We start from the raw sequence: 141,220 nt of genomic DNA, 5'->3' as shown, positions 1-141,220 counted from the left end.
GCCTGTCCTCTGCTCTTGGAGGGCCGCAGGGCCATTTTCTTGGTTTTCCTCTCTTTTTCCTCAATGTTCTTTCTCTGGGTGTTCAGACCCATATACTGAGAAATTTCAGGATGTCTTGTTATCTTTCATATTCCTCCTGAATTCCAGACTACAGTATCTACTCAGATGCCTTGTAGTTCATAGCTAAACTTGATTTATGCACATTGTAAATCACTTAATCCTCAAACATGTCGATCTGTGTGTGTGAGAGCTGATACATATATGTATATGTATACCTAAAGCGTATGCTGTTTTCTTTTTAATTTTTTGAACTTTATAAAAATGATATCTTCCTGGATGTTCTCTTCTAAGATATTGTAATATGTGCTTGCTACATTATTTGGGAATATTTATTTCTGCTATAGAAGATGAATAAATTCATCTTATAAGACATAGGCAAATATCATAAGATATGTTAGGTATGAACAATGATTAAGTCATCAGCAATGAGACAAAGAGACAGGATTTATAAACTATGTTAAATAAAGGTAAGTAATTTACCAAGAATAACCCACTTCAAGTCATTAAATGCAGAGTTGGGAAAAGATGTGAACAATCAGATTTTGCCAGCTCCAGAATTTCACTGATTGAGTACCTCATATGCCCCTTGAATGTTCAGTCTCATATTTATAATTATTGTCTAATATGACGTGTTTCTTGGTCTTTCTATCTTTTTCTATCTATATTCAAAGATAAACATGTTATTCTTGGTAAATTAAGTTCTTTAATTAAGTTCTAAGGACAGCTGAGAGTAATTCTAAAGAAGACTAAGTTGGATCCATACCTTACACTGAATACTAGTATAAACTCCAATATGTCAGAAATTTCAAAATAAAAAATGAAACCATTCCTATTCAATGAAAGCCATGGTTGGATGCTTTTATGACCTTTCCAACTATGACTCAAAAATCCAGAAGTCATAAAAGAAAAGAGTGATCAATTTGACTACATAAAATATGTATCTTTAAAAAATGGCAAAAATCATTATGAGGAAAGTCAACTCACAAATGACAAACTGAGGGGAAAAATGAAAGTCATGTCACAGACAAAGGGCCCATCTCCCTAATTTACAAATACTTGATCAACACTGAGCACAAGACAAAGAACCTCACAGTAAAGAAAATGCCAAAGAACTCGGTGAAGGATGTTGGATTGTGGTGCCCCCATTTCAGCCCCACGTTTTTACCTGATAAAGCAATGCTGCAGAGTCGGCTTCGTTCATGTGGTGGACTCCAACTTTCCCAGAGTGCAAACTGACCCCCCAATCCTGATCCCTGAAAGAAAAATAGAGTTTTTGATATGTGGTCCCATATAGAAAGTCATACCCAGCTCATATTTATAAACTATCTGGGTACCTGGCTCAGGCCCTGAAGTATTCGAGTTGCAATGAGGAAAGTGAGTCCAAGATCAGTTGCCAGAGGCGTGAAGAGAATCAGAAGTGAGGATCCAAGCAAGGAAACACCAACCACTCGCTTTGTTCCTACCCTTCCGGCCAGGTATCCACTGGGAGCCACGGTCAGGACCATGCCGTAACTGATGGCACTAAAGATGATGCCCTGAATGTGAGGGCTCCAATTGTACACAGGGGCCTTAAAGAAATAGAGAATGCTTTGGAAAGCCATTTACAGGAAGGCTCATTTATAACTTAAGAAGTCTCTTTAGATATTTCGCTTGCTTTCAAATCACTATTTCCTCAGTTAAAACTTTTCAACATATACACTCGAGAAAAATAAACATCTAAAAAAACAACAAATGGCAAAAACAAGAACACAACTTAAACCTTGAATTGCTTACCCATGCAGGAGGACTCTTTGGGGAATTTTGGGGATCACCAGATGAATCAAAAAGCAGCCCCTCAGTGGAGCCATTAAACTGGGACTGATGGCTTGTGCTGTTGACCATGGCTACCATGGTGATGTTCATGATAATACCTTGTGCCGCTATAACGAAATTGCAGAGGTGTACGATGAAGGCTATTCCATAGCGAGTGGAACATAAGGTTGGAACTGGAAATATTATGACATTGTATTAGTGCCTACCTTATTGAACCGTCACTTACTTTTTGCAAGTTATAATACTGAGAGGTACCACCTGATGATTTAAATGGCACTTCTGTTGGGTTTGGGAACAAAAGATCACAAAAGGTGGAAATCACTGAGTTGAATCAAAGAGTGTTTTATACCACAGCTTTATAGACCCTGACTTGCTCTGTTCTTGCAATTTTGTCTCTTCCAATCCTAGGTTATTACATTCTATTGTTGATGAAATTTCTTAGATTTACATGAAGATACAGAGATACAGAACATCTATATTAAGAGTAAATATATACATATAAGTAAAAATATGTATACATGTACATTTTTAAATTACATAGTTTATATCATATGTACTATATTATACATACATATATAATATAAATTTTAAACATTAAAGGAGTAGATTCACTACTCTTCTCGTATGTCTTTAGTCATTGAGAGTAAACTTTCACTTAAATTTTCAAATTAAACCTCTATAAAGATTCTCATTAGACAAAAACTGAGACCCACAGACTATGGAGAAATACAGTGAAAAAATAGCAGAAAAAGAAATGAGCACAAAATTAAAATAATATGTTTTTGTACTTCCAGGAGTGATAGTTATTGCCGGGAAAAAAATATTGCAATAATCCAGAAGAGAGGTGAAGAATCTTGGACTATGGTGGTAGCAGAACGTAAAAGAATGAAAATGTGATAAGATCCCAGACAGATCTCAGTATGGGAGTGACTAAATCTTGATTTCATTTTTACAGATGGTAGGGGAGTAGCATTGAAGGCTTCCTTGTTCTAAACAACTAGAAGAATGGATCTGCTGTTTGCTGAGGGAGTTCCGTGGAAAAGAGCAGGTTTGGGGGCAGTGGAGAGATAAAGAGCTTAGTACTGGACAGTTAAGACAAAAATGCCTTTTAAACAGCCAAGAGAAGATGCTGAGAATGTTGTTGGATATACAGACACCTCTAGAGTTTAGAAGAGAAGTAGAAGTTGAGGTATAACATTGGGAGTTAATAACCCACAGATGATGCTCGAAACCATGATATTTGGGAAATGAGAATAAATAGAGAATTAACAGCTGTTTACTACCCTGCTTCCCATCTCCTGTTCACTGGAGACCTGGGATGGAGGACTGCCCTTCCCCTGGCTCATTGCATGATACCCCTCTAATCCTCCCCTCTTTTCTGGGAGCCTGTAAGTAACAAATCTTGTGACTTTACTTCCTTTGTGTGAGTGTATTGGAAGTGTGCCTTCAGTCAAAATGACTGGAGTTTTCATGTCCTCAGAGTGGGAACTTGGATGCTGAGGCAGCTACATGCCGATCCCCTGTAGGTGGCTTGTGCCTCTCTTTCGGCAGGTCATAATCTGCTTATTCACAATTTAATAACTAGCCACGGGTCCCCCAACACAGTGGGTTCTTCCTCAGTCTAGACTCCAGATGAGAATGCAACCTGGCCAACTTCTCAACTTCAGCCTTGTGAAACGCAGGGAAGAAGAACCAGCTAAGCCAAGCCATTCCTGGAACTCTGACCCACAGAGACTATGACATAATAAATGTGTGTTATTTTAGGCCACTAAGTTTGTGGTAATATGTCTGCAGGAATAGAAAATGAATATAGTTAGCTAAAAATAATAAGGATCAGTTAAATGTATTAAGACTACAAGAATTTTTTTCAGAGGGAAGGGCAAGCATTGAGAGATATTTGCTTTACAAAGCATTGAAATCAGTCATGAGGGTAAAATGGTAAGACATCATTGTATTGAAAAAAGAATAAGCAAAAAAAATTCAAGGAACAATAGAAAAACACCCACAAAAATCATACAGTGAGTAAAGGATGTTGTGGCTGAAAAGGAAGTTAAAATTATATAATAAGTGGTGTTGAGGTAAGGAGTTAAAATATATGAAAAATAATGTTGGAGTTGTATGTCATGTTTTAAATCAAAATAAAGTCAACACATAATAAAATACTACAGCATTTTGTCAAATTGAGGTTGTCATTGATTTAGGATGCATCATTTTTTGCTCCACTAAAAAGCAATTGATCAACTAATCAGCAAATCAAACTTAATAGATCTAAAACTAAACTTTTAGGTTCCCTCTCCAAGTCTTGCTCCACCCACATTCCTTCCCAACTCAGCTGATATAAATTCCATCCTTCCAAATACTTTGCAATTTATCCTGATTTCTTTCTTTCACAGCCTGCATCCAATCTATGTAGAACATCCTGTTGTCTTTACATTCGAAACGTATGTAGAATTCAATCACTTCTCGCCAGGGCCACTGCTGTCTTTTGGCTTAAAGCTTTTTCCTTGCGGTTCTAGCTACGAACATCTCTTCCCTGAGTTTTTGCAATAGCTTTCAACTTGACTTTCTGTTCCCAGCTACTCTCAGCACAGCATTTGGAATGCTCTAAACATACTATAAATTTGATTACCCCTTTCTGCTCAAAATTCTCTGTGGCCTCACTTTTGTTCAGATTAAAAACTAAGGCCTCTACAGTGGCTGATGGAAATGAAATACTTATAACTATTGCTTCAAATTTTAATTTTTCTTAGGAAAAAGCCCTGAGGAAGTAATAATTCCAACTGTAGACAGGTGTTATGCTAAAGGATATCATGATATATATGTGTTATATCTATCTATCTATATCTGTCTATTAACCAATCTATCTAAATGATAGGTAGGTAAAAAAACATAACTCCACAACTGAAATAGTCAACCACAGGAGGATTTTTCAAATAAATAATACTTTACCTATTGGATATATTGATATAATAATATGTATCCTTTAAGAATCATGATTGTGAGCATTATAAAGCAAATGGAAAAGAATGTGTGGCCCAATTTTTAAAATACATCATATATACAGTACAGAACTACATAAAATATCCATATAAAGGAAAGCAATAAAAACAAATTACAGTGGATGAATTAAGCTTATTAAGATCTTTTTTCATGTCTTGATTTTTCAAAGTTTCTGTAATTAATTTTTTGTACTTGACCTAACTAAGAAACTCAATTATGTTCACAATATTACATGCAGTAGAAAGCAAAATACACAATACCATATGTAGATTATTTGGAGCAATTATCAAGACTGTAAATGCATATGGACTAAGATTAGATGGTAATCATTAAAAATAAAATACTTTTTTAGAATAGTGATATTTGTTTCCTTCATGTATTTGCAAATGTACATTAATAGTACTTGGCTTTTAAAAAGAATTAAACAATTTAAAAGATATAAATTCATTTCTTTGTATTAAGACATTGTAAAAATCCACCATAAAATCCTAAAACCAAGTAGTCGAGGTTGAGTTTACCTTTCCTGGGACTGAGTTTCTCATCCACTTGTGTATCTTGGGAGTATTTACTCTTCTCTTCTTTGGGACTCAGCTCTGTCATGGTGGCCATGGCGTTCTTCTCTCCTGATGACTATTTTTCACCTATCAGAGCGATATGTAATCCAAGGTGTCAGCCACGAGAAGAGACTCCCTTGAAACATTTAAAAGTCGGCAACAGGCAAACATGAGCTGGGTCATTCCATCTGGACGTGGTATAAGGAAGATCATTACCCACTCCTGGCTCAATACAGCAGGTGTACTGTGCCTAGGGTTTGGAAATGTTCATTATTTAGGATCTAGAGTGCTGTGTGCCAATTTAAGAGCACTGGATTTGGAGCAAGGCATTTCTAAATTCAAATCCAGGCCCGTGATTTACCTAACATGCCAAGTGCTACCAGCAGCAAATTTGTGTGCCTCCGTTTCCCATCTGTTGCTAATAATAACAGTAACAGCAACAGCAGCAGCAGCAGCAGCACCTCCATCAAGTGTTAGTAAGGATTCGATAGACTGCGCATGCCTGGTGCCCAGCAGTGGTTGCTGTCTAGTTTATTGCTGTTGTTGTCGGAGCTACTACAGCTCTGCTCCTCTGGCATCCTCTCCTGCACCTAAGAACCTGGCTTCTTGCATCCATGATGACTCCCATACTGCTTCCCACCTGACCCACTCTGAGTGCTGCTGATATATGCGTCATCAATAATTAGGGGCCAAATTTGCATAATGAGATGATGCAATTTTTATTGGATAATTTTGACATGTAACACTGTAAAAATTTAAGGTGTACATTGTGTTACTTTGATACATTTATATATTGTAAACTGGTTGCCCTTGTAATAATATTTATCACATTACACACTTATAGCACAGTATTACTGCCTATGTTCAATAAACTGTACAGTTAATCTTTATTGCTATTTTAGTGCTTGTTATAAATTTGTACTCTTAAACACTGTCAATCTTATCCCCCATCCCCTGGTAACCACTGTTTTACTGTTTTTTTTAATATGTTTGATTTATGATTCCACATATATGATTCCACATCTATTTTATAACCCATTTATGGGGGTTATAAATATCCACATATAAGTGATATTATACTGTATTTGTCTTTCTCTGGCTTATCTCACTTGGCATCATGTACTCAATGTCCATCTATGTTGTTGCAAATGGCAGGATATCCTTTTTAGTCACAGCTGAATAATATGCCATGGTGTATATATATATCACAAGATGATACAATTCTAATCCCATATCATTTTTGGCCACAAGTTGATGATATGTCTACAGAGGTCTAGAAACAACTAACATGGAGATCTAGACCTTTTTGCTTATAAGAGAACTAAAAAAAAAAATCTTTCCTACGTACAATATTATGGTCTTTAATACCCAAGGGCCTTTTTGTGTGGTGCTGTGTATAGAATTACAATTTTTGTATTATGTTTAGTGATCAGTTTATTAAATTTATAAATCTCTTAAAGGAAAAACTGAAATGATATATATAATCCAGCAGGGAAAATGGAGGTAAAACTGGATGATCAAATGTCATCCCTTAGCAGTTGGGTCAAAGTTCAGAAATAATGCCTACATGTTGAAATATACCCCATTTTAGCAGCCAAGGATGGAGGCTTAATATTTTGCGTGCCCTGAACTATTAATGTTGGAACAAGTTCTCAGTTTTCCATTCCATGTACTCTTTGATGAGGGCTACATGACATCTGAGAGTTGTCTCATCCAAGAAATTTAGTAATTTCTGGATGAGAGGGTGGTTACCTTTTTGTAGAAGAAGGCTGTATGGAGGGCCTAAAAAGAGAAATAAGGCAACCAGGCAGAATTCCTCAGGGATATTGCATTATATCAGAGGTGAAAATTATATAAACAGATGAAGGCACAGCAGAACCTGAATTGAGACAGGAAAACAAGAGAGAACCCCAACAGACCCCTTCATAGAGGAGAGTATAGGATAAAGCAGTGGGGTTGTGGAGTCAACTCACATAGGCCCACAAAAGCAGATTCAAAACTTCTAGGAATTTTGCAAGTTGGTTGTTAAAAATAGTCACTATTATCAAATTATGCAAATTTAGAATTAAATAAATTATACTTTTAAAAGGTAAGAATTATTGAAAGCTTACTTCATTATTATTTCAATGTCTTTTACTGTCAGTTATGTTCTTGAAATCACTTATGTCTCTTGCATGTATATGGTGGAAATACCAAATAAAGGCGTATATCTCTTCTTAACTCTGAATTCAGTGATTTCATGTTGGTAGCTTGAAATTGGTCATGATAGGGGTTTTTATACCCCATAAAATGATAAATGCCACAAATTTTGTATTGATTTATTGAATTCCTGGACTTAAGAAATTTATCAAACAATATTGTTGGATTTATACTTGTTATTCATGATGTTGAGTGACTTCATTGCTTAATTGGAAATTAATCAAACATTTATTTATAGTCTGAGTTTTTGGCACTATTGTTGGGATAGAATTATAACAGCTTAGTGGATTCTGCAAGAAATAAAAAATTACACTTGAAGTTATAGATGTGACTGGAAAACAGAGTAAATATTTTAGCTTAAAATATGTTATTAAAAATAATATAAAAATATTAGTATCCCTGAAGTGGTATTGTGAATTTTACTAACATGATGTTAATTTGGACAACTTATGCATTTTGTAGATAGTAATGTAGAATCAATGTTCCAATCTCCGCAATTATATAAAAAACTAAAAAAGAAAAAAGAACTATTATAATTCATAGTGCTGAAGTTGAAAGTGATTTCAGTTAATGAATATAATTTGTATGAGAGTGAGAGATAGTTCAACCACAGATCATCTATGAGATTTAATGATAATAAATATATTGGGAAGAGTTGGCTGATTGGGATGCAATTCCATTCGTCAAACTATGGTTGAATTTCAACCAAGTTGCCTAAAGACACAAGAGTTTAACAAAAATAAATGAAAATTGTAAACCTTCAATATGTAGAATTTCTGTTTTTTTAATTATACCGCAAACCCCCACAAACCTGATAAAAAAGGACAGTATTCCATGGGAATTAACTGGCTATATGGAATTTATAATAAACATATTGTATATTTTATTATTTGTAAATTGTGTGCCCCAGATCTTTCATATTGGTAGAATTTATAATAAACCTAAATGTATGCGTGCATGCATTCTTTTTCCCTGGAAAGCCAGTTGTGAAATATTCACCAGCAAAACTCAGGGTAAGGAGACCCATCAAACATCTTCCCCCTGGGCTTCTGCATTTGGTGCAATCATCTACTGATGAGTCCATGTTTTTCATTTTGCCACCAGCATGAAAAATTTTTCCTACTGGATTTTCTATCATTTGAAACCCCAGTTTCAGGAATTCCAGAGAGATAGCCAATTTACAAGGAAGTGTTCCCCCCACTCCACCTCAGGAAGCAAAGAGACAGTTTCTATGCTGAAAAAAAATCAAGTATGAAATCTGTCTGGCTCCTGGGGTCAATATTCATTCCAATTTTGTATTCTACCATAAGATGCTCTGTAAAAATATCAGGAGATTTATTAGGCCCTCCAACTTCCTGTAGAGGTGGTGGTTCTCACTGAAAAGAACAATAAGGAGAGGTTCCATTCTGTCACAAGTACCACAATTAAATTATAAGTGTCATTCAATTCCACTGACCCTGGCTCCTGGACCAGGTGCAGGAGACAAGGATCCTTATATGTACTTGTAGCTTACTAGAATCACAAGGACTGGTGCTATCTGATCTGCATAATACTACACTCCTCTGGCTTATGAAGGACCATCTTGATTTTTATTACTGTGTTATTACCGTTGATCAGGTTCCTGCGTACTGGAAGGATTCTTCAAACTACTCTGATTTCATATTCTATAACTTCCTTTCTAGTGGCTTCTTTCAAGTGTACTCTGCATAAGATGTTTTCTGGGACACCATAAGAACCGTGTGCTTGAATCTCATGAATTGAAGTTTGACAGTGATATTCTATCCAGAGAAACTTTGCACATGATGCCATGATTATTTTACAGAAAAGCAAAAGCATATAGCAATCCTAGGGTGATCTAGAAATTAAGATTATTTTATTCTCTACTTGTATGCTTTCACTACTTAACAGCTGGCCCCTGAAGAGAGAGAAAACTCTTGTCACCTGAGTTTGAGGCTGAATTCCATTGGATGAAAACATTCCATATTTCCGGTTTACCACAACTTCCCCTGTTCTTAAATGTTTGCCTCTGGCTGATCCTTGTGACCTTTAGACCAACACAGGACTCAGTTCTTGAGCCCTCCATCTCTGAGTCTGCTTTTAGGATGGTAGTTCCAGTAAGGTTCCTTTATTATATGGAGGATATTTGTCCATTTTCAAATTGCTTTCAAGTCTTATTAAACATGAGGTAGAATCTCAGTATTTACTAACAGTGTGCTCAGAATATCAGCTTTGACAGAAGCAGAAACTTAAATAATAACTTGAGTAAAATAATTAGAAGTACTTCCAGTTTTTGATTATCTCTATTCCAGACAAACAGTTGCACCTTGTCTTGGAAACCTGAGTGCTCAGTCCCAGCAGATGTGACCATATACATGGAGACCATAATCCCAGGAGATTTTAAAAGCATTCACTCACACAGCTAAACAGATGGTTGGGCAAAGGGAATAGGAATCCACATAAGGGAAAATTCTGAGAACATATGGCTGTCAAGGGAGCATCTGAATTCCAGGAAAGCTTGGAGGCCTCAAGAAAGATTTATGGCTGGATGCCCCGATAGTGAGGTTGCCAGGGTGATACAATTCCACTCTGGCTAGCCTCCAAGCTCTAGGGCTATACAAAAATAAAACCCCATATATATGTAATTATATGTTAAGTATGTTTTATATTATGTATCGTATGTGTATGTACGTGTATACACACTCCTACATTGTTGGTTGAAATGCAGTTTGGTGCAGCAATTATGGAAAACAGTACAGACATTCCTTCAAAAACTGAAAATAGACTTACCCTATGACCCAGCAATCCCACTCCCAGGCATGTATTCGAAGGGAACTCTAATTTGAAAAGATACATGCACTCCAATGTTCACAGCAGCACTATTTACAATAGCCAAGACATGGAAGCAACCTAAATGTCCATCAATAGATGACTGGATAGAGGGGCGGAGGGTGGGAAGGGATAGACTGGGATTTCAAAATTGTAGAATAGATAAACAAAATTATACTGTATAGCACAGGGAAATATACACAAAATCTGATGGTAGCTCACAGAGAAAAAAATGTGACAATACATGTGTATATGTCCATGTATGACTGAAAAATTGTGCTGAACACTGGAATTTGACACAACATTGTAAAGTGATTATAAATCAATAAAAATGTTTAAAAAAACTGCGGATTTTAATTTATAAAAAAAATAGATGCCTGGATAAAGAAGCTGTGGTATATATATACAATGGAATACTACTCAGCCATAAAAAGAATAAAATAATACCATTTGCAGCAAGATGGATGGACCTAGAGAGCATCATACTAAGTGAAGTAAGTCAGAAAGAGAAAGAAAAATATCATATAATGAAAGAAAAATATCATATAATGTCACTTATATGAGGAATCTAAAAACAAAGACACAAATGAACTTGATTATAAAACACAGACAGACTCACAGACATGGAAAACAAACTTATGGTTATGGGGCTGGTGAGGGATAAATTGGGAGTTCAGGATTTGTAGATACTAACTATTATATATAAAATAGATAAACAACAAGGTTCTACTGTATAGCACAGGAAACTCTGTTCAATACCCTGTAATGGCCTATAATGAAAAAGAATACGGAAAGAATATACATGAGTCACTATGCTGTACACTGGATATTAACACAACATTCTAAATTGACTATACTTCAATAGAAAGTTTTTTTCTTTACTCCCCAAAACTCAGCCTTTAAACGTCTCGCTAGAGTGACTATTTCTAAGAAATGTCACCCACAGTTGGCATTTTCTCAGTTTATGGGTGATCGGGCACACAAAACCACCTTCCCACTCCCTCCTCCCTTCTCTTTGCCTTGCTAAGGAGATAAGGGTTTTTACATTTTCACTCAAAATTTTTTAAATCAATGTGAGAAAACCTGTGACTTGGAGGGTATACAAAAATTGTCAGTTGTTACACAGAAAGGATCCTTGAGAGACCTTTCGCAGCAACACCAAGAGAAACGACTTACCGACTTAGTGTCTGAGGACGGACTTCAACTTAGAACCCGCTCTTCCTTCCTACTCTTTCCCTCCGCAGTCTTGCCAGCAGGCAGCTGAGGATTCTTTGGCATCCTGAGGCTGGAATTGCTAACCATTAATGAGATTCACCAAACTAGAAGTTGAATGAGAAGGATTCTTGCCAAGTGAAATTTGGGGAAGTTTTTGGAAAAATGTGCCTTGAGTACTCAGAATCTGAACCCCTTCTCCAGTTCTACCTGCCTCTCTGCCAACATGAGAGTCTCGACTTTTCCCCTCAGGTGTATCTCCTAGAAACTCAGCTATGTTCTCTAATTCAGACATCTGTGTGTGGTTCATGCTTTGCTTTATTGTATCTTCAACGACTTTAGTTCTGTTTGGAAAAGTTACAAAAAAAGAGAGAATATTATAATTAAGTACGGTTTAGTACTTTTTCCTTTGTTATTTTTGTGTTTTTTCCCTTTGAAATTTTGTTAAAAAGTTTTTTTGAAACACTGAACTATAATATTACAGATAAACTTAAACTTTACACTGTTGCTTTCTTTGGTCTTTTCTCCTTTCCTCCCTCTCTCACACACATGAAGAACAATAACAAAAACATCTCACATAAATTTAGTACGATTTCTCCACGTTTTTTTTTCTATTTTTACTATCTATAGGTGTATTCACGAACTACATAGATAATGCTTTGTATTATTTCTAAATTTGTATACACATTACGATGCGGTATGGACCGTTCTATAATTCACTTGCTGAATAAGCAACATGGATTTGGAACACCGACATAGGCACAGTGGAGCCTAACCTTTCTCAGTTTCTTTTGGTTGGCTTGTTCTTACCTACACTCCTACATAGTTGAAAATATCCTCACTGCTTCCCGAGTTTGCAGGTGGTTATGCCTTCATCTCAGAGATGAAGCAATGCCTTCACATTCCCAGCTCTATGTGGATGCTTCATTTCCAGCTCCCTGCATCTCTGTGCTTGCAACCCAGACACCTTTCCTTATGTGAGCATTAGAGTCCATCTCCAGCCATGGAGAAGTAAGCCTCATGCAGCACTCCTATGAGCTCTCCTGGCTTAAGCTCCTGCTCATTCTACATTCCTTCTTAGTTTATTCCCCGAGGAGATCTCTTTTTGATTTTGAGTTTGAGTATTTATACCCATCTGTTCTGCATTATGGGAGAGTAAACCACCTCCTAGTCTTACCGAGTCCGAGTTCATACTACTCACTGCATGACAGGCCAATAAATTGAGGAATGAGTTGTTGGGGCAAGAAATAGTGACTTTATTCAGAAAGCCAACAGACCAAGAAGATAGTGTCCCAAAGAACCATCTCGCCTGAGTTAGAATTCACGCTTCTTTCTACTAAGAGGGGAGGGAGTAAAGTCAAACATTTCCTGCTTCCAGTCAGCCTCTGGAGGGGATGTGTTAATTTCTTCCTTCCTGCAGTCATTCACAGGTAGGCCTGATCAGGATATTTCCTGTGAGCTAAACAAAGGTGCTTAACCTAAATGCTCATTACCTGGGAGGCAGGGTTCCCAGGGTTCCACATAATGGGCCATTATGTATAATTTAAGCTTACAGGCAACAAACATCCCTTTAGTGATTAACCTGTAGCAAAATCAACAGAATACAAAGGTTAAAATAAAAGAAACAGGTTCAATATGGAGTCAGATTTGTTCTTCCCTTTTACACCAGCATTCTGGTGGAGTGGGAACCATCACTGAGATCAAGGATTCTGAAGGAGGTGCCTGGGTCTTGGGGAGTCTTTGCTACTATTTTCCAAGCATTTATTATTCATTTATTACTATTTATTACTAATTTCCTCCTCACAATTCTTTCAGGTAAGTTTTATTATATTCATTATGAGGTCAGAAGAGAAAAGAAAGCCAGATTTGTTCCAGCTACACTTTGGGAATTGAAGCATGGATAATCTAAGTCCACTGTGGAGAAGGAAGGGATGCAAATTTCACCTTCTTGTGTAAAACATTTTTCCCTGAGTCATTTTTGAAGGACTCTGGACCCTGTGATAAATAATCAACTTTAGAATTCAAATACTTCTAATCCTGAATTATTATCCAAGTCAGAAAATGTGACTTGGTTTTGCAATTTAATTTTTAACTTCATCTTAAAATGTTCGTGAGTTGTTTGTTCTTGCATTCTACTTGATTTTATTTGGTAGAAATAGAAATTAGTTGTCTCTGTGTGGAAAAAATTCCAACTTTGCTTCATTTCTATAATTAATTTTTAAACACTTGAATACAGATTGAAATATTTCCTTGACTTAGATTGTGATATACACTTTTAAAAGTTATGTTTTCCTTTTGAAAAGGGTTGATTTTTAGATTGCTTTGCTTTAGTCATAGAATTATTAGAGAAGATAGGGTGTATATTTCTCCTTTGATAACTGTTAAAGTTATCCTTAGAGCTGTTTTCATAAAACCGTGAACAACTGTTATTAATAATTAGTCACATAACAACTCAGCAGGATACTGGCTCTGATTCTGGGTAATGTTTCAGAGGGCACCAGGGTACAGTCCTCCTATGATCATAGAAAGCCTGTCGTTTCTAGTCTAGAAGGCCAGGATGCGTCCTGGCAGACGAAGCACCTCTCACACGCATGCTCTGCTCCAAACCTCGTAATATCCAGCAGTGATTCAGCTGATTCAGGGGCAGCGGTCAAGCCATTACATTAGAAGAGTCAAAATCCTGAAACAAAAACTTGGCTAAATGACAATGGTCCTTCTCTGGAGCTTGGCTGCTTTTTCACACACACTCTAAACCATGAACCCAAATAATGTGTTATGTGCGCTCAGAACCTTAAGTCCACATCATGGTATTGGCAAGTCCTTTTTTTTCCCCTCTAAGTCAGACTCCTGTTTCGCCACACCATCTTTATAACAAATAGGGTCATCTGATCATCAAGCTCATATTGGAAGATCATCTCTGTTGCCTTCTATCAGCTGAGCAGAATGGTACAGCTTTTGTTACCTACACACCACATTCAAGTATGTGTTAGATTGTCGTACTGCAAATAGTCCTTGCTTTTCTCCTTAGATATGGCTTTCTTCTAGTCTACTTGCTAGTTTCAATGCCCCTTTCTTCAGCAACTACAGTTCCAGGAATGCCTAGCTAAAGCTGCAAAATCTTATGCTATTAAAGATAGCCTCCATGGGAAAGAAAAAAGAACAATTGTGACAAATATAATATTTAGGAGAATATGTGGAAGAAAATTGGAGTGCTAGTGCACTGAGGTGTTGTGTTTCCAGATAGGATAATGAACACAATTAAATTGCTATTTGTATTGTAAAGAGAATCTCATAACTATCAAGAAATACAGTATTGCATCTTCTAACCAGCACAGGTTCTATATATTATACAATGCTGCGTTTATATCCAGACACCTTTACTTACTACCTGGCACTAGGAACAAGTATATTTTACTTTGATTCCCACTTATTTGGAGATCATTGAAAGAAACAGGAATAAATTATGCAACAAACAAAACCACTCACCAGACTTTGCATATAATAGAAAAATCATTAAATGAAAGTCATCATTTGCCATCATTATTGTTATTATCATTATTATCAACATGTTTGAAGTGTAATGATAGTCATAACTGAAAATGATTAAAAATCTACCTTATTCAAAACAATCAAATATAATTAAATTAAAAGTTGGAGTTAGCAATCTATGTCAAGAAAATATCTCAAATAGATTACTATATGCAATTCAACAAAATGAAAAAGGAAAACATTCCCTGCAAACTGGGAGTAGAACAAAATTCCAGTAAAATTTAAATTAAGCTGTAATTAAAGAGCATTTGTAAAACCTAGAAAAGCATTCCACTCAAAGGTAATCTTTCCTGTTAAAGTCAGGTATATGAGAGGTGCTTGCTCCACATCTTTTCATCACTATAGTAGAAAACCTAGCCAACATAACAACACAAGAAAGAACTGTGAAATGATTGGAAAAGAAGTAAAACTATAATTATCAATTATCAATCTATGCATCATATGATTGTCTACATAGAAAAACAAAAATCCTATACATAAATTATTATAATTTATAAGAGAGTTTAGCACATTTGACAGATATAAAAGTGATACTCAAAATTAGATTGCATTTTTAGTTACCAGCCCCAAACAAATGATATTATAAAAAGAGATGTAATTCACAAGAGCAATAAAAGAACATAATAGCAACAAAAGGGAATAAGAGCTATGAATAAATCTAACAAAAAATATGGAACACCGTTATGTAGAAAATTGCAAAATTTATAGTAAGGTATTAAAGTAGAACTAAATATAGAAACATTACATTTTCACAAACAGGAATGTTAAAAAATGGAAAACTTTTAAGTCTCTCCAGAATAATCCATAGATGTAATGCAATACCAACCAATATTCCCACACGGTTTTCCATAGAACTTGACTATCTGAAGCTATTTTCAAATAAAGATAGCAGCTATCTCTTCCTTGCTTCCTTATTCTGTTCTACCCTTCATTGTCTTTTCAGCGACTTCTTTTGATGGGGCCTCTTTAACACTATAGACGTGCTGGGCACTGTTCTAAACATTTTACATAGAGAAACACTTTTATTTCTCACAACAAACCTCTACAGTAGATACTATTATTATGCCCATTTTACAGAGAGGTTAAATAACTTACCAGTAAGATACAGAGTTGGTTATCTAGCCACCCAGGGAGTCTGGGAATATTTGTCATTTCTTAGAAAACTTTCTTTTTCATGCATCCAACTCTTGTTTTTAGAATGAGATATCCCCGAGTATTTCTGTTGTTATTCATTTATCTAATTTAAATATTTATACTAACACTCTTCTATTCTGGCGAGGAGGAGTGCTAGTTTTTCTGTTAACTTTGGTGCTCTGTATTTCAGGATGTTGAATTGTACTTGTTTATTGATTTTTGTTGATGATGTTGCATTACCAAATAGAAGAGTATATTTCCACAACTTAAGTGTGAATTACTACTTAGGCGTGGGTTAATGAACTTCCTGATTTTTAAAGCTTGTCTTGGGAGAGGAGGGTGAGTTGTGGATGTGCCACTGAGCCAGATGTAAACAGCATAAAACAAAGTTTCTTTCCAGAGAGATCAATATTTTCAGTTAATAATTATCATTTAATGTATTTTTATTTCTAATACAAATATCTCTTTGTGTTATCTCTTCATGAACAGTCTAGAGTCCTGTAAAGTTGACATTCTTAGAAACACTTTTATCCTTTCTATTTTGGAATGTCTATTATATGATATAAAATAAACTTATCTGAGTATATATATAATAAGGAATTTTTCCATTATATTTATTCATTGCTTTTCTATGTTGAAATGCTACTGGTAATTTGTGCTTTAATATTCTATTTGTCTGCCTTGCTGAATTCCAACATTTCAGTTTTCCAGGTTCTCCTCTAGGATTTTCCAGGTAGACAGCGAGATGTCAAGCAGGTAAATGATCACTTAGCAGCCACACAGTGGAAGCTATTAATCTAGCTTAGTACATTTTCATATATTTGGCCAGGAAGGAGACAATGGGCCCAGATGGACTCAGACAGTTTATTACTAATACAAACACCAAAAGCAAGTTCAACATGGTGTCACATTCCTGTTTCCTTAGTTCCACAGGTTGACATGGAACTGGAAGGGCTAGGTGACAAATGACACCAGTGGGGTGTTGATCTATCATTTAGGAGCCAACTAAGCTTCAGCCAAGCAAATTTATCGTTTGCATCTGTACCCCAAGAGTAGATACAGAAATTCTTCTACACCTCCCATGAACCAGAGAAGTGGTAGATAAGAAACTGCCTCATATAAGCCTCCCTCCGTACAGGGAACTTTCACCTAGATAGGGAGGATGATGAGAAATTCCTCACAAGACTGCTTCTTCCCATGTTTCAGGGAAGATCACGGGGCATTCTGCCAAGGAGGGTCAGAGTACAGCTGAGCCTTGCCTGTGCGGCCCATGTGAAGGTGTGCAAAGTTGCCAGGGTGCCCTGGCCGAGCTACTCCTGTACACTAACTATACAATTATTTTCTTCAGTAGTTAAATTTCTTCTCTAAATGCATTGCCTGATAGTCTGATACAATAATAAAAAAAATACTGATAATAGTGATTTTGAATTTCTGAAGTATAATACACAGTTTCACCTGACATATATTACTCTCATATTACTAACAGAATTTAATTAAAAATAAATACAAAATATTAGTAACTACCCAGTAAGCAACTACTAAGTAACACACGATTCTCTTCTCCTTTAATTAGTATCATGAATTACATTTTATGATTTTTGTAATAGGAAACATAACAACGGAATAATATCCTGAAATTGCTTTTCAAAGAGACAGAAACACTTTGTTTTGAAAAGAAGCAAACTATTTCTCAATCTAGAATTCTACATACAGTTAAGCTATAATTAAAGAGTGCAGGTGAAGTAAAGATATTTTTAGACAAAGACAAAATTTTTACAACTCATAGAAGGATGTTTGACTTAACATGCAGTAAGAGAAAATAGAAAGACCATTTTTACCATTTAGATTTCAGAAATCTAAAAGTTTGATATACCCTGTTGGTAAGAGTGTAGGGAAGTAATTAATAAAATAAATTATTAATGGATGTGTAAATTGTTACAGACTTCTATGGAGAAAAATTTGGAAGTGTCTATAAACATTTAAAACACAGATATCTTTGACCCTGTAACTGCCTAGATTTTCACTTGAAGTTACACTTGCACAGGCATGCCCTGAAGTACATGCAAGGATATTCATTTCTGCAACATTAATAGCTAAGAAATCAGTAACAGCAAAACCATAGCATTTACTATGATTGAGGTCCTGTCCAAACTGCTTTACATATATTAACTCATTGATTACCTCTCTCAACAAACTTCTGAGGCCAGAGAAATTTTCCTACAAGGCAGATGAAGAAACTGGAGTGGAGCCTAAGTGCCTGACACTAAGCTTTTTTTCCTTCCAGTTTTATTGTGCTATGATTGACATAGAACATAATACCCTCTAGGTCTATCCATGTTGTTGCAAATGGCAGAATTTCATTCTTTTTTATGGCTGAGTAATATTCCAGTGTATGTATATGTATATCGCTTCTTCTTCTTCTTCTTTTTTTAAACAATATAACTTTTTTTTATTGATTTATAATCATTTTACAATGCTGTGTCAAATTCCAGTGTACAGCACAATTTTTCAGTTATACATGAACATATATATATTCATTGTCACATTTTTTCTCTGTGCACTACCATAAGATCTTGTATGTATTTCCCTGTGCTATACAGTATAATCTTATTTATCGATTCTACAATTTTGAAATCCCGTCTATCCCTTCCCACCCTCCACCCCCTTGGCAACCACAAGTTTGTATTCTATGTCTATGAGTCTTATTCTGTTTTGTATTTATGTCTTGTTTTTTGTTTGTTTGTTTGTTTGTTTGTTTGTTTGTTTGTTTTTAGATTCCACATATGAGTGATCTCATATGGTATTTTTCTTTCTCTTTCTGGCTTACTTCACTTAGAATGACATTCTCCAAGAGCATCCATGTTGCTGCAAATGGCATTATGTTGTCGGTTTTTATAGCTGAGTAGTATTCCATTGTATAAATATACCACAGCTTCTTTATCTAGTCGTCTGTTGATGGACATTTAGGCTGTCTCCATGTCTTGGCTATTGTAAATAGTGCTGCTATGAACATTGGGGTGTGTGTATCTTTTCAAATTAGACTTTTCATCTTTTCCAGATATATGCCCAGGAGTGGGATTGCTGGGTCATATGGTAACTCTATTTTCAGTTTTTCAAAGAACCACCATACTATTCTTCATAGTGGCTGCACCAATTTACATTCCCACCAACAATGTACTAGGGTTCCCTTTTCTCCACATCTTTGCCAACATTTGTTATTTGTAGACTTTTTAATGGTAGCCATTCTAACAGTGTGCAGTGATAACTCATTGTGATTTTGATTTGCATTTATCTGATGATTAGTTATGTTGAGCATCTTTTCATGTGCCTTTTGGCCATCTGTATATCTTCCCTGGAAAAATGTTTATTCAGGTCTTCTGCTCACTTTTCATTGGGTTGTTTGGGTTTTTTGAATATTTAGCTTGTTGATGTGTATAACTTTCTGGATATAAATGATGCTTCAATAACAATCATTTAAAATGAAATAATTATTATTACCTGTCCTCAAAATACTTTTAACTCCAAAATCCAGACTTCTTTATTACTAAATATTACATATTTTGAAACAAAAGTTCTATTTTAAACATAACATTATTTTGAACTTGTAACACATTCATGTCATTTGAAATTCAAATCTACAAAAGAAGATAATAAAAAGCAAGCAAAAAAAAATTAAAAACTCTGTTTAGCCATGTTCTCCAGCTCTTCATTTTTCTCCTGAAAGAAACCAGAGTAATATTTCCTTGTATCCTCCCAGAAACAATTTAAAAAATGTTTTTCTTTTTAACAGAAAGAATGGTGGGTTACTTCTTTTTAAATAAATTAGTATACATGTATTATTTTTCTTTTTAAAACTATTTCAAATAAATTTGGGAAACAGGAAAAATTGCCCAAGACCCATCATCCCCCTAAAATTTCACCCCCTGAAATTTCAATCATATGTATTTCCTTTGCTGGGTTTTTTACCCCCACCAGTTTTTTTATTTGGGTGGAAATCACAGTGAGGATAAAATTTTAGGCAAGCATTTTAAGATGTTTCCTTTTCTCTTATATTACAAAACTTTGAAAGCACTAAGGAATCTTGAAATATCCATTCAGTTACTCACCATTCCATGTATTATTATCACACATCCATTTTGTGGCGGGCTATTTGTTAAAAGATGAGGAGGAAAATACCACCCTGTAGGAGATTACATTCCAATCGAACAAACAAAGGTGCAGAACTTTAAGATGTGACAAAGACTAAATAGGGTGACTGACTCTGCCTAGGAACATTTTAAAAGGCTTCCTAGAGGAGGGAGTGTTTGCATAAGAGTTTCAAGAGTGTACAATGGAGAATATACATATACAAAAGGCTGCGCTGGCTTGGGAATTGGGGAGTATACATTATGACTAGCGGAGAATCCTAGGGTTTCATGCCTACAAAGAATTAAAGTTTACAGGTGCTTCTGGACAGGTGGGATGATCACAAGCAAGGAAGACACAAAACTAGGGAAAGGATGAGTTAGTGGAAAGCCAACAAGACATGGGGAAGAGGAAGAGGGAGCTTCAATATTGCCTGCGAGAAATGGCAATGCTGATATCAAAGTATTAAGGAGGAGGCTGGCAGATGCTATGAAATCATTTCTATGGGGCAAAGGGGCAATGATCTTGGAATTGCTGAGCCAGCAGCAGTGACGTATTCTGTGCCAAATCATGTGACGGAAAACAAATCATATAGAAGTGGAGAGAAGCCCAGATCTAAAGAAACGAGTTTTCAGCAGTAAAGCAGAAAGGAGAACCTACTCAGCTTACAAGGATGCCAGGGTATCTCCTTGGTACCAAGAATACTGGAGAACCAGGAGACCTGGGCATGATGGATCCAGGTAGAGAAACTGCTCACCACATAGTACAGTCAAACGATTGCTCACTGAAAGCAACTCCTTCCAAATGTTGCTGCTGTGTTTAGTCAGGGCTCTTGATAAGCTGATCAGCTGAGAACATTGATTTTAGGAGAGAAATGGGGCAACCTGCAAGATAAGTGAGAGTTAACCTCAGGCTGCCTCCCATGCACACCATTCATGCACACTTGGAAAGTACAGCCGTTCTGGTTACTTTGTGCTCCGCTGCGTTCTGCAAGCTTTTAATGAATTAGTCTTATGAGCTTTCATTTGAAGTCAAGTGCCAAATAATAACCTTTTATCTTACATGTGGAGCCATTTAAATGAAAGTAAGGCTTAAGTTTGGATTAAATTTTCTCCCAACTCTTTGCTATTTCTCTAAAAGTTCTCTTAAAACACTGGTTACACGCTAGGAAAGCTCTCAGCACCCTGCATAGTATCATAAATCAAAAGCCAGCAACTTCCATAATGTGTCAACTTACATCCTTTCTCGAAATCATTGCCATCTTCAGTTTCTGAAAAGGACTATTTCACATCTTCCCAATTTTCCTGATCATTGAGTTTCAACCAGACTGCCAGGATTCTAAATTCTATTATGTAATATCTTTTTTGCCTCTGTTGCCTCATTGTAAAATGAAAAACACTACCTAACCACTTGATTGTTGTGAGAATTAACTGGCAAATAATCAGCACTCCACAAATGTTGGCTATTATATTATAATTTTTATGATTCATTCTTCTTATTCATGCTGGTTCTTTTGCATGCAAGATACTTTCTATTTTCCTTTATCTAGTAATTCTCACTAACTTTCAGAGCTCAGCTCAACTCAGCTGTCACTTTTTCAGTGAGATCTTCCAGGCCACCCTGTCCTCCCTCTAATCTTTCAAATTCTTCTACGCTGCATTTCCTGAGTACTCATCCTAATTGTAATAAGTGATTCATTTAGAATTCACTGTCCAACATTCTGTCTGGAGCTCTCTTCCCCCAAAGCCAGTTCCCCTCTTTCCTTTCCCCCTTTTAGGACTTTATTCAAATGTTAGCTTTTCAATGAGTCCTCCCTCCCTGTTTAATTTTTCTTCTTAGCGTTTATCACTTTCACACAATGTGCAGTTTACTTATTTATTGTCTTAGTCCATTTCACACGGACAGGGGCTGTGCCTGTTCGCTACTTTAGCCCAAGTAGGCTGAGCAACGGCTGGCTGGCCTGTGGCATATATTTTTGGAATGTGGGAAAAACTCCCATTTAGGATTTCAACTTCTGTGGTGAGGATGATGGCATCACTTAGCATTGTACTCCCAGCACCTCATCTCAATCCACAGAGAAGGACTCAAAGCATAGATAAATGGAGAACAAAATGGGATAATCCTGTTGGGAGTCCGGAATACAACATGAGCAACAAATCTTTTTATGGAAGGAAAGAGTTCCTCAATTTTATTGTAACTCACATATAAATAATTTTCTAGGCCACTAATCTCAACCTGCTTGACACATTTTAGTTTTCCCTATATCTGTATGTGAGGTTAAACCTTGACATCCAACTTCTGGGTGGCAGCATCCACATACACCAGACCCTGAAATGTCTAAACAATTCATCTTCAAGTGGTTCCAAGAACCTCAACAAAATCGATAGCTCCAGATACCAAACTAACTGGAATTTTCAAGCTCCTGGGTGATAACAGAGTTGTAAGTAAGGCTACTGTCCACTAATCTCAGTGATGTTCAGGCTCTCTGCTTCACTGAGACTCCTTTTATGTCTATGGCACCTATTTTCTCTGCTGGCTCCCCCAGGGGGCCAGGGTTAGAGGTAGAGATGGGTCCATAGAGCTGGACCATTGGGGATAATTTACCCTGAAAACTAGAAAGCACTTTCTGGAACTGACGAGTCACATATAAACAGGGAAAGGGCACTCCCCTGGTTTCAGAAAAGTGGTTTCAACACAAACTGAAAAAAGCCATTACATTCACTTGCTGGGGATGTCCATAGCCTTTGCTCCCTCTGCCCATTGGACTCATTTAAATGAATCAATCATCACCTAAACTGACATCACTTGACGAACAGCTCAGGTCCTAAGAACTGTCCTGGCACTCAGAGCAGCAAGAGGGCAGTTCCCAAGGAGAAACCATCCTTGCTTTATTTTAGCAAACAGCTGGCTTAGGTAGAACTAGTTCTACTCCACAATAGTTAGAAAGAAAAATTATATAAACCTATTTCCAATATTTCCTTTGCTCCTTCTTACTAGCATCACAACTTTATTTGGGGGAACTGCCTCTTGCCCTTTGTGTGTAATCGTGTTGTGATAGTGAATCACGGTGTTCTGACCTCCCTCTGGAAGCTGAAAGGGTCAGTTGAGAGTTTGCTCATCACATTTCCACACTCTGTTAAAGCCAAGGAGTGAGCACTTTACCTAAATTCCACCAATTAAATTCTCTCTTGAGACTTTAAATATTGAGGAGCGGGACAGGAGAATGGAGAATGTAGGGTACACCATTTATTTCAGCAATGGAGTGAGCTGCTGTGGCTAAGACCTTCTGGGGCTGCCTGGTGCTTCATCTGTCCGTTCAATCCTAGGAGCAGCCCCCACTTCAATTTCATGAAGTGAAATAATCTACTGTGGCTTAAACAACCCAGAGTTGGTTTCTGTAACTACAACCCTACAAGCCTTACTGATACAAACATTAAAAAATTCTCAATATGAAAAAAGGCAAATCAATCCTCATAGGCTACAAATGATGGGCACGTTTTCCTTGACATTTTCTCGAGGAAGTAAGAGTGAGTTTCTAAAATTTTCCCAAAGAAGTAAGAGTAAATTCCTAAAACGTTTTTTAAGGAACTCAAAATAATTATCTACTCTATGAGGCAAGTTATAAAATTAAAATATGACACTTGTTGAGAGGAAAATGAACTGATAGTATTAAAGAAAGATTTGAGTTAACAAATAATGCTGTGGCAAATTTTTAAACCAGAAACAGTTAATGCCAGAATGGATACAACTTAAAACAGACAATTTGTATAGGGGAGTGGTTTTCAAACTCTTTTGATTATGTACCACATAAAGGAATTTTGAAAATTTCAGGTATTCCTTTGGATATTTTTAACTTCACATTTAAACTTTTCATCAAAAATAGAAATAGTTTGTTTTGTAAATAAAACATTAAACATGTTATAAGATAAAATGAGGAATGACCTCAACTAGAATAAATATTTCACAAAATGATTTAATTTTAATAAAGAAGTTTTAATCACCTCATTATATATCTATATCAATATATCTATCTATCTATATAATTTATACCAAATCTAGAAGTAATCACATAACTTTTTTGTCTGAAGCTTTTATCGGATATATCTTGAAACTTGGTGCTCTGGGAAAATATTCCAGCTTCATTTGAAAGAACCAGTTCCCTAATCTGCCTTCTGAATTCAGAACATTCCAACACTGGCCAATTTTTTTCCTACAATAAAAACACACACAGTAGATAAGGAAGGGCAGGAAAACCAAAAGCCAGCTGACTATTAATCATTAACAGGTAATCCCCAAGCCAATATTTGGAATTATCACTTTGTTTACACTCTAGGTATTGCTCCACAATACAGTGTGGGTGCGTTTTTCTTTTTTAATGTAAAGAGGGAGAGTGTGGACATAGGCATCTTTTCAGGCAATTTTAGGAAATAAGTTGGAACTTATGGAAGTTGGGGAAGACTTGGGAAATGTGTTCATGTGCTTTCACCACTGAGAACTCCATGGAGAAAGCAAAGTCAAAGATCCAAGGATGAAAGTCAGTAGAAACTAGAAGAAAGATAGTGAGTTCTAGCATACAGATAAATGGGTGAGGGATTCTCAACAAATAGAGGAGAATCACTAGTTAAAATAAAATTGAAGGAAACTAAGGCCACTAGCTGAAAACCAAATTACTCATAATGTTTAAGGCAACATCAGTTGAAATTGATTAACGACACCTTGGAAAATCCCGGTGAAACTACGGAATTCCAGGTTAGAGAGAATCCTGTACCGCTGAGTCTAAGTATACCTCTCCTCCTCGCTGGTCAATCTGGCTGATCAGACTTCCTTATTATATTAGACACTAGAAAAGACTTGCAGGGAGTCAATACCACCTTGAAATTTTTGTGAAACAGAAATTTTTTTCCTGGCTAAGTTAATATTTTAATGTATTAAGGCTTCATAATGATAGTATCGTATATTAAAAAAGAAATTCTCTGCTATTCTGGGAGTCATTCAGGGATTATCCAAGTACTATTCCAAAATAATCTCCACTGAAATATTTTGAGATGTGGGAGGAGGGTAGTCATAAAAATAAATGTTAGTGGCCAGGCTAGGCTAAGGTAAGAGAGAATTGCCAAGGGTGCAAACTTAAGGAGGTACTCACTCTTGTGTGCTAATTCTGTGCTTGTATGAGCCTGAGAAAGAGTGCCTCCTTAAATATCGCTCCCTGGGCAGCTGGCTTGCCTTAACCTAGTGACCTCTGAATTACATCCAGATGATAGTGACAATTATGATACTTGATAGAATGCAATTTTTTATATGGAAAGAACTTAACGCAACACTAATACATTAACTGCAGTAAGTTAGAGCAAAATTTCAGAGAACATTAATGAAGCCAAGAGGCTGTACCTGGGTGAGATGTTAGAATGTACGATGTCTCAGTGTACCAGTTTCCTCATTGTATACAAGGTAGGAGTCAAAATCACTCTTTTATTCCACAGGTTATTAATTAAAAAAATAAAGCATTAAGAAAGTAATCAATTTGGGGGCAGAACACAGCAAAATTTCATCTTCCCACACAAGTGGACTTAGAGGAGAAGCTTTCTTCTAAGCCTTAAATTCTTTCACTACTAAATAAAAATAAATGAACTAAGTATTCAAAACAAAACTTATAGGAAGTACAACAAAGGGAAGCAGGAGGTAAGACTGATAAAAGATAAAATCAATAGATTATAAAATAAAAGGCAAGCTCTCTTTAAAATAAATAAATCACTAAGTGGTCTATTGAAGATGCAGAAAGAAAGCACACTTGCATCAGTCAGAGATGTCAAAAGAAGGTCAAGCCTCAGCTACAGAAAAAGTGACTATATTGTAAAAAGATAATTGATAAAACATTGGAATGTTTTGCAAATATATTTTAAATTATGTATAAAGTGGATGATCTTCCAAGATATCTTAAGTTGTCCAAATTGATAGAAGAAACTATTGAACCTTGGGTCCATAGCCATGAAGGAATTTGAGAACCTTATCAAAGAACTCTCCTCGTAGTTTTAAGTCTGTATAATTTTACAGACCAATGCTGTCATGTCCCCAGATAATAATAACAATGATAAAATTTCCATCTTAGTTAGTTTTTTCAGAATAAGATTTCCCTTTCTTTTCTTGAAATCAGCATAAGCCCATTTCTAGACATGACGTATACGCATAAAGAGCCAATGTCACATAGCAATATAGCAGCCAAAGCCTGAAATAAACTATGAGTGAATCATATCCTGTAGCGTATCAAAAGAGTACTCAAGGAACAGTTCACCCAACATTAAGAACTGTACTAGTATAACTCATAATATTTAACAGTCAAAAGAGAAAAAGCAGACCATCTCATTGTTAGATAGATGTCAATAAACTATTTGGGAAAAGCAAATTAATTCACATGAATATTAATGTTAGAAATGAATGTTAGAAAAGAATTGTTAACTTTGGAGACAACTCCTTAGGATGAGGGAGATGGGTTAGAGATGTTTCCTATTAGCATACAATTGTATCTATTCTGAAGCCATTAGGAAATGTGAATGGTAACTCTTCTTCAAACCATCAAATGGAGAAAGATAAATTAAGTGTCTCTGACTCAGATGTTATCTGTCAGAAATCAATCATAGCAGGTGCTCAGAAAGCCTAGAAATGCTGGGACATTGCTGTTCTTACCTCCAACAACAACTGATGCTTCCAGGGATGTGGTTTCTTGGGAAGCACAAGCTCATTCATTTTGCTGTTAAGGAGATTAGACTTTGATCCAAAAGCTGACAACATAGATTGTCCTACTGTCTTCCCTCCTGCTGTGATGCTGGAGGGTCTGTCAAAGGAGGAGGAGGGGGAGGATCAGGGAGAACGTGAAGGTAAAGACCAAGGCTCCTCTCCAACTGCTCCATTTGTCAGACCTAAGCTGAAGAGAGAAGAGAAGCTTTAAAGTGGATGAAACATTGAGTCCATTTTAAATAAATGTTATACTTTTTACATACAAAAAATGTACAAATTATAAATGTACACTTTTCACAAAGTAAAAACATGCATGTGACTAGCACCCAAGTAGCTGGATATTACCAGCAGCTCAGGAGCCTCCTTTAAGTACTCCCTTCCATCCCTGCTCAAAGGGAATCCTTCACTTGATTCTTAATAGGATAGATTAGTTTTGTCTGTTTTTAAAAACTCTATTTAAACTTTTAAAAGAAAGTATTATTTGTCTTCTTTCACTTAATATTGTGTTTATGAGATCTGTCCATGGTGGTGTGGTATTTATTCTCGTTGTTGTATGAATAGACCATAATTTTTTTTACTCATTATTCTCTTGACAGTTTAGTTATTTCCTTTTGGGCTACTATAAATAATGCTCCAATGAACATTGTTATACATCTTTTTCTGAATGTCTGTGTACATTTCTAGATGAAATATCTAAGTCATTGGAATGTCTAAATTTAGCTTGGGGAGATACTGCCAAGAAACTTTCCCAAAGTTCTGATTTATACTCACATTCATAGGGCATGAAAGCTCCAGTTGCTCCACACTTCGCCAGCGTGTGCTGTTTTCCATCTTCTTTTACTTTGCCCTTTCTGTTAAGTATGTAGTGGTATCTCACTGTGGTTTTGATTTTCATCTCTCTAACGTCTAATGATGTTGAGCCTATTTATATATTTATAGGCTACTTAGAATTTCTCTTTGATAATGTCTTTGTTCAAAACATTTGCCTGTTGGATTGTTTGTTTTCTCACCCTCTCTCTCTTTTTTTCCTTGTATTTGATTTGCCCATCCATTATGCTACTCCTTTCTTTCTTTCCCTTCTTTTTGTTTACTACAAACTCTCCTTCCTCTCTATACTGTAAATACCCAGGAAACAGCCAGAGTTGTCTTATCTCAGTATCAGCCTCAGAGCCTGACAATCTAAATTCTTAAAAATACCTGCTCAAAAACACTTGTTGATTTGCATTATAAGAGTCTCTTTATCTGCTAAATTAGCCCAAGGCTCTATTCCCTGGATTCTACTTGGATTCTAAATGTGGTAAGAATTTCTCCTCTAGAATAGTTGCAGCAAAACCGAAATCAGCTCTCTGTGTAGAGACAATCTAGGGGGTGTGTTTAAGTGTTAGGAGCCACTCGATAGTTGATAACTATTTGAGAATCTTGGGAAAATATGAAGAAGGTCAAATGATCTTTTGCAATCCTGGAAAGAAATTTTTCTGGTATGTGATATTGTGCTATAATTTCTTCCATCTTGTTATACCTCCAGTATTCTTCTCCTGCACATAAATCTTCAGTTCATCTGCAAGTGCCTCTGTTGTCTTTCTCCAATTTTCACGATATGGCTCAAACTACCTTGCTGTCTCTTCTAGAAGTGCCCACGTCACCTCCCTTCATGTCCATTCTTTTCGCATTGCAAAATTTCCAATTCTATTTTCTCTTTCCCATGATTTTTAGTTAACCTGATTTAATCTTCTCCTGGTCATTTCCTGGTCATTAATCTCCTGGAAATTAGCTAGGAGAAGTAAATATCTGTTTTGCCTAATGGAAATAATCCTGATGTAAATAATTTGAAGATGGCCCATTTAATTTTAGCATGTAAATTTTAATAGAATGTAATCACATAAACATCCATGTTTCACAATGTATGAAAACAATAAAAATGTTAATTCTGTGGATTACAGCCTTAAAATTCTGTTCTGTACTGAGCTCTATAACATACAGTTCTAGTAGATCTCTGTGTCTATAATCACCTCATGAAGGTACTTATCAGTGATTATATTTTTACAGAGATTTTTATTTATCTAGTTCCTTCCAAAAAGGAAAATTCAAAGTCAACAGGAATTGGTGTTTCATGTTTGCCCCGCAGTTGTCAACCTTGGCTGCATGTTCGAAATCCTGGGGAGTGTCTAAAAATTAGTGATATCTGGGCTCTACCCCAGACCAATTCATTTTCAGAATTTCTAGAGTAGAGCCCATTCACCAATACGTTTTAGAGACTCCCCAGAGAAATCTAACACACAACCTAAGTTGAGAACTGCTGAGTCTACGACTAAGAATATGAAGAAAGAAATACGATAAATTAAAAAATACAATGTTGAAAAGTTAATAGTCAGTACTACATTTAAGTTTGCAAGTCTGTAACCTCAGAGGCGGGTGAGAGTCCTCTCTTTGGCCCAGTACTGGATTTCTGCTTGTCCAAATGTAAGGTAAAAAACCAGGCCAAACATGTTGACAGCAGCAGCCAAGAAAAAGACATTCCTCCATCCAGACACAGAATCCTGGAGGCAAAAAACACAGAATCACTAGTCTCACAGTTCCTTCTCCCCCAGTTCTAGAAACCCTCCATTTTGTATACTCTAGCACTGATCCCAAAGAATCTAGGACACAATATACAATAGCCACTTAACATCTTGAGTTATCAAAGAAGGTTTGAAACTGTTGGGAAAAAAAAAGGACTCAAAAATGAACATTGGGTTCTGGGTTGGGATGGATTTTTCCTTAAGCCCAAATAAATTAACCTGCACAAATGTTTTTTTCTAGAAATTTGGATCTCAACACTCATAAAAAAAAGTCATATTACTCATTTAAAATTATGCCTAAAATGACAGCATTGTGTTCTGTTTTGTTTTGGTTTTAGCAGTTGACAGAAATCACAACATCTCCTTAGATGGACAGCTCAATGCAATGTGAGTTATATTTGGTCTGCCTATATGATTCTTCTCATTCAGACCTTGTAAGTCATAGTTCATTTCTGCCATCATAGTCACAGTGGATTCCTAGCAATCTGGTCAAAAATTAACCTGAAAACTAGATCACATACAGATGTATTAAAAACAAAATGAATTTTTTTTTTTAAGTTGACTCTCAGTATCCTGCCATCCCAGCCTGGTTCTGCCTTTCCATCTTCCCTACCAGCCCACACTTGGCACTGAGCAAGCCTCACGGGCCATGCCCCCTGCTGTGTCTCACAGCCATTCTCCTTTTACCCATGACTTCACCTCTTTAAGCTGGCCTCAGGACCCTTTGTGTTTCCACTTTATGATTTAAAAAAAAAATTGGAGTTAATCTGAACAGATTCTTCATAACCTTTCCATTCTGCTCCCGTGTCTTCATCTCTTACTGTTCCTTCACTCTGTTCATAACCAAGAGCTGTTTCATGCTTTTGTTCCTCTAGGAAGTCATCTATGCTATTTTCTTTGCCTGAATTGCTGATTTTCATCAATCTAACACCTATTCATTTCTATAAATTCAGCTGATATTTCTCTTTCCCTGGGAAATCTGACCTACCAGACTCTGATTTAGAGTCCTCTATGAATAGAGTCATTGTGTTGACATCCATGTTTATTTTCACCATCAGACCATACAGTCCTTGAGAACAGAGGCCCTGCTGTGAACCCCCAGTGCCTAAAACAATACCTGCCATTTGCAGATGTTCAATAAACTGGCCCAACCTGACTGATAAGGAATCCGGTGGCAGTGGAAGAGATGATTCCCGCGATGAGCCCAAATCCCCTGGAGATTCCCATGAGGAAACTTGCATATCTGTGGGGAGATGGTTTTCTAGATGACTTTATGTAGAAAGTTGCCTATGGCTTTTCAGCAACTCAACTTTAATGCACTTCAGCTCTCATAGCAAAGTCATTTAGCCCTAATGCAGCTTTTTGTTCACCTCAAGACAGTTAGGGTAACGTCTGTTTGCCAATCCTGAAATCGCCTAGCCACTGACTCAACAACTAGGGAACAACTCCATCTCCCAGGAACCCAGTTTCCCACACGAGCTGCTCAGCATGGCAGGCAGTTTGTACACTGGACAGAACAACAGACTCTGGACAAACAGCCTGGGTCCAAATCCTGGCTCTGTCTTTGGGTGATCTTAGGTGTATCACTTAACCTCCTTGGGCCTGTCTTCTCCCCTATAAAATGAGGATAACAATAGAGCCAACCTCATGTCGTTGTAAGGATTAGATGTGTTGATATATGACAAACCCTTCAAATTGGATTTAGCTCATGGCAAGTATATGCATACGTGGTAGCTAATATCATCAATACTCAAGAAGATTTTCCAAGACATATATGTGTGGTTCTTTTCCTAGAACATACAGTCCAATCTGTAGTGGGGAAGCTAGGGGACTTTTTCATCTAAATGTTACTGCCCAAGATAGGGCACTGTTGTTCTAAAAATGCCTTAGGTCGTGGCCACATACTGACATTTCTAGTTATTTGTTATTACTCTGCCATCATTTTGTGTATGTCAACAAGAAGGAGTTGGAAGAAGACTGTGGCCTAAACTTCTGGAGGGCCTGGGGAAGGGGACAAACAGGTAAAGCTCTTACCTGGGGGCGATGTCTAAGGTGTTGATGATGAACCCTGAATCACACAGGTTGCTGGTCCCAGGAATAAGTATCAGCAAAATGATGGTTGTTATGTAACTGGAAGCCACAAAGGGCAAGGCCACAGCACATAGCGATGGAAGAAGGAGCCCTGGGCAATGAGGACACACCGTTAGGAACCTTCTTGGGCCATGTGTAGGAAAAAGGATTGGTTAACTGAGTTCCGCCTATCCTTACCTAGTGATGAGAAGAGTTTTCGTACAGTGATTAATCTGAGAAGATTCCTGGACAGGAGAAAATCTGCCAACTGACCTCCTAGAATTGTACAACTTGAGGCAGCAATAAAAGGCAGGGAGGACAGAACCCCACTCTGAAGGAAGGAAATTTATATAGTGAGTGATTACAGAGATGCATATGACACCAAAGTTTGTCAGTTACACAGACCAAGCAGTAGCCCACCCTCCTGACGTTCTAAGCTATTTTAAGGAAATTAGCATCCTTTTCCACCATCCTTCCATCCAAGAGGAACACTGTCTCAGGTAAGAGAGCCAGCACTTGCAGTACACTGGTCTCCAGAGAAGAGCACTATTCATCTCTCAGGGAAATGGAAGAATCAGCCAATCTGTAGTTGCATAGTGGTCAACAACACAGTTGCTGCAGCAGCTCGACCACTCAGTAGTTGTGTAATTCAAGGCTGGTCATCTCACTTCTACGTGTCCTCATTTCTATACCTGTGCAATGGGAATTATTCCAGTGCCTCTCTCAAGATCATTGTGAGGGTTAAATGAGTGGTTATTTGAAAAGCCAGAATGTAGCAGGTAGCATAGAACTATTTCTCCTGTTGCCACTAGCATTTTCATAGAAGTAGAGGGAGCATACTCACGTCACTGATGTTGACATGGAGCACAGAACTGATGTACGTTGGTAGGTATGTTATGATTATGGTGCATAACCAGAAATGGCTGAAAAACCCTGTGAAAATGGCCCAAAGTGGTAGGCATCTGATCATAGCCTTTATGGGAACAGATCTTCTAGGAGAACTGGACTGAAAGGAAATATCTAATCAACATGGGTATTATAACAGGCCAAAGGATGCCTCTCATGAGAGCCCCACCACCTACCCTGCAGATCTCTGCATGGTCCACAGGTAGAAAAAGTGCACTGTACCTGGTGAGGCAGAGAGGACACGATGTGTTCCTTTTCCCTGACACTTATGCATGGGTGGTACGAGGGATCATCATAAATCACCGTGAACCACAGAAGACAGCAGACACAGCCAATGCTACCTGGGAAGCCAGGACCCAATTGTTTTCAAGTAGATGTATGTACTGGGGGAAGGGAGTTTCCTCTTAAGTAACATACCTCCCCCCATCTCCCACCCCCCACCAAACACACATATCAATTCATGATTATTTCACCATAAGGACCTAAATTTTCTCATTTCTTCATTTCAATTCATTTACAAATCTCCTATTCAGCAAATATATCCAGATATCACCTCTCAAATGTAGAGGGCCATTTGTCAACATCAGAGCCCTCTGGAGAGAGAGGAACATGAATGTACCATTTCATAGCTGATTAATTACTGTTCAGACTCCAGTGGCTGTAGCGTCATGTGTCATTAGCAGCAATTTCTTAATATACACATTACTGTCTTATTTTTGAATATCTGAATAGTCAGGATTGAAGAAGAAACTATTCATCTGTATACAAAGCAACCTACCATAAAGTCAGGGTGGCAAGGAAAAATTTCCAACTCATTTGCAAAAGACAGTGTTATTTGTATTCAAACAATACATCCACAATGAATTTCCAGAAAAATATTTCTTGACAGTACCTTATTAACATGTGTGGACCAAAATGGCCTGGGATTAGCATCATTAATGAGAAAGCCATCCTAGCCAGAACCATATGGAATGATACCATTTAGTCGTAACAACAGAACAGAAACTTGTCTTATTGCTGAGATTTGTCATTCAAAGAGGTTCTATGTTGAAAGACTCTGTGGACTAATATTCTTTAAATTCCCTCTAAAATCACTGGATTTATCCATTCTTTTATTTGTAAAGCTGTAAGTCTGGCACTATAATAGTGCCAAAGTGACTAAAAAATTATAGGATGGGTTTCTTGCTTCAATTATTTTACAGTCTAGTGGAGAGGGAAAGGGGGAAATAAATAATTACACACCAACAACATAGCCTAGAGAAGAAATGATCAGTAAGCCTCCTAGAGGACAGCAAGCCTTGCTCTGATGGGATAAGCCTTGGTGGTCCCCGTAGGGAAGGGTATATTTAATGTGAGCTTTGTAAGATTCACCTGGTAGAGAACAGATTAAAGGCATCTTGGCAGAAATAATAATCAATAAAATATGAAGACACATTGAAAATGTGCATCACCAGCTATGACATCTTAACCACAGAGAACAACTTGACCTGGGATTTCAGATGTGGTGGCAGAGATTCTATAGCAGATGCCTGGGCTGAGAGGGTAAGGCTGTCCTCCTGATTTCTCAGAAGTCAGCACCATGCACATCATCATCTCCTAGACTAGAATAAGAAATCTACTAATCCTCAACATTCTTCTTCATTTTCCATTTAACAAAGAGCATTTTCTCTCAAATGGGAAGAATGTGGGCAGTGGGTAATGGAAGCATCAAAACAAATGCCTGGGAAGTGAAGGTGTTAAGATTTAAGAGAAAGTAACTCACCAAAGATGTAGAAGATGAAAGGCCAGCCTAAGGCCTGTGAGATTAGTCCCCCAACACAGAGGATGATGAAGGACCCAAATGCTACCCCTGAAAAGAAGAGGGAGAAAGAACACTTAGGAAAATAGCAAAGGCTGAGACTGAGTGGCTTCCCTGGACATTGTCCCAACAGAGAGGTGGCAGACTTAGAATTACTGGGTAATAAGCATTTTTCTTTCAGCTCACAGATCTCCCACAGTAAAGTCCTATAAAGTAATTAGAATTAATAAGTGATATTGATGTCTCCTGACACTTCAATGGTTCTTTAACACCTATTTGACCAAATCCAAATAGTCTGTCATAGAAACTCTGCAGACATAGCCTACCAGTATTTCCTTGTAGTTAGAGTTACATTCTGGCAGGAGCAATGTGAGATTGGCAACAGAAAAGGAAACTCTTACAAAAATTAATAAGATAAAGTCCTTGACCTCAAGGAGCTTTCAGTCCAGTTGGAGAGAAAAGTGCGAACAAAATTCTCTATTATAAGTGTAATACAATGTAGACTTTGGAGTCTGAACATATTTTACAAAGACCAACAATAAGAAATGCATCTTACATGGCAATACAATATATCCACAAATACACACACACACATACCTCTCAAGCAAAAGTTTCATGAATCAATATCCAGCCTTACTATGTGTAATTCACTCCAGTAGTTTCTTTTCTAGTGCCTTATTTTTAAATACTGGTTTTGACCCTGCTAAATTGATTTTATGACCCCTCCAATGGGCCCCAATATGAATTTTGAAAAAAAGGGGATGTGAAATACAAATATGATAGTAAAACTACAAGTTTCTATAAAAGTATACATAAGGATAAAATTAAAACAGATGATAAAATAAACAAATTGCTTACATGAGCTAAGCAGTAGGACAGATGAAATTTGGGTAAAAGAAGCTGGGATCAGAAGACCCTCCAGGCAAATGAGTCAGTAGAAATAGAGTCAGAGAGCAGTTAAGTGCAGATTGTAGGCAGCGCAACCTGAGCCTTGCTTACAGAGGGCTGCTGAGGGGAAAGGCAGGTTGAGATCAAATGGTAAAGCATCTTTATATCCATGCAGGAAGCAGGTCAGTCTTTTTCTGTAATCATGGAGGAACACAATGAAGATTCCCAAGCAGACTGGCAAAAATACCCCATCTGGGCTTTAAGAAGATAACTTGGCTTTGATGGGAAGAGAAGTATGAAGGAAACAAAGCTAGAGGAGAGAGAAGACCAGCTGAGAGCATCTGTAGATAGAAGAGATGGTGACAACCACAATGGAAGGAACCAGAATGCAGGAGGGCTGCTTTAGAGACGACATCTACAGGATGGAGCCGAGCATTAGACCTGGGAGTCAGAGGCTTGATGAACCTCATTCTGTTCTTCAAGTAGACACTCTCAGTGCTATCAGTTGGGACAAGTAGCAATGACAAAGTTGCGGAGTCCTTAGTATGATCACACACGATAGAGGGACAGTCTAGCATGGGGACTGAGAGTGTGCACTCTGGGACCAGACTGCCTGGGCTCAAATCTCACTTCTACCCCCTGCTAGCTATTTGTGTCTGGGCAATTTACTTTATCTCTGTCTACTTTAATTCCCTTCTTTATAAAATGAGAGTTAAAAATAGTACTTATATTAAAGAGTGTTGTGAAAATTAGCTAAAATAGTAAAGAGCTCGTTATAATTTGGGCTCTTTCAAGTCTACTTTCCGGCCTGATTTAGCTCCATATCACTGATAGCCTTAATTCTCACTTGTATATCTTTGCTAAAATGGTGTTTATACAGTTTATTTGATCTTTTTCCATTTATGCAAATTGTTAAAGTTCTAAACTTTTTCCTACAATGCTTTTCTGGCTAGCTCACGATGGTCTTTTCTGCTTCTGAATCTTGGTGGCTTTACAGCACAAATGTATCTTTCTTATTGGTTATGTGACTTACATTTTTGAATTTTTCTGTAGCACTTTTTCCTCTGTCCTCCAAACCATCTCATGTATAGAAGGAAAAATGTGGTAGGGTGAAGCAGATTGCCAAGTTGTGACTCATGTATACATACATCCTTACCTGATCCCGCAATGCTGGTGAGTTTGCTTCGTTCAAGTGGTGGAGCCCATTTTGCCCAAATTGTAAACTGACCTGTCCATGCCATTCCCTGAAATGAAAATCATTAAGACCTTTGATCTCTAATAGAATTCAGGAACTTGTACCCTGTACCTTGTACAGAATGAGAAAGTGGCTGGATACCTGGGCCATGCCCTGAATGGTCCGAATCACAATAACCAAAATCACTCCGAAGTCGGCAGCCAATGGTGTAGAGAGGGTGAGAAGGGAGGAGATCAGCAAGCCAGCACCAAGCATCTGTTTTGCACCAAATATCCCCGCTAAATAGCCACTTGGGATCAGAGTCAGTATTATCCCATAGTTGATGGAGCTAAAGATGATACCCTGAGTCTCTGGACTCCATTCATACACAGAGGCCTGGAAAAAAGAAAAAGGGAAATTCTTTGCTAAGTTCTTTCATGAAAAACTAACATATAGCCAGAGCTGCTTGGGGTTGGTGGGACCCTCCAATAAAATATCATTATGGTTTTTCTCTATTTTTTTTTACCAAATTTAAGTATTCCACTTTTTCCAAACAACAAATTATATCCCTAATTTGCTCCTCTCAAAGAAAGAAAAAAAAGAGAGGAAATGAAGAATAAAAGAGAGAAAGAAATGATTACATAAATAGATGACAGGAAGATGTAAATGAAAGGAGCCACTGGGAGAGAGTTCATATCTCAATGAAATTATTGTGAAAGAGTGTCCTTTAACTGTTTTGATTCTGGTAAAATTTGGGTGACATACTGACTCTCATTTCAAAATAATAATAATAGTAATAATAATAATAATAATAATAATAATAATAATAATAATAATAATAATAATAATAATGAAAACACATCTTTACTAAACTCTTATCAAAATCAGTCCCTAAAATCAAGTTTAGGAGTCATGGGCTGCCCTAACAGGATTGAATTCCTAAAACACATATTAAACATTAATAAGATCACATTTTTCTTCTGATGTACCCCAATACTAATTTTTGGTAGCCCACTAGATACATGGCATCATGGTATAAATTGAAGTAAAGAGCCAAAAAAAAAAAAAGTAAAATAGGAAATATTTTATCCACCTAAAATTACTATAAATACTGTAAAATATATGATTCATGTCAGAATTCAGGTTTGAGGATGAATAGCAGTAAAACAGGGACTTTGAAAAGAGGGAAGAACAATTTGGGAAAGTCACAGAGAGGAATGAGCACTTGAACCATTCTTTGGAGAATGACTATGATTTGTATAAAGAGAAATAGGATGAATTCATTCCTACTGAAGAAAACAGCAAATGTGGAGGTGCAACATTTGGAATGAGACCCAGTGATCAGAAGCGAACTGGGACTCTGACTTGCTCAGAGCAAAGACTGTCTCTGGGCCATTGATAGCAGATATGAGTGTGCTGAGAAGCGGGCCCAGATTCCAGAGGAGTTTAGCATGTCAACAGAGGAGTTGGCAAATTGAAAGTATCCTGAATTCTTGAGCACAGGAGTGTGAATATATAGAATGAATGATAGAAGAAAGACTGGAGGCAGAGAGGTCATTATAAACAAACTGGCTCCAAGGTAACAACATCATAAAACATAAGGATGACTTTAGAAATGTACAGTAAGTGATAGTTTAAAGGAAAAAATTTAAATGGGGTATAACCATGATTCTCATACAAATACAAAATGATCATGTGATAAAGATTTTATTTAACTCATTGATTAACGGGAGAATTGGTAAAATGTTACAACTGGCCCAAAGGAGAATTCAAAGAACCACACATTTATAAGCAGGAAGTAATGCTGAAATAGATTTTAAATATATGGCAAAACTTGCTTATTCAACTGAAGGGCAAGTGGAGAAGAGTATCAGTTGCTTTTCCACAGGACAAGATTCATTTGAAGAGCTATGAGCAAGAATCATTTGCACTAATATTTATTATATAGAACTTCCAAAGTTGTAAAATGGCTCAAAGACCATGAAAAAGTACAGAGACCTGCATAGAATCAGGCAGGAGGGTGTGCTTAGTGAGTGCCTAGCTTTTCATTGAAGATACCCAGTAATCTGTTACTTTATAGATGTGTTCACAATGTTTTCCTATAGTACCCCCCCAACCTTGTAATCATAATAATCTCAGGGAAGGACTATTTCACAGAGGTAAGGAATATCTCAAAGAAAAATAATTCCAGTCCTTTTCAGTTTGTCATTGAAAATTCATGCTCTTATATGACACAGAAGCATGATCCAAGTCTTCCTTTCAATTAAAGTTTTCCCTCTCAACAAAGATCCCTGTTCCCCATTGTACTTACCCTTGTATTAAATTCCTTGATGGATCTGTTGGAGTGATTGAAGGTGAATTCAAGAGGTCTTTCTGTGGAGGCATTGAATAAACCAGGCTGCTGAGTGCTGTTCACCATAGCAATGATTGCAATGCTCAGACTCACACGCTGAGTTATCATGGTGAAGTTTGAGAAATGCATGATGAGAGCCAGTCCATAGCGTAATGAACAGAACTCTGGACCTGGAGAGCAACACAGATGTCTGCAATGAGAATCCTGACTGAGATCACCTCTTTCCATTTCTCTCACTGCTAAATCTGAAAAAAACTTCAGATGATCTCATGCAATCCCATTGTCCTTTTTCACCAAAATGGCCATGACTACAACCCTCCTTTGTCATATTCTTCAGTTGGCTTCAAGACAATAAATTTGGGCTCTTACAATCAGATAAAACAAATATGGCCTTTTTTCAGGGATATGGGAAGCAGATGAAAATATAAGGAACAGTAAATGAAGGCATTTATGTCACATTGTTCCAAAACAAAGTTAATGGCAAATTTGGGAAAGAGCCAGTCACAGAATCCCAGTCTCCCAGCTGCAAGCCTGTGGTCCCATCTATTTTGCATATTCATTTACCATAAAGCTTGGAAGTTTATACTTAGAGGCTGTCTTTGAATTAAGCTAATCAAACATCTACAGATTTTCTTTTAAAGTACCTGAAAGTTAGTGCCTAAGTGCTCACTTCTAAATTTTTTTGTTCTATGTCACTAGGCTCTGCTATTATGTATATTCAGATTTTGAAAAATTTAATATGGGGAACCATTTTTACTATTTGTAGGTATGGTGCTGGAGGAGTAGTCACTCTATTACAAGAGCAGCACATTTTTTTTTTTAAGTCCCCACGAAGTGGGACAATGGGTCAATATCGAAAGGAGTCCTATGTGACTGATATATTAAATTTTTTTATATACTTGGAAGAACTGGGACTAAAGAGAAACAGAGAGAAGCTGTGAAAAACTAGGTAAAAAATATAATGGAAGAAATAATTTTTAATGACCAAATAGGCTCAGGGATAGGACTGATTGCTTGCAAAAGAATAATTTCCCTATTACCGGAGGTTTCCAAAGCTCAGAGGAAATAACCAGCTACATAGCAAAGATATTATAGCAAGAACTCATACATAGGCTAGGGGTTTCTTTAAAATGACTTTTGCAGGACTCATTCCAGTCCTTATGTCTCAGGATTTATTGATCATTTGACTTAATTTCTCGTAGATAACTCAGTGGGGCTCCCTAAGGAAAAAACAACAGGTAACAGGATACGGGGCTGGAGCTGGTCCCATGTTACACTGAGAGAATCTCTACAGCAGGGAGACTTGATAGAAAAAGGAGAAGGAGAGGAAAGCAAAATGTGTGAAGAAGATTGGAAATAAGCTTCCACTCTTCCATAAGGGAGCCTGCAAATAAGAGACATAGCCTTACCTTTCCTGATAGAAGGTTGCTCATCCATTTGGCTCTTCTGGGAAATGGTACCACACTTTGCAGTGCAGATTCCCTCCGCCATGAATCTCTGTTACCACGACAGGCTTTTATCTACGGAGGAGAACAACAATCCAAAACATGACACTCAAATAATTTCCTCTTGTTAATGTTGAACTCTCTCAGCATCAATGAGAGTTTTGATCCAACACAGCTGTATGACTTACATTTGGCAGTACCCTTCTTTATTGCTATGCTTATGGAGGGCTAGATTTTTATAAGAAAATCTGGCACTAAGTCAGTCCCAGCTAAGTGACTTAGAGCTAGTCATTTTGATTCTCTAATTATCCATTTTGTTGTCTGTTCATTAAAAATGTCTCCTTTCTGAGTAGTAGAATTGAACGAGAAAATGCAAACCACAGAAAACCACGCAAAGGTAAGGAATATTACAGCTTGATACAGGTCAGAAGATAGGAAAGTTAAATTAAGCTCGAGAGCTGAGGAGGGAAGTTCCAAAACAGCCCTGTCTTTCATTCTGACCATGTTTCTGTTCCTTCTGTAGAACCAGAACAATGTTGCATGGTGACTTCTTTTAACATGAAGAACAGCACTGCATAACACGTGTGTGTGTGTGAGTGTGTGTGCGCGTGTGTGTGTATTAGTGTAATATTTAATGATTAAAAATGTTTATTCTTGCCTTTGCTAACACAATTTGGACATTTTATTGGACTAAAAAGTTCTTCAAATCACCAGTAAAATCATACTGAATGGGTGCTTTCTACTACAATTATGAATAAATCCAGCTACTTGTCAAGTGAAGAGAATTCATGACCTCAAAAGGACATGTTTAATTTGATATCTGTACATCAATCAAATGCCCTTTGGGGGATACATACATTTATTTATTTTAGGAACAATCCTTATCCCAAGAATATTGTCAGTTTCACAGCCATCCTAAACTAAAGCATCCGTGACTTCACAAACCCACGTATCGTGCTTACATTGCATCATTCAAAGCTTTGCATTCTTTCTGCACATAAATTTAACAAGATTTATCTTCACCCTTAACGATCATCATCTGTGATCTTAGGGTGGAGAATCATGATGAAAGAGACAGTTGAAGGATTTTGTCCAAAAAAAATTCTTTGCAGTATTAGTTATTACAGCATATTAGAGACAAATTAACTTAACTGTAAGGGTTCGGTGAGTCAGATTTAATAGATTCTTATGATGGGCTTTATTAAAATAATGTTTTCAAAGATGTTGAATAATACTGAGGAAATGCCAGTACTGTAATGTACAAAGCAGGCACCACGCCTGTGCTGATACACGCACACCCAAGAAGGGAGAACCAGATTCACACAAGTTCCACAATGGCTGTTTCTGAGTTACAGAACACTCGGTGGCCACGTTACTTCTTAGGATTTTCCGTATTAACCACATGATTCTTTTAACAATTTGTAGTTACTCACTTTACACACAGAAGAAGCTAAGTGTCATTGAAAGAACAACAATTAGGCTTCATTTGCATAGTCAGCATGGTTTTCTCCCTGCCAAATGTCTCTGGAATTCTGAGAACAAGTTCACTCCAGCTAAGTTTTGAAACTTACTTTTTAAAAAAACTACAGTGGACCCGAATTGATGCCCACTGCTTACAAGAGAAAGTCAGCACCAGGTTGGATTTTGCTCTGTTTTGGAAGGCTTTCCACTCTTGCTAACAGCTGGGTGCTGTCAGGAATTCAGTTCAGGGCTCTACAGTCAGGTTCCGGCTAAAGAGACTGGAGTGGACACCTAGTTGACCCAGAGTTTGGACCATTTTCTATTTGATCTCCCTTGTTATGTAAGATCCCAAGACTTGGCTGAAGACAATTTTTTCACTGTGCATTCATCTACAAGTACCTATATTCCACTAAAAGCCTTCCTACCCATCTATCTGTCCAACAAAACTTACAAACACTAATTCTAGAGCTGAAAGAGACTCAGAGACCCTCTGGCCTAACTGTTCGTTTTATTGATGAGAAAACTGGTGTGCAGAAAGTTTGAAAAGTTGCTCCAAGCCGCAGAGTTTACTGAGCCAGCACCAGGTCTCTGATACCAGACTGCTGCTTTTTTCTGTCTGTTAGTACTGCTTCCCCTTTATGTTCATATTTTAAGCACAAACTTAAAGCACCGTAGGGTAACTTCATTTTGAGGTATTCTATATAGGAATTTATATAATTTTAAATTAATTTTTAAATTGAAGTACAGTTGACTTACATATATTAGTTTCAGGTGTACAACATAGTGATTCAATATTTTTGCAGATTATACTTCAATATAGGTTATTACAAAATAATGGCTCTAATTCCCTGCACTGTACAGTAATATCCTTGCTGCTTATCTATGATCTTAAATTAAATTTTAATCATTTATACTAGATGGAAATTTGATGATAAAAATACTCTCCAGTTGAGATTTGAATATTAACAAAATTAAAAAAGACTACTCTCTCTTGCTTTTTTTGTTAGTGGAATGATATCATAAACCCCTCACTTCATTTGTCTTTCCCATTCCATCTGATGCCATCCCTACCTTAGTTTTTATGGTTTCAAATGCTACTTTGAATTTTGCCTCACTAGCTAATTTCAGTTGTTAATTTCCCTGTTTCCTATGCATGAGACAAATACGGAAATCAGGCAGACATCCCAAACCATTCTAATGTGGGTCCTTCTATGACATAGTAATGGAAACTATTTTTCTAAGATAATCACAGAAGCATATGAAAGTATGGAGTCTAAGGACTGCAATAATTGATAAGCACTTGGAGACAGTGGAATGAGTCTTAGACCAATTGTAAACATTGCCAAGGACCTTCCTACTCCAGAGTGACGGTTCTAAAAAGTAGTGAACCCTAGTGTCAAACCTGTAAGTAGACAAAGAAAAATTAAATTAAGTTAAAGGAAAATTCTAAGTTAAAAAAATAATTTTATGATGCAAAATAGAGTTGAATTTGTTATAAAATGAATAATGTAGACAGTATGATTTATGCATAAGCAAAAGAATATTTTTCCTATTATTTTTAGTCTAGAACTATTTTGTTATAATGGGCTTTCTATTGCTCTTAGATGTCCCCTAATATTAATCCTGTCTTGCAACACCTCTGTTAGCCGAGTGTCCCAGTTTACTCAGAGTAAATGTTACATGTGGTTGAAAGAGCATGAACCTGTGGTTCAAAGGGTATCCAAGGACCAAGTTCTCCGTCATTCACAATCTGAGTAAAGCAGAACAGATTTCATAAGATCCCAGAATTTTAATTGTTTCATAGGAAAAACGGGAATAATATTACTTCACAGGATTGTTGTGAGCAAAAACAAAGGTGTGAGACATGCCTTCTCAATGTAAAATATTATACACTGTAAAATGTTATTAACCACAGCAATAATAATAGTCACAAGATTGGCACTTGAGCCTCTCAAATTAATAAACACAGGTTTACAGCAAATGAAATAACTTTCTAAAAATATTCTTTTGATTGTTTGTTAAATTGGTTTTAAACATTACCTTTTAAAAGTGACTAGAATCCAGAAGATGAATGAGAAAGGGATGCCTCTTCGATTCTATAAACACTGAAGAACATGGGAAGAAGTAATTTCTTTCATGTTTGTAAAACTGAGGCCTCTTTTAGCACCTGTTTACTTTTTTGAAAGATTGGGAGTTCTGGAGTAAAGTTGGTTATTCTAGTAGATCATTTACATCATGCTGTCAATTTACATGAATTTAATCATGAAGAAAAAAAAAGAAAACGGGTACTGAGCACCAATAGTGGGGAATCCTAGAAGGCAGGGTTGTGCCAAAATTCAAGTGCAACTTGGGCACTGCTCACAGGGAACTCACAGCTCCACTCATCAGGAGATCCACAGGAGTCCCTGTACATCTTTCCTCCAAGCAACAACCTCAGGCTTTATCTTTCAGGCCAGTAGGAGTCCATCTGTGCTGTGGAATTGAGATTTTTTTTTTCCCCTGGGCAGGTTGGAAGAAGGCACTTTCACTAGGTCTTTTCCCGTAGGGCTTCCCAGCATAGCACTAATAGGTAGTAACCACTGTCTCTCTGGCACCTTTTCTCAGCTGTTCAAGGAGGGCAATAAACCAGGTGATCTCTACAAGTGTACAAATTTCCTTGCCTTCCATTTTTTAAAAAAATTTTGTTATTGAAGGATAGTCAGTTTACAAAGTTGTGTCAATTTCTTATGTACAGCTTAATGTTTCAGTCATACATGTACATTCATATATTCCTTTTCATATTCTTTTTCATTATAGGTTACTACAAGATGTTGAATATAGTTCTCTGTGCTACATAGTAGAAACTTGTCTATTTATATATAATAGTTAGTATCTGCAAATCTTGAACTCCCAATTTATCCCTCCCCACCCTCTTTACCCCCTGGGAACAATAATCTTGTTTTCTATGTCTGTGAGTATGTTTTTGTTTTGTAAATAAGTTCATTTCAGTCTTGCCTTCAGTCTTACTCACAATTTTGTTCCTATTCTCCTCTTCCTGAGAGACAATTTCAACCATATACAGAAATCTGAAAAGACTCATTAGTCACAGTCCCCAATCTCAAATCTTGTTAGTTCTGATCCAGTCTTTTATTCTACAGTCAACTCCACAGCCTGCCCAACTCATCAAGGTGTCACAGTTAAGACTCACAGAATCCTTGAAGAGGTGACCAATGTCCACAGAGTCCATTGGCACTGGTGTCCTCTCAAGCCTTGCTTTCAAATCTTGACTGAATCGATTACCATTTTTAGAAAGTGTCTTCTTTGTTTTGGAACCAGAAACCATTCTCAGATGGAGAGCCTTAGGCTTCTAATAATGTTTTTCCTCTGACTTCCCTTCAAACTGTTCCCTCCCTTTAATGGATCATTGGTTGATTAGTAATTATCCTCCGACCCAAAAAGAAGAAATGCACTTACCTTCACCATTAAACCAGAGTTGTAAGCCTTAGACTATTAGGCTACCTTGAAGAAAGAAGGAGTTTTCATCTCTTCTTCCCGTTCACATAATTCCACAATTCCACAAAGATAAATAATGAGTCACATGGCAGGCAGACTGCATCAGGTTTAGTCCTACATTCTCAGAGCAGAGAGCCCAGGTTTGGCTTCACTGCTTAATTTTTAACTTCATTTTCAAGTTCTCACAGGTAGAATGAGTATCTCAAAAGATGACACCGTGTTTTTTCTGCTTTGACCTCCACATACAGATGAAAAAGTCAACAAGCCTTTTTCCTGAAAGGAAGGCGGCATGGTGTGAAAGAAAGAGGCAGGCTCCTGGGACTGCAGAGATGAAGTCACCCCACCTTCACCTCCCAGTGTTTTCTGTGGCCTTGAACAAGTCACTTAACTTCTTTGAATTGGTTTCTACTTTAATAAAGCAAGGGTTACAATGCTTAACTCATGGGGTTATTGGGCAAGTTAAATGAAATACACATGCTCACCGGTAGTATGAGTATATTGAGATCCTCAGCAAATGACATGTTCCCATTAAAGGGTTCTGTTAAATCAGACTTTCCTTAAGCATTTGGTGCCACTGCTTCATAAATGTGAACTTTGGTTACTCTGACATCTTCGCATGAGGCTACCTTGTAACCTTTCTTCCTGCTTCTTATCTGTGCTCTTTCTAATCCAGTCTCTGCTTGACTCCTGATATTTGGACTTGTGTTTTTTTGTGATTCTTGAATTTCAGACTGTGGTTGCTACTGAGCCATCCCAGTTTGAATCTCAGCCCTTATAAAAGGAGCTGAAGGCCTTCCCTCCCTGCTTTTATTAGCTTCAAACTACCTTAGTTGAGTTTCCCTGCCCCAATTAGCCTTGCCACACTCCTCCAAGGAGCCTACTGGAGTCAACATCTCTGTATTAGTGTTCTATTCTTGCTGTTATAAATTAACAAAAAGTTATGACTTAAAACAACACGTTTATTCTTATAGTTCTGAAGGTTAGAAGTCCAAAATGGATTTCATTGGGCCAGAAACCAAAATGTCAGCAGGGCCACACTCTCCCTGGTGGCTCTATGGGAGAATCTAATTTCTTACCTTTTCTAGTTTCTAGAGGTCACCTGCCTTCCTTGGCTCATAACCACTTCCTCCATCTTTAAAGGCAGCAGCATAGCATCTTTAGATCTTTCTAACTCTGACCCTTCTATCTCCCTCTTTATAAAGACACTTGCAATTATATTGGGCTCATGTCTGAAATCCAGGCTAGTCTTCACGCCTCAAAATTCTTTTTTTTTTTACATTTTTTATTGATTCATAATCATTTTACAGTGTTGTGTCAAGTTCCAGTGTTCAGCACAATTTTTCAGTCATTCATGGACATATACACACTCATTGTCACATTTTTTTCTCTGTGATTTATCATAACATTTTGCGTATATTTCCCTGTGCTATACAGTGTAATCTTGTTTATCTATTCTACAATTTTGAAATCCCAGTCTATCCCTTCCCACCCTCTACCCACCCCCCCGGTAACCACAAGTCTGTATTCTCTGTCCATGAGTCTATTTCTGTCCTGTATTTATGCTGTTTTTGTTTGTTTTTGTTTTTTAGATTCCACATATGAGCGATCTCATATGGTATTTTTCTTTCTCTTTCTGGCTTACTTCACTTAGAATGACATTCTCTAGGAGCATCCATGTTGCTGCAAATGGCATTATGTTGTCGGTTTTTATGGCTGAGTAGTATTCCATTGTATAAATAAACCACATCTTCTTTATCCAGTCACCTGTTGATGGACATTTAGGTTGTTTCCATGTTTTGGCTATTGTAAATAGTGCTGCTATGAACATTGGGGTGCAGGTGTCATCCTGAAGTAGATTTCCTTCTGGGTACAAGCCCAGGAGTGGGATTCCTGGGTCATATGGTAAGTCTATTCCTAGTCTTTTGAGGAATCTCCACACTGTTTTCCATAGTGGCTGCACCAAACTGCATTCCCACCAGCAGTGTAGGAGGGTTCCCCTTTCTCCACAGCCTGTCCAGCATTTGTCATTTTTGGATTTTTGAATGACGGCCATTCTGACTGGCGTGAGGTGATACCTCATTGTAGTTTTGATTTGCATTTCTCTGATAATTAGTGATATTGAACATTTTTTCATGTGCTTTTTGATCATTTGTATGTCTTCCTTGGAGAGTTGCTTGTTTAGGTCTTCTGCCCATTTTTGGATTGGGTTGTTTATTTTTTCCTTATTGAGTCGTATGAGCTGCTTATATATTTTGGAGATCAAGCCTTTGTCGGTTTCACTTGCAAAAATTTTCTCCCATTCCGTAGGTTTTCTTCTTGTTTTATTTCTGGTTTCCTTTGCTCTGCAGAAGCTTGTAAGTTTCATTAGGTCTCATTTGTTTATTCTTGCTTTTATTTCTTCTAGGAGAAAATTTTTGAAATGTATGTCAGATAATGTTTTGCCTATGTTTTCCTCTAGGAGGTTTATTGTATCTTGTCTTATGTTTAAGTCTGTAATCCATTTTGAGTTGTATATGGTGTAAGGGTGTGTTCTAGCTTCATTGTTTTACATGCTGCTGTCCAGTTTTCCCAACACCATTTGCTGAAGAGACTGTCTTTATTCCATTGTATATTCTTGCCTCCTTTGTCGAAGATGAGTTGACCAAAAGTTTGTGGGTTCATTTCTGGGCTCTCTATTCTGTTCCATTGGTCTATATGTCTGTTTTGGTACCAATACCATGCTGTCTTGATGACTGTAGCTCTATAGTATTGTCTGAAGTCTGGCAGAGTTATTCCTCCAGCGTCTTTCTTTCTCTTCAGTAATGCTTTAGCAATTCTAGGTCTTTGATGGTTCCATATAAATTTGATTATGATTTGTTCTAGTTCTGTGAAATATGTCCTGGGTAATTGGATAGGGATTGCATTAAATCTGTAGATTGCCTTGGGCAGTGTGACCATTTTAACAACATTGATTCTTCCAATCCAAGAGCATGGAATATCTTTCCATTTTTTAAAGTCTTCTTTAATTTCCTTCATCAATGGTTTATAGTTTTCTGTGTATAATTCTTTCGCCTCCTTGGTTAGATTTATTCCCAGATATTTTATTACTTTGGGTGCTATTTTAAAGGGGATTGTTTCTTTACTTTCTTTTTCTGTTGATTTATCGTTAGTGTAAAGAAAGGCAACTGATTTTTGAACATTAATTTTGTAACCTGCTACCTTGCTGAATTCTTCGATCAGCTCTAGTAGCTTTTTTGTGGACCTTTTAGGGTTTTCTATATATAGTAACATGTCGTCAGCATATAATGACACTTTTCCTCTTCTTTTCCAATTTGGATCCCTTTTATTTCTTTCTCTTGCCTGATTGCTGTGGCTAGGACTTCCAGGACTATATTGAATAGGAGTGGTGATAGTGGGCATCCTTGTCTTGTCCCAGATTTTAGTGGGAAGCTTTTGAGTTTTTCACCATTGAGAACTATGCTGGCTATAGGTTTGTCATATATAGCTTTTATTATGTTGAGATAGGTTCCCTCTATACCCACTTTGGCGAGAGTTTTTATCATAAATGGGTGTTGAATTTTATCAAATGCTTTTTCTGCATCGATTGAGATGATCATGTGGTTTTTGTCCTTTCTCTTGTTGATGTGATGTATTACATTGATTGATTTGCATATGTTGAACCAGCCTTGTGTCCCTGGGATGAACCCCACTTGGTCATGATGTATAATCTTTTTTATGTGTTGTTGGATTCTATTTGCTAAAATTTTGGTGAGGATTTTGGCGTCTATGTTCATCAGTGATATTGGCCTATAATTCTCTTTTTTTGTAGTGTCTTTGCCTGGTTTTGGTATCAGGGTGATGGTGGCTTCATAGAATGAGTTTGGGAGTATTCCCTCCTTTTCAATCGTCTGGAAGAGTTTGAGAAGGACTGGTATGAGTTCTTCTTTGTATGTTTGGTAGAATTCCCTGGTGAAGCCATCCGGTCCTGGACTTTTATTTGTAGGGAGGTTTTTAATTGCTATTTCTATTTCCTTTCTAGTGATCAGATTGTTCAAGTGTTCAGTTTCTTCTTGATTCAGTTTTGGTGGACAGTATGTTTCCAGAAACTTGTCCATCTCCTCTAGGTTATCCAGTTTGGTTCCATATAGTTTTTCATAATATTCTCGTATGATATTCTGTATTTCTATTTTGTTTGTTGTAATTTCTCCATTTTCCTTTCTTATTTTGCTAATTTGTGCTCTCTCTTTTTTCTTCTTTGTGAGTTTGGCCAGAGGTTTGTCGATTTTATTTACTTTTTCAAAAAACCAGCTTTTGGTTTGGTTGATTTTTTCTATAGTCTTGTTAATCTCTATTGTATTTAATTCCTCTCTGATCTTTATTATTTCCTTCCTTCTGCTGCTTTTTGGGGCTTTTTGTTCTTCTTTTTCTAATTGATTCAGGTGGTGGGTTAACTTGTTTATTTGAGATTGTTCTTCTTTTTTGAGGAAGGCCTGTATCGCTATAAACTTCCCTCTTAGCACTGCCTTTGCTGTGTCCCATAGGTTTTGAGTGGTTGTGCTTTCATTATCATTTGTCTCAAGGTATTTTTTAATTTCAGCTTTGATTTCCTCATTGATCCATTGTTTTTTCAATAACATATTGTTTAATCTCCATGCTTTTCTTTTTTTCTCCTTTGTTTCTCTGTTGTTGATTTCCAGTTTCATGGCATTGTGGTCAGTAAAGATGCTTGAGATAATTTCTGTCTTCTTAAATTTGTTGAGGTTTCTTTTGTGTCCAAGTACATGATCGATCCTGGAAAATGTTCCATGTGCACTTGAAAAGAATGTATATTCTATTTTTGGGGGGTGTAAAGCTCTGAAAATATCCACCAAATCTAATTTTTCTATTGTAGTATTTAATTTCTCTGTTGCCTTGTTTATTTTCTGTCTGGAAGATCTGTCTAGTGATGTTAATGCAGTGTTAAAATCTCCAACTATGATTGTATTCCCATCAATATCCCCCTTTATCTCTGTTAGTAATTCTTGTATGTACTTAGGTGCTCCTATATTGGGTGCATATATATTAACGAGTGTAATATCTTCATCTTGTATCACTCCTTTAATCATTATAAAATGTCCTGCTTTATCTTTCTTTATGGCCTTTGTTTTAAAGTCTATTTTGTCTGAAATCAGTACTGCAACACCTGCTTTTTTGGCTTTTCCATTTGCATGGAATATCCTTTTCCATCCTTTCACTCTCAATCTATATGTGTCCTTCTCCCTAAAGTGGGTCTCTTGTATGCAGCATATTGAAGGTTCTTGCTTTATTATCCACTCTGCTACTCTATGTCTTTTGACTGGAGCATTTAGTCCATTAACATTTACAGTAATTAATGATAGATGTGTGTTTAATGCCATTTTGGACTTATCTTTGCAGTTGAATTGGTATATCCTCTTTGTTCCTTTCTTCTTCCTTTTGTGGTTTGGTAATTTTCCTTTGTATTATCATGGATTTTATTTAATTTTTGTGACTCTCTTGTAAATTTTTGACTTGTGGTTACCCTTTTTTGTAAATCTATTAACCTATACCCGTTTTTAATAAACTGATAATAACATGATCTCAAACCCATCCTACTGTTAAAAAAATTTAAAAGAAAAGAAAGAAAAAAAATTCTATATTTCCCTGCCTCCCTCTCCCACTCTCAGTGATTTGTATGTCTTCTTTTATAATTTCGTGTTTTCTTTATTTGTAATTCATGAGTTATCACCTTTCCAGTTGTACGTTTCTCATTTCTGTAGCATCCTGCTGCTTTTCTATTTAGAATAGCCCTTTCAATATTTCTTTTAGCATGGGTTTAGTGTTGCTAAACTCCTGCAGCTTTTTTTTGTCTGTGAAACTCTTTATTTCTCCTTCTATCCTAAAGGATAGCCTTGCTGGATAAAGTATCCTAGGCTGCATCTTTTTTTCATTCAGGGCTTTGAATATATATTGCCACTCCCTTCTGGCCTGTAGTGTTTGTGTAGAGAAATCAGCTGAGAGCCTTATGGGGGTTCCCTTGTAGCTCACTCTTTGCTTTTCTCTTGCTGCCTTTAGAATCATTTCTTTATCCTTGACTCTGGCCATCTTGATTATGATATGTCTTGGTGTGGGTCTATTTGGGTTCTTCCTGTTTGGGACCCTCTGAGCTTCCTGTACTTGTATATCTGATTCCTTCTTTAAGTTTGGGAAGTTTTCAGTCATGATTTCTTCAAAAACCTTTTCAATCCCCTTTGATCCTTCTTCCCCTTCTGCGACCCCTATTATGTGAAGATTGGGACGCTTTATATTATCCCATAGGTCCCTTACGCTATTATCATTATTTTTTATTTGCTTATCTTGTAGTTCTTCTGAATGGGTGCTTTCTGCTGCCCTGTCTTCTAGATCACTAATTCGTTCCTCTGCATTAACTAGTCGGCTTTGCACAGCTGTTAGATCATTCCTCATCTCTGTCAATGAGTTTTCCCATTTTGCTTGGCTCTTCTTTATAGCTTCAATTTCATTTTTGACATATTTTATTTCTCTAAGCATTATCTCTTTTAATTCCTTCAGCAATTTGATCACTCCTTTTTTGAAATCTTGATCTAGTAGGCTATCGATGTCTATTTCATTGAGCTTTCTTTCAGGGGATTCCTCTTGTTCTTTTAATTGGGAAAGGTTTCTCTGCTTCTTCATCTTGCTCATACCTCTCTGGCACTGTGGTTTATGGAGTATCAGTTGTCTATTTTGGATCTTAAGGATTTTATCTATCTAATGCCTATTTAGGAATAGAACTTAGGAAAAAAGAAAAAAGAAAAAAGAAAAAAAAGAAAAAAAAGAGAAAAAAATAAGAGAGAGAGAGAAAGATTTTTAAAAGAAGGGAGAAAGAGGGTTTGAAAACAATGTATAATGAATAATAGAAGAGCGGGTTGAAGCAGAGTATTAATCGGGTGGAGACGTCCTTTTAAAACCTTTAAAAAAAAAAAAGGGGTGGGGAGATGAATATATGTGTTTGAAGCCTGTGTCTAATCAATAACAGGACATCAAAACCCAAGAGAAATAGAAATGAATTAAGAAGTAAAAATTGAGAGTAATTGAAAATAGAACAGGTAAAAACAGATTTAAAAAACAACAACAACAACAAAAAAACAAAAACAAAAAACAAAACAAAACAAAAAAAGGGGTTGTCGGTGTTCTCCTGGAGTGTGCGTGCTTTTAACGTGATGTCCTTCTGTCTTCGTCCTGTTTTGGAAGCTCAGCTTGTTTTCATAGGCCCTCCGTTGGCGCCCTCTTCTGTGCTGCTCCCAGCACCTGTCGGCAAGCCGATCGCGCCTCCTCCTAACACGGGGTCAGATGCAGCTCTCCTCTGCTGCGGGCGGGCGGGTCACTGCCCCTCCGGATGCCGCAGTCAGATGTTGCAGACTGGCCAGGCAGGAGGGCGGGTCGTGCCCCTTCCCAGCACCTCGGTCAGGGGTTGTGTTCCTGCCCGACAGGCGGGGGGCTGCTCTCCCCCTGCCTGCGCCGCCGGTAGCTCCGCTGCTCTGTGCGGCTGCGCGCTCTGCGCCGGCGCTCCGCCCTGGTCGCGCTCCGGGGGTGGGCTCGGGGAAGACCGAGGTGCAGCCTCGTCCGTGCTCCGAGCCAAGACCCAGCTGCTTGTTTGTCTTTGTGGAGCAAGTTCTCTGGGGTACCAGAATGGAAGGGTCCTATCTGCCCAGGGCTGTAGGCCCGTCTCAGTCTGGCCCTTGAGGCTGCTAAGCCCTTCGGTGCGGACGCAGGTTTCGCCTCTGCCCCCGCCTGGGTGCTAAGCGCTGGAGAATATGGCGGCTCTGCCTGGGCCCCGCCCCTCTTCCCCTGAAAAGTTTCCGCGTGTTTTCAGAGATGGGGGTATGCACCCTTCCCCCGAGAGCACCTCAACCTTGCTGTTTTATGGAGGGCCCAGGTTGTTCTGTCCTGTACACCCACAGCCCCGGCGCCCAGCCCCTTGCAGTCCCCTGGAGCTGCCTCCGTGCAGCCGCCCCCGTCCTCCGCCCGGCTTGTGCAGCCTGGCCCTGCCCGCCGCTGCCGGCCCGCGTCTCAGGCTGGGTGTCGGGGGGACGCTCTGTGCCCGTTTAACTTAGTTCTGTCAGACAAGGGCTGCTCTGTACAGATCCGAGCCTTGGAGGCTCCCCTTCCGTCCCGCTGGCCTCTCAATTGGAGAGGGGAGACCCAGCGAGCAAGCGCCAGTCCTCCTTTGCCACTCCCTCCCCGCGGGACCCGTCCCACGCTGCTTTGCCTTTTGTTCTTTCTTTTTTCCTTTTCTCCTACCAGATTTTTGGTGTCTTTATCTTTTGAAGAGGGCGGTGTTCTGTCGGAGTTCCGCAGGTGCTCTGGTTGGCTGAGTGGGTCTGTAGATGTGGATCTTGGTGTATTTGTGGGAGAGGGTGACTTACAAGCGTCCTTCTACTCCGCCATCTTGCCCGGAAGTCTCAAAATTCTTAACTTGATCACATATGCAAAGTCCTTTTTTCCCACACAAGGTAACACGTTTTCAGTTTCCAGGGATTAGGAATGGAAATGGAAATCTTCAGGCAGCATTATTCAGCCTACCACAGTCCACTTTTGAAGAGTGAAGAAGTAGCATGGAGAATGGAAACAACTGTTCCTTCCTTCTTGTAACTGAAAATTCTGCTTATTGACTTATTGTAGAGTCATTCTGTACCTGGTCAGCCAATGAAAGTAGCTAAAAAGAGAACAAGAGAACTTTGTTTTGCCTAGTCTGCCCAGACGAAGAGGTGACATTTTCTGATTTGTGCAAAGATAGGGAGCGATCTGGCAACAGCCTTGATAGAAAAAGTGGCTGAGACTGGATCCCCCAAATAGGACTACATATGACAAGGAAAGAATGGTCAACAGCGCCCAATGCCAGAAGTAAGATTCAAACTATATTCTTCAGGCTGATTATGTTGTTTAAATAGTGTAATCCTATAGTTGGATTTTGCAAGCTCCCAAAGGAATCTTGTGTATTTCAAGAACTGCTTTATCCACAGCTCTTTCAATAGTATCTGGCCTAGAGTATATGTTCAATAAACATTAGTTTACTGAATGGATGAATTCTTGAGTCATACTTGCCATTACGAATCAAGATTTCTGTAGCTGGTCCAAACCCCTCACCCCATCCCACACCATGATTTTCACATAGCAAAGTATTAAATCAACCCAGTGAACTATATACTTAAATAGTAAATATCCATAATCTGTTTATAAATATCAAAAGTAATGTAACAGAAAAGATCAGAGAGTCCTAAAAAATTAGGTCTCTTTGGCCTGGCGTTAACAGCTGTTTCCAATCAGAGCAGTTCAATTCCACCCTCTTTTTTGAGAATTTCCTATGTTCCAGACATGGTGCTAACTTCTGAGAATATCAATTTGTTTAAGACCTGACTTAAGCCCATGACTCCACAGAGTTTACAGTCCACTGAGCGAGGATATACGCAAAGACAGACAACTAGGACGGAAAGAACAAAGACAAAAAATACAAGCATGCACAGGGTAGGAGGAGAGAACAAATCAGGACCCCTTTCAACACAGGGGTGTCAGAGGAAGGCTTCCTGGAGAAGGCAGGGTTGTGGTCAGTCTTCATGAATGGTGTGAAAGAGTCTGTAATATAGGGGAAGGAACTTCCAGAAAGAGTGAGGCCATAGTGGCATGGCGTGGGGAATTAGAATTGTTCAACACAACTGGAGATTAAAGTACAAAGGCATGAAGGAAATTTGGTCAACAGGCTGGAAACATGGCAAACATTAAAAAAAATCAATTGCTTTTCTCAATAGTAGAAATAACCAGCCAAGAATGGCAATTGAAAGAAGTTTTTAATGTTCTCTAGTAAGAAAAACTACAGAACTTTTAGGCATTACTTGAATAAGAGAAGTATGACTTAAAAGAAAACAATAAAATTTTGTTAAAGGACATAAAACAAGATCTGGCTAAATGGAACTATATGCTATATTATTGGGTGGAGAACTTAATATCATACTGCGGGGGGCCACTCGTAACTGAGGACTGCCAAGCACAGAAACTGGGCGTAAAAACCCAAAGTGCTAGCGTCAGGCTTTGAGGTTGATCTAACAAAGACAATCTCTGTCCCGCCACCCCTTTGAAGAATGTCACCGGGTGTGTTAGGGTTCCAAGAACATCCTGAGTTACAAAGTCACAAAGGACAATAGAAGGATAGATACAATCAGCACACGAATTAGTGATCCCAGCCTGAGGAACAATCACCTGAGTGAATAGAACACTAGTCACGATGTTAGCCTAAAGGAATTATAACCTTAGTTTATTATGTTAGCTTTTGGGGATACTTTATGGGAATAGTAAACATTGGTAATGCATGTGACTATACACAAGTTAATGATTTTAGTACACATTGTTAATGTACCTTAAAATAATACCTCTGCCTACGTGCAGGAATGTATGAGCTAAAGGGTTAAAATCATATAAATTAACTGCTGAAAATAAACTCATGGTCCACTCTTGACTTAGCGTCTTGCGGGCTAGAGTGAGACCCTCTCAACCCCACCTTCTAGTCTTGTCTTTCTTTTCTCAGTCCTGCAGCACAGGTTTCTGGACCTGATCGATTGTCGGCTGGCTCCGACATCATACAAATATTGATCCTTCCTGAATTAATAGACACATTCAGTAAAAATCCAACTAGAAGGAAAATGCAAGGACACACTGGAAAGAGCCTAAATGCTCATCATTGGGACTGAGTACATTGCGATGCAGCCTTATCATAGAAAATTAACTAGCAGTTTAAAAGAATGAATTGCATCTATATTGTTTGATTCAGGTGCTTTTGTATGTCATATAATTTTAAATGAGTAAAACAGATGCAGAGTACACAGAAAGAGATCCATTTTTCTAAATATTTTATATATTTACCCAATTTATAATTTATTTACCCAAGAAATATTTATATATATATATATGATATTCTATGAGCCAAACCTGGCTGTAAACTGGTTATCTGGTTTGGGTAACTAGTGAGATGCTGGAAAAAACAAAAAAAGAACCTCTAAAGCTAAACAAAAAGATGACTACCAAATAGTAACAGTTACAGGCTATGCATATAGATATATGTGTGTATATTCATATGCACATATTTGTGAATATACATATGTACATATTTGTCTATATGTGTATGTACATGCACATACATTTATGTATGTACGTTTTTCTTTGTCTTTCTGGTCTGTGTTCCAAGCAAATCACTCAAATTTTTCTTCCACTACCCTAAAATAGCACTTCTTAAATTTAATGTGCATGTGAATTACCTGAGGAAAGTATTAAAGTGCTACATAGCTCAGTAGGTCTGGGGTGGGCCTGAGGTTTCATTCATATCAAGCTTCCAGATGGTGCTGATCCCCATGCTGTCCACCTGTTGCTACTTTGTGTGGAAAGAAATGCTCTTATACTTTCTTCCATTGTATTTAGTCTATAATTCATTCCAGGAGTAATATTTTGTCAAAAATTTATTTAGCAATAAAGTTTCTTTCAATGTCCATATTTTCCCTAGGATTTCTGAATATTAAAAATAATCAACTTTTGGGGGGAAGGTATAGCTCAGTGGTAGAGTGTATTCTTAGCATGCACAAGGTCCTGGGTTCAATCCCCAGTATCTCCATATAAATAAATAAATAAATACATAAATAAATAAACAAATACACCTCCCGCCAAAAGCATTGGAATGCTGCTGCTTTGGGTTTGTTTGTTTTTTTAAGTCAACTTTTCTTGTTTAATTTATGCTTATTTCAGTTTCATAAATTCTTGGTGATTTTAGGTGGAAGTTAAACCTTCATTTATTTTCTTGAACAGTCTAAACATAGTTATCTTTGTCCAACTTTAAAATTATTTTCTTTTAGACCAAATTCATATCCCATTTGTTAAGTTTAATTGCTGTCTTTTAGGTTTATATTCATAAAATTTGAAACTGTGGTGTGCATACCAAATTTCAATGTTTTCACTTATCTTTCTTTCTCAGTCTCTCTCTTCTCTTCCCTCACTCTCCCCCTCAGCACTTACCTTGTACTCTCTAAAATGGTTTGTGTTACTTTTATCTGAGTTTTAAAATTCATGTTCTAAAACCATTCCAGGTCTTACCCAGAAGTGAGCATAGGGGCACACAGAGAAATCCAGAAGAAACCCTCGAGTTCTGGCTCAAGGAATGGGAAAGGGGTCTTCTAGCACTCAAAAAGAGAGAGGGTGATCCATATAATTTTTTCTTTTCTCTGTTCTCTCCCACCCTAGCCCTCAAGCAATCCCATAGCCAAAACTCTAAGTGAGGTGAAACTTCATCTCATGTCAGGGTAGCTGTGGTCTCAGAATGATGTAGTGAGTGTCCATTTCTTTTTCCTTTCTGTGTTCCCAGAAAAAGGTGTAGTCACAGGAGGAAAGCAGCAGAGCACAGTAAATAAAGTCCCAGCTTTCCAGCCAAAGAGAGTCTCAAAGGGGAGCCTCAAGAAATGGAAAGTGCCAGGGAGATGAAGCAGGAGGGGCCTGGGAAAGCAATCTTATGAGATTGTTCGTGAACTCCGGGCAGTGTGTGCATGGATCTGACCTTAAACACCATACTACAGAATTGAAAAATGAACTATGGTTATATTACCAACAAGGACCCTGACCAACCACTGGGTGGCACACGTGTGAGGCAAATCTGAACAGCACTGCAAAAGCCTTGAAAACTGAACTGGCCCACAGAAAGCTAATGGGAACATACAGCGTGAATCTAAGTTGATTGTTTTACTAAGGCAAAAATATTGACATTTCCAATAGGATTTAAATAATAACCAGGGCTTCATAAGATAATATTCAAAATGGCCAGGATACAAACCAAACGTACCAAGCATATGAAGAATCAGAAAAATGGCAATGTTTCACAGGGGAAAGGGCAATCAACAGATGCCAATGCTTAAATGACACAGATGTTAGAATTTTCTGGCAAGACTTAAAGCAGCTATTTTAAAAATGTTCCAGCAAACAATTGCAAATCATCTTGAAATAACTGGAAAAAATTTCTTCTAGCAAAGAAACAGAAGATGTAAAGAAGGACCAAATGGAAACTTTGGAACTGAAAAATACAATATTGCCTCTCCCCTCAAAAACTCACTGATTGGCTCAATGGTAGAATGCAGATGATGGAGGAAAGAGTCAGTGAATAGTTTGTGCTGATCTACCCTCAAGTTCAATCTGAACTAGAGAGAAAGGTTTTTTTTTTTTTAAAATGGGCAGAGACTTGGGGCGGTTTGGGACACTCTTGAAAAGTTCTGACATTAGCGTCATTAGAGTCTCAGAAGACGAAAAGTTGAACAGTGCAGAAATAAAATAATTGAAGAAATATTGGTTGAAAACATCTCAAATACACTGAAAGGCATTAATGTATAGGCTCAAGAAGATCAGAAAACTCCAAATAGGATAAAACCAAAGAAATCCATGCCCATAATCAAACTACTGTAAGCTAAAAACCAAGAAATAATCTTGAAATCTGCCAGAGGAAAACTTAGAAGGCAATAATGATTTGAAAGACTACATATTTTTATCAGAAAGCATAGAAGCCAGAAAGGAGTCACTCAATATTTTTCAAGTGCTGAAAGAAAAGAATTGTCGATGCAGAATTCTATATCCAGTAAATATATCCTTTAGGAATGAAGGTGAAATAAAGACTATCCGGTGAAGAAAAACTACGACTTCACAGTCAGCAAACTTGCTCTAAAAGAATTGCTAAAGTTCCTCAGACAGAGGGAACTGATACCAGAAGGAAACTTGGACACCAGGAATGAAGAAAGAGTAACAAAAATAGTAAATTCCTAGGTAAAATAGTAGACAATTCTCCTCTTTAGTTCTTTAAAATTTGTTTGACATTGGTAACAAAGTTTGTAACATTGTTTGATGAGATTATCCATACATGTAGATGTAATGCAAAAGACAAAGACAACATAAATGAGGAAGGATAAAGGAATCTATATGGCAATAAGGTTTCTACACCCAAAATAATAAAATAAGGATTCTAAAAGTAATAAATGCAATACAGGAACTATGTATGTTCTTGGTCCTGAAACTTCACTGTGTTTATCTACTATGGACTATTTTTTAATGACTCTTGATCTTTTTACAAGAGTCTGTCATTCCTGGACTCCCTTCTTCCCCTAGTGAAATTCTACCTCTTCTTCAGAACATGGCTCAGAGGTTATCGCCTCTGTAAGAAGTATCCGGCTTCCGCTGGGAGTTGCATGTTTCTTCTATTTCCTTTGTCAGCCTCAACATTTTTTCTTACTTTGTTACAACACTTAGAATATAATTAATTTTTTTAAAATAGTTTAACTTTCTGGGAAACTTTAAAGGGAATAAATTATTTTTTTAGTTGTTGTATCCCTAGGGTCTAGCCTAGTATTTTGCTGTAAAGAAGATGTTCAATAAGTACTCGCTTGTTGTGTGAGTAAATGAATACTTAAAAAAAAATGACTGTTGGGATATAATTACCATTGTTAGCATGAATCATTTAAAGTCATTCATAAGAACCAGATTACATTTACATTTCTTTAATATTGGTCAAAGAAGTAGTTATGCTTTCATAAAGGCAAAGCCATAGGGACATAAGCCACCAAAAATGCAAGAGTGCCATCTATTGGTGAACATGTAAACAGATAAGCCACCAAGAAGCCATGTAAAATATATTTACTTTCAATAATGTGTCCCTTCTGTAGCTTGTATAAAACGTGAAAGAAAGATGGAAGCAGAATTGACAGATGTTGTATGATATTTTCCTGGAAAAGAGCTTATCCTAATAATTCATGCAAAATACAGTAATTTTTAAAGGCAAAAAAACACAAAACCCATAAAACACTGCAATAAGAGACCCTATACAAGATTGAAAATGATTTCCACCTCTGCCCTTCTCTTCCCTTTGATCATCTGAAAAGTTTGTCCTCAAGATCACATTTGTAGTGTGCTCTTATCAAACCTCTGCTAAGCCCTCCTTCCTAGAAGCCTAGTTCTTCTCTTTCATTTTCATTTTCTCCCCGTCCAAATCATTAATATATCCTACGGGTGTGAGAGAAACAGCTCTCTGGGAAAGCAGTAGCCACCATGGATTCTGGTATTTTCCAGTACTGTTTGCCATGCTAACTTGCCTACCACCACCAACAGACACACACACCACAGACACACCCTATCACACATCTTACACAAACACAAACCATATATCACACTCTACATCCTGCACACCCCACCACACTCCTCACAACACACACTCGCTATAGTTCCTTGCTGGTAGCAGCAGCTTGTTTTCTTTTGGGCATTCATTAGCCTCCTTTTCCCGATCCTTTGACAGGACAAATTTGAGATGAGCTGTGCCTGTGTCCAGGGTCACATCCACAACAGTGAAATTCATGGGAATCTGTACGGCATCACCCTCAGATCAGGGACTGGGGGCTCGTTCTTTCTCTTCTGTCTGTGTCCTGGTTGCCTCTGGAGTAGATCTGTCCTGCATTGTGTGCGGGACCTGCCACCACAGGATGTGCCTGGGTGACATGAGTCACCTGGAGGCAAAATGGCAGAGGGTTCCTTGAGCCCCCAGGAGGATGCAGTGCTGAAGATAGACTCCTATTTGGGTGGGAGAGAGGAACTTGTTTCACAATTTTGCCTCCAGCCTGAGCTGCTGGACCAGCAGAACTGTGGCTGCACCTAATTCCTCCCAGGCTCCCTCTGCGGGTCAGTACCTGATCCACTGAGTTAGAGGCTCCCAGTTGGCCCCAGGCAGCTCTCAGAATCCAAATTTAACTTCTCCTGCCTGTGTCCTCAGCCTTCGTCCTGGCTCCCTTGGTGTCGGAGCCTGCCGACAATCGATCAGGTCCAGAAACCTGTGCTGCAGGACTGAGAAAAGGAAAGACGTAACAAAAAGACAGCAAGACAAGAAAAGTTGGGGTTGAGAGGGTCTCACTCTAGCCCGCAAGACGCTAGGTCAAGAGTGGACCCCGAGTTTATTTCAGGTGATTCTTTTATGTGATTTTAACCCATACATTCCTGCACGTAGGCAACGGTATTGCTTTAGGGTACATTAACAGCGTGTACTAAAATCATTAACTTAAAAGACATCATTATTGTTTACTGTTTCCAATAAACCAAGATTAACTGTGCCCGAAACCAAGATCATAAACTAAGGTATTGTTCCTCTAAGCTAACATCGTGACTTGTGTACTATTAACTCAGGTGATTGTTCAGACTAAAATCACTAACTTGTGTGCCGATTGTATCTCTCCCTCTGAAGGTCCTTTGTGACTTAATGGCCTCAGGCATTAGCGCACCTGGTGTATTCTTTAGTAAAAGGGGGGCGGGACAGAGATTGTTCTAACTCAATTGACCTTTGAGCCGGGCGCCCCGCACTGTGGGAGTTTAGGCCCAACCTTTGTGCTCGGCAGCCTCAATCTCAGAGCCTGGCGCCCTGCACTTTGGGGTTTTACGCCCAAGTTCTGTGCGCGGCAGCCCTCCGTCACGAGTGGCTCCCCGCACCTTGGTTCACTGCAAATGTTTATTTCCTAAGCAAGCATTTATTGTGCCCTTATCATAAATACCTCTTACATGTAAGGCTATACATGTGGCAGGGTCTTATTTTAAGCTGTTATTTCCCATTAAATAGTAACTCTAACTTGGGTGGAGACAGTATTTTTGCTCTTATTTTGAACTAGAGAGACTGGAGTTGAGGCACGAAGAACTCAAGTCCAGACCCCACAGTCTTTCCCCAACAGGGTGCAGAGCAGAGTGATGGCCCCCAGGTTGAACATGGCTCCCAGCTGAGGCCACACTGCTGGGCAGAGGCTCTCGTTTGCTGTCCTTGGTGGCTGACTCTGACCACTGGTAAGTTTTTGAATCCTCCAGAGACACTGAGGAGGAAAATGAGACACAGCATCACGACAGAGAAGGGGAGACATGCTTGAGCAAGCTTTCTGATACCAGTGAGCCCCACTACTGTCACTAGCCCTTTTCGCACTGTACCATTAAGAGCAGTTACAAAACAAGAAGTGACTAATAATAGCTAAACATAACATTGGCCAGGAAGGCTTATGAATCTCAACAGAGTGGGCGGTAAATGTAGAAAGATCTCAAGTCAGAGTCTGTGAACTCTGCAGACTTCCTGGTTTTAGATCTTCTGTGCTGGGGTCACAAAAGAGTTAATTGGGCTATGAATTTGCCTTTACTTTCATTGCTGTAAAAGAAAATTATTTTTCCTATGGTCTCTCCTCCCTTTCAGGACAAGCTGAGTGCAAAAGATACGGGCAACTTCACTGGTTTCCTCCCTACATCTTACAGGGCCCCGCCTCCCAGAGCAGTTTCACTTCTGAGTTTATCCCGTCTGAGTTAACTTCCTCACCCAGATCGCAGGAACTGGCAGCCACGGAGGGACTAGCAGCGAATGTGACCGCTGTAGGTGAAGGAACAGCCCAGGCCCCGCTCTTCTGGGTGGAGGGCTAGGACGCGTGAGCATATGTGAGCGTGCGGGGGTGGGCCCGGGGCGGGGGGATGTCGGGGGGGGGGGGCCGGGGCTGGGGGGGGCGGGGGGGGCCTGGGGCGGGGTGGGGGGGGTTGTTTCCTGTTAACAGCCGCCGGGACTCTGAAAATGGTCAGGACTTGACTTCGTAGCTCTCACACCCTGTCTGCTTTCTCTTTCACCAGACTCCATGTCTAATCTCAGAGGATCCAGGATGTAAGGTGAGTGAAAGTCCCACACAGGCACCCCGGGCCTCAGAGGAGGGGAGGTCCCCCCCCTCCGGGCACAGCATTCCTGGAGGGGAGGAGCCCAGTGTATCCCTTGGACAAAGGCTCTAAGAGAAGGCTCCTGTGTTAGAGGAACTAGCCTCCCCAGTAACTTTAGTTGAATCACTGCTTTTGCTTCTGCCATTGTCTGTTCAAAGGAAAGGTCACTCTGTAAACTTCCTCCAGCCTCCACTGCCCTCCCTGACGAGCACCTGGCAGTGGGAGAGCAGGGAACAGGCCTAGGGGGCCGACTCCTTGCTCCTGGTCACCCCTGTGTGGTGTCTGGTTGTCGGGTCCTCACTGGTGGACACTACAGGGTCCAGCACAGAGGCCCGGCCTTCCCCATCTGCTTCCCACCTCCCCACATCGTGGGTTCTGCAAACTCCCTGTGATCCAGTCACCTCAAACTTCTCCTGAGAGACAAGTCCTGGTCTGGAGAAGAGACCGTCACCTCGCTAAGCTTTCCAGGACCTCTGCTCTCCACAACCAAGCCCTTCTCGTGCTTTCCAGCCCTCTTTCCAATTCTCTTTCCCTCAGGTCAGGGAGGGCAAAAAGGACCGCCTTGTTCTTCTGGTTGTCTTGTTTACTTTCATTATCATCCTGGTTGGGTCTCCACTGGGGACTCTTGTTCTTTGTGGGGTGGGGGTGGGGGTGGGGGTTAATTAGAATCAAATTTGATTGTTTCAATGGAGTCCTTCACAGACCACCCAATTACCTAGGTGTTACTACCAGTGACAAATAATTCTGGTACTAATTATCCGTGATGTTCATTAGACTAAGAAAGAGTTTGACAGCCCTTCACTGAGTTCTCTCTCTCTTGCTGCAGCTTTGGTGAGGGAGCCTGCCTGGATTCTCTCTCTCTCAGTGCTTGGTCTAAGAAAACTTTCTGCAACGCTGAGGTGTTCTATATGTGGGCTGTCATGCAGCCACCAGTTACCTGCAACTGAAATGTGGCTAGTGGGTGTGAGAAACTAAACTTTAAATTCTATTTAATTGTAATTAAACTTGAGTGGCCACATATTCTACAACACAGCTACATTTTATGCATCTTCTAAATTCCAATTTATTTCTTCTTTCTATAGAGAAGACCTCATGACCTGTGGAGGCCAGGGGCAGCCAGTACATTGCACAAAGGCTCAGGTGAAGTGAATTTCCATCGCTGTTAGGAAAATTCTGGTGGCTTCATCTCTGCCTCTAGATCCGACATTGGAGCTTTTCAGGACAAGCCATGGCCTCATCCCCAGCCACCAAGATGAGGGAGGAAGCCACCTGCCCCATCTGCCTGCATCTGATGACTGAGCCGGTGAGCATCAACTGTGGACACAGCTACTGCCACTCGTGCATAGTGAGGTTTCTTCAGAATCTCTGCCAGACGCAACCACGGCTGGAGACGTTCTCCTGTCCCCAGTGTCGGATGCCATTTGGAATGTCGAGCCTCCGACCCAATAAGCAGCTGGGAAGCCTCATTGAAGCTATCAAGGAGATGGACTGTGAAATGTCATGTAAGGATCATGGAGAGAAGCTCCATCTGTTCTGCGAAGACGAGGGCCAGCTCATCTGCTGGCGCTGTGAGCGGGGACCGCAGCACAAAGGGCACGTCACAGCTCTTGTTGAAGATGCATGCCAAGGCTACAAGGTGAGTAGTGGGCCAGGGGGCTTTGGCAGGTACTGGGTCCCATGTTGCCTCCCCCCGGAGACCTGAGACTCTTTAGCCTGAAACCCAAGATTAGGATCCTGAAATATAGCTTTCATTATGTCCTTCTTCTGGAAAGTGGTGTATGATGGGTCCTCACTGAACCAAGTCCTGACAGTCTCTCTTGACTTTCAGCGAGATGGTCAGACTCTTGTTCCTATCCACTCTTGCTCTGATGAACCTCTCCTCACTCTAGAATGCCACATACTCCAGTGCACATCTGCGTGCTTTTTTCACTCATGCTGTGTGTGTAATTTGAGGAACCACCATGTGAAAGACCATGGGAGAAAGTCTGAAAACACAGGGGACAAAGACACGCTGCCTTCTAGGTATCCTATAGTCTAGTAGGGAAGACAAGCCAGCAAAAGAATTGCCCGGAGTGCCCTGGTTTGGATGGTGGAGAGGGACACCAAGGGCTGGGGAGTAATAACTGAGGAATCTTCCCAAAGGTGACTCTTGAGGAACACATTACAATGAACCATATGTACATGGGAAGGTATAGCTCAGGGGTAGAGTGCATGCCAAGATCCTGGGTTCAATCCCCAATACCTCCGTTAATAAATAAATAAAAAAACAAACCTTATTACCACACTCCCCCCAAATGAGCCATATATAGCAGTATGGAGAAGAGAGAGGGCACTCTAGACAGAGGGGCCCAGGTGTGCAGAGGCACAGCCACGGGAGCTTACCTGGCCCACTGTGACCAGGCCAGGGGGTATGTCCAGGGAAGGTGGGTGATGTCATGGGAAATGGATTCTGAACCCAGAAGCTTGATGTCAGCTCAGAGTCTAAATCCTAGCCCAGAGAAGTACTGGCCACTGGGGAATTTTCATTTGCAGAGTGAAGGATCTGGTTGACACTGGAAAGAGCATTCTGGTACTGCTATAATGAAAGGAATATCAAGGAGTAAAATTCAGATTATTCCTCTAAGAAGGGGGAGAGGGAGCAGTTATAAGCCAGATTCAGGAAGGGGAGTGAGTGAAAGGATTTGGAAATGGTTGGTTATGGAGGATGAAGAGGAGGGAGAGGTTTGGGATAACTCCTAGGGCTCACTCAAGTGTGAAAGAAGGTGATGTTGGCTGTGGTGGAACGAAGGGGTGAGCATAGCCCTACTGCCTTATTCTTTCTCTGCCTTGCCCAGATTTGAGAAAATCGTTGTCCCCAGTGTGGGCTCCTCATTGCCTCCCCCACGAGGAGGAGGAGGGTCTTCTATTAAGGTTCTGGGTTCTCCATCAGGACATGTCAACACTGATCACCACTCAGAATGCAGCAGCTCTTCCTTAAACTCCATGGAGCAGCTAATAACTATAAGGGGGATAGTCCCATTGGAATTATTTTCCCACCAAGTAGTAAGCAAAGGAGCAGCATTGGGTGGTGGTTCTAAGCCTCAGGAGTCAGTCTGCTTAGTTTGAAATCTTAGTCCTGCTACTTACTAGATGGGTAACCCTAAGCAAGTTTCAATAAATATGTCTTCAGGCCTTGGATTCCCCAACCGTCAATGGGGATAATAGTCGTTTCCTGCCTCCCCAGCACACAGGCCCGGAAGGTTGTTATCAGCTTTAAGGACATTAATACATGTGAAGCTTAGAATAGCACTTGGCACATAGCAAGGGCAGCACAGTCCTTTGCTAACAGTTCCACAGAGCGCTTTATTGAGGGCACTCGAGAATTAATGACAGTATACTTACTGGGTTTAGGACAGGAGCCAATTCTTTTAATATTGACCACAGCTAGCAATTTGGTTCAGCTTAAACTTGCTTTCCATGAAAATGTGAGAAACTATTTTGAAAAATAACCTAAAAGCTCGATATGGATACTAAGTCATTTTTAAATGGCTTCAAAAGATATCAGAGATCCCTTCCTCCATTAATTGTTTCTAGTAACTTCAGCTGGCATCTAGGTCTTTCCTTCCTGACTCACTATAATACATACTTAGGTCCCTGTGTGCCAAACACTCTGGCATTGGTTATGTTTGGTTCAGCACATTATTTTAGAAAGTCTTTTTGGATGATTATTGTTTAGCATGCAATATTTCCCTGACTGTTAGTGGTAGAGAGAGCACAGCCTCTGGGTCAGCAGATGAGCTGGGGTCACAGCTCAGCCACCTACCAGGTATAGCATCTTGGGCAAGTTATTTACCCCCTTCCTAAGCCTCAGCTTCTGTAGCATAGAAATGATGTTAAAAATCCTAACTGTTCAGGGTTCCCAAGGGGATCAGGTATGCTGCTGCACATGAAGCCTGAAACATACTTCCTGGCAGGGTCAGGACTCAATACATATTCAGTGTTATTCTAATAGTCTTGGAGGGCTGGCTTGCCCCTTAGGTGCCCAGTGAAGAGTTGTTGAGTTGAAAAGGCTTTATTCACCCTATTTTTCCTTTAGGAACAGCTCCAGAAAGCTGTGACAAAATTGAAGCAACTAGAAGAAGAATGTATGAACCTGAAGGTGTTCACGGCAAACCGAATAACAGAATGGAATGTAAGAGTTTGGGTTTATTGATCTCAAGCTGTTGTCCTTCCTAGAGTTTAGGCATAGGGGATTATTGGGCAACGCATAATGAACGGCTTATTCTCATCCAACCAGGCCAAATAGATAAAACCCAAAGAAGAAGCCATTAGTTGTTTTTATGTCCCTCGTTGTCTACATCTATGAGAATTTATCTCCAACCCTTTCAACTTTTCAATAGTAATTGACTAGGATTCTAATACCTCAGTCAGTGGAAGCAAAATTGGTGTGCCTCTACATAGAGTCATTCTTGACTGGGTTTCAATTTTTAAATATCTCAAAATACCTTCCTGGTTTGAAGGCCTGTTGAGCCTTGTTGCTTTGGTACATGTAGCACAGGGCAGGGTGTAGCTCCCAGCCTTACAGGCTCAGAAACCAACCTTTGTGAGCACTAAGTAAACAGAATAGCTCCAGGTTGAGATAAATATTACTCAAGCTCATGAGGCTGATAAAGGAAATTGATTTGATTTATAAGAAGGATCAAAGTGCTCCAAGAACCTACACATTTACCACTGCAGATTCTAGGGTGTCTAAGACTATTTCCTTGGCTGACCAGCCTCCCATGATCAGAGATGCATTCCTTTACTGAAATATTTATGTAATCCATTATTTCACAGTCAAATCCTACAGGCTGGTAGATATTTACCTCTTTTAGAGGTCTCTTCCAACCTTCCAACCTCTCTGCCCCAATCCTTTGTGTACGGTTGTTAAACTTGAAATCTTAGAGGACAGTCTTACTTCCCTCATTTCTGGGATCTTGGGCAGTGGGGAAGATCTTGATTATAACTAAGATATAGGGAAACCCCATCAATGACCCTTCTGCTACATCACGGTCATTGAAACACTTCATGAATCGAGAAAGCACTAACGGAAACTGCAATTCTGATCTCCTAAAATGAAAGCTGAGTCCCACAAGATATATCATTTGGTTTCTGTCAGTCTTACACATAAGAATGAGTAAGTGCACCCTGGGTTGGTAGGTAAATATTTCACAGTTAACTATGACATAAAACCTGCTCCCCAGACCTCCCCCATGGACTCTCCTACTAGTCTGGTTACCTTAAATTCCAGTCTTGGTGATGTTCGTTACAAACTTTTGCTTCAAGAATTTTCCTCAGACCCAGAGATACCTTTTACACCCCACATAAAAACCCATTTTTATCTTTGTAACTGATAAAGTGTTTGACCTCAGCCCTGATTCCAGGGTTAAATTATCTACCACTCCCACCCCTCTCTCTTGCACCTTAGCTGAAGAAGGAAATTAGTCAGGTGACTATAGAGAATTGTGACAACCTCTGCCACATCTGAGTACCTGCCTCCCAGGCCTGGCTCTGCAGCAGGGAATTTGGAACATTCTTCCAGCTCAAATGACTCATGGGAAAGTAATGTTATGGTAGCTGCATGAACTTTATTTTGTGTATATACGTGCTAAAATATACGTAACAAAATCAACTGTTTAACTGTTTGTGAACAGTTCAGTGACATTAAGTACCTTCCCAGTGTCATGCAACCATCACCACTATCCACCTCCAGAAGTTTTTCATTATCCTGAACTGAAACTCTCTACTCATTTAATAATAACTCTCCATTCCCTCCTCCTCCCAACTCCAAGTAGCCACTATTCTACTTCCTGTCTCTATGAACTTGATTCTTCTGGGTAGCTCATAAAAGTGGCATCATAAGATATTTGTGTTTTTTTCTGGCTTATTTCACTTAGCATAATGTCTTCAAGATTCATCCATGTTGTAGTAGGTATCAGAATTTCATTCCTTTTTAAGACTGAATAGCATTCCATTGTATCTCTATACTACATTTTGTTTACCAATTCATCCATCAATGGACATTTGGTTTGTTTCTACCTTTTGAGAACTCTTTCTTGACTCTAGGAGAAAATAGAGATTCAGAGACAAAAAATCCAGTCTGACTTTAAGAATCTCCAGAGTTTTCTGCATGAGGAAGAGAAGTGTTATCTATGGAAACTGGAGAAAGAAAAAGAGCAGACTCTGAGGAGACTGAGAGACAATGAGGCCAACCTTGAACAAAAGAGCCATGAACTCAAGAACCACATCCTGGAACTAGAGAACAAAAGTCAGGGCTCAGCCCAGAAATTGCTGCAGGTAAGGCTATGCACTTGGAGAACAGAAAGAAGGTATTTGTTCCTGAACTTTTAGGAGGATGATGGTGAGGAAACGTGGGAAGACTGGCAAGGCCTGCCTGTTTCACTCAAGAGTGGCACATTAGTGTAGGGAATTTAAAGTAATGTTTCTTTTAGAGACACACCAATGTCTGCAAGGTGGCCTCTTCTAATCTGAAGGGTGTCTTTTGGTGAATCAGAAAAATATTCCCCCACTGGGAGGATACAGTAGGTTCCTTGGCCAAAGGGGACCATGGGATAACTTTCACTACCATTTGCCTGTGTCCCATGTTCATGGAACCCTGTCAAACTGTCTTCTGAAATACTTCTCCAGATGACTGATGGGTGATAAAATAAGGCAGCCAAAATAGGTGATAACCTTCTCCCAATTTGACTAAGCCCTCCAAAGCTCTAAGATGGCCTTCTTTCAGCCGTGTGAAGGATACAGCCCAATAAGACAATCTATGCCTGGAGCTGTTGATTCTAGTTCCCACTAACAGAACTGGAGGTTACACTGTAAGGTTGTAACATGACTGCTCCAACACAGTATGGTACGGCTGCCACCAGCTTCATGGCCCAGTGTCAGGGGCTATGCATGGATTCACCACTAAGGACCTTTGTGCTAAGTGATCTTTAACGTGGGCTCACACTGAAGGAAATCAAGTCACTGAAAACAAGTCCTCCCAGAGGGAGCATGGCCAAAGCTCCTGGCCCTCTTCCCCAAGTAGACCACAGGCAGGTGTGATTGCAGACGCTGTAGCTCCCTACAGATCTCAGCAAGGAAAATAATGGATAAACATCCTGATAGGCTGACTATCCCAGGGAGCTGGGATGGAAATCATTCTGTCTGGGAATCCATCAATATCCAAGGCCAGAGTCACTCTCTTTACTTCTTTCAAAGGAACGTTTAGAGAGAACAGCCTCACATGGCAAGCTCCATGAAATACTGATGTTCCCACATTTACCTTTTGTCTTTGTTTCTCCATAGAATGTGAAAGACACTTTGAGCAGGTGAGTCCTATACAAATGCAGGAGGGAAGGGGTGTGGGTAGCTAGAACTGAATGGAAATTACCACTGAAGAAGTCTTTGACCTCTGCTTATTCTAGGAGTTGGGCTGTGAAGGTGGAAACACCAGAGATTCCCTCTTTAAACCTTCGAACTGTATGCAATGTTTCTGAGCTTTACTTTGATGTGAAGAAAATGTTAAGGAACTATCAAGGTATGTGAAGAATCCCTAAATACTATGGATAGAAGGGAACTTAAGTGGTAAACAAGCTCATCCCTGGGCAAGCCCACAGCCGGAGAGGTCATTCAGATATTTTCAGTGGAGCTGTCACCCTCTCCCTTCTTAATTTGCTCCAGTGCTTAAACAGGGACATAGCATATTGATTATCCATGCAGACCCTTCAAATTCCTGCTTTCTCATTTATTGGCAGTGTCATTTCAGGCAAACAACCTCCTCAGTTTCCCCAGCTGATAAATGAAAATATTAACAATTCCCACTTCACTGGGTTGTCATGAAAGTTAAGTACATCAACATACGTAAAGTGCTTTAGCACAGTGTCTGGAACATATTGTTTATTGTTAATATTTTGGTCAATTCTCAGAGCAATGCAAGAAAGTTAAGTGAATATTCTGGGCTGTGGTTCAAATGTTTTTAGGGCCTTGACCCAGGTGACACAGATAGTAAATATTAGAACCACGATTAAAGCCAAATTTTATCAGTCCCGAAGTCTGAGCTTCCTGCTTCCTTGATTCTCTTAATCTGTGCTTGCTACAGTTGCATAATCTCTTATCCACAACTACAAAATTTGCAAAGTTCTGAAAACTAAGGATTTTTAAAAAATTTGTTTTGCTGCAAAATTGGACCTAACCTAAAATTATTTGGTGACTGTATTAATTATCTATTGCTGCCAACAAATTTAGTGGCTTAAAACAACACATGTATATTATCACACAGGTTTTTGTGGGTCAGAAATCTGGGCACAGCTTAGTTGGGTCCTTTGCTTAGGGTCTCACAAAACTGCAAGTAAGGTGTTGGCCTGGCTGTGTTCTCATCTGGAGGCTAGACTGGGGCAGAATTCTCTTTCAAGCTCACTCAGATTCTTGGCAGAATTTCTTTCTTTATGGTTATGGGACTTAGGGCCCTGAGCTTCTAGAAGCCAACCCTCAGCTGCTCGCACATGGGCCTCTCAACATGGTCAATTATTTCTTCAAATGAGTTTAGGAGAGAGTCTCTAGAGAAAGTCTTCCAGAAAGATAGAGACTTATAGAATAAAATATAATCACAGGAGTCACATCTCATCATTTTTACCATATTCTGTTGGCCAGGAGCAATTCATAGGTCCTGCCCACACTCAAAGGGAAGGAACTGCATAAGGGTATGAACACCAACAGGCAAGATCATGGAAGGATCCCCTTATGTCTGCGTGACATCATGGCCAAACCTGAGCTGCACTGATATGAGACTATTTAAAGTCTTTATTTATCCCAATTAGTTTGAATATGTGTTTTACTGCAGAAATATTGATGCATTTGATTACAAGAGACCATTAGACCCTGCTGGGGGTGGAAATGTAGATTATGTTTGCCTTTATAACATCAAAAATATTCTGAATTTCAAAACCTATTTGTCCCAGGGGTTTCAGATAAGGATTATGGACCTGTATTCAGTTCTCCCTCAAGCTAATAAGAATAAACAACAACACCACCAACTACTGAAAAATAGCAAGTCTGTATTTGACCCTATACAGATGCCAGGGAGGGCTTTAAGTCATGTCCAGATTTCAGTGAGTTGATTGGTCTACTTTTGTCTTTTATAGAAGGCATGACAACATGGTTCAAGTCAGTCTGTTTCTTAAATGGGCGTTTGATCTTCTTTTTGTTTCTAACCTAATTGTTTTGAGGTCAGAGAACATGGTCTATGTGATATAGATTCATTGAAACTTGTTCAGACTTACTTTCTGACTAATCTTTACTCAATCAGTACATATTCTATCTATACAGAGGAAAGTGCATGTTCTCTATAAATTGCTGGGCTTTATATATATCTAATAGACTGAGCATGCTGGGTTATTCGTCTTCCATAGCTTTATATTTTTTTTTTGTCAGCCTGATCTATCAATTATGGAAAAAAGAATGTTAAAATGTCTCGTGATGAGAGTTGTGAATTTCTCCTTGTAATTCTGTAATTTTTGGTTTGTATATTTTGATGTTATATTATTAGTACATTCATGTTTAGAATTGTGATTTTTTCTAGTGAATTGAACTTTTTTCTGTTGCATCCAACAGATGACCCATTTCATCTTAATAATACTTTGACTTAATATCTTTTGATATAATTATGACTACAACAGCTATATAACTATATTATCCATCCTTTAACTTTCAAACTTTCCATGTCTTTTTGTTACATGTGTCACTTACAAGCAATATGTAGATGGAATTTTAAGAATCTGATTGACATTTTTCTCTTTCAAATGGTTTAACCAACTTGCCAACATTTTAATTTCTTAGCTTGGGCTTTCCTGGCTCATTCAGGAAATATAAATTGAAGCCCCAGATTTTTGTGAGTCAGGCTCATGATAAGGACTCACTGAAGAGAATTTAATAAAGGGATCATTTACAAAGATGAGGATTTGGGTAATCAACGAGGAACAGTGCTTGCAGACATAGTAAACAATCTATGGTTACTGTGGGAAGGTGGGTGGGAAGGGATATATCTGGGAGTTTGAGATTTGCAAAGGTTAACAACTATATATAAAAATAGATTAAAAAACAAATTTCTGTGTAGCACAGGAAACTGTATTCAATATCTTGTGGTAATCTTTAATGAAGAAGAGTATGTAAACAAATATATATATATACACGCATGACTAGGACATTATACTATGCACCAGAAATTGACACATTGTTACTGACTATACTTCTATAAGAAGGAAAAGAAGGGGAGGGGAGGGGAAGGGATGGGAGGGCAGAGGAGGGGAGGGAAGGGAAGGGAAGGGAAGGGAAGGAAAGGTATAAGGGACAGTGAAGCAACCCAGGGCTAGGAATTGGTAGGGAGTAATCACCTCTCCAAGGCAGGGGGAGGGAGCTGTAACTATAGGAGAGTGTGACCAGAGGCAGAGGAATGCAGATCCTCCAAATCATAGCCAGTGGAGGGACTTGGGGTACTAAATATTTCTACTCTGCTTCTTTTTGCCTCTGGTCTCCTCTAGTGCTTTCCACTGGCTTAACCAAACAGCAGTCAGAGGGATAGAAGCCTGGTTGATGTGTCCACAGGGTTTAGCCTTCATGGACACAGGGCTGGGTGGAAAAAAGTGGAGAGTGATCTGGAAGGACTAATGGAAAACATGCAGCAGTAGAAATGTTTCTTAGTACTTGATTTCCTTTATTGATAGTAACACAATGGTTTGTTAATTCTCTTGCTAGAACACCCCATTGCCACTTTTCATTTTTAAAATTGCCTTGCTGGCCATTATCACACTTTATTTATTAATTTTTTGCCTTAGTCAACTCTAATCAGATATTTTTCATATATATTGGTCTTTCATGTATTACCTTATACTAATCCCTATGGAACATTATCTGAAGCAAGAAAGAAGGGCTTACACTTAAAAGTCATGGGACTAGGTGGGTGTCCTGAGGCCTGGGTCAAATTCTGGGCTTTCCAATGAAAGGCAATGACATTAGCTGTGTCATTTTCCTTCTCTGATCCTCAGTGTTGATGGTTATTAAGAAGAGATGGGGAAGGGCTCATTTCTGTTCAAATATTCCATGATTCCTGGAGGTTCTACATGGCCGAGGAGGGGCTTTGGGAAGGCAAGTTACCATGTGAACTTTTGGTTCTGGTCCCTGGCTTCTCTGAGTGACTTAGACAGTGATAATGTTGAAGAAGAAGAAGTTGATGATGATGATGTCATTGTTATTACTACCACATATTAGGCACTTACAATATACCGGGCATTTTACCAAGCACTGAGCATACATTAGCGTATTCAATCCTCCCCAACATTCTTGGTGGCAGGTATGTTTTCTACTTTATATTTAACAAAACAGAGGCTTAGCGAATGATTTTCTTAAGCTCACAAAGGCTAGTAAGAAGCAATGCTTGGATCTGAACACAAGCTGGCTTTATGTAAAACAAACTGTACTACTCTCAGCAACAAAATCACGTCTTTTTTCTTTCAGTCAGCGTGACTCTGGATCCAGATACAGCTCATGACGAGCTAATTCTGTCTGAGGATCGGAGACAAGTGACTCGGGGATGCCCCCAAGAGAATCTTGCTATTTCTTCTAGAAGATTTAGCGCCTTACCCTGTATCCTGGGCTGTGAAAGTTTCACTTCAGGAAGACATTATTTTGAAGTGGATGTGGGAGAAGGGACTGGGTGGGATTTAGGAGTCTGTATGGAAAATGTGCAGAGGGACACTGGCATGGTGTTGACACCTCAGGATGGGTTCTGGGCCATCAGACTGTGCAGAAAGAAAGGCTATATAGCGCTTACCTCTCCCCTAACTTTCCTTCCACTAAGGGAGCAGCCTCTGGTTGTGGGGATTTTTCTGGACTGTGAGGCCGGAATCATATCTTTTTACAATATGACTACTGGCTCCCACATCTTTACCTTCCCGAAGGCTTCCTTCTCTGATACTCTCCGGCCTTTTTTCCAGGTCTATCAATATTCTCCTTTGTTCCTGCCTCCCGTAGATGAGTAAGGGAAGGAGCCAAGTCTCCTTCTTGATTTAACTAGCATAGAGGCTATAAATCCCATAAGGGCAGAAATGTGGTCTATTTTCTTCACTGCTATTTCCCTGAACAGTGCTGGGCTTTTAGTGGATACTTAATAAACCCTCATTGGATGAATGGCTACAGTGACTGTAAAAATACCACAGATGGTCAGCATGATTTGGGGGAAAGCAAGATAATAACAATAATCATGCTCTGTCCTCTCTGTCCCTTTTCAATAAGTTCAGAGCTTTGATTTCCAAGAGTGCTTGGGTGATCAGGAGAGTGACCTAGAGGTCAGGAGGTCTGAGTTCTCCCAGTATGTTTGAGGCCATTTAAACTCATGGGTGGGAAATGAGGGGAAGCTGCAATTATGTCTGTCAACTGCAGAAAAGAGCAGGAAAATGAAAATGATGGTGACTCTTCTAACCACTGACATGTTGATTAATAATCTGAGTGTAGCCCTGGATGATGTAGTAAGTGCAGATGGCAACCAGATCTGGTGAGCTCCACCTAGGCAATAACCAAGGAAAGTGTGAGAGAAGACTTAAAATTAGCTCACAGTGAGATGTTTCACATGGGAAGGAGATTCAGAGTAAAAATGAATTTTCATGGGAGATTCAGTCCTGGAAAAGAAGTTGATATTTTCTAGATTCTGCTAGAGCGAGCTATCTTGAAATATTTTAAAATCTCAATAAATAGTTATTGTTAGCATGATTATTGGAATTCTTTATTATATTGCAGATATGATCAAACAAACCTTAACTACACATGAGTTTATTCTGAAAAATACATTCCATGTCAAACCTAAATTATCATGACTGAGTTGGCTATGGTGGACATTGGTGAAATCAACCAAAACACAGCAACATTCACGATGACCCCAAAATGTCACAAAACTGCTAAATGTTATAATAACTTATAGTTGACACAAAAAATGCTGTTTATTGATACTGAGGTCCTCTGACATCATCTCTCTCTAGGAATAGGGGAAATGAAGTAAACGAGTTGTTTTTGGATGTCAGAGGCATGGTTGGGCCTCCATCTCTACTCAGCAGAAGACACAGAAGAGGTCATTCACCCACGCTTCCCAGCATCAGCCTTCTTTCAGTCAGGCTGATAGAGGCTGGGTTGTAACTAGAAAGTGAAGGATAGCAGGAGAGACCACCCCCAAAAGACAACACTTTAGCATAAGAAAGCAACTGAGAAAAAATAGATACGAGAAAAGTTCTCTGCCCTCCTCCTGCTTGCCTAAAAGCAGGACATAAATTTGTAAAGGTATCTCCCTTCCCCTGGTAGAAAACCAAGAAAGATAGAAGTTAATTGTGGAGACAACTCTAGACCCTTATCAGCACAGAGATGGCCCTAGAAGAAGCCACATAAAAGATCTTGCTAAAACTAGCCCTTATTTACCATTACTTCCCCCCATATATTTGCCCTCCCACAATCTGCCACCTAAAAAGTCATTTTCCTTTGTCTTGTCACTTCTCCAAAAATCTACTGTTCTTTTGTAAGATGCTATGTCAGCCCAAGTTCTAACTACCTCTTTGAGTTCCTAATCTCTGAGTACTCACATGTGTATGCATGATGGTATGCATGATGCGTATGTATCTGGGAAACATTTCCTGTTTCTCCTTTACTCTCTCACTACTACCATACTCACAATATTTCACTTTACTTCTGACAACAGATGTATAGGGTTTTCCCCTCATGCCAAGCTGAGAGTCTTATAATTCAATTCAATTCTGACATTAATTCTGACATTGGAGTTAGAGTAGACCTACAGGTTAAGGGACTCACACCCACAAGACTATCCCCATCCTCTCACCCCCATCTCAGAAGCCAGTTGTAAGTCCAGATTGTCACCTGTGCTTCTGACTGACTGACTGTAAACTGAAGGTTTCTGTGATCTCCTCTTTGGGTTTGATCATTTGTTAGAATAGCTCACAGAATTCTAAGAAACACTTTGTTTACTGGTCTATTATATAATGAAAGATATGATGAAGGATCCAAATAAACAACCAAATGAAAAGATACATAAGATAAGGTACAGAGAGGTCCCTAGCTTGGGAACTTCTGTTCCTGTGAAGTTGCGGTACACCACTCTCCCAGCACGTGGATGTGTTCCCCAACTCTGAAGCTCTTCAAACCCTATACCTTGGGGATTTTTATGGAAGTTTTATTATATGGGCATGATCAACCATTAATTTAATCTCCAGCTCCTCCTCCTTTCCTGAAGGATGGGGAGTGGGGATGAAAGTCCCAAGCTTCTAATCTGGCTTGGTCCTTCTGGTGATCAGCCCCCATCCTGAAGCTATCCAGGAGTTCACCAAGAGTCACCTCACAAAAACAAGAGATATTCCTATTACCCAGGAAGTTCCAAGGGATTTAGGAGCTCTGTGCTACAAACCAGGGACAGAGGATCCTGGAAGTGCAGGAAATCCAGAAAGTCCAGGGCTGGTATAGTAACTTCACAAAATTGCCAGACCTTTCAGCAACCCACCTACCATCCCTAGGATCCAGCTGTCCCACCTGCATTCCAAGCTGTAAGAGGGAGAAAGAGACAGAGAAGTAGAGCAAAGGGCATGAATACAAGAGCTGTACTTCACTGTAGCTTCTGAAAACCTACCACACAACCTTCTGCATGCATCACATTAGCCAGAACTTAGTCCAAAGCCACACCTAGAGAGTCTGAGAAATGTCTTCTTTTCTCATGGTAGCCAGCTAAAAATCATTTATTCTCATATCAGTGTCTTAAGAATAGACCTTGGGATGGATGCCCAACAGTCACCTCCACACTCAGATATTATTTAAACTGTTCTAGTAAATGGATAAAAGGGAAAAGCCTACAAACTCATTGATATAAAACCTTAACAAAGGTAACTGTCCCGACCCAACTCCCCACCACACACAGCCACTAAAGAAAATTTAATCTATTCTAATTGATGACTGTCTTGGTCAGCTTGGGCTGCTATAACTGAATACTATAAACTGGGTGACTTGAACAACAGAAATGTATTTCTCACAGTTCTGGGGGTTGGGAAGTCCAAGGTCAAGGAGCTGGCTGATTTGGCTCCTGGTAAGAACCCTCTTCCTGGTTTGCACTGGATAAACCAGAGTCACTCTCAAGGTTTGGTATCTGGAAGGAGATAACATATGAAGGGAAATGCCATCCCAAAGTGGACCTTCCACGTGATCGCCAGTGCAGTCCTGGTCCTGCACACCATAAAGACTGGCCGGTCAGGGATTCCTTTTGTGAGTTGCCTGGTGTACCTTTCCAATCAGTTTCTTGTTCTTACAGTCTTTGTTTCTTTGCTGGAGGAAACTAGAGTTGCCGTTCTATGTGGGAGACCGTACATTATGATCTAAATTAGACTATCAACTTTCAAAGAATTAGATTCCAACAAATTAAAATAAACCCTTAAGTATGTTGAAATATCTGATGATGCAGAACGTTTACATAATCCTTAGAAATTCATAGGAAATAGTAAACATGTAGCATCACAAGGTTACCCATTTCAAAAAGTAGAAACTGCACAGCATGGTGACTATAGTTAATAATACTATATTGCTCATTTGAAAGTTGCTAAGAAAGATCTTAAAAGTCCTCATTACAAGAAAAAAATTAATCATGTATGGTGACAAATGTCAACTAGATTTATCGTGGTGATCATTTTGCAATATATACAAATATCAAATCATTATGTTTTACACCTGAAACTAATATGTTATGTATCAACTATACCACAATAAAAAAAAATTAGAAACAAAAAAACCCCCTAAAAACCCCATCAAAAACCTGATGATGCAGAATGCCCTATAGGGCTCCTATGTTCAGAGAAACAAATTTAAATTTATTAGTTATTAGTGTTTTCTATTAATAGTTATACGATTGGGTGTATACTGTGGTCTCTTGAGCTTCTCCTTGTCCACCTTGATGAGGCAGTACATGAACTTGGGCAGCTTAGCTCTACTTTGTTAAAATTCTGAGCAAGATTTATCAGAGAGCTACACGGAGTGTGTGGCACGGTCTCCCACACCCACCCAGCCCAGTGTCTCACATAACCAGTCTGGAAAACCCTCTGACAGCGGGCAGAGTCTCCGGGCAGCATGTGGCACTTATTTAGCCAGAGAACAAAAGAAGATGGGCCCCCTGGCGTCCCTTCCTCATACCTTTTTAACATCCCCCTCCCTTATTATTTGCATGATGTGTCAGGTATGTGTAGTGTATGTGTTGCTGTGACAGAGGACCAGAGACACAGGGCAGAGCAGAAATGAGAGACAGGTTGGCAATTGAGGGAGGCGGGGAAACAGACAGAGCAACTGACACAGAAGGAGTTTGTTCTCAGGTAAAGTCCACCATGGTCTAGAAGGCAGATTCTGGCCCCAGATCTTGCTGGGCTAGATGAATAATCTGTGCTTCTCACCTTCCATATACAGTGGCCTTCTCTTTGGTCTGAGACAATGCCAAGGTCATTTTGGCCCAAGAACCTTGGGGCATACTGTGTCTAGGGTCAGAATTGTCTTTTTCATGTCTGATTTTTCTGAAGCTGGGTGAGCTCATTCTGATCACATTAACATCCCAGGAGGGAAACTTCAACCAAAGAAGGATTGGTGTGGATGGATAAAGTCTCCAACCAAATGAGCTTTAGAGGAACAACTCTGAGACCCCGTCTACACAGTGCCTCAGAGGACATGCAGTGACATGGAAGCAAGTGCTCATAGTGGGAACCAGGGCAGAAATGCACTTGTCACTGCCTCTTCCACCTTCCCTGTCACGGCCTCCCTGTTCCAGCACCCTGCATTCGGAGGGTCACATCCTAGTAACCACCATCACCCACATGCAGGTCTCAACTTTTCAGAGACAGCAACCACTACCACCTCCCCCTCTCTTGTCCTCTTTCTATATGTAAATATGGAAATAGCTAAGGTACTAATGATTAAACTAATAGATATCTATTGGGGAATACTGAAAATATACTAAATTATACTCTCAGTTCAAAAGAATATTTACTGTGATGGTAAATCTTCCCCATGTATATGTTTGATCTTGCTTTTTTCAGTGTGAGGTTCCCCCCATGGCATTAAAAGCTATGTTAATATGTAGTTTTAAATGACTACAGCAATTTCATAATCACACGTACATTCAGGTTGTTTCCTGCAGTTATAACTCATGTCCAAATGAACATTATGGTACACAAGTAGGTCTTAATTTCTCTTATTTTCCTCAGGGTGGGTTTTTGAAAGAAAATTCCTGAGTCACAGCATGTGAACATTTATTTAAAATATTATTGGCATATTCTCTCTCTCCTCCCCTTTCCTCCACTTCCTCTGCCTACCTTTTCTGTTTCCATAACTCTCACTGCCATCAGTCAACCCTTCCAGGAGCTGGGAACCTCAGGGGGACTTGGATAATGTGGAAAATTGTGGGCTGGGGAGTCAGAGGGGAGACTGAGATAGGAATGGAGGATGCTAAGCTTTGCAGGTGAAAACATCACTAGAGCCTAGACCACTTCATTAATCCCCACTTCTGTTTCCTTATGTAGGAAAGGGAGGGATATAAAAATGATTTAGAAAAAAGGAGGAGGGAGGGGAGAGGACAAGGAGTTGGGTGCACCTGGGATTTTGCTGCAGAAGCAAGGGTTGCTTCCCCTGAAGGACAGGCAGAGCTGTCACTATCCTAGAAGACTAATTCATGGCTGTTCACCAAGCACGTGTAGGTTTTGGTGAGTAGCAAAGCACCCCAAAACTTAGTTGCTTAAAGCTGCTACCATTTACTCGCTTACAGTTCCATAGGTCAGCTGGTGGTTCTCGTAGTCAGGGCTGAACTCTGCTGTGCCTCCTTATCTGTCTCTATCTACTGGAGAGTTGGTTGGTGCTGGGTGATATGGGACAGCCTCACTGACAAGCCTGACAGTTGGCAGGCTGTTGCCTGGGGTGCCTTGTCCTCCAGCAGACAAGCTCAGCCTCTTTCACAACGTGGGCATTTCAGGGTTGTGGGAGAACCAAGAGGGGGATAACTTGCAGTTTGCCAGGCTCTTTTCAAGCATCTGCTCCGGTCACATTTGTTAAATCACCTGGCCAAGCCCAGATTCAAGGAGTAGAGAAATAAACTTCACCTCTTGATGGGAGGAGATAAAGTCACATTACAAAAGAGGGTACAAGCAGAAATGGGATGAGTTGATTTTAGGACAACTTGTGAAATAGGTTCTAAGAAACTTGCTGCTTAAGTTCCCTGCATCTAAATTAAGGAGGGACAGAGATGCAGAGACATTCTGCGTCCCTAGCCCTCCGCAGATTCAGTACCAGTTTCTCCCCAGAGACAAGGTCTATTAGAGCTCTCAACGCCATAAGTAATTCCACTCTCTTTGCCAATACAAACAGCCTCAGTGCCTGGCATTCACCTTTTCCTCACATGCTTCTCTCTCTCTCAGCCTTGCCCCTCAGGTCCACACACATCAGCAGCCTGAAATGGAGTCTGACAGTTGGAATTAGAAATGCAGAAAGTTCAGCATACAGGCTCTTCACCCCTCGCTCTCCCCCACCCCAAAAAAGTCCCATCTTTACCAGGAATAAGGAAGACAACATGATTGGTCAAGAAGAAGGTGTTTGATTAGCATGTTAATGAGCATGTGGCTGAGAGACTATGCTGAACTACTTGAACTTATCTTGAATTTCTCTGGGCAAGTAAAACTGATCTAATCTGTCATATTCTAGGAATTGGGTGTCTCCTCATCACTCCAGTCCACAGGCAGGGCTTCCAGTCTTCAGAGCTCCTTCTCCTTTCCACGTCTTATATCCCAGCCATCCATTCCCCTGTGCCTCTTTTCTCCAAGACCTAGTTTGTGAGACACTCTGAATCCATTAAAGATATTAGGTAAGGTTTACAACTAAAAATTTCCACCTTTCTATGGTCCAGCCAGATCTAGGTCCAATTTCTGATTTTACTTACAAGTGGACAAGTAACACCACCCCACTGGGCCTCTGTTTCCTCAGGTGTAATATTGGGGCAATAATCCCAGGTTGTAGTGAAAAGTGCTCAGGCACAAAGCACGCAGTATATAACACAATAAACAGGCGTTAATTTATACAATGATTGCAAAGCACTTTCATACTTACGACCTGCTAAAGAGAAATTCTGGGCCACCATCACTTAATCTTTGTGGAATCCTGGCTAATTCAATTTTTTTCACTGGACCTTCCACGATCCCAGAAACATATTAACTCAGTTTTAGAGACTGACCAAAAAAAACTTCACTACTCTGTAGGACTCAGCCCTGATCAGTGGTTCTCAATCCTTGAGGCACACTGGTACCTAGAAAACCTTTAAATAACTTACTGAAGCCTGCTCCCGACAAATTAAAAAGGGATGTGGATGTGAGGGAGGGGAGCGTGGGCAGAGGACTGACGTTCTGCGATTCTGTAGGTGACACTGAAGAGTCTTCTCTGGGGGTGTTGCCAGGTGTCACTTCTTTGGCCTTAAGCAGGTCCATCAGCGCACCCCAGATGAGTCACGAGATGACTTCAGCGACGTCCCCTCTCCCCCCACGGAGCTTCTACTCTCCTGCTCACTTCTCTCCTGGTGTGGATCCTGGGGGCATTCAACATCCCACCCCAACTAGAGTCTCTCGCCTTGGGCCACCTGCGGCTGGCAGCTAGAGCAGGGAGGGCGGCAGGACCCTTGGGGATGCCCGGCAGCGATCTCCTTTGCACATCACTGGGACCCGCAACGGGATGGTGGAGTCCAGACTTCAGCGCGATCTGCGAACGGGGGGGGGGGGGATCTGCTCTAGGAGGATGAGGGGGTATTTAAGTTATATACCCTTTCCCTGCCATTGTCAGTGACATATTTCAAGAAACAGGATAGAGTTCTGAAAGGACACGGCCATGAGCTTATTTCTTAAAAAGATGTTTTCCGTGTTTTGTTTGTCCGCTAAGAACGACCCATCTCCCCTCATCTGTGAATCTTACACCCGAAATTTGGTTGGTTGTGAGACGCGCGCGCAGACAGCAGCAAGGACGCAAAGGCAGAGAAGAGGATGGGGAAACTGCCCGGGTCCCAACCACAGTCCGGACTCCACAACAGCCCAAAGGCCGGGGACCTCGCGAGGCCAGATTCCAGCGTCAGCAGCGTAACCGACGCGACTCAGAAGGTCGTGACCCCCAACACCGCAGGAGCCCCGCCCGCAAAGCTGGCCCCGCCCCCGGCACCACCGCCCCCTACTGTCTCTAGAGGCCCCGAGCACACCCCCACGCGCAGCTTGTTCTTTGGCATCTCTGATTGGCCAGCTCTCCTTGTGCGGACCCAGTATCCTTTCCCCTGATAGGTCAGTCCCCCTCCCTGGCCAAAGCGACTGTCTGAGGCTGGAATGGGCACCTTGGAGAAATGGTTGGTACGTCTCTGCTGATCCTTTTCTCATTTCCCACTAAGGGCGAGTGGTGGAATCTTAAGGTGATGAAGATGGAGACCCCAGGTCTGTGGGAGAGAGCACAGGCGAGTTGAGTCAAGAGACTCCCATGTTGGGGTGGCAGGAGGACGGGTGCAAGGCTGGTGCAGAAAGTCCTTGAACGAGCAATTCCTCCGAGGGGTGCTCTGCAGTAACTGGGCTTTCCTGTGAAAGACTTCAAGTGGAAAAGTACAAAACATAATGTAATGGAAACCTGCATATCCAACCCCCAGATTTTTAAAAGTTAACGTTTGACTTATTGCTTCAGATTGCGTTTAGAGAGATAAAAGGTGACAAACTGAAGGAAGAACCTTTACCCCTTAGGGGTAGCCATGCTACTAAAGATGGGTTGTATTCTCCCAAAACCTGTTTTTACTAAAACATTCAAAAGTACTTTAACAAAGATTAGATGCATGTGACATCATTCCAATGAATTGTACAGGACAGACAAAGCAGTATCAAGTGCTGTCTTGCTGCTGTGGCCTTTTGTATCTAAACTTTTGTCACCTGCTCCCCCCCCCCCGCCATGGTATTGATTTTGTTTATCTATGTAGGTACATGCGGTTGAATCCATCGCATTGAAAGAATAAATCATAATGTGTTCCTATGTTCCTCTGTTGATGAACGTTTAGGTTGTATACCTCCATAGTACAGAAGAGAAGAAGATTAAGGACCAAACCCTGCGGTACTCCAAAGTTTGGAGGTCAGGGAGCAGAGAAGGTACCTGAGGAGCAAAGAAATATGAAGATCAAATGCGAAGGGAGAGTGAATTCTTGGAAGCCAGGTGAGGAAACTGTTTCAAGGAAGCAGCAGCGATCAGTTGTGTCAAATCCTGCAGGAAGGATGAGGAAGATGAGGACTGTGACCTGACCCTGTATTTTGCAATGTGGAGACCATTGATAGCCTTGTCTGGAGAACTTCCTGTAGCATGGGGGAGTAGGGAGTTTCAAGAAGAAATATGGAGATGTCAGAGGCACAGAGGCAGAGGAGGCAGGGAACAGGTTTAGCATCTCAGAAACAGCAATTAGAAGAGCAGAGAATAAACCCAGGGACACCTTCAACAAAACTAGGTGCCAAGTATCCCCCTGAATCCCAGAATTCGGGTAGATGGGGGCCAAATCACCAACAGCAGCAAGAACAAAGTGGGAGCAGCTTTCATTCGAGTGCGAGGGGAGACAGGTAACTTCTTGTTCAATGTAAAAAAACAATAACCAAACCAAAAAAAAAAAAAAACAGTGTAGGAGAATGGTTGAATATGCTACCTTTTAAGGGAGGGAGCAGATATTTTAAAAATACAAACAGTTTAAGTTTTTTTTCAAAAGGAAAGAATAGCAACAACAACAAAAATAATTACAATGGTCATTTCTAGAGTAGGATTCTCAATCTCAGCACTATTGGCATTTGGGACCAGATAGTTCTTTGCTGTGCATTATAGGATGTTTAGCAGCATCCTTGGCCTCTACCTACTAGATGACAGTAGCAAACCTCTCTCCCACCCCTGCCCTGACCACCACTGTGATAACTCAGAACTCCTCTAGACATTGCCAGATGCCCCCCTGGTTGAGAACCACTGCTATAGAGACAGAAAGCAGGGAGGAGGGGATAGGAATGTAAACTTGACTTATGAACATGCCTTGCTTTAGTTTTTACTTTGGAACTATGCATCTTTTTACATAATTAAAAAGCACTTCTTCCAACCACATATAGTAGTTACTTTCCTCCTGGCCTTATATAACTGCAGAGTCGTCCATCATTGGGCTGAACTATAGTGCTCTCAACCAGATCTCTCTGCATTCACATTTGCCTTTTCTGTGTTTTACTGTTACAATAAGCACTGCAGTGAATGGACCTATGAAACTTCAGTTAGTATTTTTGCCAGTGTATCTTTAGAATCAGTTCCTTGATGTGAAAATTCTGGCTTAAAGGCTAAATGGATATGACATTTTATTAGCTGTTACTAAATTCCCCTTTGTAGTGATGAAAACCCCTCCCACCAAGAAAAATTGTTAAAAAATGGGCAAAAGACAATTCAGAGACAAAGAAAAGAAACATGATTTAAATCTTGCTCATACTAAGAGAAATGCAGATTAAAAACTACCTTGAAATACTGTTTCTCAAGTTTCTACTTGACAAAAATCTCAAAGTTTGACATCTTTGTGAGTAATGCTGTGTGGAAACAGGTACTTTCATTCTTTGCTAGAAACATCATTACAGCCTTCTTGTAAGGACATCAGTCATCAGATTAGGGGCCCATTCTGTTCCACTATGAACTCATTTTAACTTAGTTACATTTACAACCACCCTATTTCCAAATAAGGTTACATTCTAAAGCAGTGGGGATATTGACTTAAACTTTTCTTTTTGGAGAAAGGGGGGTGGGACACAAAAAAACCTACACACTGTCCAAGGCTTCTCCAGCTCTAAGCATTCTTTGAAAAGCTGGGATTGTCCTACAATTGCCCTGAAACTGAAAACTAAAAACAAGAAAGGTGGATGATCTTGTTTATACATTATAAAGCATCATCAATCCTCAAAACAATGTGGTATTAGTGCTTAAAGAGAAAGACCAATACAACAGAAGAGGAAGTCCAGAAATAGACAAATAACATAGGAATTTGTATCCAGTGAAGAAAGCGTTTCTAATCACTGGGAGTAAAGTTGGACTATAATAGTGTTGAGACAACTGGATAGACATTTGTAAAACACCATCTACCAGAATGAACTTCAAGTAGATCAAAGGTTCAAATGTAAAAGGAAATACAAAAATGCAGAAGTACTCAAAGAAAATACAGGTGAATTCCTTTGATTCTTGAAGTTGGGCAGACCTTTCCAAATATTACTCAAAATCTAGAAGCCATGAAAGAAAATGTTGGTAAATTCAATAATAAAAATAAAAAGGTTGCAGAGCCAATTTTATTATAAGCAAAGTTAAAAGACAAATGACTATCCGAAAAAAAATATTTTACAACTCATAAAGGGCTAATCTTGCTAATATGCAGGGCTTTTGGAACTGGTTTAAACCACTTCATTTACACAATGAATATTATGTTTCTCTGGAAAGAAAGGAGGAAGATGCCTGTGTCCTGTTGAAGACACAGCTCCAGGACAGACTACTAAGCAAGCAGTGGGAGAGAGTATGTCTGTATTATTGTACAGATAGGGTGAGAAAGAAGAGTATATTTTTCATTTCTGTTTGCATAAATACTGGAAGGGGAACTGTGTGGACAGGGACAGTGGTGTGGAACTTGACTCTCAGTGCATATTTTTTCATATAGTTTTGATCTTTGAATCAGACTTACTAAAAAATAAAATGAGGATATGACCAACGGTAGTTGAGATCTCAGAAGTATTTTTGTCTGGATACCTCCAAACATTTGTTTTTAAGATTCCATTATTACCATTTTACCACAACCTGTTATTTGCATTGTAACTTTTTACCCTTTGAAATATAAATCCTACTTTTGTGAACCAATTTTGAGACATACTTGAAAGTGACTATCATTTTTGTTAATTAAATTTTTAAAAATCCAGCAATAGGTGACTGGTGAAATAAACAAAGGAGCATCATACAATGGAACACTATGGGTAGTTGTAAGGCCACCATTTTACTATCTAGGAGTTAATACTTTTGTTTTAATCCAGTTCTGTTTTTATATGCAGAATAGTTTTATTGTTCTACATGGACATACTATTGAAGATCTGAAAAATATGTTATGATGTAAAGAAAAAAGAAACAAGTTCCCCTGCCTCCCCCAATATTCCCCTTTTTCACTTTGGCCACATAGGGCACAATAAAACTTGTAGCATCAAGATCATAGCAAAACCCATTATTTGTGATTTATACCTTCTTAAGGAGGCCCCAGTGAGCTTCATTCAATCAATCCTGGAAGTCATATAACCTCCTGTGCTTTTCTCTATCCCTTTCTTTCAAAAAGCCCCATAAACAGGGACAATCAAACGAAGTATTAGTAAAGGACATAATTTCTATGTCACCACTGTTATCTACTTGTCTTAAAAGATCTCTGAGATAATCAGTGAGACTGATTTCAGGTTTTTCTTCTTTCTTACCTGGACATTAGAGCTGATACAATTCTGTGGTCAGAATATCAAAACAGACTCTTAGAATTGTAAGACCATAAGAGAGCATCTTAAGTGTTATTCAGACTTCTTTGACTGTAACTCCAATAAGATATGCTTTCTTCTTTATAACTCAGAACATACAGACATATGCTTAACAACTTAAGTGCCTGAAGCCTACATTCCGGAAAGCCGTATTTATCCTTACAATGTGGCACTCTCTAATGCGTCTATTATGTTCCTAACAGGCCATGAAAAACACTACTTTAATCCATCCTCTTTGCTTTTAAATAACCAAATGGAAGCACAGAGAGGTAGAATAATGATTTAGATTTATCGATAAGTGGGCAGCACCAGGTCTCCTTGTCCTTTTTCCTTTATATTCTTCTCCATTTCAGTGACCCCCTTGGTGACCTCAGTGAGTCTCAAGACTGTTTTTTTTTAAACATTTTTTATTGATTTATAATCATTTTACAATATTGTGTCAAATTCCAGTGTTCAGCACAATTTTTCAGTCATTCATGGACATATACACACTCATTGTCACATTTTTTTCTCTGTGAGTTATCATAACATTTTGTGTATATTCCCTGTGCTATACAGTATAATCTTGTTTGTTGATTCTACAATTTTGAAATCCCAGTCTATCCCTTCCACCTTCCACTCCCCTGGTAACCACAAGTCTGTATTCTATGTCTATGAGTCTATTTCTGTCCTGTATTTACGCTTTGTTTTTGTTTGTTTTTGTTTTTTAGATTCCACATATGAGTGATCTCATATGGTATTTTTCTTTCTCTTTCTGGCTTACTTCACTTAGAATGACATTTTCCAGGAGCATCCATGTTGCTGCAAATGGCATTATGTTGTCGGTTTTTATGGCTGAGTAGTATTCCATTGTATAAAGATACCACATCTTCTTTATCCAGTCACTTGTTGATGGACATGTAGGCTGTTTCAAGACTTTAAATGCCATCCATATACTAATGACTCCCAAATTTATAGCTGCACCTTAATTCAACTCCATTCTCCCCAAAACTACTCTTGTCAAAGCTACTAATGACCTTCATACTACTAAACCAAGGGACTGTTCTCAGGCTTCTAAACACTTCAGTATATTAGCAGTATTTGAACCCAATTATTATTCCCTCATCCACTTGGTAATCTCTTAGACTCTTCAAATTTCACAACAGAATTTCTGATTCACCTTCCCCCAACTCCAGGACAGTACACTTGTTTCTCTTACAGATGACCATCTTAGAGAAACTCTTCTCATTCTTCTAGTTCATTCTTTCAGCCACATTGAGTTTGAGGGCTTAACATCTAAGAAAACACTGAACAAATTAAAAGAGAAAAACCGTATAATCATATCAATACATAAAGTCTGGCAGCCATTTAATTTTTTTTTAAGAAAAATCGGAATGGAAGGTAACCATTTACATATAATGGAGATACCAAAGTTAATAACAGATATTATCCTAAAGAACAACACTTAATACCATGTTAATTAAAACTAAGAACTAAAAAGGGGTACCTGCTAAAAATATTATTCAACTTCACTTGGGAAATTCTTAGTAAATGCAGTACAAAGAGAAAATGAAATGCTTGGTATTCACATTAAGAAAAACAAAAAAAATGACAAGATTATTTTGCTGATGACTAGGAAAAATTCAAGGGGCTCTTAGTTTAAGAAGAAAGGAAAGAATGATAGAAATTGGTAAGTTTGCTGGATATAAAACAACATCAATAAATTTCTTCCTTTGTAGCAGTTAAGACCTAAAAAAAATAAATAAATAAGAGTATTCTATTCACAATCAAAATAAGGACATAAATTAATTAGGTATAGAGTTAAGAAAGGTACCTGACTCACACAAAGAGAACAGAAAAGACTAAGAATACAGAAATAGATCCCCTTACATAAGAACTTAATAAATAACAAAAATGATATATTTCAGTTCAATGGGAGAAATGGGTTACTTAATAAATGGTGTTAAAACAACTAGCCATCCATCTGGAAGAATGTAAACTTGACTATCTTAAACTACATAAAATAAATTCCAGATGGATTAGAGGCTAAAAAAATTTTAAGAAGCAAACATTTTTAGAAGAAAACCTAGGAGGTGAATGAATAATGGAGGGGTGGGGTTCAGTTTCTTAACCAAGAGTGGAAATATAGAAGCTATGAGAAAAGATATATTTGTGATTAAAACTTAATATTCAAAATTTTATATAATACATATCAATGGAAAATACACCATGAACACAAGAACCATACAGAAAAAAAGCCAGGAGTAGAAAACTATCTGCAACACAGGTTATAACTATAAGGTTCGTTTCTCTACCATATAAAAAACAGAACTGAGTAAGAAAAGAAACTGCACAATGAAAAATTTAGAGATAGAAGTGGAAATTCTCTGAAAAGCTAACTCAAATGGCCAAGAAACCTAAAGAAAGGTTGCATTGGTGGCCATGGTAATGCAAATCAAAGTGACAGTATGAAATAATTTAACACTTTTGATTGGCAGAAATTAATAAGATCACATCTTGATGGTTGGAATGCAGGAGGAGGGGCTATTTTCAGGCTATGTCAGCACCAACTGAAATTTAAAATAACGTTCAAACTAATCTAGCACTTTCCACTTTGAAATTCTGTTCTTTATTACACCGTGGTCAGCAGTGGTAAATAGAGACGTCAATGCTTATCATTAGGAAGTGGATGAATAAATTATTCTATTCCACGTGAAGCACATAAAAAAAGGTAATTTGATTTGAAAGTGTTTCCATAAGGTTCTGTTAAGAGAAAAGCAACGTGCTGAGAAGTATGTATATCACCATTCTGTAAACAATTATGCATATGTATGCTAAGTATATGTAAAAGACCGAATTCAAAGGAAAACGTGATTAACTACATACCAGTTGGGGGAAGGGGAGTAGGGATGTGAAGTGCCCAGTATGGCGGAGACAAGGGGATGCAAGGAACCATGCAAAACAATGAGGAAACAAAGACCATTAATTAAAAAATAGAACAATTGACTGTTAAAGATTTGTATGTGCATATGTAAAAAAGTTTTAAGACTGAGCTGCATTAAGGAGTAAACCTGGTTCATACGAAACATTTTTTCCCCTCGGATGCAAAAAAGACGTTATTAACGGAACCCTAGAATTAAAATTTCAAAAGCTTAAAGGGGCAATTCTATGAAAGTGTCCCCAAATATTTAAAGTGGTGTAGCTCACCAGGGTTGAAAACCCTGTAGTCGGAGAAATACGATCTAGTTAGGCGCAGAGTGGAAGTTTCAAGTATTACCCAATCAAGAGAAGTAACGTTATTAAGAGAAACCGGGTAGGGCTTTAGCTCTAAAATTCCAGGGCAGCCAAACTGACCGTGGCAGGAAACTAGCTGACAGTCTGTAAACCCACCCAGAGTAAGGCGCCGCCAAGCAAGAGCGACCTGCAGGATCAGAGCTGGTCCGTGATGGCGATGCAGGTAAGCGTGTGAGGCCTACCCTGAGGTCGAGGACACCAATCTGGGCACCATGCACAACGGAGAACCACCGTCATCCCCAAGGTCAGGCAGCTCGCCCGCACATCGTCCTGTAGAAAGCGTTACGTAGTAGGTTTCGCTGATTACCTCAAAAGAATCTTTCAGGGACATCAGTTTGGAAATAGCAGATATAGCTGTCTCCACTTAGCTCTCATAGAACACCAGGGAAGTCTAAAGCAGACAAGGAGAAGAGGCACACGAATCCAGCCTGAGTCAGGGGGGTTCGATCATAGCTACAAGTAGTTACCACTGAGGACAAATTAGTTTGGGGTGTGGGACTTCAGGATAGGTCCAAAATACTCCCCCCACCCCGCCCCATGTTTTTAATATACAGGTAAATGCAAACTGGATATAAAGTACTAGAGAAAAGTGGCTCCCAAACTTTGATGTTTAAATTACCTAGGAGGCCAAGCACCAAGCTTCTTTCAGTAGGTAATATCCAGCTTCTAAGACTCAGAACTTACCTAAACTCAAAAAGATCCTGATGTAGAGCAAAGGCTAGCTTGGGAACGCACTATACTTGCATGGGTGAAGTTTACTAAGTTTATATAAGAGAAGAGATCTGCGTACTAAAGCTCTTTCCCTGAAATATGTTGGTGGCTCTTAAAAGAGCCGTTGGGTTACTGTAAGGAGCTTCCAACCGGAACTTTTACTTCTTCTTGGGTGCTGCCTTCTTGGGCTTGGTAGTTGTCTTTGGCTTGGTAATCTTCGCCTTGGCCGCTTTGGGTTTTACAGCCTTGGCCTTGGCAGGGCTCTTAGCTACTTTTTTAGGCTTCACAACTTTGGGCTTCTTAGGACTCTTGGAGGGCTTCTTTGCCACCGCGGGCTTCTTAGCCTTTTTTGGAGTCTTGACTCCTTTTTTAGCAGCAGCCGCCCCCGTGGCCTTCTTGGGCTTCTTAGCGGCGCCAGTTCCTTTGGTTTTCGCTGCCACCTTTACAGCGCTGGGCTTCGCTTCCACAGAGGCTACTTTCTTACTGAGCTTGAAAGAGCCTGAGGCGCCGGTGCCCTTGGTCTGTACCAGGGTGCCTTTGTTCACCAGGCTCTTAAGACCCAGCTTGATGCGGCTGTTGTTCTTCTCCACGTCGTAGCCGGCGGCCGCCAGCGCCTTCTTGAGCGCAGCCAGGGAGACGCCGCTGCGCTCCTTGGAGGAGGAGACGGCCTGCACAATCAGCTCCGAGACCGAAGGACCCGCGGGCTTTTTTTTCGTGGCGGCTACAACCTTTGCAGGCTTTTTCACTTTTTTGCCAGCTGAAACCTTCTCAGGAGGAGTGGAAACAGCTGGAGCGGGCGGCGCGGTCTCCGACATGGTGAACTCAGAAAAAGACCAAGAACACTACTTACACCCAACAAGGCAGTAAGACGCAACAGGACCCCGGAGCGCGGTATTTATAGGGCGGGGCCGCGCTGTGATTGGTGCCCGCTGGTGCCCGCCCCGGGCACCCTAGCGCCCCCTGCGCTCCTCACCCGGACTCAGAGCAGCAGGGGGCTGCTGGGGCCTAGGGTCCTGCTTCCCTGCAGCTTTCACACAGGCACCCAGACAGTTCCCCCCAACCCCCCGCCTCCAGTCGCCTCCTGGAGACGAAAATACCAGGCTGGGAAGGGTCCGGCTCTCTCGCCACTTACCATCAGAGGGTGCTACTTCCCTTTAAAAAAGCAGGTCTTTGAGTTTCACCTGAAACACCTCTAGGAAGAAATATCAGGGACATTAATTTCCAATCTGCAATAAATGCAAGATTATCTTGCGTGACTTGGGAGGGAGAGAGGAAAGCGAGGGGATGTAGGCCTGGTCTGCAAGTTTGGGATGAGTTCTCATCTATGCTGTTGCCTTTACTGGCAGCGCTGAAGAGTGATGTGTAATTAAGACCTGAGGCGTGGGTGCCCTCTGTCTGCACCGGGGGGGGGGGCGCGTTTATGTATTTGGAGCAAAGAATTGTTGGAAACAACAGAACTGGTGAACACTGCAATTAACACTCAAGCTGCACGTGTGGAAAACGTAGCACGCAATTTCTGTAATTGCAACTTATTTCTACAGCCCAAAGCACTTAACGAACTTTCGATGCTTTTTCATCCTCGGGACATATGCCAAGATCAAACCCTAGCGCTGGGTAGACTAAGCTGTTCCCTGACAGGCATTAACAGCGGGGAAGTGGGAGGTAGGGGAGATGGGGGCGGGGGTAATTTGATTTAATATGAAAATGAGAGGGAACAGCCCCGGGATAACATTTTAGGGCAATTTCCCTTTAACTTGTTTCTCGAAGTAAAGAACACGTAAAACCGTTAACAATACTAAAACGACTTCACATTGCGAGTCAGACTAACTACTGAGAGAATAAAATGCCCCCCTGACAACCCTGTTTTGAGTAACATCCCCCAACAATTCTCCAAGGGCAATCGCGTAGCGGCCAGGGGAATGAAGCAATGACACGACTATCCCGCTCGCGCGCGATACTGCGGTTTTCAAACAAGTCCGCACTGGCCTGAGTAACCTGAGCTTCCCGGCTTTCCCAGAAAGAGCTCCTAACTGACTTTCAGCCAATAAAGCAACGGTTCCAGAAACACATTTAATCTATTTTCTCGACCACCCTTTCCTGCTTCCCGTTTTCTTGAGAGTTTGTTTCAAAGGGCATTATGTAATTTCTAAGAACTTGGTAGAGAAGAGAAAAACTGGAACTATGCATCTTAGTTTGAAGATAGTTATAACACAGGTATATAATCTTTCTCCAGGAGGAAGGTTTCATAAGCGAACATTTTCGGAAAACCATAAACAGGCTTTTCTTAGAGTAATAAGTGTAGCATCTAATCAAACAAAGCCTTTAAAAGGGAAATACTATTCTCAGGAATTTCTTGTTTAGATAATGAACTGTGTGCCTCCTGTGTTCTTTGGAATAAACAGGCATCAAACGAAACAGGACAGCTCCATGCAAATAAGGGATGCTAGATCTCCTTTCTTAATGGCTATTCAGTATAATATACTCAACCAATCAAATGGTAGCATCTGGGATACCGCCTCTTAGTATAGAAGAGTTATATTAGGCATTTCTTGAACTTGAAATTTCTGTCGAAAGTATATTAGGCCTTGGTAAATCCTTCTCTTTACGGCCCCAAATCCATTTATTGGGCAGAGTTCAGTACTTGCTCCCTAAAGGGCAGTTTATCTAATGAGCTATTGGGCCAGGCGAGATTTTGTATCCGGCAATGCATCGGCCAAAGTGTATTCTAAGCTTTTAGTAAATTTTAGAAAACTCTTTTTAAGTGTAAAAACCAGAGTGTAAACACTTAACAAAATGGTGTATTTAAGACTGCACAGACTTCAAATGAGTTTCTCACTTTAACCTTTACAAAGGAATTTCTTGTAAAATGGTTTTGGAAATTTCTAACCGCGTAGCGGGCTTAGGCGAGAGAAAGTGAAAGTATTGGGGCAATATCCCATCATTTCCGCCCAGGAACTAAGTAAATGTACAGAAAGTTACAGAACTACTGTACCAAATACTTAATGTCTATTTTTTTTTTTGAAAACTTAACGGTCAAAGTATTACATTCAGATGAAAATCGTATGTGGAAAAGAACAAGTTAAAATTTGAAGAGCCAAGGATAGAACATAGTACCCAATGAGACTGCACGGTTGTTGGACGGTTTAAAGATAGACCAATCAGAGCCTGGACGTAATAGTTAAACATTTTTCTCATCCAATCACTACACCTTAGGTACTATAAATACTAGCAATGATGCCGGGCGACATATTTGTGCAAGTGTTTCGTATATTCATTTTAGGGCTTGTTTGTCATGGCTCGAACTAAACAAACTGCTCGCAAATCAACTGGCGGCAAGGCGCCGCGTAAGCAGCTAGCTACCAAGGCGGCCCGCAAGAGCGCGCCGGCTACGGGCGGCGTGAAGAAGCCGCACCGCTACCGGCCCGGCACGGTGGCCTTGCGCGAGATCCGTCGCTACCAGAAGTCCACGGAGCTGCTGATCCGTAAACTGCCGTTTCAGCGTCTCGTGCGCGAGATTGCCCAGGACTTCAAAACAGACCTCCGGTTTCAGAGCTCAGCCGTAATGGCACTGCAGGAGGCATGTGAAGCCTATCTTGTGGGTCTTTTCGAGGATACCAATCTGTGCGCCATTCATGCCAAGCGCGTCACCATTATGCCAAAGGACATCCAGTTAGCGCGCCGGATCCGTGGAGAGCGGGCATAATTACACTACCATTTTTCTTTGAAACCTCAACCAAAGGCTCTTTTCAGAGCCACCCATGTTTTCAAGTAAAGTGGCTGTAAGAAACTAGTTTTATCAACTCGTAAGTGGTTTAGTATCACTATCTGTTGGAAGTGAACGGATATAGCTCAACACTCCTAGGTCATGGGTACTTCTGGTTTAAATACCCCTGCATATGCGAACAAACTGGCCTTTTACAATGTTAAATATTGCTGTTCTTTTATGCACTAGCAACCAGTTTCAGAGGCACGGGAAAGAATTGGCATTTGCCCTGAACATTTTAAAAACATGGACTTTGAACATTAGTTGCAAAACATAAACAGGGATAGTATAGAGCTTTATCAAAACAATTGGATATGAGTAAAAAGCAAAACAGCTTTGAAAATGCTGATTTGTCATTAAGTATAAACAAATTTGCATTTCTTTGATCTTGATATTTTTGCGATTAACAAAACTTAGCGTGAAAGTTTGCCCTTTTAAATATTCTACTTAGAGTATTTTTGAAATCATAAAATGTTTCCTCTAAGCCTAGTTCCTCCAAGTACTGTAGCTACAAAGATGTAGCTCAGCTGAAGATCAAAGACTAACAGTCAAAGCGGGCTCTGCCGGCTCGCCACGCCCTTCGCGAGTTCCCGGGGCTTGGAGGAGGGGTTAAGGGAGGGCACTGTTGGCGTCACATTTCCCGCCTGCCTGCGCGCTTTCCTTTCTCTATATGGGGGAGGGGGGAACGGGGTAGTTATATAAAGATCGGCTCTCAGCTTCTTCGTCACTCGTTGGGTTGGTTTCTGCAGAACCATGTCTGGACGCGGCAAAGGCGGCAAGGGTCTCGGTAAGGGAGGCGCTAAGCGCCACCGCAAGGTGTTGCGAGACAACATCCAGGGTATCACCAAGCCCGCCATTCGGCGTCTGGCTCGGCGAGGTGGTGTGAAGCGCATCTCCGGCCTCATCTACGAGGAGACCCGCGGGGTGCTGAAGGTGTTCCTGGAGAACGTGATCCGGGACGCCGTCACCTACACCGAGCACGCCAAGCGCAAGACTGTCACCGCTATGGATGTGGTCTACGCGCTCAAACGCCAGGGGCGCACCCTCTACGGCTTCGGAGGTTAAGCATTGATTTCGCCATCCGGACCCTGCATTTCTCAACCAAAGGCCCTTTTCAGGGCCACCCAACTACTCAAAAAAGAAAGCTGTAATCACTAGCCAAGACACAGGAGTCTGCAGTTAAATATTGTAGTTAAAATGAACGGTATTAAGACATCTGTGAATCGGGACTGTAGGAATCAGGTAAAGTTCGGTCCGATATCTGTGTACCAACGTAGCTCCCTCGTTTCCACACTCCTGCCCCATTCTCTGGATCCTTGTAGGGGGAATACTCATTAAAGTGAAACCCCCCCCTGTGGCAAGAAACTTGAATCTGTTTCCATGAACAAAGAGAAACACTACCCAATCAGCAAGCCACATCCGTGGCTGTCAACCAATCAGAACTGATGATCTCATGTTCCGGAGGCGACCCATATTGGGGGGATGGGAAAGCCGGCGAGAAACGCCAAAGCTCAGGTTTAAATAATTCTTTTAAACTCGTCTTTTTACGGATTATAGGCCCTCAGACATCTGTATGGCTCTCAGTCATGTCCTGAGAACAGTAGTGACATTACCGCCACTAAAAGGGTGATTTGTCTCGATTGAGAAATCCGAAATGTTGGGCAGAAGAAACCAGATTCAAACTGCCAGAAAACCCAAGGCATTTAATTCGGGCAAATTTCAATTAATTACGGCGAATTTAAAATCTAGTTTATGGGGAAACGCGCTTCCCTTTCGGCAACAATACAGCCTTCAGCAGTTATCCATACTTTTTTCCTTCCTTCACAGAGGAATGAAAATTAGGATGATGGAAATGTTCTAAAATAGACTCTAGTGATTATTCAACTAATATACTAGAATTCATTGATTTGTATACTTAAAGTGGGTGAATTTTATGGTATATAAATTATATCGCCATCTCTCCCCCCCTCCCCGGGTGTCAGGAGAATAAGTTTGTTTGTGGAGTAGGCACTGTTGGTCTGTGATGAGGTGCTTCTGCCTCCTTGGTCTAGTCAATCATTGTTGCCACAGAAGGTTTTTAAGTTAGGATGTCCCTAGTCCAATAGTGCGTTCCAGTAGTATACCAGACTTAAAAAGTCAGCTGGAGAAGGGACATGAATTCATCTGAAGTTGGCTAATAGGGAAACAGCTTATTCTCATCTAAAAAGATACACACAAATGTCTCTGTCATTGGGTTATTTTTGGTATTTTTATAGAGGGCTGGTTTCAGCTTCAGTATTTTAGTTTCAGCTAGTGTTTCTCAAAGATTTTGGGGTCCCATGTCCCACCTGGTAACTGTCCTCCAAGATATCTTGGGGAATGATAAAAGTACCTAGCCTGGCTTAATTTAAACCGACAATGGGGAGAGTTCAGAGCGGCATCTGGGATGACAGAGGAGCAAAAAATGGGCCTGGCTGAGGGAGTGGTCACTTTGTTTTCCTGAGCTGGTGTCCTTCAGGAGATATGTATTGATTTCATGTAATGTGCCAGATACTGTTGTAGGCGTCAGTAAGCAAATTAGAATTTCCTGTCCTCCACTCACAGTATGTGTATTGAGGTGTGCGAATACAGATTTCCTACACTGGAGGAACTTGTATTTGCTGCATAAACCAGCCTCTGCTATTGGACTGTCTTTTTTAGTTCATAGCCTTGTCTATAGTATGCTCATTTTACTCATACCCACCACCACCCTGAGTGAAAATCTGTGAGCCTTCCTCAGTTTTAACTCATGAACTCATTTAGAACATATATAATGCTGCTTGATTTTCTACTTTTGCTTCATTCCTTAGACCTAGAGAAAACCTGTCATGCTGATTAAGGCAATAGCAGGTCAAGGAATCCTAGATGGAGAGTCAATCATGGCAGCATTCTTGTGGGCCTGGGCCTGGGGTGGGAGAGGCCTGGGCACTTGTGTAGAATATTCATGCATGTATTTATTCAACTCTGCCATGTGAGGACACAGTGAGAAGGCAGCAATTTATGAAGCAGTAATTGGGTCCTCATCAGACACAGGATCTGTCTGAATCTGTCCAGCACCTTGATCTCAGATTTAAATCTCTAGAACTTTGATGTTTGTTGTTCAAGCCACACAGTCTATGGTATTTTTGTTATAGCAGCCTGAAATAAGACATATTTTATGGATATAGAAAATACTTAATTTATCCCATCCTTCTGATGACAATTTACATTGTTTCCAGTTGTTTACTCTTACATTGTGCTTCAAGAAACTGTTCTTAGTGATCTCATCCACTTTCACCATTTATATGCTTATTCCCAAAATTTTACCTTCACTTCAGACCTCTCACCTGAATTCAATAATCTCCCTTTCCCAACTGCCTAGTCAATATTCCCTCCAGTGTCAAGAGACAAGATGTCAGCTGAGTAACCAGGCAGCAAAGTGTTTCTTAGAGCAGTCGTCAATACATTTCTCAAACCTTAAATCAAGGATGCTGATTATTCAGTTGGCTGGTTTATCAATTTAAGGATATACTTTAAAGAACTGTTACAACCATATTGTTTGAAAATTTCATTTAAAAAAAACCAAAAACCAAAAAAAAGAAAAACAATTAACAGCAGAAGAAAGGAGAGATTAGGTGGAAAGAGGGGTAAGGTACCAGGGAGCCTTCTGAGAGCCATTTTACCGCAAAGGAGGGAGATTTTCCCTTACAACCTAAAAGGCCTAGGGGTTCAGAACAGACTCCCTTAGTCAGTAAAAGGGAATTTACAAATTCTGCTTAGCCAGAAGCTTAGGGAGGAGACCTAGCCTAAGGATGAAAATCAGGAATGCTGAGGCAGTTTTAAAACAAAGATCTTCGGCTTTGGTGGGGGTGACTACACTCAGCATGATACCTGACTCAGACTCAGGAGGTACTGGCCTAGAAGATCTGGGGCCAGGACCCAGTGGAGGACGACGAGTTTGGGGAGCTGGGGAGCGAGAGAGGTCAAAGAGATCTTTCCTGACAATGCTCAGGGGAAGCATACTAGGAATGAACACCCAGCATTTTCTGTTAACGTATTCTAATTGATCTGGCTTCCTGTGAACTACCAGAAGCACCGTCGCAGGCTCTGCTAGTTTGTACTCAATGAATCTTCCTAGGATTAAAAATGCGCTCGGCGGCGATTCAGCTCAACTCCAGCCTTCCAGGAAATTGCCGAGAGAAACTACCTCCTTCCAGAAACCATAACCTGTAGCTTTTAGGCGATGTGGGGCAACGTACCCCTCCTAAATATTGAGAGCCAGGAATTCCAAACTACACGTTTTTCAGAGAATCCCTGAGGCCTCTCCCGCGAGCGTCCCTTAGTCCAGCCTTAGCCCCACCCAGAAGCAAGCCCCTGCTGCCCGATTGGCTGAAGGTACCACCACTCCTAGCAAACAGCAAAAGATTGGCTTAGAGGCGTTGTGAGAGCGAGCTGCTTGGCCTATGTAAAAAGTTAATACTCGTTCCACCAGTGTCAACCGTTAACCGCTCAACTCACGTACAGCTCTTTCTGGGAGAAAGTGGGCGGCCCTAAAAAGGGCCTTTAGAAAGAAAAAAAAAAGCATTAAGACGAGATTCTAACCGCCGAAGCCGTAGAGCGTGCGTCCCTGGCGCTTGAGCGCGTAGACCACGTCCATGGCTGTGACAGTCTTGCGCTTGGCGTGCTCGGTGTAGGTGACGGCGTCCCGGATCACGTTCTCTAGGAACACCTTCAGCACCCCGCGGGTCTCCTCGTAGATGAGGCCGGAGATGCGCTTTACACCACCTCGCCGAGCCAGACGCCGAATGGCGGGCTTGGTGATACCCTGGATGTTGTCGCGCAGAACTTTGCGGTGGCGCTTAGCACCACCCTTACCGAGACCCTTGCCACCTTTGCCGCGACCAGACATGGTTGCCCTAAGCCGCTCTATAGGTGCACTACGCAAATAGTGAGCTTGCTGGTTGGCCAAGAGTTATTATAAGCTGCAATCGGACCTCATTGAGAACTGAAAGTTCAGGCGGGAGAAGCAGCACTGCGACCGCCTCCTCGGCTCCTCCCCTCTCCGGCTAGTGATCCAATGACTACGTGGGAGAGAGAACATAGTAAATAGGTTCACTTTTAAACTCTGGATTGTTTTGCTCCCTTGGCTCTTTGCATCTGAAGTTATATCTGCCACTGATAATTTTAATAGAGGTTTTTATTTTATGACAAATACTGTACTTTCTCATTCAGAAGGGAGTGATTACTTGTGAAGCGTAGCTGAATATGACAGCCCCCATGTGTTTCTTTGGCCTAAGGACTATTTTTGAGCTGATTGATTTTTTTCTCTTAAAGTAGATACAAAAACATTTCTAAGAATAGAACTTACTTTTTTGTAAGGCACATTTACATTTATAAAGGAAATCTCAATTTGTGTCTCCTTCTCTGTATCAGGAAATGAGTGGAAATCACCAGAGAATCTCATCAATAAGAAGGAACTGGACTTAATTCTGTATAACATTATCTTTGTTCCTTTTCTTGGTAACTGGCTCTCTCCCACTTCTTTTGTCGTTAGCTTAAGATGATATTTAAGGTGGTAACTTGTGCCAATTTGAGGAATTTTGCTCAGTTTTTTTCTGGATCTCTCTCATGCATATGAGGTATCCATGTTACTAAAGAAACTTTCATTTTTCTCTTGTTAATCTGCCTTCTTAAGAACTTGGATGGGTAGAAGGAAAATTATTGTCCCTCAATTATACGTACAGTATGCCGATTATTTTGTGCTGTAGCAGAATAGCAGCAAAGGCAGGGAGGCTTTTCTGTGAACTCCCATTATCTGCCTAAAGACAACCTCCAAAAGGAACTCAGTTGTCATAAATCCCTTCCCAAGAAGTCTCATTAACCAGGGAAGTGTGATGCTTATCACAGGAAAGGAGACTAAAAGTTGACACTACACCCAGACATCCCTTGTCACAAAACTATTGTCTGCAAAAATTGTCAAGCTAAGAGAATTTTATTTGCGCCAACCTGAGGATTATAACCCAGAAGACAGCCCTTCAGGAAGCTCTGAGGACTGTTCTGCTTGTTAGAAGTCAAAGCAGTTATAAAAGTTTTTGAGACAAAGAGTTATATGTGAAAGTTACATATTGACAGTCTACATAATCCAGATCCGCAGGTACAAGGCAAGCGGTGGGGTCATTAAGACCCTTTCAGGATTGAGGAGAATGTTTTCTCCTAAGGTGTTACCTTGCTGGCACCAGAAGAAAACTGCTCTTTTCAAAGAGGCATTCCTGTGTCTTCCTAGGATGTCTGGTCAATGTGTAATGTACATGCACAATGCACTCTAAAGAGGGGTGGTGGCCCCAAACGGGCAAAGAATTTTAGGCTTAAAATTTTTCTTGTTCTCAAATTAACTACTTATTTATACCTTAGATGATTAATTTCTTGAATGTGTAAGCACATTTGACTGTCCTTTATGATTACTGTGTTCTGTTGATTCTCATTTTGTTGTTGGCTTTCTTCCTTTGATAACTATGTAAATTTAACAAGCTAATTCTCTATTCTTAGAAACAATGAACAGTACCTTTGTGTAAAGTTAAAAATATGTACAGTATATTGTATGTCTATTTACATGCAGTATTGTATATGTGCAGTCAAATTGTAACAATTCTACCTAATGAAACTGAAAAATGAAAAATTTTGTCCTGCCTTAAACATAATTTTATCACTATCATACCTCTCCCATCCTTAGAAGTAAGGGCTCGTTCACCCTTTCCTGAAAATCTTTTATTCTCCTGTAAGAGGCCTATATACCCCCTACCCTTTCCCTATTAAGATGGTATTTAAGTCTGAATTTTAGGACAGCCCAAGGAGTTAGTCATTTTTCCCTGGGTATCTCACACGTATACATGAGATATACATGTTATTTCTGTTTTTCTCTTGTTAATCTGTCTCATTTCAGGATTCTCAGCTAAGAACTCAGAAGGGTAGAGGGAAAATTTATTTTTCCTGCTATGGCTGTGTGACCAACTGGGTAACAATAATACTGATGGAACTTTTGTGAGGATTTAGTTTAGCTAATGTAAGCAAAGCATTAGAGCAGAGATTGGCACATAGACCTCGTACACAAACGTGACGTATTTTCACCTGGTATTGTTACTAAAGAGTCTACCTGAACTTGAGATATTGCCCTGAGGACTCATTTTCAGGTTTTAACCTGCAGCACAATATCAACAAATATGTATGTTAGTGAAGATTAAAAAACAAAAAACAAAAAAGCCCACAGCACTTAAAGTACAAGGCATTGAAAAAGTGTTTTGCTTTTCATATGTAACATGTAAAACATGGTTGTCCAAATATGTTCCTTTGTGCCTGCTTTGACAGTCTCAGGCTTCTGGCTTACCTGCAGCCTACTCTGGAGTACAGTTCAAATCTTTATACCAGCTGCCCACTGTTGTGTTAAATCTCCCTACACCACTCAGTGAGCTGTAACTCACTTTGATAGGGAACACAGGAAAGGCTGCTACTAAATTTTTAAGTCCTGATCTTGACTTCCTCCTTCCTTTCCTTTCAAAGTCTCTATAACAAACCAAAATTCATTCCAGCCTTCAACAGCATTAGCTGTAAACTTCAGCCTGTGGTGTAACATCACTCTGTGGGCCTAAGAAAAACCCTGTTTGACTGAGGATCTTCAGACAGCCATTTAAAGATAGTCTGCACATTAAGCACCCTCTTTTGTCTCCAACCCAACCTGTCACCCCTGTAATATAAAGTAATAGACGCTTAATGCCATGATATTCAAATGCTGGCACCACCCCCAGTCCAAAGTGTTCAGTACATTTTCTTTCACAAGTATGATTTTCTTCCATGCTTTGATTTTAAAATGCCTGAAGTTTTATTTCTAAACTGAGCACAATCGATGCAACTAAATAATGTAAAATGAAAAAGAAATTTAGAAGCTAAAGTTTATTTCATATTTTGAAACAACACTTAGACTAAGAGATGATACACAGCTCAGGAAAATAGCACGTATATAATGCTATGTGCACCCTAACCAATGCGCATTATCCTAACAACACTATTAAGGAGGGTAGTGTTACCCTCATTTTTCTGATGGAGTAATTGATTTGTCTAATATAACACATTAAGTGGTAAAGCTGGAATTTGAACCCTGGCAAGTTAGCATCTAAATGCTGTGTGTACAGAGCATGCCATAGAAGGATTAACAAGGTTACAGATTAAGATGATGCCAATTTTTCCTAGACGCTGCACATTTCTTCTGTCAAGATGCCAAAGTAAACGAAAACTTAAAAGCCAAATCCATATTCCTTGGCTGGGAGGGGAGGGAAAGGAAGCAGCAGCCAGTTCCAGCCACTAAGTACACTGTCTGATCCTTTGACAAGAATGGGCACTATTTTTCCCCGCTAAGAAATCTGATGAGGCCCTGTGCCTAAAACACCTCCCCCCCACCAAGATACATAAAATATTAAAGGTCGAACAGTGTTCCATAAAAGCCAGCACAGTTATAAACAAGGAAAGGAAAAACCAAGGTACTTGGACTGCAGCAGGGGCCAAGAACTTGGGGTAGATGAGGCAAAGCAACCTTAGTTTAAGCCAGGAGCATTGGTGCTTCTGACAGAACCCTTAAATGGGTAAAAAAAAATCCGTGCCAGGCAGAACAGCTTCTACCAGCCCAGAAAAATAAAATGTTAAAAACTATACACAAGAAATATTCAACGTTACTCTTAGAAGCAATTACTTTGTAAACCGAAAGTTTATTGAAACCCCGGAATGCAAATAAACCAACTCACATTTAAGCTTCTGTATATTGTTAGTTTTGTTGTTGGGCGAGTCGTTCCAATTATTTTAGCAGGGTGTTATCAATTCCCATCTCAGAGGTAGGCAGAGAAACTACTGAAATAAGGAATGAAAAGCAATTCTTTGCACTTGGTGGCTGTCATGATCCTCAGCATCCTATATTATTGTAAAGTTAAAGACAGCTTGTAAAATAGTGTGATATGGCAGGATTTACCTAATCAAGAATATCTGGGGTGTGGGGTGGAATCCTGCCGTACTCCATTTTTGGTTACCCCCTTAAGGCACAGCTCTTCAAAGCGAAACTGTAGGTGGCTCTGAAAAGAGCCTTTGGGTTTAACGGTGGCACTCAGTTTTTAACGGTTTACGCCCTCTCCCCGCGGATGCGGCGCGCGAGCTGGATGTCCTTGGGCATGATGGTGACGCGCTTGGCGTGGATGGCGCACAGGTTGGTGTCCTCGAAGAGCCCCACCAGGTAGGCCTCGCACGCCTCCTGCAGCGCCATCACGGCCGAGCTCTGGAAGCGCAGGTCGGTCTTGAAGTCCTGCGCGATCTCGCGCACCAGCCGCTGGAACGGCAGCTTGCGGATCAGCAGCTCCGTGGACTTCTGGTAGCGGCGGATCTCGCGCAGGGCCACCGTGCCGGGCCGGTAGCGGTGCGGCTTCTTCACGCCGCCCGTGGCCGGCGCGCTCTTGCGGGCCGCCTTGGTGGCCAGCTGCTTGCGCGGCGCCTTGCCGCCGGTGGACTTGCGGGCTGTCTGCTTGGTACGAGCCATCACGAAACACCACGAAGACTGCCTTCACAGACGCCGGTGAAAGACGCTCAGCCCTCCTCCTTTTATACAGCCAGACCATCGACTATTGGGCCCAAGACCATTCAAAAGTCCCCGCGCCCTCTCCGGATTGGTCCATTTCTGCGCCCCGCTGCCCGGATTAAGAGCTGCCTTCAGGTTGGCGAATGAATACTAAACCCTGTCCTTTACCACAGCGGCTTTGACGCCCTGACGTCATTTTATTTACCCGTTCTCTTCTGTATCCATTGTGGACAGAAACCTTTTGAGGTCTTTACAAATGTACAGCAAGGCAGTTACACACAAACAACGCAAATATCGCCAAATAGATTAAAAAAAAAAAAACCCTGCAACAACTAAAGGTAATTTGGAATTTTAAACATGTGGGTTGCATCTAAAGATACTCAATTTTATTGGGTGTGGCACAAGTATTGTGGACGATGCTTTTGACAAGATCGGAGTATCAAGGATCTGTAACTTACTCTCAATTGCTTCAGCGAAGTATGTAATGCTTTTTAAACTGTTAAATCTAGTCGCGGAAGTCTGGTGTGTCCCGTAACTTCACCAAAAATTGACGGTTAGTTTTTAAGACTCCCGCGCCTTCGACTACCATGCTTTCCTTGTTCAGTTCGAAAAACGTTCCAAAAGTCACTACAGAAACAGAGGGCAACTTCTCTAACTGGAACCTCACTCACTTTATCTGGTTTACAATAACATCGTGTGGCTTATTACAGCTAACTTACTCTTAAAGATTTATTGGGCCTAACGATTTCCCGTGGGCGATTCACTTACTACTTGTGGATTTTCGCTTGGTGTCAGAATCTTAATATGGGCAGAATGAAAAAGCGTTAACAACTCTTCAAAAGGAAAAGGTGGGTGGCTCTGAAAAGAGCCTTTGTAAGACTTGGCTTTTTTGGATAATGGACAACAAAAGTGTCGTACAAGAAAATCAACACTTTACTTGCCCTTGGCCTTGTGGTGGCTCTCTGTCTTCTTGGGCAGCAGCACAGCCTGGATGTTAGGTAGGACTCCACCCTGCGCAATGGTCACGCGCCCCAACAGCTTATTAAGTTCCTCGTCGTTGCGGATGGCCAACTGCAGGTGGCGCGGGATAATGCGCGTTTTCTTGTTGTCGCGGGCGGCGTTGCCCGCCAGCTCCAGGATCTCGGCCGTCAGGTACTCCAGCACCGCCGCCAGATACACCGGCGCGCCGGCCCCAACCCGCTCCGAGTAATTGCCCTTGCGCAGCAGGCGGTGCACTCGGCCCACTGGAAACTGGAGCCCTGCCCGCGAGGAGCGGGTCTTGGCCTTGGCGCGAGCCTTACCACCCTGTTTCCCACGCCCTGACATTACTAAAAGCGAAAAGCAGACAAAGCTCCGAGAAACACACCAACAGAATAAAAGGAATCCCACGGCGAGAGAACTATTTATACTAACTGGAAGTAGGCTGTGTGCAACTCTCCCATTGGCTATTATCAAAGAACCAATGGGAAAGCAGAACCTGCATCCTTCATTTGCATACAATGCTCTCTAATGTGAGTTTTGTTTGTTCCAATCTCAGTCTGATGGGCCTTTAGTAATAATTGCATCTATTTCGTTTCCTTAAATAGAGAAATGCAGTCAGAAGCAGGAGTGATTGTTCTCGTTGTTCTGATTTTCGGCTACTGGAATTGTGATTTATTACTTTTGGAAAGGAATAAACACAGAATAATTTCTAAACAGATATTTAAGAGGTAGGTGTTTCTATGACAGATGTTGCTTTGACCCTTCTAACTCTTGTAACAGAAAAGAGGGAGAGAGGAGACATAATTCTTTGTCCTGGCCCAAGTCTTCTTAAACTAGCTGAACAATGAGAACTGAAGGCAAGAACGAGACGATCAAGTCTTCTGTTTTATTCATCTTACCTATGATGCCTTCCAGGATCACCTGGGAGGTATGTAGAGCGAATACTGTCCTTATTTTAGAGACTGAGAAACAGACACCCAAGTTTATGTTCCTTAAGGTAACAGAGTTAATGGGACCAAGGACTCCAAACTCCTGCTGGAAAAGTCTTTGCCATAATTCCCCAGTGCCACTCCCAACCATCCTACCCTCCCCGCTCCTTTCTCACTTATCTATGTCACTGGGCCACCGCACAAAATTCTAATTACTTCAGAAGACTCCCATCATCCTCCATGTTAAACTGGACCTCTTGTGGTTAGAGTGCTGAAAACTTTGCAGAGCGTAAGTATATGGATCTCAGGACTCTCAGGAAAAGAAAGAACAAAGCACCCCTTCATATTAAATAGAAATATTCAACATGAGATTACAGCATATATTATAAAACACTATTAATATTACTACAGGGTGTGAGAAAATAGTACTCTCAATCCAACTCTGTCAAAGAACCACATTTTGATCTAGGGAACCTGGCAGGAGAGTAATGATGCTCATCTTCTGTTTCGTTTTACCTTCTCTGAAGTCTGACTTACATGATTGTTTTTTCTCTGAACAGTATACAGTTTCCTTATTATTATCTTCACTATCAACAACAATAAACATTAATACCCATTGATTCAGTGCCTTTGAAATGTTTCAAAACCCCCTGATGGAGATGTAAAAAGAAATCTCAGATGTTATCTCAAAGACTATACTTTTAAAAAAGAGTTGGTGGGGGGTTGGGTAGAGGGCAGGGCAAGGAGTGTATACCTAAAGATTAAATAGTAGAGCATATCCTGCTTCCAAAAATGAAGGTTTTTAGCAATAATTATAAGAGCCACATGGAGGAGGAGAGTAATCACTGTGAACTATAAGGGTCAAGAGAATCATGAGGTGTACATTCAGCATTTATTCAACATATATTTACTAAACACATGCTAAGTGCCAGAACCTAAGTGTTCTAGGCAGTGAAGTAGTATGCCCTTGTAATTGTTGGATAGGGAAAATTCTACCCTTCTAGGTTTTTCCAGCTGGTCTAAGAATTAAGTTGACATAAGACAGATTAACAGGAGAAAATCAAATTTGAGAGGGGAAGGGCATAAGAAAAAAATGAGGCTTGTATGCCATCTAAGAGAAAGGGGCAGAGGCTTGGGACTTCAAAGAGTAGGAAGGCAATTTAAGAAGATGAATAAGCAAGTGTTTTGTAAATAAAATGTTTGATGGGCCAAAGAATGTGACACTCTGAGAGGAATTTTAATCAACGGTCTTTGCTCAGTTACTCCCTGTCAACAATATTTAGTACAAATTATTCTATAGTTATCTGTGGTGATAAATCCCTTCCTGAAATGGATCCTCTACCTAAACTCTTTTAGGCTTTTTAGTGGGGAAGGTCAGAGTTTCCTCCTGTATCTCTTGGGCCTTGATGGCTTTCAACTGGAAGTAATCTGCATGCTACGTGGCACTTCTTGGGAAGGCCTGCCCTGAACTCCAACATTGTCATATCAATTTACTAATTAGACCAGCCAAAGAAACTAGAAGGGAAGAAGGGGAATTGTTCCTGCTCCTACAGAGGCCACGTGGGGATCCTGGACCTCCACCTCAACCCAGCAATAGGAGACACTTCTTCCTTGTCAGTGTCAAAGGAGGTTGGGGGAGAAACTTGGACTGCCACTCCCACCTAACAATGAGGCAGTGCCCCTCCTTCTACCCCAGGCACAGGGAGGAGTCTCTTAAGACCAAAAATTTAAAAACGATTGAGACTCTCACCCAAAATGTTGTTTTTCTTTTTTTAAAAGTTACTCTCATACTATTAAAGAGGGAAAATCTCCATTTTAAGTGAAAAATAACATATTGAGACCCAGATGACACAGATGTTAGAATTGGCCTACTAGGTATTCTAAACCAGCCATCATAAAATACTTAAATGAGCAAAGTTGGTGTCTCATCAGAATCAACTGGGGAGTTTCACGAATTTTACTTCTGGCTTCTCTCAAGTACAGGTATCTGAATTTTCTCTTTTTAAATTTCCCATTCACCTGTTAAAGATCAACCAGCTATCAGTACAGATGTCAAAACAGCCTAATTTTGAGTTTAGGAGGCCCAGGTTTTGGTTTGGGCTTCTCAACTGAGGCTATACTTTAAGGTAAAATATCAACTATCAGGAATTAAGGAGAGAGAGAAAAGTAAGGAAGGCAAAAGCAAGCAGGCAAGTTACAGTTATGAAGAACAAGATGAGGAAAAAAATAATCCCTACCTCAGGAGATATTTCTGAAGAGGCTGAGGATAGTCTTACTACCCAGACCTCACCCCTCCAGGGGAGAACATAAGGACTTTAAGGATTTTAAACTGCAGCTTGAGTCCAAAAAACATTTTTTCCCCTGGGGATGGGGGGAGAGGTTATGATCTCAAAAACAAAATTTTTGGTTTCTAAGGCAAGCTTCTCTTTCACAACTGTATTTTGTGTATACTGAGATAGGAAATACTTCTTAAAATAGCAGTCGACTGATTTGTGTGGGATCTGGGAAAAGATTAAATTTTCTTTTAAAAGTAGTCTGTCCTTTGAGAAATTCTACTTCAAGTTTTATCCATCCAAACACACAGTTGTGTGTGTCACCTACAATACTCTGCTCAGAAATTGAGAGAAAATATTTTTCTTCTCTTTTAATACGCAGTCAACTGCTGGCTCTTTTCCCAGCTTCTCTTCCTCTCCAACCCGGGACCTAGACCAGCCCCACTGACTCCTCTTCCTCAGCCAAGGCCCTTCCTGTTGGGATTATTTGTAGAGCCGCGGGTTCCTTAAGAAAAACTAGCACAACTTCTCCAACTGAGGCCCCCCGGGTCAGTGACAAGGTGGCGCCAGACTGAGAATGGAGGGAAATTCAAATCTTTTGACCCTCCTAGAGCCCACGGAGTGCCACACTCACAAATCCTTCTAGTAGCATTTTCGAACGGTAAATCACCCAGGAAACGGGAGCCCAGATTCCAGGGATGCAGGAAAAATGGAAAGGACTTTAGGTAGGCTGTTACCACCGGTAAACAATTCTAACGCAAAATTAGGAAGTTCCAACTGTGCACGAAAATTTCGAGGTAATGTCTCCAACAGAAAGGCCTACAGCAGCCACAAATGATTTTGTTGTTTCCCCAGTGCCGGGGTGAGTTCAGTTCCAGCGAGGAAATGCCCCTACATATTCTTCAACGCAGCCAGGACATCTCAAAGATCCCTCAGACTCCTCCCCCTCCTTAGGGCAGCTTCAATAATCATTCCCTGAGGGTCTCTACTCTGTCTGATTCTAACCCATTCATTACCCGTCAGAGAAATTCCAATCTCCAGAAACTTTTAACAGGCAGGGTGGGGAGGAGTGCGCACTTATAACAGTTTAACGAGTACCTGGACTTTTAGTCTAGGGAAAACGGAAAATGTGATGTGAAAGTTTTCTGGGTATGGCAATACAGCAGTGTGTTTTTTTTCTTAAAAAAAAAAAAGACATTAAAGAGTTGACCTTTAAAGTAGAATTTGGCTCTAGCTGTTAAGATTGCTTGTACTATCAACACTGTTGGAGTATATCCCTTAGTAGGGCAAAACCGCAGTTACCCCACTAAGAAGCAGCAGTTATAGCTCTTTTTTGACAAAGTGGGTGGCTCTGAAAAGAGCCTTTGGATTAAAGAGTACTTCTGCAAGCACTTACTTGGAACTGGTATACTTGGTGACGGCCTTGGTGCCCTCGGACACGGCGTGCTTGGCCAGTTCCCCGGGCAACAGCAGGCGCACAGCTGTTTGGATCTCCCGAGACGTGATGGTCGAGCGCTTGTTGTAATGCGCCAGGCGCGAAGCCTCACCAGCGATCCGCTCGAAGATATCGTTGACGAAGGAGTTCATGATACCCATAGCCTTGGATGAAATACCAGTATCAGGGTGTACCTGCTTTAGTACTTTGTACACGTAAATAGAGTAGCTCTCTTTACGAGTACGCTTGCGCTTCTTGCCATCTTTCTTCTGCGCTTTAGTGATGGCTTTTTTAGACCCCTTCTTCGGGGCCGGAGCAGACTTAGACGGCTCAGGCATCGTTAATCCTAACAGCTCCAAATGAACCTAACTGTACTCTCCACAAGGATCGGCGGGGTGAAGAGTCCACATCCCATTCTCTTATAGTTCTGCAATGCAAATGAAGGTTCAAGATCTTGCACTTCTGATTGGACAAGAGCAGTACTTTTGTTTTTTATCAAGGGGGAGGGTTTATGCAAATAAAGGCTCCACATAGTCTTTTTCTATTGGATAGAGGGAAACACCGTATTTTGACCAATCGGATAGCTTACAGACTCGTCTTTGTACTACGTATAAAATGATTTTTTCTGCTACTTTCTATTTTTACACACAAGTTTTGCTAGTCAGTTTTACCAGCTGGTTATCATGTCTGGACGTGGTAAACAAAGTGGTAAAGCTAGAGCTAAAGCCAAGAGTTGCTTTTTCCGAGTTGGTTTGTAGTTCCCGGTGGGCCGAGTGCATCGCTTGCGGCGTAAAAGCAACTACTCCGAGCTGGTGGGGGCTGGCGCGCCCGTGTACCTGGCGGCGGTGCTGGAGTCCCTGACGGCCGAGATCCTGGAGCTGGCGGGCAACGCGTCCCGCGACAAGATGCAGATCATCATGCGCCACCTGCAGGTGGCCATCCGCAATGACGAGGAGCTCAACAAGCTGCTGGGCAGTCACCATTGCTCAGGGCGGCGTCCTGCCCAACATCCAGTCCGTGCTGCTGCCCAAGAAGACCGAGAGCCACCACAAGGGCAAGGGCAAGGGCAAGTAAAGCCTAGACGAAAGAACGAATTCCTACTTTTCATTAACCCTGTAAAGGCTCTTTTCAGAGCCATCTACATTATCACAAGAAAAGCTGGTAGCCAGGTTGTGCTGTGTTGGTGGTATCTATTTAGGAAGAATAAGACATCATTAAAATACCGAGCTGCAGATAAATTGGCCGTCCCACAAGCATTTCAGTGCATACCAGGTGAAATTTCTGTAACCAACAAAGGTATTTACAAAAAGGCAGGAGTGTCACAGATACGTAGACAAAAACAATGTTTCCCTTTGCCGAAAATAAATCTCGCCTTTACAGGTTTTAAATTAAGCAAAATTCATGTTTTCCAACAAAAGTCAGCAGGCGTTGGTTGCGATACAGTGTGTATCTGGCATTATCAAATCAGGCTATTTGCACGCTATTTCAAATAATCCACCCAGGGACCCTGACACTTCATTTCACATAAGAGAAAATCTCGGCATTAGAGAAGCTATGATGACCAAAGAAATAGGAAGCGGCAGTCCAGCCAGTTTGAAACTTGAAAGTAACCCAGTTGTCTTTGGGAGAAAGAAATAGACACAGTTGTACTCAATTCAGTGTGCGAAACAGCAAGATTGACAACCTTCGAGTATGTCAAGAACTGAGAATCTTAGGTCCCACTCAGGTTTACTAAATCAGAAATTAACCTGGTCCTTAACATGGCTCCTTTTGCACGCTGTAGTTGGCGATAGGATTAAATAGAACATTTGAAAATTCATTCTTTCAGGTCTCAGAGACAAAAGGGGAATCGAGAATGGGTGGTGAAGTAATTCATCCAATCAGATTCTCTAGTAATAAACCAGTCCCCTGCCCCCTTTCAGGCCAATGGTTATATCGCGCGGGACTTTTGAAAAATTACAAGACCAATCAGAATGCTTCTAACTATATTTAAGGACAACTGCCTAAGCTTGCCTCAGATTGCAGGTGTGTATTCAGGCGTTCGTGATGGCTCGTACCAAACAGACAGCTCGCAAGTCCACCGGCGGCAAGGCGCCGCGCAAGCAGCTGGCCACCAAGGCGGCCCGCAAGAGCGCGCCGGCCACGGGCGGCGTGAAGAAGCCGCACCGCTACCGGCCCGGCACGGTGGCCCTGCGCGAGATCCGCCGCTACCAGAAGTCCACGGAGCTGCTGATCCGCAAGCTGCCGTTCCAGCGGCTGGTGCGCGAGATCGCGCAGGACTTCAAGACCGACCTGCGCTTCCAGAGCTCGGCCGTGATGGCGCTGCAGGAGGCGTGCGAGGCCTACCTGGTGGGGCTGTTCGAGGACACCAACCTGTGCGCCATCCACGCCAAGCGCGTCACCATCATGCCCAAGGACATCCAGCTCGCGCGCCGCATCCGCGGGGAGAGGGCATAAAGCAGGTTTCTCTACAATTGAAAAAGGCTCTTTTCAGAGCCACCCACCACTTCAGTTAAAAGTAGTTGTAATACGGTTGTAAGTCTCGGTTGCTGTGGCGTTGAAGGTAGCCGTGCTGTGAGAAGTAACCGTAGGTGCTTAAGAGCTTTATGTATGAAAAACAATGTAAGTTTATTTGGATTTGAGTTACCACAAAACTATGATAATTAAAATCTCAGAAGCATTCACATTTATGACTTATGCAAAGTAGAGTTAAGAGTGCATTATGTATATATTCTTATAGGGCCCTTTGGCCATGGCCTTTCACTGCTTTTAATCTACCTGAGAACACAAGTCTTAACAATATCTATGCATAACATTTCCAATAGTCCACAAACTTGCACATCTGTCTCCATGGTCCACAAATGGTGTACCTGAAGTAGGATTGTAGTTTAGGGCATAAAAACTGACCTCAGTACTCACCACTAAAGGTCCACTAAATAGATTTATATAACAAGAAAAATAAGACTTACCTACGCATATTAAAATCTGGGATGTGAGATACTTAAGGGTAGCAACTATAGTTTCTCTTTTACCCATGTTTCCTTTTAATACATACAAAAACATCCACTTAAGTGTTAATTTCTTTTTAGAATTTCCACCTGTAGAAGTATAATTGATGGAGTAGATGAAGGTTTTCTGAGGCCTAAAGCTTACACAACTGAGTGACTCTTAAAACTACAAACAGAATTACAAAGACAAACTAGATAGTGAAAATTAATGAGAAAACCAATTTCAATTTTACAAAACTAGACAAAACCATAGCCATCACAAAGCTCAGGAAAACACATTTTATTAACTTGGACACACTGCTTCTTCATATATTTTTGACTAGTCTGATTCCATCTTCAAATAAAAATTATTTTGGGATATTTTGTATACAGTATAAACAGTGGGAAGAGAATTGAGTATTCCTTTTAGAGTGATCACAATTTGTTTTATTCCCTCGATAACAGAATTTCAGCTTCAGAGGACTATTGGTAATATCAAGCATGTTTTTCAGATAGTTTTCAAATTTGAAAAATTCTCTGTCAAGCTTCTTTGTGAGTTGTAAAATTTGAAAGAATTCTTTACAGGTTAGCTTCTGGCTCTGTACATTTCAAATCTCAATTCTCCACTTCTGCACTCACTCCCAGTGGGGGATAAGTGGATATATGACTTCTAGTGCTGCATTTTCTTGCTAGTAATCCAGGTGAGGTTGTCATTTAGTAGGAGCATTCCTTGAAGCCATTCTTACATCAGATTGGCTTAGCAACAACTGAACTATGTATGAGCACATCTGCAAATCACTTTATATATCTCATTAACCCCATGCTAAATATATATTCAAGCAAATTTTCTCTTCTCAAATCCCAAATATGCTCATCAACATCCCACCTAATCAGACAAAAGGTGAATTGTAATGGAAGAGAAGATCAAGTAGAAATAAGCAATAGTTTTAATGAACTGTTATTAAATATGTCAACATAGAAATGTAAACAAGGTTTTTTTTTTTAAATGAGAGCAAGTGGACACACTCCCAGGGCCTTGGAAGAATGAAGTCTGACACTTGAGTTTCACTAGCTTTAGGGTAAACCTGCCTCTCAGCACTGACTGCGTTACCAGGTGATATATGGCCTTCCCTACCCTCCTACCACTCTGTTCTACTGCAGTGGAGTGCCCCAGGAGTTGAGAATCACGTCTCGGATGACTCTCTAGATTCTGAGATAGAGCACTGCTTCACATGATGCTTTGGATGATGGTACATTTCTCAAAGAGAGATACTAGGAGGAGAGACTTAATTGGGAGGATAGAGTCAACTGTGAGGAATGGAAACACTTTCAGTGTGCAGGTGAGTTCACTGGGTCAACTTTATAGGTGTCATATGTCCATTCTGTGCTGAATATCACCTTCCTTTAGGAAGGTCCCTATGGAAGGAAGAAAAAAAAAAAAAAAACACGGAGTCATTGGATGAGTCAGTCTAATAGCTAACATTGATAATTTTCCATGGGTCAAGTACCACATGACCTGATTGGCCTCAATTATTGTATATCTCTTGCTACAACACTGAAAGGTAAGTTCTCTGTCTCCATGTAATAGAGGAACTTCAGCCTAAGAGAGTTTAGTAAATTGGCCAAATTCATGCTGCTAGCAAATATGGCCAGGAAGTCTCACACCAAACCCACCCTCTAAATATTTTTTGATTAATAAGATTACCCAGGAATGGATTATCAGATCTAATTTCCTCCTCAAGGGTAACTGTCTTGGAGATTGGGTTCAACTCAAGTTGAATAGGGAGGGGTTGCTGCGGCCTGGCTTGGGCTACATTCTGTTATCAGATTCCTCTAGTCAGAGATCTGATATGAGATGAGGTAGGTCGGATGACCAAAAGAAACATCAGTCTTAAGGATGAACATCTGCAGTTTATGGTCTTTAGTCTTCAGCTTAGGACCAGGTCAGCATAATGATTTCCTTGGAAACATCTAGATTCTACTCCAGAGCAAGTATTCTCTTATGTCTTCCTTTCAGTATATACTATAGAGCTATACTGCAGCCACTAGCAGTATGTGGCTATTAAGCACTTGAAATGTGGCTAGTCCAAACTGAGATGAACTTAAGTGTAAAATTTAACTTAAGTGCGAAATTTGATATTTGTATTCCAAAGAATTAGTAAAAAATTTCAGAGTTAGTATAAAAGAAAGAATAAAACAATCTCATTAATTTTATATTAGATCACTTAGTAAAATCATATTTTGATTACAGTGGGTTTAAATATTAAAATTGATTTTATTTGTTTCTTTTTACTTGTCTTAAATGTGCCTATTAGAACATTTTTAATTACATATGTGGCTTTTATTATATTTCTGAGGAATAGCACTAGTACCCAGAGGATAATTATACCCACTGCTCAGAAATTAACTAGCTATGTCCTTTACGTGACCAAGCCTCAGTAATAATGGGACTTATCTCAAAGTGCTGTGACAAGAACATGTTTGAAAATAAATGGAGGGTGCTCAGCAACAGTGCTTGGCGTGTTGTAAATTAGTGCTCAAGAAATGCTGGTTGTCAACACTATTGGTGTTACCACTGTGCTCTAAATTCCTGTTCCCTTCTGAAATCCTCTAATCATGTAATCCTGTCTTGTACTGTACTGTTCATCTCTGGCATGGATTTCAACCACAAAGTCACATTTTACATTTCCCTCAGGCATAGGAGAAATGATCCCTTGAACACTGCTTAGGGGAAGTAGTAGGATATTTAAGTTTTCAGACATGACAACACTGTATGTACAGAAAAAAAAATTTAGAATAACACATTACCTTTAGTTTCTGTCACTCACACTTCTAACATGAACATTTCATGAATTCTCATTGTTGAATTATCAGTCAGCAGTTTAGTTTATGCAGTGTGTATTGCCATTTTGGCTAAACAGCCATGTTTGGCCAATTATTTGAATATATTATTGCTGTTGTTAATATTATGTTATAATAGTAAATGAATACTGGAAATAATATTAATAATGTCAAAATAAAATATAGGTCTTACAAACTAAAAATCAAGGCGAGAAGCTCTTGGTTAAAGTAGCCATTTTTTAGATTTCATTGACAGGCTTATTAGACCCAAGCCAGTCAACTATGTAAAAAGATTGTGAAGGAATGGAATAAAATTAAAGAACATGAGGAAATATTGTTGAAGATTGTATCTAATGGCTAGGTGAAATTAGAGATTTTTACAATAACTTTCAGATCTCTGTGAATAAACTCTCCCTCCACCCTTAATAGAGAAGAATGGTTATATTTGTTTTTGAGGAATTTATGTTTTATTTAAAAGTAGAAGGCATCTTTCATCTATGCCAATATGTTTGCAGGAATTATTCAATTCTATGATCAGTTGTAAGTATATAAACGCAATAAATTTAGATCCCAAAAGGCATTCATAAGAGATTTGAAGAAAAATTATAGAGAATTTATTCTCTTTACTTAGGTTGGTTCCTCCCCTGCCTCTTAGAATCAAGCAAGTGGGTGGACTTGAAAGTATTGGAAGATGAAAGGGAACACAGAAGTACACGATGCTATTACTATAAGAACTAACTGTGACTATATTTGGGGTGTCTTAATCGGGTCTCCTGGTTGTTGGAACTTGACCCAGCCTGAGCTAAGTGAGGAGGCCCCAGTGGCAGGAGTTCCGATGGCTCAAAGAACCAGTAACTCAGGAGGTTATTACAGATATTACAGATATTACAACTCTATCTCTCATCTCTGCTTTTCTCTGCACTTTGGCTCCATTCTGTTCTTTTCATCCACTAGATCTCTTGGTTTCTCATACAGTGTCTAAGAAGACAGCTTCCAACCCCTGACATCAAGTCAACTCAATTTCTATAACTGAATTCCAGTTTTTGAATAGAAAAATTTTGATTGGTTCAAATGGGCCCAATGACCTCTGCACCAATCAACCTCTCTTTAAGGTCAGACACTCTTCTTCCGTTTTTAGTCTACAAAAGACAATCTGTATTAAGACACACTGGCATTCAAACTTTAAACCAAAGGTGAGGTTAAGACTACTAGGATATTTGAGACCAGAAGTCATTATAGTGTTTCATCGTCCACATCGTTGCTATGAGCCGCAAATGGTTAACTGAACTCTTGAAATGGGCCAGTGGGAACTGAAATGTCCTGTATGTGTAAACTAGATTCCAACGACATAGTATGGGAAACAAGAAACAATGTTAAATATCTCCTAAGTATTTTTACATTGATTTTATGTTGAATGATAATACTTTGGATATACTGGATTAAATAAATTATATTGTTAAAATTGATTTTATCTTTTCCCCTTATTTATGTGGCCACTGCTGTTCTAGAAATTATTAATTCATTATGGATAGATCCCTTCAATATGTGGGTATCTTTGATGTGCACTTTATGGGATGCTGGCCCTCAAAGGAATCTAAAATATCATAGGTTGCCATTTCCAACAGCAACAAATAAGATACAATATTTGGGAATAAAGATAGTAAGAAATGTGAAGATACATTTGGAGAAAGTTTAAAACATTCTCCACAGACACAAAATATTTGAACAAATAGAAAAATATACAATGTTTTTTGAATAGGAAAACTCATCATCCCCTAAAATTAATTAATAAATTTAACACAATCCCAGTAAAACTACCAATAGGGTATTGAGGGTTTTCATGTGTAATGGAAGAATGAACAAGCAGGAGATGGGAAGCATCTTAATTAAGTACATGTGGAAAAACAAAACAAATAATCAAACAAAAAATAGAAAATCCAGAAAATTCTAAAAAAGTAATGAGAGGGAATTAGCTCGCTTAGCAACTAAAGTCTTATAACATCCCAGCTTATTAAACATTCAATTCTTACTTGTTTATCTACTATGGGCCATGTATTCTCAGAATTGATAGCCCTGTGAACAATATTTAAAACAGTTCAATCTCACCCTTGGGACTGACCAAAAGAACAAAATAGAAAACCCAGAATGAGTCCTATCCACAAAAATTAGCCTATGATAAAGGTGGAAATTCAAGCGCTGATGGGATGGGGAGCAGAAGGGAGGCAGAAATGGAAGAGTTAATAAATGATTTGGGGGGGAAAATTATCCACGTATTAAACCTTACACCAAACTACAGAGGGCTCAATTATTTTAAATGTAAAATTAACAATGGAAAATTACTGGAAGAAAGATGGGAGAATTGTCTTTCTTCGCGTATGTGTGCGCTGTGCTTTCAAAGGGAAGTTTTTCTATTCGTGATTATAGAGAAAACAAAGAATAAATTAAACCAATTCAATAAGGAGGCGGGGAGGGATGATCCCTGGTCATTACACTAATGCGGGAATTAACACACACCAGGTTCGTAGTTGCTGCAATGGTTGAAGCGCTGAGCTGCAGGTCTGCAGAAGCCACTGTCCCGGGAACTTGAGAAATTCTGTGCACACCAGAATAAAAACAGGACGCTGGATTTTCTCTATCTAGGAGAAACGCCATGAATATGAAAGAATCTACAGATAACAATGCCAATGGAAACTAAAGCCCTTTATTACAGACATCATCACCCTCATCCACACACCCAATGTATTTACCAATGTATTCTTGGCGTAGAAACATTTGGGTTGAACAAAAATGCACTTAAAGTATCTTCAATTTTAGATTATCTATCTAAAATGAGGATTGGTGACCGGCCGGCCAGGACAAAATGGCCGACTAAAGTTGGTTTCGATGAGCTCAAATCCATCACCCATTTGTCGAAAGTTACACAATACGAGGGACTGAATGATTCCAGGTCCAGGCTTGCCCTGAGTACAAGAGTCGTTGCTGCCGCTGTAATTACTTTTCAATGTTCCTTTGCTGCCACAGCAAACCACAATTCACAGAATGCAGGGCAAGGGCGCCTGCAGCCACTCCCCACCCAGGGCTGGATGCTATCAACGCCCCAGAGACACGAACTTGACTTTCGAAAACATGGAGAACGCCCGAAATATCAGACACATTTCTCTATCAAGCGAAAAGGGCTAACGCAACAGGAAGAAAACAGACTATGGAGGACCGCCACCAACCAATTAAACACAGAATGAAAATCATGGGGTGAAGGAGTGAACCAACCCGCGAGCAGGGCGGGACTTTTAAATAAGTTGTTAGCCCAATCGGATGTCCCTTAAGACTACGAAACTGGCTGGATTTATTTGTGGTTGTTTTTGCTGTTCACAAGAGCGGAGCGGGGCGGGGCTGGCGGATATCCCAAGTACTCAAGCCGCCGGAAAACGTTTGCCAACAGCTGACCAGGAGGCGAGCCAGAGCACTGTAGGGGTAGGGCAACCCCCTGAATTGGGGTCAGTTTCTGCACAGTAACAGAACCCACTCCCTCCATCCCCCCCCACCCCCCAATCTCCCTCCATCCCCCCCCCACCCCCCAATCTCCCTCCATCCCCCCCCCACCCCCCAATCTCCCTCCATCCCCCCCCCACCCCCCAATCTCCCTCCATCCCCCTTGCTTTTTCTACTCGGCAGCCAACTGACAGTAGAATGACTTCTGCGCCACTTTCCCCTATAATATAAAGGCTAAACGAAAGACAGAGCAGGTAAAGCAGGCATGTACAGCTCTTTTTTTTGATATCAGTGGTGGCTCTGAAAAGAGCCGTTTTGGGTTTAAAGAAGCAGAAGCTCAACAACCTACTTCTTTTTGGGTGCAGCCTTCTTGGGTTTGGCAACCTTGGGCTTGGCGGCTTTGGGCTTCACTGCTTTAGCTGCGCTCTTGGCAGCCTTCTTAGGCTTGGGAGCCTTAGCCTTCTTTGGACTCTTAGCCACTTTCTTGGTTACAGCAGCCGCCGCTGGCTTCTTCGCCTTCTTGGGGGTCTTCTTAGCGCTTTTCTTCGGAGTGGCCGCGCCCGTGGCCTTCTTGGGCTTCTTAGCTGCCCCAGCAGCCTTCTTGGGTTTGGCCGCACCCGCCTTCTTAGCCTTGGGCTTGGCTTCCCCAGTGGCCGCCTTCTTGTTGAGCTTAAAAGAGCCGGAGGCGCCGGTGCCCTTAGTCTGCACCAGGGTGCCCTTGCTCACCAGGCTTTTAAGACCCAACTTGATGCGGCTATTGTTCTTCTCCACATCATAGCCGGCGGCCGCCAGCGCCTTCTTGAGCGCAGCCAGGGAGACCCCGCTGCGCTCCTTGGAAGCGGCGACAGCCTTGGTGATGAGCTCCGACACCGGGGGCCCGGAGGCCTTACGGCGCGCCCCAGCTGGTTTCTTGGCAGCCTTTTTCTTGACTGGGGTCTTCTCCGCAGGGGGCGCGGCAGCAGGAGCGGCAGGAGCAGTCTCAGACATGTTGAAGATCTGGGACTCGGGTACAAGTGGCAAAAACGCCGATGGAGCTGCGCTTGGGCCGGGCCGCCGTATATATAGAGCGCAGGCGCGCGCTGATTGGTGCTCCAGTCGCCCGGCTGCCTGGCAGACACTGAGCCGCCGCGGTGCGCCCAAGTTGTGTTTGTTCCACTTCACAAAAGGGGGAAAATATTAAAATGCTCCGCACCAAATCATCCGGATTTGGTCGGGAAGGGATCCGAGAAGCCTCAGGCTTCGTGTTCTCCATTTATTTTTTCTGCAACCACAAAGACTACGCATCCAGGCGTCCCCAATTCCCCCAACTCCTAGGGAAGTCCTGGGCAGTCAGAGACCACTTTCTGTTTTTCTTCTAAATTACCTGTTCGCTCCTTTGCCCCTGAAACTTCTTTTTCTCAGGGGTGGTTGGGTACATGCTTCCCTTCTTTTAGGACCAAAAACGAAATGGTTTCCACCTAGATTTTCACTATAATTATGTTTCTTCGCAAGGGAAGTAACACAGGTCCTCTGTGAATTCTGTGTACAGACCCACAGGAACTGTGGACTGGGACAAGGATTCTGGGGCCAGTCCAAAGCAGTTAGGGCGGGATGGAGGGGGTTCGTAAGCCTTGGGGGGTCCTGGATGGTGGGGGGTTAGAGACTTAAATCTTTGATTTGAAGACATTGAAACTCTTTATCAAATCCCTCTTTTACAGACGGGGGCGGGGCACCTTTTCACTTCTCCAAAGGCGAGAAATTGGGCTGTTTTTTAAAAACTCTCAGGTTCCCCTCTGGGTTATGCAAGGCAGGGGGTCTGACCCTCAAGAATAGGAATAATAAGGGAAGAAGGGAGGCCCCCTGAGCCTGCAAATAACCTCCAATAGTTCTGGCAGGGAGGGACATTGAGATGATCTGTTTTCAAAGAAAACAAGCATTTATATATTTATTTATTTTTCTAAGCTGCATTAAAGAGATGAATTTCAACACATGAAAATTGTAGGTTACTTCCAGTAACAATATCTAACACGTCATGGTATAGAAGGACACTCTAACTGGCAACTCAAAGCTGTAGATGGAAATAAAGTAACTGAATTTAACAAGATGCACTTTGACTTTTAAGATGAACTAGAGATTTGAAATAGAAACAATTAGATGGCAAAATTTTAAACAGAAATAGAGGAAAAGTACTAGAACAAATCAATCGTTATGCCACTTTTTGCTGATGAACTCACCTCTTCTCAACCCTTCTAAAGTTGGCCGTTTGTATTCTATTCTTTACTACTACATCTAGATGAAAATATGTACAAAAGATGTCAGTCTGAGATGTGATAGTCAAAAGGGGTTATACAAATTGAGCTCAGTGATGAATGAAAAATGAGGCATCTTCTTTTAGACTGAGGATAACGCCATGGTTTCACTGAATGACAGTCATTCAACATGTGGAAACTGTGTCTACTGGTCATGTCCTCTGGGAATTTAACAGCCTAATGAGATTAGTGATGGATGAATTAACAACCGTAGAAAATCATTTTGGCCCGCCATCCGTCAGTGTGACTCTGGCATAGGAATTATAAGAAATCACTGAAAGTGTACAAACAACTAAAGTACCTTCATCATACTAATATATTTTGGTAAAAAAGATAAAATAAGTACCGGCCACTCAGTTCTGATTCTATGTGCAGTGAGCCTGGCTCTTCATCTGAAACTATGCTAAGTGTGCATAACCACCAGGAAAATAGTTGTTTAGAGTCTTGATTACCAGGCCACTGAACCTCCCATCACTATAAATTGATGTTCCTCTTTGCAAATCAGCAGTGTGTAAATTTGATTTACTGTGATTCAGTTTTCTGATATGATCTCTCAGTTTAAGTCAATCAAATTACATCTCTCTATATGCAAATCTGAAGTCCAGATCTCTCGTGGTTAGGACACCAGGCATTCAAAGTCTTGCTCCCAACTTCCTGGACACATGGTGGAGACCAGAGGGCAGAAAAACAAGTAGCCCTTCTCCAGATCCTTATAACTCGTGTTCAGAAAAGTTAAAAACAAAGCAGCTATTTCTTCAGATCTTTTCAAGGTGTACTAGAAAATTCTGTAAGTCCACTTGTGGGTCATCGGATATGCTAAGAGCATGCTTTACAATAAAATAGAACATGAGTCACACCTGTAATGTTGTTTTCTAGTAGTCACAATGAAAAAAGTAAAAAGACACAGATGAATTTAATTTTTTTTTGAATTTAATTTTAATAATATGTTTTATTTGACTCAGTAAATCCACACTACTATTACTTCAACATGTAATCAGTATTTTAAAAACTAAGATGGTTTCTGTTCTTTTTTTCATATGGTAAATCTTCAAAATCTGGTGCATATTTTACACTTGTACAATTTCACACTAGCCACATTACAAGTGCTCAGTGACCCCCACGTGGTTAATAGTTGACATACTGGACAAAAATATTTAGCAAAAGTAACTTCGACTTGATATTTACTTTTTCATTAGGCTCAGAGTATGTAAAATCAGATGTTCACTTGTAGAAGGCTGATACATTAATAAGGGTTTTGTTCAGTAGAGATGGAAATGAATTCTTTTCCGGAGCAAAGATAACCCCTAAAAGTTCTGATTGTATCGCCTAATAGGACAGTAACCAACTTTGTATCTGATTTTTTCAGCCTTCTAGCATTCTTTCCTGCCCTGACTGAATACATGTTTCATTCCGCCGTATCCTGCTTTGACCTAATTTTGTCATCCTCCTTGCTTGCTCATTAATACTTTAGTCATTCTCTGACCCGTGTGCAAGTTCCCCATGCTCAGTACTTGTATGAGAGTCATGTTTTGAAAATTATACTTTGACACTTGGTTAGTCAGTTTGCCCTACAGGCTCTGAATCAGAATCTTTAGAAACCATTCTAAAACATTGGAGGATATGCAATTTTTTGACCATTGGCTTTCAAATGACCTTAGAGCCTATGGATGTCCTTGGAATCTCAGCCTTTCAAATATGATTGAACAAGCCTGTAAACAACAAAAAAACCTATGAAAATGAGCTCCAAATGAGCTCCAAGGGAAAATTCAGATTAAGGATGTGGTCTTTCACTCATAATTGGTGGGCCCAAGATAGCCAGCAATAAATTGAGGGCAGGATTACATATTGCAATGCAATAAATGGTGTGCTCCTATATTTACACACACTCTGAATATTATGGGTTGGCTAACTTTGGTTCATGTCTTTCAGGTTTGGAAATTTGGTGGACTAAGTTAAAGAAGCAGAGCACTGTATTAGGTCCAAATGGAGCTGGAGAGAGACAGAGACTTAAATAGCCAGCGAGAAGAGTGGTTGGAACAAGTGTATGGATCAGAGGCTGACAACTGATTTTTCTTTCACTTCCTCCTTCTACCATGCCAGAAAAGGGTTCTGTCTGCTTGTTATAGGCCCCAAGTGGAAGTGGCTAAAACTTGCTTTTTCCTGACTCACCAAGGGATGAGGCTAATATTAGCAGCCAATCCATGAGCTTGCCTGCTCAAGGAGCGTAAAGTGTAGTGCTTCAGTGCACCCAGGACCGATGATATAGGACAGCCTGAAAAAAATACACAGGAAAGAACTGTGGCCTGCATAAGATTGTAGGCCCTCCAGTCTTCTTTGTTCAGCCTCACAAACCATTCTTACAAATAATCCAGAGCAACTTTTATGTCTTTTTTTCAGTCTCTACAGGCAAATGGTCGACAATGAAACAACAGACCTGAACCAACATGTTTCCCCCAGGAGCCTGTGGGGAAGGGCTGAGACCAAAGTTTCTGTTTCTTATCCCCTGACCTACCCTCAAAATACACTAGGGAAACCAACAGAGAACATAATAATAAAGCACATGGTAGGACTCAATAAATACATAGAGAGTATCACCAAAGGAATAATACAGTGCAAAACATATCTACCTAATATTTTGAAGTTGCTATTAGAACCATGTAAGTGAGACAAGAGGGCATTAATAGCCACTTTATTCTTCAGGTTTGTTTTCAAATGACTTTAAATGGTTTCAAAAGTCAAACGTACCCTCAAAAGAAAAGGATTTGTCAATAGCGAGAAGATACGCATCTTTACACCTTTTCAGTTTAGGCCTCTAAGGAAGGCAATTATAAAGCACAAGATGCAAACATATATTAGGCAATAGCCTTAACCAAAATAAAGACATGCCCTTACACAATGACTGCTTTGGAGGAAACAGGGACATATAAATTTTGATAGATTTGTTAGGACATATTATTGCATTTTATTTGCTTGCTCATTACTATGCCACACATGAGCTTTTCACAAACTTACTGAACACTTGTTAAGCAAAGGATGCTAGGAGAGATAGGAAAAACAAAGACCAGCCAAGCAAAGTGTCTCCTCTTAAGGAATTAGACATGGTGGGATAGCTACAGACAGTGTAATTGTCACACAGTGTGATAAATCTGATAGGAAAAACAGACCACTGAGAGAACAAAAAGATCAAAACCCTAAAATGTTAATATGCTGATTAAACCTTTGCCTTCAAGGCCTTACCAATCTGGTTGGGAAATTAAGACATCAGAGAAGAGCCTAGAACTGTGGTTCTCAAAACTTTAGATTTCAGGATCCCTTCACATTCCTGAAAATGAGTAGCCCCCACCCCAAAAGTTTTGTTAAGGTAAGTTACATATATATATAGATATTTACTACTTTAGAAATTAAAACTGAGTATTAAATTTAATAATTTATGTTTATATGATGTTTATTAAATATAAAATTAATTATATTTATTTATAATTAACAAATAGCATATAATATATTCATTTACATTACATACTATAGATTTGCATACAAAATGTATACTATATAATGTTATATATACTATAGTTATGTATAAAATATATAATAGTATAAAATATATTAGTACTATATATTTATATATAAATCTCTCTATAGTATATATAGTATATATATATACTGTATTTACTACATATGCTACATATAGATTTGTATATGAAATCTATGAAAATGTAATGCTATATATAATATTATGTATTATAAATTTACTGAACACTATGTGCTAACAAGGATAAAGTCATTTAAAGGGTTTGTGGCTTGACAACGTGCTTAAGATCAATCCAGAGACTTCATTGTAACACACATACCCCAAACAAAACCCCAAGAAGTAGATTGCACTGAAGTGTAGGTTGTATAAAAATCCAATTATCAATTTAATAAATGGGATTTGTTTTGGTCTCAACCCTTTCCTGCCCAAAGGCATTTACAATATAGGATGTGGTTAGCACCAATAGGCACTAGATGGCGTTCCAAATTAAAACCACGCTTGGCCGACAGCTGATGCTCTTGGCTTCCTGGCTAAGTCATCAATCATTAACTTTGGGTTGACATATTACTCAGAGATTTCAAAATTCATTCGTATACAGTGTTTTAATGGGCAGAAATGATTATTACTTACAATTGATGGTGACAATATTGAGAAGTTATGAGACTGGAGTAAGGTCCCAAAGCAGTCAGGTACGAGGCTGGCTACCACAACTTTTGGAGTCAATAATCTATAAAAAGAAAGAAATTGTCAAACGGACAAGAAACCCGTGGTTGATTTATTCATTTCTCCCAAACAATTATTAAGCAAGAGAACCACAAATAACTACTCTCATAGTGCTTAGAATAAAGGGGAAAAGACATACGAAAAGGATGGACAGAAATGTTTTACGTCCACCAGTACAGTGTAGAGACCAAAGGAGGAAATGGCCAATTTAACCAAATCATAGGAGTAGAAACAGTCGCTTGGAGAAGCCATTTCCATTGTGTATTAAATGTGCATAACACATTTGGCATAAGAACTCCAGGGATGTAGAGAGACTGCGTATATTTTATCTTTTTAAATTATTATCATTTTAATAGTGAGATAACCACAATATAGGCAATCTGTGAGAAGATACTGACCGGTAACCTGGTAGGGAGCAACATCCTCTGATTAAAAAATGTCATTGATAATAAGATTATTATATTAGGATATGTAATAATAATAAACATGGTTTAGTCTTGATTACATGCCAGGCACTGTCCTGAGGGCATCATTTATCAATTTTTGATTTTTTTTATTTAATTCTAAATAATACTTTATGAAATAGATGTTATCACCTCTTTACAATTGAGAAAATTGAAAAGAGCATTTAAGTGGCTTTGCACTAGAACTTTGCCTTGCAGATTGATTCATGTGCCTTTAAAGCACACATATATACTCATCAGAAATGAGATAAAATAGGGCAGTTTATAAAAACTCAGGTTATACTAAAGTGAGCAAGGGTAGACTCTGTTGTTTTTCTCGTCAGTAATGAAAAGTATATAGATGGGCAGTTTCCACTGGAAGATATTAAATAATGAGGACATTTTCTCCCTTAAAGTTTCTAAGATTCCTGAAAGAGCTGAATGGTAACAATTGACAAAAGTAGTCATTGCTTTGGCTTCAAACTCTTCCCAAATGAAATAGACGTTTACACCATGGTATATCATACAGGTGACATTGTAAACCAAAGGGTATTACATACAGTTTATTCTTAATCTGCCAGTTCTGTAATTATTACCTCCTATGGGTGTCTATATCTATCAATAATTTTAAGAGGTCATTCATATAGAGTATGATTTGGCGATCAGTAATTATTTTCCCCATTTGACAGATGAGCAGTTTGAGGTTTGGAGAAGCTGGAGTAAGGTTATAGTACAGTTAAACACCAGGAATAAGCAACCAGGTCTTCGGACTCACAGGTAGACAGATAAGATTTGCACTAAGAAATGGAATTGTCAAGAGAACCAGAAGCTATGAAACTTCACATCTTTACCTACAACTCTTATTGGTCATAGGAGGTCTCAGGCCTCAGCCTGCCTAAAATGCCAGAAGCATTTATCAACCTGACTTTAAACTTCACAAGTTTTTCTCTAGTTTTTTCACAGACCCTTCTCCTAAGCATCTTTGTTCTAGGCACAAGGATATTAGAGTTCCAAAGCGGGAGGTGAACATCATACCCAGCAGAAGAAAGGTGACCACTGCATCTACAAAAACATGGACAACTTTGCAACAAGTTGTTATCCTGTATGTGATCTCTATGGAAACCCACACCCTTTCTTCAGTTCTTAGTATAAAACCCCCTTTCTCCTTTGCCCCGCAGGCTCACTGTCTCGGAGATATCAGCTCACTGTAATTTTCTTTGCCTGGCAAAGAAATAAAGCTGACTTTTCTACTTCATCCAGAACTCTGCCCTCAAGTCTCAATTCAGTAAGTGGGGCACAGAGGCCGAGTTTCAGCAACCAGTTTAGCATGGTTCCTAGCAAGTAGAGTTTACTCTTACCACCATTACATCTCATGATTTTTTTAACTTAAAGAAACCAACTTGCAGTTAAGTATGCTGAATGAACACGTCAGTTTTGCTCCTTCTCTAAACCCCATCCAATGACAGTAAAGAATTTCACAAAGAAGGCAGAAACCCTCAAAGATGAAGAGAATGTGAGAAGGAACAACAACCCAATAGAGGTGTAAACAGAATTTTAGAAACTGGACAGCAGATGGGTGAATGCTAAACATCTCATCAGACTAGAGAAAGCTGTATCCACCACCTTTAGGGGAAAAAACCCATAAGAAACAAATAAAGTCCCTGCCAGACAACCCTAGACAGATTTAGGTCTTTGAGACATCAAGTACCTCTGAGGTCAAGGTTAGGAGCAGGATTGAAAACATGCAGATTTGGCGGGGTGGGTACAGTTCAGTGGTAGAGCATATACTTAGCGTGTATGAGGTCCTGAGCTCAATCCCCAGTATCTCCATTAAAAAAATAAATAAATAAAATAAGAAAGTTAAAAAATTATTAAAAAAGAAAAAGAAAACAGGCAGATTTGTTAGAAATCTGTCAAAGAAGAATTTTGATGCCCAGATTATCTCCCTACATTAACATCCAGGTGGTTGCTCGAGCCCAGCCCAGCTGAAGGACAGACTTTTCCTTTGGTGACATTGAATCAGAGGGACCCTGTACTCAGAGGCCTCCGGCATTGCTGAAGATGAAAGTGCAGTACAAAACAGAAAATAGGGCTTTAAAGAAAATCTGTGTACATAAAATGAAATCCTCCCAGCCCCTTTCCCTGTTTGTCTCCCAGAACGGAGTAATCAGCAATGAGCTATCCAGTTGCTTCTGTTATAGCATGGTATGAACATTCCTGAAAAAACCCATATTCTTTAAAAAAAAAAAAAAGCCCCAGAATTGACAGGGTTGATGGAAAAACAGGATTGGACAGACAACGCAAAGCAGATAAGCACAAGAGAGAAGTAACTGCTTTCCTCAGAGATACCCGGAGTAGGTTTTTATGTAACTTAGAACATTGCATTGATGTTCAGTTGAGTGAATTAATAGATAATCATGAGATGGATACTGAGATCATTTCACTGAAACATCTTCTAAGCCTAACTTTAAGTTCATATGCTTTTGCTTCTTATTTTTATACGTTTTAGAGAGCCTGTATCTTTGGGTCTATAAATGAGCATATTTACTTTGGCTATTTTGAGTAGACCTAAACAAATAACCTAGCATTGATATCATCAGAATCCCAGGAGATGGGAAAGAACTAGCTGAAAGAGTATTTGAAGAAATAATGTCTCAGATTTTCAAAATGTAGTTAAGGAAATAAAGTGAATAAACCTCAAATAAAATATAACCAAAGAAACTCATGCCAAACACTTCATAATTAAAATTCTAGAAAGGCAATTTTGTTTGTCTAAAGACAAACAAAAAAAAAATCTTGAAAGCAGCCAGAAAGAAACTATCACTGTCCACTATTCACTATCACCTGAGTGGAAATATCAACTCAGGTGACAGTGAATTCCTCATCTGAATAAATGGAGACCAGAAGGAATTGACACCCATTTTTTAGGTGTGAAAGAAAATAACTGTCAACCCAAAATTCTGTATCTTTTAGGTACTTTAGGTATCCCTTAGATACTGAAGGTATCCTTTATCATATCTTTTAATATCTGGTAAACATGTTTCCCTGAGTTCTAGAAGGCACTCTAGCAAATTAATTGAACTCAGGAAGGGAGTCAAACCTCCCATCTATAGCCAATCTGTCAGAAGCATAAGTGATAACCTGGGCTTGTGACTGACATCTAAAATGGGAGCGGGGAGGAGGCCAGTCTTGTGGGACTGAGCGCTTAACCTGTCTCCAGGCAGACAGTGTCATAATTGAGTTAAATGCTAGGACACTCAGCTGTGTCAGAGATTTGCTTGTTGTTGTGGGGGGAAATCTCCACACTTTTGGTTACTGGAAGTGTCAGAAGTAAAGTGTTTTGTATGAGTAGTAAGGGAGACTCGCAGAAATTAAAAAAAAAATTAAATACAATATGGAAGAACTGAGTTTTTCCTTACATAGGAAGGAGAAAGCTGTTTTTCCTTTACACACACGAAACAGAATGAAGTTGGACCTCTATCTCACACTATATCTAAAATTCAACTCAAAATGGAGAAAAGACATAAATGTAAGAACTAAAATTATAAACTGTTAGAAGAAAATATAGGTGTAAATCGTTGCAACCTTGGATTTATCAGTGGTCTCTTCGATGCGACACCAAAAATAAAAGCAACAAAGCAACATTTTCCCCATCCTGTTTCATAACCCCATACAGTTAAGGGACCTTACTTTCCAAGTTAGACTTTTTTCTTAGGTGGCCAAAATTTGCTAACGTGCTTAAAAGGGTATCAGTTATCCGATTTATTAGGCGTTAAAAGGTATTAGGAAAATCAGATTTTAATAACGTTTTGAAATGGATAAGGCAATAGTTCTGAAACTTTATAGTGTGTGTTGGGGGGTGGGGGGGAGGTGATTGAAATCCCAGTGCCTTTGTAGCACCCCACAGCAGTTAAATCTGAGTGTCTGGGGGCTATAGCCCAGGGCATCAATAGGTTTTCTGATTCTCCAAGTGATTCCAATGTGCAGTTAAGTTTGTGAAATGCAATTTAATTATGTAAACTGTGAAAGATGTTTCCATAGGTAGGACCTAATCTGTTAATCTTATGATGTAACTAATTCTGTTCAAAGAATATAACCAAGTTTTTATGCAAAAATATTTCTAAATTAAACAAGATTGGCGAATTGAACTTAAAGTCTTTGAAAATAATGCATATCTGAATTTTCAAGTTACTCAATATTGAAATCTTAAATATTTCTATCAGAAAATCATTCAATATGCTTACTTCAATCAGCAACATCCTCTGGATTTAAAAACCAGAGACAGCTGGGTAACCGAGTGTTTCATAAGCAGGTACTCTGGGCTGCAGGAAAGAGAGTTCAAGTGCAGGAAACCCATTTCTTTTCACCAGTGGCCCCGGAAAAGGATCTCACTGGCCAGGAAATTTGATCTGGGATCCCCGCAGCCTCGGCAATGGCTCCAGGGTGACTTCTTGGGCCATCCCGGTTTCCCTGCCCTACCCAAGCGGCTGAAACGCTCCAGTACGCGCGGTCCGAGCCGGGGAAATGGGCCCGCGAGCCCGGCCGGCGCTTCTCCTGCTGATCCTCCTGCGGACAGTGGCCACGCAGGGGCGACCGCGGCGTGAGTCCGGGGGATGCGGGCCAGATTCGGGTGCGGCGGGGGAGGAAAAATCGAAAGTAGCTTTTCTTAGCGCTTGGGAGTTTGCTAAGATATTGACGACTGCTCAGTCCCGTGTGCAGTCCCCTCCCCTAGCTTTCCCCGGAGGGGACGCGGGCCACTGTGGTGCAGACGGGGTTATGGGGCCTCTCGTCCCAAGACCTTGACCCCCGCCCCCTGCCCGCCCGCTGTCTCTGTCCTAAGAAGTGGCACAGGAACCACCCCCTCCCTCCTCTGACCGTGACGCTTTTAGATGTAAATCTTAGTTTCTCACTGAGGAGGAGCTACACCTAGGGGTCCTCGGACTCGGATCTCGGCTTTCTGGTTCCTATGGTCGGCTGTGTTGATTTTCACCCCTCGACCATCCCCAAACAGGAAGTTCTTCTCACCAAGGGCGACCTTGGCCGGAGTGCCCCCTTGGTGTTTCCACAGCAGGGCGCCCCCGAGCGTTGGGAGACTTGGCTGAGCAAAAGCACCGACCCAAGTGGGGTTTCCACTTCAGAACCCCTGGCGCTGGGGAGTGGGGGTGCGTAGGAGTGGGTGTGGGATCTGAGTTCTACCCCTACCGCACCCCTTCTGTTAAGACCTGGGGTGGAGGCCGCTGGGGGTGGGAGGCTCTTGAGAGAGGTCGGCCCCAGGCCTTACTGACTCTTAGCGATTGTTCTTTTGCCTGGAAAAAATAACATATCTGTTATTTTTGAACTTTTGAACTGCACCTACCTGGTCTCCTTTTCAGCCTGAAGTTGTTGGTTTGCAATGTTAATAGTACTGTATAATTAACCGGCCTTTACTGAAAGATGCCAAAGTGATGATAATGAACACTTAAGTAGTGACCTCAGTTTTAAATCACCTTCATATCTCTGATCTTGTTTGATTCTAACATGCATTTAGGAGGTAGGGGCTGTTAATACGTTGATTTTACTAGTGGTTAACGACCTCAGGTTAAATCCTTTCTCCCGGTTAGAAAGAATTTGGGCAATCTGGTTTTCTGACGTTAAATGAGGTACCACTGGTTCTAATCTCAGCTGACAGTGAGTTTGCCTCACTGTTGTCTGGCGCTTTCACTTAGAGGGTAGGTGGGATGTGTATCCACACTTTATACATGACAAGGATGAGGTCTGACCGCCTCACCAGTAACTTTGTTCCATGTTACTTTGAGCTGCAAGGCAGATCCCGTGTCTCCACTTCATAGCTGTGATCCTTAAAAGTCACACTGCTTTGGAGGTTGAATCCAAAATTTGATGATCAGAAATATTCACTGTTCACAAATATAGAAGGAGCTATGTGTTGAGCTGTTCTAGACCCAGGAGAGAGAGTGGGGAGCTGAGTCCTCAGATGTTATGCATTTGAGTCGTAATGATGGTACAGAAACCAACAAAAGGATATAGAGCATCAGGTAGCAATGGGCGCCTGGAAGATGTGGGAAGCAGGGAGGTCAGGGTAGACCACTCTCTCTGGCTGATGTTTGAGCATAGACCCAAGGAAATAAGGGTGATGCTGAGTAGGAGTGACGCTTCCCCGGACAGGCTGGGTGGACCCAGCAAGGATTTGCAACCTCAGCAATCTTGACATTTTTTTGTTGTAGGGACCGTCATGTGCGTTGTAGGACGTTTAGCAGCGTCCCTGTCCTTTACTCACTGGATGTTAGTACACTCCCCAGTTGGGCCAAACAAAAATGGCTCCTAAAAGAGATGAAATGCCCCGGTTAAGAATCCCTGGATTGAAGAAAGAGCAAGGGCCCTGGTGCAGCAGGAGCCCAGGGGCCGGGCGCCATGAACTGGTGATGGGCTCAGCCGAGGGGCCACAGGCCAGCCTCCTAGGGCCTCGCAGGCTGTAGTGTGGATTCTAGCCTGGGGCTGACCTGATCAGAGTAGCTGTTGAAAAGCTTGCTTTGGCTGCTCTGTGGAAAGCAGGGTGAAGGAAGCAGCAATAAGAACAGAGCCAGCAGACAAGGAAACTGTAGCGTTAATCCAGGTACGAGATGATGCACTAGGCTGGGGGAGGGGAGCAGGGCTGGTGGTGAGAAATGGTTGCATTATGGATATATTTTGAAGGAAGTTGCTGAAGGATCTATGAAGGATCACGTGACAGAAAAAGAAAAGTTGGAGGTGACTCTTATTTTATTATACTTTATCTTATTTGTTTTATTTTATTTGCCTGAGCAATGGGGTGATAGGTGATGCCATTTCTTAGATGATAAAGGCCAAAGAAGGGCAGTTTGGGGAAAATCAAGAGTAGGGAGGTCAGGGCTCTTGTTAAGTTTGAGATTCCAATCAGTCATCCAGCTGGTGGCAGCCTATAGCTAGTTGAATGTACGAGTCTAGAGTTCAAGGCCAGAAATAAAAACCTAGGAGTCAGCATTTATTCATTCAGCCAGTATGTATTAAGCACCTACTACATGTCAGATGCTGTTTTAGGCGTTGCCTATGCAGCACTGAAGTCCCTCATTCTACAGCTGAGGGGAGGTGTAGGGAAACTCTCACTGGCCCAGAGGTCTGTCATTTTGGGCTTTCTGGGGCTTTTTCTACATTTGATTGGGAACTGTTTTGATGCTGAAAAGCTGCCCTGACTTATTTATCAGCATATCTTCTAGCATTTAACAGCAAAGATTCATAGGCAGACCTCAGAGATATTGCAGGTTAGATTTCAGACCACTGAAATAAAGCAGATATCACAATAAAGTGATTCACACAACGCTTTTGGTTTCCCAGTACATATAAAAGTTATGTTTACTATACCATAGGCTATTAAGTGTGCAATAGTATTGTGTCTGAGAAAACAACAGACATACCTTAATTTAAAAATACTTTATGGCTAAAAAATGCTAACCATCACCTGAGCCTTCAGAGAGTCATAATCTTTTTACAATAGTAACACCAAAGATCACTAATCACAGATCACTGTAAGAAATATAATAATAATGAATAAGTGTGAAATCTTGGGAGAATGGCCAAAATATGACAGAGACGCGAAGTGAGCAGATGCTGCTGAAAGACGGTACTGATAGACTTGCTAGATTCTGGTTTGCCACAAGCCATCAATCTGTTAAAAAAAAAAAAAACCACATTATCTGTGAGGCGCAATAAAACGAGGTCTACCTGTACACAGGGAAGGGTTTAGAGATGGAAATAGCGGGGAAAAACCCCAAAAGCTCCTACAATACATTCCCCTGGAGTTGGATCTAATTAGCTCTGAACACCAACTCCTGAGCTCAGCTACCCTAGCTGGAGACACCTGGGGATTTTCTAGAGCCTGTTGGCTCCAGGGCAGACGGCTGTAATCCTGAAATCACGAGGTCTGGGGCAGAGGCTGAGGGCTGCAAGAGGGTGGCAGCCACCCATAGCAGAGGAAGGGAGGGAGCAGACAGGACGGTCATGGGGAGGGAAGGCAGCGCTGTGCCTCACTTCTCATAAGGTGAGACCAGGCACAGCCAGCAGGATGGATTCAGAAGGTGTGTGGCATCTCTGCCTCCCAGTCCCCCTCTCCCCAGGGTCACACTCCCTGCGCTACCTCTTCATGGGTGCCTCAGAGCCAGACCTGGGGCTACCTCTGTTTGAGGCTTTGGGCTACGTGGACGACCAGCTCTTCGTGTCCTACAATCATGAGAGTCGCCGGGCGGAGCCTCGTGCCCCATGGGTCTGGGGTCGGGCCACCAGCCAGCTGTGGCTGCAGCTGAGCCAGAGCCTGAAAGGGTGGGATCACATGTTCATCGTCGACTTCTGGACCATCATGGACAATCACAATCACAGCAAGGGTACGTGCAGAGGGGGACCCACCGTCCTGGGGTGCTTGGAGCACTTTCCTGCCTCAGGGATTCATCTATTTAAACTACCTTTTTAAAACTGAAGTATAGTCAGTTTACAATGTTGTGTTAATTTCAAGGATGCATCTTGAGGGAGAGAACTGGGTGTGTGAGACCCTGGGAGGGCAGGGAAGAGGGAGGGAGTTTGCTCCCTGTGGTCATTCCATCCCTGGATCCTGCTCCTTGGTTTCAGTATCAAAGCTGGGGCTGTGGCCAGAGTCCCACACCCTGCAGGTGATCCTGGGCTGTGAGGTGCACGCAGACAACAGCACCAGAGGTTTCTGGAAGTACGGGTATGACGGGCAGGACCATCTTGAATTCTGCCCCGAGACGCTGGATTGGAGAGCGGCAGAGCCCCAGGCCTGGGCCACCAAGCTGGAGTGGGAAGTGAACAAGATTCGGTCCAAGCAGAACCGGGCCTACCTGGAGAGGGACTGCCCCGAGCAGCTGCGGCGGTTGCTGGAGCTGGGGAGAGGGGTTCTGGGCCAGCAAGGTATGGTGGGAGCGCCCTTCTGCCCCTCTCGGGACAGATCTGGGGACGGTGCAGGGCATGGGATCCCCTGCTGGGCTTTCAGAGATGACCAAGGTGACTCTCTGAGAAGGAACTGAACTGAGGTCTGAGTTTTCCACCCTGAGGTCTGTGGACCTGAGGTCTCCACCTTAACAACCGAGATGTATTACACAGCCATCAGTCATGGTTTTAATTTGTTTTCCCACGCACATAGCTAAAGAAGAAGTAATTGTGATTTTTCTTTTGCTTTAATCAAAAATCCTACGTATGCTTATAACTTTTAGGAATTCAGAGATGTCAATTAGCACATGAATACCAAAGCAAGGAACTGCTAAGTGAGGCATCCAATCAGAATAGCAGAATCTTTTGGAAATGAAAGGTAACTTTCACAGAACAGGTTAAAGGTGAAAGGTGACTGTCACAGAACAGGGCAGTAGTCACTGAAGGCTGGCTACCTTACAAGGCCCCTTCTACAAGAATCATTATTCGGTCAAACCAAGTGAAATTACCAATAATACGTACTCAATCATTTTTGATCCTCATAAGGGGTAATTTCATCTGACTCATCTGAATATATTAACAAAGAACAGAAGACGGGGACCCCAGGTGTGCGTATTTACATATGGAACAGAACAGGCCAGCATGACTCTGACTGTTCTCCATATGACACCACATGGGAACCCAATGTTGGAACATCTTTAGGACACAGAATGGTGTCTCTTCTGCAGCTTGCTTTCTCTTCTTCCTCCAACCCATAGAGAAAGGGAAGTGAAAGTTCTGGTCTTCCTGGCACGGGCAGGAAGATCCCCTCTCCAGATCCTTCCCCCTTCCCGTCCAGCACCCCCTTTGGTGAAAGTGTCTCATCACGTGACCTCGGCAGTGACCACTCTACGGTGTCAGGCTCTGAACTTCTACCCCCAGCACATCACCATGAGGTGGTTGAAGGACAGGCAGCCACTGGATGCCAAGGACGCGGAGCCTGAGAATGTGCTGCCCAACGGGGATGGGACCTACCAGGGCTGGGTGGCTTTGGCTGTGCTCCCTGGGGAAGAGCAGAGATACACCTGCCAGGTGGAGCACCCAGGCCTGGAGCAGCCCCTCACTGCCTCCTGGGGTATGGATGAGAACCAGAGGTGGGGAAAACCTGGCATAGGTGGGACGGGAGTGGTCAACATTGCAGTGAGGGGAGGGTCTGCTCTGAGCTGGGACAGCAGTCACCAGCTGTCACTTGCTTTTGATCTTTTAGAGCCCTCTCTGTCTGGCACCCTGGTCATTGGAATCATCAGTGGGATCGCTATGTGTGTCATCATCTTTACTGGAATTTCGTTCGGAGTCTTAAAGAGAAGGCAGGCTTCGAGTGAGTAAGAAAAAGGAAGAGGCCTCTGAGGACCTCTGCCCCCCAAACCCACAAATTCTCCCGCAGAAAGTGGGGTGAGGACGGGGGTGCCAAGAAGGTTTGGCATCCATGAGAGGTCTTCTCTCTTTCTCTTTGAGGGGTGGAGCACATGCTTAGCATGTACTTAGCATGCTTTGCAGGTACGATCCCCAGTACCTCCACTAAAAAAATACCAAATTTTTATTTGGGAGCCCTGGCACCTCCCTGGGAGCAGTAATGAATGGTTTCTCTTATAATGAAAGCTTGTAATTTAAAAAAAAAAGCATCTTTTGAGTGACTGGGTTTTGTTTTGTTTTGTTTTGTTTTTTGCCAAAGTGCTGTTTAAGGAATGCAGGTACTTTGGGGCTAAGTCACTGCTGCTATTCTCAGAACCCAAGTCTAGTAGGGAATGAAATCTGTAACACAGGTAAATGCAGTTAAAGAAGGTCCTGAGGCTGACATGAAGCAAATGCTCTGGGGTGTCAAGGGAAGGGATGGCCACATTCATCTAGGGATTGAGACAGGCTTCTGGATCTTGAAGAAGGAGGATTTCTTTAGGTGACATTGAGGTTGAGGAGAGGTCTACACATATGCAGCAACCACGCAAGTGGGAGAGCGTGAGGCCCAGTGGGTGGTGAAAAATGATTATCAAGACTCACCCCTGACTTCGCATACTTGTCAGTCTGCATTTCTCCTCTTGGAAGATCCATGGTGTGGGGGGAACAGGGGCAGACAGAAGCCAGCTCCTGCAGAGCCCTGGAGGCCTTTGGGATGGTACATTGAGGTGAGGGAGTGTCAAGGCAGGGACCTAAATAAGCAAGCAGGGACCCAATCTCTGAGGTCTGGAGAGTGGGTATTAGGAGGTGAGATGGGAGGCAAGGAGACCAGTTAGAAAGCAATTCAGCAATTCCAGGGAGAGAATGGTGCCTGAAATCCAGGAGTTCCTTGGGAAAGGAGTGGTCAGAGTTGAGGTGGGGGTTGGGGGAGGGATGGGGAGGTGGTCTTAGGTCTGTGATGCCTCTTTCCTGGGTGTATCTTTACAGGAGGAGCCTCGGGGGACTACGTCTTGGCTGAACGTGAATGAAGTGCAGCTTGCAGACCCCAAGTGGGGTGGAGACATGATTTGAGATTCAAAGAGAGGGTGCGCTGGTGGCAGTCTTCATGTTTCAGGACATGTTTCAGGACTTGTTTCAGGACAGTTGGACCTAAGAAATAGGAACTGTCTCAGGAATTCTGCTCTTAACCTTTTCTGGTTCACTCTCAAAATGTTCCCATTTAGGTGTCTGAGTTTCCGCGTGCTAACAAGCCCCAGCTGTGAACTCTCCCCCACAACCGGCTGTCGGGAATCCCAAGCTGCACCTAGAACCTGCCCCTATTTCCTGCATCACAGACTCCGTACAGCTCCCTCATCTCATCTCATCTCTTAAATGTGGGGGGACTCCTGATTTCTTTGAATGTCTGAGAAAAGCTTGGAACCTTGTCTTCAGGACATGCACTCTAACACCTCTACCAGAATTTGGCACACACACCCAGGCATTTCCTGAACCCACTCACGTTTCCTTTTAATCCTCTCTCGGTCATACAAGAAATTATCTGCCACCAAGCCCTGTGGTCTCTTCCATCCGAGGGAGATCTGGGCCGTGGTACAGCTGTGCAGGCTGGGCACTGCACAACCTGAGGAGGCCCCTTTCCCAGGAGAGGTATTGTGGATATTTCTGTATATGATGATAGTTTTCTAGAAAACAGATGGGAAGTGCCTTGAGGAGGGATGTCTTTTTCTAATTTGCACAAAGTTGCCTGTAAAATTCCTTAGATTAATGATCCCTGCTTTTACAGTGCCTCTCCTGTATGCCGGACTTGAAGTAGCACGGTCTGTGGTCTCTCCTTGTTCTGATCATGAAAATGATAATAAAGCTGATGATGATCATGATAAAGTGGCTGATATTTATTTACAAAAGCACTTCCTTGATGTCAGACTTAATTCTGAGCTCCTACTTACATGCATTATCTCATGTAATTCTCACAATAATTCTCTGGTGTAAGTAGTATTATTCTTTTTTTTTTTTTTTTAAGATGAAGAAAGTACAGAGTATCTCACAGCTATGCTAGGGACAGAGACAGGTTTCAAACTCAGTCAGAAGGTTCAGGTGGCGGAGTAAATGCAGAAGGAAGGAGCTGGCTATGGAAATGGCTCATCTCCTGTCTCATTGTCTGTATCTCAGTGAGTTTGACCCAAATGAAGGGAAAACAGTAGTCAATGATCTCAGCCACATTTCCTTTCAAAGTCCTTGAGGGAAGAACCCGTGAATGTGACTCCTTACTCCTCTGTTGCTGTGGCCAGTCAGCACTGTCTGACATCACTCGTAGGTCCCCAGGCTGGGGCTGTGATTGGGGATGTCAGTTAATGACTGTTGGACCTCACAGCGTCTTCCTTCAACCAGTGCTTCTGGGGGGGTCAGAACCCTGGTGGCATTTCCCTCCATGAACTGGAGCAACCTCTCTCATATTAAGGATGGAAAAACAGAAGCCACCAAGTGGCCAAAAGTGTATCCCGGCACCTTCCTGGGGTCCTTGGGAGTCTGGTTCTCATTCCAATACTAATAATAATCTAATCAGGACACTCAGGAATTCGTAGATTCTGGGAAATTCATCCAATCATGTTCAGGCGACTTGTGTTCACTTCATGCTGCTACATATATTGGGTGGCATAATTGTGTACAAGGCTTCCTGTCTTGGAGGCCAAGTGCCTCAGACCTAATACAATTCAAAAGTATGTTTAGTAGATATTGAACTTGGGCAAAGAGACCACAACTTATTTTTTTTAACTTTTCTTTTTTTCTGGTTATGAAAGTTAAGTGGATAAAAATACATATAATTTGTGCTTACTGTAAAAAAGTTGGAAGTGAATTAAATGGAAACATTGCAATAGCCAGTGATTAAATGCTACTAACAATCTGTGTATTTCCTCTCAGTATTATTGCTATATTAAAGTATACATAATTAATAAATATGTATGTTTTAATAAATGTATGGTTAATTGTGTTGTTTACCACATGATTTTCCTGATGTATTTGTCCATCTTATGCATCTATTTAATCGTCTGAATCATTACATCATTTCTTGGGACAGTTATATTCCTTCTAATTTTGTTTTGTCTTATGGAATATTTTCATTAAACTATGGTAGCTGAATTAATTGTTTTTCTTCACTCTCGAGACGTTATCATCTAAGTTGTAACACATGGGTCATTTTACCTCCAAACTATGGTGGAAGCACACTGATAGATTCTTTCTCTTTAAATATTCTATACTCAGAGCAGAATACCAAAAGGCTTCCTTGCTCATAATGAGCTTTCTATCTCATTAAGGATATGTTACAATTAGTTGGGCAACAGTTTGTTTTATATTGGTTTTATTTCAGACAGGCTGAAATTTCATAAAACACCCTACTTTTCACAGTAACACAGTTATTAACCGTTGGCAGCTGTGGCCTGTTAATTATTTTTATAACCGTAGTTATAAATCTACATTTTCTTTCAGTGTTTCTTAGCTCAATTTTTCTGACCTTGTTCATCAATTCTTAGGTCAACTCTGAAAAATCAGATACCTACCTAAAATGCCGTTATCTTATTTTGCCCCTGGGAAAACCACTTAGAAAGCGTAGTAGAAAGGAGAAGGGCGCCATCTGGTGGCTATAGTAAAAAAAGTCACAGTGGTCATGTGACTAGAGAGAGTTGGGGGCCGGGCTTTTCCAGAGAGGGAACGAAATGGATGAGGGGTGGGGAGCTGGCAATCACTTTTGGAAGAAAGCCCTAGAAAATTTCAAGAAGCAAGGAAGAAACAATTTCACCAGCTGTTTGAATCGCTGGAATCACAGGAAACTGGGAACAGAACAGAAGG

The 141,220-nt window shown here is 40.6% G+C and overlaps 13 protein-coding genes, 2 long non-coding RNA genes and 1 pseudogene across 23 annotated transcripts in view; 6 read left to right on the top strand and 10 right to left on the bottom strand.

The window, feature by feature from the left end:
• Positions 1–5,481, bottom strand: part of SLC17A3 (solute carrier family 17 member 3) — a 14,108-nt gene extending 8,627 nt beyond the window's left edge. Inside the window, exons 1-4 of the mRNA XM_006198590.4 lie at positions 5,391–5,481; positions 1,834–2,045; positions 1,395–1,628; positions 1,226–1,313 (exon numbers count right to left, since the gene is read on the bottom strand). Of these exons, the coding sequence (XP_006198652.2) occupies positions 1,226–1,313; positions 1,395–1,628; positions 1,834–2,045; positions 5,391–5,481 (625 nt within the window). The remainder of the gene's footprint in view (positions 1–1,225; positions 1,314–1,394; positions 1,629–1,833; positions 2,046–5,390) is intronic.
• A 23,574-nt stretch (positions 5,482–29,055) lies between these two features.
• On the bottom strand, positions 29,056–45,458 carry SLC17A2 (solute carrier family 17 member 2). Of its 2 annotated transcripts, none has more exons than XM_015234605.3 (12): positions 45,310–45,367; positions 40,360–40,470; positions 38,909–39,120; positions 36,760–36,993; positions 36,580–36,667; positions 34,500–34,586; positions 32,960–33,078; positions 32,676–32,837; positions 32,030–32,162; positions 31,796–31,943; positions 30,879–31,004; positions 29,056–29,740 (listed from the first exon to the last, which is right to left on the bottom strand). In XM_015234605.3, the coding sequence occupies exons 2-11, from the start codon at positions 40,439–40,441 to the stop codon at positions 30,896–30,898; spliced, it is 1,374 nt and encodes a 457-aa protein (XP_015090091.1). In that variant the 5' UTR covers positions 40,442–40,470; positions 45,310–45,367; the 3' UTR covers positions 29,056–29,740; positions 30,879–30,895. The 2 variants fall into 2 exon arrangements, with proteins under 2 accessions (XP_015090091.1, XP_072800823.1); XM_072944722.1 differs by having other exon boundaries at positions 29,239–29,740; positions 30,914–31,004; positions 38,905–39,120; positions 45,310–45,458.
• Positions 45,459–62,678: 17,220 nt separating this feature from the next.
• Positions 62,679–75,876, top strand: TRIM38 (tripartite motif containing 38). 2 transcript variants are annotated; one of them, XM_072945573.1, is made up of 8 exons: positions 62,679–62,772; positions 63,022–63,057; positions 64,185–64,738; positions 67,178–67,273; positions 69,187–69,417; positions 70,423–70,445; positions 70,542–70,654; positions 74,626–75,876. In XM_072945573.1, the coding sequence occupies exons 3-8, from the start codon at positions 64,331–64,333 to the stop codon at positions 75,147–75,149; spliced, it is 1,395 nt and encodes a 464-aa protein (XP_072801674.1). In that variant the 5' UTR covers positions 62,679–62,772; positions 63,022–63,057; positions 64,185–64,330; the 3' UTR covers positions 75,150–75,876. The 2 variants fall into 2 exon arrangements, with proteins under 2 accessions (XP_072801674.1, XP_072801673.1); XM_072945572.1 differs by having other exon boundaries at positions 62,697–62,835.
• Positions 75,877–81,749: 5,873 nt separating this feature from the next.
• Positions 81,750–83,350, bottom strand: LOC140687620 (uncharacterized). The gene is made up of 2 exons (XR_012062011.1): positions 83,131–83,350; positions 81,750–82,920 (listed from the first exon to the last, which is right to left on the bottom strand). It is a non-coding gene; the product is annotated as an uncharacterized lncRNA (long non-coding RNA).
• An 8,158-nt stretch (positions 83,351–91,508) lies between these two features.
• Positions 91,509–92,529, bottom strand: H1-1 (H1.1 linker histone, cluster member). Its single transcript, XM_072945571.1, has one exon. It carries the CDS (start codon positions 92,525–92,527, stop codon positions 91,871–91,873), a length of 657 nt encoding a protein of 218 aa, XP_072801672.1. The 5' UTR covers positions 92,528–92,529; the 3' UTR covers positions 91,509–91,870.
• Positions 92,530–94,998: 2,469 nt separating this feature from the next.
• H3C1 (H3 clustered histone 1) lies at positions 94,999–95,502 on the top strand. Its single transcript, XM_072944720.1, has one exon. The coding sequence runs from the start codon at positions 95,005–95,007 to the stop codon at positions 95,413–95,415; it is 411 nt and encodes a 136-aa protein (XP_072800821.1). The 5' UTR covers positions 94,999–95,004; the 3' UTR covers positions 95,416–95,502.
• Positions 95,503–96,225: 723 nt separating this feature from the next.
• H4C1 (H4 clustered histone 1) lies at positions 96,226–96,794 on the top strand. Its single transcript, XM_031688003.2, has one exon. It carries the CDS (start codon positions 96,229–96,231, stop codon positions 96,538–96,540), a length of 312 nt encoding a protein of 103 aa, XP_031543863.2. The 5' UTR covers positions 96,226–96,228; the 3' UTR covers positions 96,541–96,794.
• A 3,258-nt stretch (positions 96,795–100,052) lies between these two features.
• On the bottom strand, positions 100,053–100,389 carry H4C2 (H4 clustered histone 2). The gene has a single exon (XM_015251763.3). It carries the CDS (start codon positions 100,379–100,381, stop codon positions 100,070–100,072), a length of 312 nt encoding a protein of 103 aa, XP_015107249.1. The 5' UTR covers positions 100,382–100,389; the 3' UTR covers positions 100,053–100,069.
• A 3,816-nt stretch (positions 100,390–104,205) lies between these two features.
• On the bottom strand, positions 104,206–105,364 carry H3C2 (H3 clustered histone 2). The gene is made up of 2 exons (XM_072945570.1): positions 104,483–105,364; positions 104,206–104,364 (listed from the first exon to the last, which is right to left on the bottom strand). Exon 1 carries the CDS (start codon positions 105,038–105,040, stop codon positions 104,630–104,632), a length of 411 nt encoding a protein of 136 aa, XP_072801671.1. The 5' UTR covers positions 105,041–105,364; the 3' UTR covers positions 104,206–104,364; positions 104,483–104,629.
• Positions 105,365–105,558: 194 nt separating this feature from the next.
• On the bottom strand, positions 105,559–106,405 carry H2AC4 (H2A clustered histone 4). The gene has a single exon (XM_031688263.2). It carries the CDS (start codon positions 106,403–106,405, stop codon positions 106,013–106,015), a length of 393 nt encoding a protein of 130 aa, XP_031544123.1. The 3' UTR covers positions 105,559–106,012.
• Positions 106,406–110,654: 4,249 nt separating this feature from the next.
• LOC102540800 (histone H2B type 1-B-like) lies at positions 110,655–111,056 on the bottom strand. Its single transcript, XM_015251762.3, has one exon. The coding sequence runs from the start codon at positions 111,033–111,035 to the stop codon at positions 110,655–110,657; it is 381 nt and encodes a 126-aa protein (XP_015107248.1). The 5' UTR covers positions 111,036–111,056.
• A 324-nt stretch (positions 111,057–111,380) lies between these two features.
• LOC140687876 (histone H2A type 3-like) lies at positions 111,381–111,771 on the top strand (annotated as a pseudogene).
• A 953-nt stretch (positions 111,772–112,724) lies between these two features.
• On the top strand, positions 112,725–113,383 carry LOC140687618 (histone H3.1). Its single transcript, XM_072944719.1, has one exon. It carries the CDS (start codon positions 112,744–112,746, stop codon positions 113,152–113,154), a length of 411 nt encoding a protein of 136 aa, XP_072800820.1. The 5' UTR covers positions 112,725–112,743; the 3' UTR covers positions 113,155–113,383.
• A 1,690-nt stretch (positions 113,384–115,073) lies between these two features.
• On the bottom strand, positions 115,074–121,061 carry H1-2 (H1.2 linker histone, cluster member). 3 transcript variants are annotated; one of them, XM_072945567.1, is made up of 3 exons: positions 120,364–121,061; positions 119,040–119,118; positions 115,074–115,100 (listed from the first exon to the last, which is right to left on the bottom strand). In XM_072945567.1, the coding sequence occupies exons 1-3, from the start codon at positions 120,999–121,001 to the stop codon at positions 115,089–115,091; spliced, it is 729 nt and encodes a 242-aa protein (XP_072801668.1). In that variant the 5' UTR covers positions 121,002–121,061; the 3' UTR covers positions 115,074–115,088. The 3 variants fall into 3 exon arrangements, with proteins under 3 accessions (XP_072801668.1, XP_072801667.1, XP_072801670.1); XM_072945566.1 differs by lacking the exon at positions 115,074–115,100 and having other exon boundaries at positions 117,604–119,118; XM_072945569.1 differs by lacking the exon at positions 115,074–115,100 and having other exon boundaries at positions 119,043–119,161.
• Positions 121,062–125,538: 4,477 nt separating this feature from the next.
• Positions 125,539–131,368, bottom strand: LOC107035025 (uncharacterized). The gene is made up of 3 exons (XR_004194276.2): positions 131,242–131,368; positions 126,462–126,558; positions 125,539–125,624 (listed from the first exon to the last, which is right to left on the bottom strand). It is a non-coding gene; the product is annotated as an uncharacterized lncRNA (long non-coding RNA).
• On the top strand, positions 131,321–140,397 carry HFE (homeostatic iron regulator). Of its 5 annotated transcripts, XM_015251747.3 has the most exons (7): positions 131,321–131,597; positions 135,109–135,387; positions 135,629–135,928; positions 136,785–137,060; positions 137,193–137,303; positions 138,004–138,095; positions 138,365–140,396. In XM_015251747.3, the coding sequence occupies exons 1-7, from the start codon at positions 131,522–131,524 to the stop codon at positions 138,446–138,448; spliced, it is 1,218 nt and encodes a 405-aa protein (XP_015107233.1). In that variant the 5' UTR covers positions 131,321–131,521; the 3' UTR covers positions 138,449–140,396. The 5 variants fall into 5 exon arrangements, with proteins under 5 accessions (XP_015107233.1, XP_072801666.1, XP_072801664.1 ...); XM_072945563.1 differs by lacking the exon at positions 138,004–138,095 and having other exon boundaries at positions 131,349–131,597; positions 136,785–137,017; positions 138,365–140,395; XM_015251749.3 differs by lacking the exon at positions 138,004–138,095 and having other exon boundaries at positions 131,350–131,597; positions 138,365–140,389.
• Positions 140,398–141,220: the final 823 nt, after the last annotated feature.

Source organism: Vicugna pacos, chromosome 20 (genome assembly GCF_048564905.1).
Source record: "Vicugna pacos chromosome 20, VicPac4, whole genome shotgun sequence".
Lineage (NCBI taxonomy): Eukaryota > Metazoa > Chordata > Mammalia > Artiodactyla > Camelidae > Vicugna > Vicugna pacos.
The sequence above is the reverse complement of the archived record's forward strand: the minus strand, read 5'-3'. Positions and strand labels throughout refer to the sequence as shown.

Excerpts from the sequence above, each read along its gene's own strand:
- H1-1 (XM_072945571.1), bottom strand. The coding sequence starts at position 92,527 with ATGTCGGAGACCGCGCCGCCCGCTCCAGCTGTTTCCACTCCTCCTGAG.
- LOC102540800 (XM_015251762.3), bottom strand. The coding sequence starts at position 111,035 with ATGCCTGAGCCGTCTAAGTCTGCTCCGGCCCCGAAGAAGGGGTCTAAA.
- H4C1 (XM_031688003.2), top strand. The coding sequence starts at position 96,229 with ATGTCTGGACGCGGCAAAGGCGGCAAGGGTCTCGGTAAGGGAGGCGCT.
- SLC17A2 (XM_015234605.3), bottom strand. The coding sequence starts at position 40,441 with ATGGCGGAGGGAATCTGCACTGCAAAGTGTGGTACCATTTCCCAGAAG. Across the intron at positions 34,587-36,579 it reads CACCAGCATTGCGGGATCAG|GGGTAGCATTTGGGTCCTTC; the intron begins GTAAGGATGTAT and ends TCTTCTTTTCAG. Across the intron at positions 32,163-32,675 it reads TCCATGTCAACATCAGTGAC|AGTGGGGTTCTGTCCTCCCT; the intron begins GTGAGTATGCTC and ends TCCTTCCTTCAG.
- H3C2 (XM_072945570.1), bottom strand. The coding sequence starts at position 105,040 with ATGGCTCGTACCAAGCAGACAGCCCGCAAGTCCACCGGCGGCAAGGCG.
- H3C1 (XM_072944720.1), top strand. The coding sequence starts at position 95,005 with ATGGCTCGAACTAAACAAACTGCTCGCAAATCAACTGGCGGCAAGGCG.
- TRIM38 (XM_072945573.1), top strand. The coding sequence starts at position 64,331 with ATGGCCTCATCCCCAGCCACCAAGATGAGGGAGGAAGCCACCTGCCCC. Across the intron at positions 64,739-67,177 it reads ATGCATGCCAAGGCTACAAG|GAACAGCTCCAGAAAGCTGT; the intron begins GTGAGTAGTGGG and ends TTTTTCCTTTAG. Across the intron at positions 70,446-70,541 it reads GTGAAAGACACTTTGAGCAG|GAGTTGGGCTGTGAAGGTGG; the intron begins GTGAGTCCTATA and ends TGCTTATTCTAG.
- H2AC4 (XM_031688263.2), bottom strand. The coding sequence starts at position 106,405 with ATGTCAGGGCGTGGGAAACAGGGTGGTAAGGCTCGCGCCAAGGCCAAG.
- H1-2 (XM_072945566.1), bottom strand. The coding sequence starts at position 121,001 with ATGTCTGAGACTGCTCCTGCCGCTCCTGCTGCCGCGCCCCCTGCGGAG. Across the intron at positions 119,119-120,363 it reads AAGGCTGCACCCAAAAAGAA|AATTTCTCAAGTTCCCGGGA; the intron begins GTAGGTTGTTGA and ends TGGTGTGCACAG.
- LOC140687618 (XM_072944719.1), top strand. The coding sequence starts at position 112,744 with ATGGCTCGTACCAAACAGACAGCTCGCAAGTCCACCGGCGGCAAGGCG.
- HFE (XM_015251747.3), top strand. The coding sequence starts at position 131,522 with ATGGGCCCGCGAGCCCGGCCGGCGCTTCTCCTGCTGATCCTCCTGCGG. Across the intron at positions 135,929-136,784 it reads AGGGGTTCTGGGCCAGCAAG|CACCCCCTTTGGTGAAAGTG; the intron begins GTATGGTGGGAG and ends CTTCCCGTCCAG. Across the intron at positions 137,304-138,003 it reads AAAGAGAAGGCAGGCTTCGA|TCTGCATTTCTCCTCTTGGA; the intron begins GTGAGTAAGAAA and ends CATACTTGTCAG.
- H4C2 (XM_015251763.3), bottom strand. The coding sequence starts at position 100,381 with ATGTCTGGTCGCGGCAAAGGTGGCAAGGGTCTCGGTAAGGGTGGTGCT.